Source organism: Amia ocellicauda, chromosome 10, assembly GCF_036373705.1.
Source record: "Amia ocellicauda isolate fAmiCal2 chromosome 10, fAmiCal2.hap1, whole genome shotgun sequence".
Lineage (NCBI taxonomy): Eukaryota > Metazoa > Chordata > Actinopteri > Amiiformes > Amiidae > Amia > Amia ocellicauda.
Window position 1 is genome coordinate 24,939,330 of NC_089859.1, and position 127,181 is coordinate 25,066,510.

The following is a 127,181-nucleotide window of genomic DNA, read 5'->3' on the forward strand; positions in this document are numbered from 1 at the left end:
TTGAGAAAACGGATGCTGCCAGTAACACTCTCTGGGACTTCTATTAGACCTTAGTCAGCCTCCCTTGAACACAGGGTGATCCGTCTAGTCATGGACTCCCAGAGGTTTACTCTCCTGAGTGTAATTACGTGAATAACATGAAACAAAACAGCAGCTTTTTTCTTGGCTGGATGTTCTTAAGACTGTATTTCTCTGAGTGATCTAAAATATATTATTGTGAGGTCCACACTTCAAATATTGTGCGCACGAATGAAAAGTCCCTTTATTCAAATACCTGTAATAATGCAAAAACCAGACCTCTTTAACATTGACTGTTGTAAGGTTAATTGCGATGTGATTATACCACAATTTATCAGCACCCTGTCAGAGAGAAACATTTTGCTAATTTTAAGTTATTAAGGCGGTATGATTAGATTTGCATTTGGTCCTCAGCAGGCCCAGATATAGCCTTCAGCTTTCAATAAGTTTACAGAACACATATCCTGTGCAAAACGAATAAGCAAATAACTTTGCTTGCAGTACAAAACAAATAAGTTGTCTAGCACACCAACAGGTTGCAAGAACTGCATCTCCTTGGACTGGAAAGAATAAAACTTCTAGGAGATGTGATTGCGGTATCCCCAATTCTGAAAGAAGGTAAAAGTCTAAATCTAAACAACTAGTTCGAACAGACAATAACAAATATTTACTCTTTACTCATTTTCATACCTGCTGGAATGGCCAGTTTTCTCACATTATTCAAATAACGGATAGATGAAAACTGATATTCAAATCTGCAAGTCAACATTCAACTTATTGTGCTGTTCATTTGCCACAATTAGCTCAATCTAGTCTGTCAATATATAGAGAAAACTATAGGCCTATATAATATATAAATACCCCTATTTATTACTTTGTATGACTATCTTGGAACTGCATTATAAAGATGTTGTTTCTCTGTGTTGTTCACAAACTATGCACAGGAACCGGTGGATTTTTACAAGAAAGAAGAAAAAATGTCACTTTGCAATATATATTTCTGACCCAACTAAAATGGTCAAATACATTTGAAATTATTTTAATTTAGTGAAGTATATGGAAATGCCATTGTTCAAGGCATCATAACTCGTTATTTAAAGAGAATGAATGATACAAATGTAATTGCCTCCTGCCCCTAATTGTTTTCCGTTGAACTGCCCCTTAACTCCCGAGCCCTGTCTGTAATTGGCATATTCATCTGACACTATTTTTGAAGAATTGTCTGAAAAACATTTAATCTACTGCCCTTTGGGTTTAATTCTTGAATGATAATCTGAAACCACAGTAAATGATGCCAAAATCCATAACAGCATCTAATTTCATTTTCTGTGTGAGGAAGTGGCTTACGTTTTTGTTTTTCCCCGATCCACCCCGCAGCTCCAGGAAACAAAACCAAAAAAAATAATAGGTCTTGTATTTTGAACTATTCAAATATATCTCTTGAACCAGAATGCGGATTTGATTGTATATTTTGACTAACAGTTGCCTAGTTCAAAACATATCCGGACCAAGTTCTGAACGGACCCAGAAGATGGAGAAACTCAGAATGCGTTTATAGTCCAGAGAAATGGAAAACAAATGAACAAGCGAACACCTCCCCCCTGCCCTCCTTGTGCCATCCAATCTTAACATGTTCATGGTTTTATAGTTAATTAGTATTTAAATTACACCGAAGATTAATTTACTTTGAATCCGAAACCTGAACGACTCCCTCTCAAGAGCTCAGCTAATAATTGTCTGTGTTTACAGTTAATGCAAGTTTTTTCTACTTATGGAAAGGGATTTTTACAACATTGAAATGAAAACTATGCATATGCTTTCTTAATTGTGTTTTTTTTTAATGTACATAGTACAAAATGATTGTGCTATAAATATAAAAGTATATAAAAGTGGATTCCTTTTTCATCACACCTTCACATTTGGCATGAATTCTACATGAAAGATTGATGCAAAATCGCAGTCAAATAAATTATTTTATACATTTGGTTTAGTATAAAGTCTCTACATTTCAAAAGTGAAACCAAGTGCAGAGAAAATGTAATGAATAAGGAGATTGGAGAAGTGGCATAAAGGTATAAATAAATAAACCAATGTGAAAATGTAAATAACATCAAGAGGTCTCTTTTTGGAGTCTAGATCTCGACTTCTGGACTTACATCGATAAACATTTTTAAAAACAAATTCTTTGCGGTCCTATCTCTTCAAATATATTTGTATTTTGAGGTTGAGCAATACAGAATTCAGAGTTAATATAGCTGGAATTGAGCTTATTTTAATTAACATTCATGTCAGAAGTGTACAGACTGGAAAATAATCTATGAAGATACTGGTGTGTTAAAGTGTCAAAAAAAGACATTACAAAGACTGTATTGTATAGATGCCTTAAGCACATTAGATACTTTCATGATTTGGGCTGTTTATTGACATTGAGAACGTATGGTTTTGTTCATCAAAGGCTTGAGGCTCAGATTTATGGGGGTAAAAAAAGCGACCAAAAAAAAAACCAAACAAACAAAAAAAAAAAACTAGCTGTGACAGATGTGTTTCACTAGGGGTTATTCTTTTTATCTGGCAAACTTTACTTTATGAAATTACACGTACTGAGAAATATCAAACAAAGGTGAAAATTATCTGAAATGCTGTATACATATTTTTCTTTGCTCCAAGTGCTCTTTACCACAACCACAGTGTGCATGTGTATATATATATATATATATATATATATATATATATATATATATATATTTGTGTATGTATGTATGTATACATGCATGCATGTATACACACACATTCCTATTTAGTCTCATGAATGAATGAATATTGAGTGACATGCATTACAGAATATGTCAACTGAGGAATATTACTACTATAGCAAATGAACTTTGAATGATCGAAAAGTCCTTCATGTTCCATGTATATTGTTTGATTGTTTATATGAATACCAAGAATCTGCTGTACCATACAAACAGTTTAATTGTGTCATTAACAATCAATAACCACTCCTAGTTAGAACATTTCTGCATAAAGAAACTGAGAAACACTTATAAAACAGCCAGTTGTAACAAAATAACCGGTGTTCTGATTGCAAGAAAACTCATAAAAAAGAAATACACTTTTTATACAGAATATTTATACAGGAATAGCTTCAGATTGGATTGTAAACCAAAGGAAGACACATTGCAAACATCAAATTTCACATAAATTGCATATGTTTTTTTTTTTTTCTAAGGTGTTCTATCTGTTAGTAATTTACCTAAGCTTATTTGCATGATAGTAAAAATTGCATACAACATTTATTGTGAAGCTTTTAGCATGAGTTGCTTAACATATAGCACTTTTATAGGCAACCTTTAAAGCACATTTTCCATTTAAAACTTTTAAGACACTTTTGTTTTACTGCCCATCAAAATACATTTATAAATAGAAAAAAAAAATATATCAGTACAATAAAATAAAAAAATAAGCATTACATAACAGAAACTTCCAAAAAATTAATTACATCAGGATGCTGCAGGATCTGCAAATAAATAATGTTAAGACGAGACAAATAAAGGTTGTGTTTCACATTTCAAAACTGTTAAGATGAGATTCAGAAAGTTACAGTGACAAAGTTTTTGCAAAATAATTGAATATCGGCAGTGCCATATAATACAAGGCATTTGTTGGCATAGTTTCTTTAAAACTGTATCTTTTTTTTACAGTTAATATATATATTTATATATATTTCTCCTAACAAATAATAATCTAAAGAGTAAGCCGTACTCTTACACACGCATTTGCTGTGTCAGTTTCCAGAGCTCAAGTGGTCTGTGATCAAGTTTAGGTTTAAAAGAATAACTTAATGCTTGCCAGCAGGCTTCATATTTCAGTACCTAAGGCCTTGTCATTAACTTTGTTCTTACTTTATCTGCATTTAAAATCCAGTGAACACCAAGTAAACATAGTCTATTAATTCCATTGACTTCATCAGTAGCTCAATATCAGTGTATAAACAGATCAAAGGACATCAAGTGCAGTCTGCAATATCCACGGTTACATAAGTATCATTTTTGTGCAAGTTCTTATAAGATGCATCAGTCTTTACAGTGAATAATACGAGTTTACCAAAAAACACGCCAAAAAGTCTATTTAAATAGTATTTTCAGTGGCACTGTAAAAAGTTTAAATGAAGAAAATAAAAATACTAATTTTTAGATTCAGAGTCGGACTCCGAATTGCCTTCCCCTGACAAGTGCTCCTCTATCTTAATGGAAAAAATTGTACTGTTAGTCTGGGTGCTTTCTTCCAAGTCCTTGAGCAGCTCGTCTTCCTTATACTCGGCCACATCCACCACGTCCACCCCGGAATTGTCCTTCAGCTTCCCGTAGTGGTTCACGTAGAAACGCTGGTTTTGAAAGAACTTGATGATGGTGTACTTGGGCAAGTCTAACTGTGCCGAGAGAGTCTGAATGGCCTCCTCGTCAGGGTACAGGCCAACGTCTTGGATGAAGCTCTGCAGGATCCCCAGAGCTTCCATGGAGATTTTGGTCCGGGGCCGGGATTTCTGGCGGTTGTCGTCCTCGGACTCTGCGGGCGATGCGGTGGACGGCTGTCTGGGCGGCAGTCGGGGCCCGGCTTGTTGCTGTTGCTGTTGCTGCTGCTGCTGCATGGGTTGCTGTTGCTGTTGTGAATGTTGCTGCTGCTGTTGCTGCTGCTGCTGTTGCTGTTGTTGGTGTTGTTGATGCTGTTGTTGTATCTGTGATTGAGAAAAAAGGAAACCAATTAGGAGAAAAATAACTGCACACTAAATGGTTCTTCTGACAACTTTTAACTATTCCACCCAGGTGTTCGAACTGTGTGAAACATCCATTTAACAAAATTAAAACAAAAAAAAATCTATCTATCTAATACCTACTAATACAGGTTTATAAAGTACTCTAGTGTTAAAACCACAAATACTTCACTAGAAGCGCCGAGCCAGTCAATTTGACCAATTTGGTTATTAAAATCTGAATTACTCTGTGATCCTAAATACACTGCGCATACCCGTTCGTGACTTTTCTTAACTATATGTTTTAAACATGCCTACCTACCGCGTTTTAGCTGCATAAATGCAAAAATAAATAAGTTATGAACACATTTACCTAGAATAACCAAAAATCTGGTTATTTTGACCGGTCATTTAAAAGACATAATAAATCAAATATAACACATAATCCTGCCTTTCCTTTACAATAGAGTCAGTCTGGCGCTCCAGTGGTGATCTCTACCTGTCTACAGTCTTTCATTTGCTTGAAAAATACATGCATTGTACAGCATTACAGATGTTTTCTTACTGTAGTCACATTGAGAAGATACAGTGATTACCTTCAGATAAACATGGATTGGAAACGGAGACTGAAGAGAGCTTGTTTTGGACATGCTGTGTATATGAACATGACTGATTCAGGGGCATCAGTGATACTGGGAATGACAGATCATTCGTGGGTTTGTGCTGTGAAAACACTGCGAGTGAAACGCAGGTCCAAATGGCACCGAGTGCTTTAACTCTACTGATCAATACGCGATTGCTACTGCACATAGTACAGAGTGCAATAGCACAGCACATCGCACGCAAGATAATGATGCATGGACGTTATCAGCGGAGGAGCATTTATTGTGATGCTATATTTTTGTGGAGCAAAAGTGTTACCTGGAGAGGCTGTCAAAATGCAGTGTGAGGTACGAGCTCATGCAGGGAAAGTGCAGAAACGTGTCCTGTGTGACTGTACGAGCTGTCAGGTATGCAGGATAAATATATAGTAAATAGTTTATTGAAATACAAAGCTACAGTGAATACAAGCACTGTATGTTGAAAATAAAGTTTCAACACTGTGTAAAATGTGTACAATTATTTTTTGATAAATGCATGTTATTTTTGAACTATAAAATATTGCTTTTTAGCATTATTAGCATTATAACTATTGCATTTACGTTTACGTTTCATTCCCTTATTGTATACCATTTCTGAGCTTTTTGCTTATTGTACGCTATATAGTTACTTATGTTTTGACTGCAGTGTGCGCGTTTAGATGTTATTTATAGAAATACTATTAATGTTTTATGATCATATTTCAATTTAAATGTTGGATTTGATGTTCATGAATAAAACTTCTGAGTTTTATACGATGGTTTGCCTTTGATTATCATATCGCAGCTGTTAAAGAGCTATCGGTTACAATGACCGGCTATGGCGCTTGTAGGTAGCTTCTAGTGTTAAATGCTCTATCTTTACTTCAATGCAGTATGTTTTTATTAGAATCTGAGCATGTCATAAGGAGTCAGTTCATTTATTTAAAATGTTTTTTTGACCCACAATGAATGGGCTGATTGACAAATCGTTTGGCACGTTGCATTCAAATCAAACGGTAATAAATGCATAAAACAAGACACAAAAGACCTCCATATAAAATCATGCCAAGTACATGCTTTTTGAAAAGAGCATTGAAAGTCCAGTCATTGCCATTCGATAAGAACACAAAACTTGTTTTTTCCTCGGGCGACGCAGCCTTTTCTGTCTGGGAACGGTATCCGAGCAATTGTAAAATGTGCGCTTGAGATTTGCACGAGGTGTTGAGATAATGTGTGTTCAAGTGCAGCAATTCCTGGTAACCTGGTAAATTTAAGAATCAAAATCTGATTCCAATCAACAGATAAGAGGACAATTTAATTGATGTGGGAACCCTGTTCTATATACTAGCTTACATGGCTGAAACAAGAACAAGCAAACAGTTTAACACAAAACTATAACCATATTCACACTGGCAAAGTATGTTCTGGCCTCTCAAATGCTATGTATCTATCAAGACACCAGACTTTCCATTTAATATTTAATTGTCTGCCTTCTAAAGCCCTGTGAAGTATTTTATATGAGTCAGGCTGAAATGAAGGCATTTGCCAATAGGATGATCATGGAAATGTTTTCTCTATAGTGTTTCTCAGTGTCTTCATTAGATACATGCTGCTCAATCCTCCACAGAGATTTTCCTTAACGCCTAAAGAAGACATTCATCTTTAACAGTTATTTTGAAAAAAATAAATACACATGTATATGCATACACCTTAACTACAAAGGAACACAAACTCCAATAAGGCTCAGTGACCTTATGTTTCCTTGTAATTGTCTTGCACAGCACCACCCATCCAGCAATGGTGAGTGAAATGTCATAAGTAAATACATCAATAAATGATTAATTAACAGGTCAGTCCAATCTGGTACCTGCAACGTCTGAGCATTTGAGTAATTTAGGAGAAAGAGCTAGACGGCTTCACGTAGACCTACCTGCAGAGGATCCGTGGGAACGTGCATCATATGGGGAGGCCGGTCTATGTGGTGCTGGCTGGCGTTGCTCTCCTGCTCATAGATGGCATCTCGTTCAGCCTGGGGAAGACTCAGAAATCGGCGGATCATGGAGAGATTCTCCCACAGGGTCCTGTTCTCAGGAGAGGGGTCCTCCTTCCAGCGGAGTAGCTCACACAACCAACCCTACAGGCAGAGAAGTTCAATTTTTGTATTTTATTTTACTTGTCAATAATGGACGTTAATTCAGATCAGTACCAATCTCAGCAGGAGAGGCAAATGCACAACTGCACAACAAGCGGTTCAAGTGTTTAGGCGTTGAATTCTCTCTAAATCCTCAACACGTCTGGAATGCACTAAAAGCGCTCTTTTCCTTGGAGAACAGCTGTATTTCTTCCATTGCAACTGTACTGCAATGATTCTTCAGCTTACCAGAACCACGTTAGAGACTTTAATGTCTTGTTGGGGGACAAAGAGAAGCAAACAGAGAACAAGCAGGTGCAACAGCAGCATAAACACAAAATGCCCGTCAAAATGATTGCAGGGAATGCAGCAGATTTGAATTTTGACTTTTTTGTCACATTCTTCAATTATTTTACTTTTTTTTTTTTACTACCTTTTTACAGACACCCCTGCTTTAGTTAAAATAAAGAAAAAATAATTAGATCCCTTATTTTGGGGAAAAAAAAAGTATAATTTAAAGGAATTAAATTGATGAATTACACAAACAGTATGCTCGAATTACAAAATGCCATACGTCCAGGGAGGACACTGTAGTTGCAATAGACTCAATGTTTGAAGTTTTATCATTTATGTCTACTGAGATTCTTTGTGGCTATTCTGGGGAAATAGCTTGGCCAGTCTTTGTTCAAAACACATATATAGTTTAGTGCATTGTCAAAAAATTAAGCCTGCTCGCCCCCCTCCAACCCCCCCCCTTCACAAAGCCTTCTTTTTCGCTCCATCGCAATCTGTTAGTCGTTCTGTTTTGTCAGTTTAGCACTTGGAAGCCTCAAAGAAAGCTGGAGTGAAGCTGCTTGGACAGCGCCGGGCCTGGCGCGGAGTCAGGCCCACTCAGTAATCTACAGCACAGTTCACAGCAACACCTTTCATTTGCACAGGATTAGAAAAGGCATTTCAGGGGCTGCTTTCTTAGTACCAACCATGAACCAGTTTTCTTAACCACATAGAGAGGCAATGACGCTCTGCTGCATAACCGAGATAAGTACTGGACTTCTTTGCAAACTCCTCCCAAAAGCAACATCAAAACATAAATGTTAATAAAAAGAAAAAAGGGGAAAAAATGCACATGCAAAGAAATGCCAACCTTGTTCTGCAGCCATGCTTTATTTTCTCTGTGTATAATATATATACAAAAATGTGTATGCTCTTTGGGATTTGTTCCTATGATGATGTCACACTCCCTCCCACCCACCCCTTTCAAAGTCAGTAACCAGGAGTAATAAACTAATCCACACACTGTACATTCTTAAATCCAATTAGATTAAAAACAAACGCACAAAAATAACATAATTCGACAATCAGAATCCAAAAGAAAAGTCCCCTTTTAATGAGATTATCTCTTAAGCACTTCATACGAGTCCATACATTTTTCTTCTCACCGTTTAAAGCACAATTCTAACTACCACCCTAGAATTGGTAATAAAGTCATTTTAAGATGCACAGTTTTGGATTCTATGGAGTTGTAATTATTTTTATATTAGAGAACCTATATTTGGAAAATGTGTAAAAAGTGACCCACTTCAGATTAGTGGACAACACTGATTTGAATTTGAATAGGAAACAACTTAGTGTTGTACTGTAGAGAATATATTTGTATTGTTTCATGTCATTTCTTCCAGTTTCCTGCCCTTTAGAGTAACAAAAAACATGCTTTATTTTTTAATGGAACAGCTGGACTTTTTGACCAGTTGGTTTATAGCTCACTAATTAAGCATGTGCCCAAAATGCCACCTCCTTCATCCATCAAGGTAAGAAGTTATAGGCTCACACTACATCAATATCACTCAGCACAAGAAATGTCAACATATTACGGAGGCAAAAAGTGTAAAAGTATCCTTTTCTGTTCAAGAGCATAACACACACACCAATATCTGTCAAGCATTTCAGATTTGAGACAAAGAATTAGGTTACAGTGAATCTGATACGCACCAAGAAAAATAAATACCCATGGAAAACTACTGCTCATAATAACAGCAACAACATTTCTCTTTCATTGGACTAATAGGCAGAACAGGTAATTCCTAGTATTTAGTTATATCCATCATTATTTATGATATTTACTTGTCAGTAATTTATAAACCCTAAAAGAAAATCAGCTTTCAATTCTGAATGCCAGATATTAATAATTAAGAAATAATAAGCCTTCTCCTCCCCCCATGTGGGCTGAAATGTAGACCCTGTTAAGACTAGCTGGTTCCCCAGCCTCCTTTAAAGGATTAACCAGTCCTGGGTATAAAGGCGACACAAAAGAGCAATTCCAGGCTAAAGATCCCAGTGTTAAAGTTATCAAAGCATTCTGGTTATATGGCGAATACAAGCTCTTTAGCATTGTAAGCTTAAATCCTTGGGAGCTGTATCCATAGTTTAAGTAAAGGGTACTGAATGAAAAAGCTATAAACTTTTGAACATAAGCAAAACAAAACAAAAATGGATGTCTACTTTCATGTAAAAGCCCCCGTTACAGTTTTTTTAAAAGAAAAAGAAATACTTGGAGCACAATGGCTTAATTCATGTGAAGGGTTTATGCCGCTATGCAGTTCACTGCGCTTTAACTATAAAAACAGTCACAAGCTGCCAATGAAAAGCAGTGTTGGTCTGTAGAGCTGAACAGCAGATGTTATTCATGTACACTTAATATGAACACAAATTGTGGTATTTATAAACAGGTCAAGCTACTGAAAACCCGGATTACATTCAAAACTGCCAGATCATGGATAGAAATCCTTGAATGTAAAGTGCTGTGTCAAAAAACAAAAACAAAAGAATGTACGACTCCATTAAGGAAATTCGTGATCAGCATGGAACCTAGTTTTCTATAATTAACACACACACACACACACACACACACACACACACACACAAGTATTCTATTAAGAAGAGACATGAAATAAGCAATACGTTTAAACTACTTTGTTCTCCAATACATTTTAAGGGCTGAGGCTACATATATGAACATTATTTATACAGCTAAACAAAACAATGGGACCATCGTACAGCTAAACCAATTTAACATGTACCCAGCAGTTACTGTATGTAGCTTTATACATTACTAATTTACCTATTACTGTTGTTGAGTGGCAAACAGTAATCAATACAACTATAAGAACAAGTCACAGGGGTTTACATTAGAAGTGGATATTCTGCTGTGGTTTTGTATAGTGTATGGACTGACCTGTAACAGCCCAAAGACATTTATTCTGAAATAATATGACTCTAAATATAATATTAGCACAGAGGAAGCCATTGAACTCAAGTGTAATTTTTGTTACGTCTCCGTTTGCTTTTCTGCAGCGCCTTCATGGGATCCGCACCCTGTATGCGGTGTTTCTCACCATTATGTGGAAAACAAATCAAAACCTCAATCAAAACACTGCAAGAGTAAAGACATTATTCCATCTCTTGGTTTCTAAAATGACAAAACAATGTAGGCTACTCCAGAAATCATGCAAATTAACCAAAGGATTGTTCCGTACGCCATTCACAGAACCAAAATTGGACTCCCAAAGAGGGTCAATCCTTAGAAGGCTGTGCTCTATAACCTGGAGAGTGGGGGTTAGTTTCCCCAAGACACTAGCTCACTGTGGTTAGGATGTCCCAGAGAGCAGCACACAACTGACTAAGCACCGCCGGACCAGTAACGCCAGTTTCTTTTCAGGCACCAGGGAGCATGTGGAGATTGCCAAGAGTCCCAGTCCTGCCCCCTACATTACACCCCTATAATTTCTGCAGCTCCACCGAAAGGAAACGTTCTGGACCCGGTGAAAAGAGCAAATCGCATTCGAGAGACACATGGGTCTGTTGCTTTGCGCACTGCAGTGGCATTTGCTCCACCAACATCAGCACTTATTGAATTAAATTGTAAATATGAAGGTAATTGTGTGGGGTTGATAACTATGTTGATTCTGTGCCCTACATGAAATTAAATGTATCCCACCTGAGGAAAAATTGAATAGAAAATAAATGATAAGATTAACATAAATGACAGGATTATGGCCCACTATAAAAGCTACTATAAAGTACTTTATACAAATGTAGTTGCATTTCAAAGTGAAAACCAGCAACATCAGACAGAAGAAAAGTGCTAGTTAAAGACAATGCGTTATTGTTTTCTTCCTGATACTGGCACCCGCCCAGAGAAACCCGAAAATGTTATGCAGATAAATTCAAAGATAATATGTTGAAACCTGTTATTCACAGCAAACAACTCTGCAAAGTTATGTACTGTATTGTAAATATACAACTAAATAACACTGAACTCCACATCCATCTGCCACAGAAGAAATATTAATGTGCACTTGCCTATGTTCTAACAGCATATGTGAATCTCTTGCAACAATAAGCAAACACATGCTGAAAATAGATTCTGAACGGACGCATTTTGAGGGAATCTTATTATGCAAATGCAACTGCTCTAAGCAGTTATTCAAATTTTCTTGGCGAACAGTGAACATGGAATGGGAAAATGGGCCAATGCCCCTGATGAACTTATAATCATCTGTAAGCAGATACACTGACGGTGTCCCCTACCAACTTTCACTCTCTCTACACCAGAGGAGAAGACATCTTATAAAGGACCAAGTTTCTCTCTCTGTAGCGTATACATCTTTACTAAACTCACTCAGGGTCGATTTAAAGGGAAAACAATTATGATGCCATATACTTGTAATCAATAACAGCCAGTGATGGCCAGAGATAAATGGGGCAAAGGTTACAACTTCTTACATTCAATGGTGCTCCACACTTACAAGTCAGTCATCTTTTTCATAACACCCTTGTTTGTGTTGTGCTTAAATTTTAAATCTTAAACAGTAAGTGGCTCTTGATCAGGAAGAAGAAAATTAAAGTATTTTTTCTGTAAACTAGCTTTTCCAAAATTATATACATTGATTTTTGGATTTTAAAAAAGTCCTTTAAGTAAAATAATTACATTGTTCAATGCACTGAAAATAACAATGTCAGTATAGTGCATTACATTTTTTTTCAAGGTTCAACTTTATTATAAATTAGACAAAGTATTTTGCCTCAGTATATATATATATATATATATATATATATATATATATATATATATATATATATATATATATATATATATATAGAGAGAGAGAGAGAGAGAGAGAGAGAGAGAGAGAGAGAGAGAGAGAGAGAGAGAGAGAGAGAGAGAACCTGTTGTTCCAGTGTATGAATTTTATTCCTGATGATTTATGAAAATGCATAGACTTATAATATGCAAAGTGTATTTCTACTATTCTGACAATACCTAGGTCAACCAGTACAGCCTTGCACATTTCAAAAAGGTTGAAAAGTATTTCAGCAAACTGCCCCAAATACTGACGTTTTGCAGAATGTCAATTACCCATCTCTCACAAAAAACAGAAGGGAAAAAAAAGGTGCATGTTGTTTTTATTGGACAAATTTTAATTTTCATTAATCTTAAAATAAGATTCTTTGCTGGTGGATCATACACTCCAATGTATTTGTTTTCCTTTTTATTTTGCAATGTTGGCAATACACAGCAAGTTGATGCCTACAGGCCTCGTCAGCTTCTGAAGCCAGCAGAGTGGAGTTCGAGTGCAGGGTGAAGGTCTTGCCTTGTTACATAACAGTAGGGGTCTAGACACAGCGAGCAAAACGCCTTACGTGGGGCATACATTTTTAAAAGCCCTCCGTTAACACACAGATGGAAGTGCCAAATGTTTCTCATGTACAATGCAAACATGCTGGGAAAAAAATAATCTACTTATAACTCCTTTGCTACACAGACAATGTTATTTTTGTTTATGTTTGGCATTTTCTGTTCGCAGGACATCCTGTAATTTTCACTTCGATCAGTTTAGTTTGCAAGTTTGAAAACCTGCGTGCAGGCTGATAAAATAGAAACCTACCCCTAAAACAATTGTTGCCCCTGGAAAACAATCCTATATCTTGTACAATGGAATTCACACAGGCTCCAAAGTAGATGTGAAAGCATGTTAAATTATTTACTAGGTTAAAAGGGTGAGCTGATGCCTTAAATACATCAGATTTCATCATCCAAGCCATTTTTTTTGTGTTGGTAAAGTGGTATTGATCTTAGCAAATGCTTAAAATTAACTATTTCTCATAGGGAGTTATTTGATTAAAGGCATTAAAGTTGGGTATAAGAAATATTACACTTTTTTTCCAGTGGTATCATTGCTTAATGTAATAAGTATGGCAGCCCCCCACATCCAGGAATAAAACACACGTCTGCCTTTGCACTGCTATACTGACCATAGCCTCTACAGCTGCTAGGAAGATACAGGGCATGAAGAACATCTATAAACCCAGAAGAAACGGTGCCCAGATATTACAGTTAGAACAGAGAATTATGGGATTGCAATGGAAGTCAACAGCTTCCATTAGAAACTTATTAAGCTCCTGTAACAGATACTGGAGAGGTTAGAGGAAGTTCATAAATTTACAAGGGCTTTACAAGTGCAGTTCAAGTGAATTTAGTAGTGAACTTGCACATTTCTTGCTGGCTTTACATTTTCTACTGCATGTTGAATAAGTGTCACACAAACCTGCACTAAAGGTCTTCACTAATTAATTAAAGGACTAATTAAACATACTGCTACTCACGAGGAATAGAATTCACCATCTGTAGTGTCAGAGGCACTTTTTGATTTGAACTTTTAAATCTTGTAATTTGTCAGTGTAGATGTTCAAACTCTTTCAAGGCCAAAAGCAGAGCCCTGAAGTGGCGTTTGTTCGAAATAGTAAAAACATTACCTTCCTTGGTATGTGTATGCCTTGGACTACCCAGAGTGAGTCTCAGACTGCTTTTCATAACCTCATTTCTCCATGGCACATTTTCCCTTTAGTTAGTTACTGACCCAATTTATAGCCACCATCAGACCATTTAATATATTTGAAAAGATAATTTCCCGAAACTTGATGCCTTTTAGAAATCCTCAAACCTCCTCCTCTGTAAAACCGCCTGTGTGAAAACCTCGATGGCGCAGGAGATTTCCATCATAAAATGGATTTCTCAAAAGTATCTTGCTAGACTTATTTAGTAAGTATAAATAATTAATAAAGAAAGACTTGAAATGCTGGCGAGATATAACATCACCCATAAGAACAAAATCTCAGTGAATACAAAAATCTGAAGTTAAGACCAGAGGTTTAAATCTACGTGTAAAGAAAATACTTGATATATAAAAGCTTTTAAACCCTAAAACAAACACATTATAAACATCCCACAAAATACATTTTTTTTTTTTAAACATTTCAGATTACATACTTACCAATAATATATAACTGTATATTAGACAATATACCTCTTTCAAGCAATTTCTTGTATAGTAATCTGCCTGTGCTGGTGGCCCAAAGGCACGATAGCAAAGATCATTTATTGCAAAACAATACACAAAACCAGGTGTTTACAACAACACTCACTTTAAATTAAAGGGTTCAAACGAAACTGTGGACAACATTCCAGTCAAACTATAATGTGCAATAGCAAACATTGTGGTCACCTCAAACACTCAAGATGAAAAATTCAAAAACAAAAATCAACAGCTCTCAATATTGCACTGGTTTAAAGCCATGCCCCTGGTTAAATCCAGAGGGTGAATTATGTTCATGCACCGTGATGATCCACACCAGACATTTCAATAGCTGGACACACACACACACACACACACACACAGTAAAACAGCAGGCAGGGGGTTAATCTACACATTTTGCAAATGGACCCTGTGCTGAAGCAGAACGAGGCTAAATTAAGGACAATTGTTACTGTAATAACAAGAAGACAATCTATTTTAAATAAGTAAGTGAACAAAGAATGGCGGATTTTTTTTTCTATTTTTTTCCCCCTCAACATGTGGTTTTCATTTGAGAAAAATGAACAAGCTGTTTGTGGTTAAACTGTCTAATCGGCTGTTATCAGCCTTGCAGTGCGTTCAAGATTTACAGGATATTTCAGCTTCTGTGGCACATTAGCTAAAGAGAGAGAGCAAGAGAGAGAGCAAGCAGGCAAGAGAAGGAGGGAGGGGAGGGAGGGAGAGGGGAAAAAAGGAAGGAGGGGGAAAGCTTATAGCAAGGACTAATATTTCCAATGCAGCAACACTCACACTACATCTGGTTCTGCTGGTAGCGGCAGTTAAATTGAAATATTTCACAGCGTGTGTCAGAAACATGCAGAATGGTAATTATGACAGATCTGATTAAGCCTGAGTGCCACCAGCTCCCCGGCCGGCTCCGGTTGTGCAGGTGTGACCTTGTGCGTGCCTGCGTGTGTAAATAAAATTAATTACAAGCAAGGGGGCGAAAGCTTCAGTGACATCACAAAGCAGAGGAACTCCCAAGGGGGGGACCCTAATGGAATATTTTCCCTGAGTCTAATAATACAGTTCATATTGACTTGAGGTAATTAGTGGGATCATTAAAGCAGTTTTCCCGGCGTATTTGGCTGCCTGATCAGATTAGCGAAAATGTTCTTCAGAACAAGCCCTGTGTGGTCTGCCAAAGGAGAAGGAAATAAAAAAGCAACAAAGCATATTTTTGGAATGATAAGCAGAGATGGGTCTGCGTTTCTGCGGCTCAGAAACAAGAGCTGAATCTCTCTCAGACAAGGGAAAGAGGGCAAAAATGATCATACTGACGTGCTGCTGGAGATTTTGGAAATCTATGAACCACCGGTCGTATCGTCTGGGGTCGGTTTTTATCTGGAAAAGGGAAAGAAAAATTGTTCTTCCCATTAAAAGAGCACAGAGAGAGCTCCTTTCTGGGGTTGATTGCTTTTTTTTTGGGCTTTAACTCATATGTTGAATTATTAATTCACGAATATGTCCCTAGTTCAAGAAATGGTGCCTTTAATAACACAGTGCGACCTCTTTGTTGTCGTTACCCTGGAAACCTAATAACCAAGCAACCAAATAAATAAATAAATCAATAAATAAACAGTAATGGCCTTTTTCCTTTTTGATTATGCACTTCCATTTCTTCATGTTTTTATTTGTATCTTTCCACAAAAGGAGATTACTTATTTGAAATAAAAGGAACAGCAAACTATATAATCCTACATAATGTAACTACACACACAAATCATACAAATAAATAAATGATAATAAACACACCAACAAATAAAAACTTCAGGTTGAAACAATGGTTTTGTTGCCAGGGAATATATTATAATAACAAACATATATCTGCAAACTTATATATCAGAGCATTATTAACTTCTCAGATTTTTTTGCAATAAACTTCAGAGCCAATTCATGCAATTATTCTTTTAACCTTTAAGGTAAGCAGCTTCCACCTGATATACAATGCCCAAAGCAACAAACTTGGCAAAGATGCAACACATAGTGCTAACAGGCACCCACCTGATGCAGTCGCACTACATCCACAACTCTAGTGCGACTTCCTTGAGTATTACTGAGATCAAAGGACAGACCAGCAGGAGATTGCCATTGTAGAAGAGCAGACATTAGGCCAGATTAAACATCGCTTTGGTTCTTGGTTTCAACCTTTATTCAAAACTCAATGTCAAATCCCAATTTACCGCCTTACCTATGTAAAAGGACCTCCTATGTGCTCCCTGAGCAAGACGGGGTAATCTCCTTTAACCGAGACACGAGCAGGCAGACACGGTACAACCACAGCAACGCAGACAGGACACACACATTAGAGCTCATCAGAAAACCAAGCGCGGTTCACTCATTGTTTTAAGTGAAAATCTATTTTGGATGCAGGGGAACTGGCCATCGACTCCCCGAAGGCCGCGGCGAGCATGCTCCCTACCCGAAACCGTAACATGCCAAGCTCTGTCACAGATGGCAGACTTTGACAGCTCCCATCCGTGGCATCGATACTCAACAGTTCTGCACAAGATCAGTGACATTCTGTCTCATTAGAGCCATGCTAATTATCACAGCTAGTTTCAGGGGAAACCATGTGTTGCAATGGTCAATTTGAAGGAGTTTGTGCATCAACAAACTGGTAATAAGGACCATGCTCCTTATTATGTGACAGCAGGCTGCCTGTGATCTGATTTATGGAATCAGAAACACTCAGGATGAATCAGGGCATGCTAACATGAAAACAATTTGTATTAATGAATACGACTGACTAGTTTTTTTTTTTTTTTTTTTAATAGTTTTACATTAAAACCGATGGCTATATTAGCCACGGCTTTGTGCTTGTTGTTCATACAGTCAGCTCTAGGACTGTCAAAGATCAGCGCATTCAAAATACAATTATTTCAGATTTGGGGGCAGGGGCAGATAATTAAAAAAATGTTACAACAATCCAGAGTTTGATCCGGGTATGAAAGACTTCTGTGAAACTGCTTTTTTGATTGTTCCCATAATATAGAGCTAAAAAAAACTTTCCCAAAACGAAAACAAATACATAAATAAAAACCAAGAACAACGTTTGAAGCAAATGCAGGGTATGACACGGACACCGTTAGGATGTATTAAACAGGGTTTGGGGGGCGGGGTTATCCCAAGCACAAGATTACTAAATCTAAATACATAATATCCATAATAATGTTATTCTCTGAATTACTGATTTGCAAAAAAGAAATTAATTAATGATGCTGAAGGGGACGTGCAAGGATTTAACTCGTCCCACAATGCCATTCTTGAGAAAAAACACAACCAAAACCAAAAATAAAGAGAAATCCATTAATCCAGTCTTATTAGACGAGAAAAAAAGTGGACATGTGCAAGTAAGAGGAAAAGACGAGAGCATATTTAACAATAAAATTAGCAACTAAACTCAAGACAAATTGGGCAGATATAAAACCAAATTCGATCACCCGAAATGGATAAACCTTGGTGCTGCGAGGCCTAATCTTTTTATTAATCCTCAGTGGGAACCATATGGCTGGATGTGAGTAGCATCAACCCCCCCCAATCCCTTCCCCCCATCCCTCCGTTTCTCCACATCAACCCCCCCACCCCCTTCTCCTCAGGTCTTTCTGGTGCTGAGGGACAACAGCAGCAGCAATACAGAAGCTACTCCTCCATCTCCGAAGGCTGTACCAAGTGTGCCACATGACACGCGTGCCAGCCTCTTTGCCAGCGTGCCAAGACTCCATTTTGCGTGCCATGATTGAGAATTCCTATACTGTATACAGCGAGCGTGGCAATCAGATATGCATATGCTGCCTTCTGCTAGGATTGCAAGCCAGCCCCCTTATGTATTAGGAAGTGCCCCAGCTGCCCACAGAGTCTATATTACGAGATGGAGCTTCTGATAATGACTCTCCCAGGCACCCTTTTAGCTACATAATTAGCACTGTTCTTATCTTGTGCTGAATTCAAACCAGAGATGAATAGAAAGACTACCGTGTGAAAGCACTGTATTCAAATAATAATAATAAAAAAGTATTTCCATCTCCCATGCAAACGGCATAAAAAAAAATATATAATTATTTTCTGAAGACAATTCAACACATTTGCTAGAAAAGGAGAAGTAGAAAAAGGAGAGAGAGAAAAATCTTTTACAATTAATGGGATGGTCTTTTTTATTTTCCCGTCTTTGAACCCCCTAACAAAAACATCGGTTTGTGCATCAAACTACAATTTGATAAAACAAAGATATCTTCAGCTATAATCAGCTCCATCAGCAAAACATACTGATACTTTGAGATAATTTGGGCCTTAATCAAATAGAATTTTATGCTGAGTAAGGTTCTGTATAATATTTAACTGCACATATATAGATGTACAAAACCTTTATTAAAACTACAATTAAAAAATCTTCAGCAACCCCATTATTACAGACTTAAATGACAGTAATTTATCTTGCACAAGCGGTGATTCACGGTTGGGATGCACTCTGGGATAGATTACAGTGCCTGATGTATGACACACTCAGAGCTATGCTAAAGTAAACAGGCTTGTTTTATGTTTAAACATCTTCTGGTGTTCTCAAACCCACAATAAAGGAGACGTGTCATTGTGGAAATTATTACTTTTTAAGGCTTCTGAAACCATGGGGCCTCCTATTCCTTTGGGTTCTTTTGCCAAACTATAGATGGTCTTTGCCTTTCCAAATACTATAAAACTTTGATGTACATTTTGATGAATTTAAGATTAGTCTACTCCCCTCTATTAAAACCTCGGAACAGTTTGTCGATTTCTATGGACAACTGCCAGAAGATTAAATACTGAAATAATGCAAGTTCAAACACGTCGTAAAGTTATACTTTCAGTGGATGTCTGAACACACACTGATTTCTTTTAAAAAGTTAGGCCCTCACAACTTATCTCATCTGAAGTAATTTAGCCTCCCCACCACATACACACTTAGGGTTCACAGATTCATAGGATAATAAAATTAAATTGAACAAAAAAAATGATACTGCATGAGAATCCCTCCCCTCCCTGTTCTCACTTTATACAATCTCTTACCTGACTTTTTGAGGCGGCAACCTTCGCAAACAGGGCCTGGGACACTTTAGCCCTCTTCATTTCCTGCTGAATCTCATCGTAAATGGAAGCATTAATATTCAAGACACAGCTGTCCGTTTTGCCATTCCTTTCTGTGGGGATTGGAGATGGTTTCACCTAGATAAAGAATATAATGGGATTATTCAGATACACCAGGGAAAACTTCACCTAACAAAAGCTGTCAATTAAACCATATTCATAATTGGATTACAGAAGAGCACCAAAGAGGTTTTTTGACTGCCCTAACAAAGTGGATTCCCAGTCTCGGAACACCAACTTTGGCAATAATTACACAAGTCGCGCACGTAATGAGATTTATCATTTGCGGTGTCAACCTGCATGTTTTATTCGGGAAATAATGTCATTATTCCAGAAAGATAGAAATTGATCAATAGTGATTAAATTCATTTGCATATGCCTACTGGTTCTCACGTGATGGGACTTCTTCAAACATGTTTTAAATGTTTTTTTTTAAACTGACATTAAAAAAAGCTACTATTATTATCTACTATTATGTGAAATATATACATGTACACACTTAGTAACAGCTGCTCACAAACAAAGACTTAATACATAAATAAAATATTACTTTTATTTCACATCTACTAAAAGTTGTTCCCCGTTTAGATGTTCGTATAAAATACAGTTCCCCATATTTCATTTTCAGGCTTTTTACGGTACATCCATCAGTAAAGATACCTACTTGAATCCTGGAATTCCAGTCTTCGGGTCGGGTATTATTACAGTCTTCTCTTTTCAGCTGGGGTGTTAAAGAACAGGGTTAGAGCACTGACATAACACAGTAAAAAATAAATACATTACACTGAATTGATATATACACAATTTGGGAAATTCTTAGATTTAATTTCCCCTGATGTTACATAAATTTAAATGTCTGTACTAAAGTAAAGGGTTTTCTTTTTGTGCCCTTCCCACCCCCCGCCACAAACACTTCAAAACTGCTGCCATGAATCTATTTGTGTTTTGGCTGCCACGGAGGTTTTAAATCCACTAGCAGGTAGACAGACTCATGTTCTCGGCAGACTACAACATTGCCTCTGCTGCTGCAATACACTCTACACGTGTGACTTTATACCAGAGTCATTCCCACGAGAAGATGAGGTTAAAACTTCACACGTGTTTCAGATGAAGCTACAGCACTGTGTAAGTGTGTGATGACAGTCTAATAGTGGAAACTGGGAGAATATTACGGTGTCGCTTAGAAAAGTCTATTAAAATTGGTCTAAAATAAAGAATCTAAATAAAGCAGCTCATTTAACAAAAGCTCAACTCAATAATATGACAAAAACATGCAACACAGGCCAATTAACTGAAGATGGAGCTTCACATGAACTGCCCGTACAGCAATTTCATGAAGAACTTAATATCATGATTGAGGAGAAATATACTGTCCGATAATAATAATAGAAACAAAACAAAATACCCAAGTATAATTAACTTCTTCTTTACACCTTTCCATTTTACAAACAACAGCAGCAAAACCCCTCAATCTCTTGTCTACTACATCATCAAGAAATAATTGTCTTTGTATTTCAGGATATTTGATACCAATAACACTGCAGGCCCATATTAACTGTTGACCAGCTGGCAGCCTATCTGTGTATGTCTGATGTACTGGAAAATAATAACCTGGGAGGTGGGACTGCCTCCACACATAATCAAATTATTAAACCACAAAGGGCCCTGGCTGATGAGAGCGAGCATGCTCTGTCTGAGACACTGATGCTAAAAGGAACTTGCAGTGCCCAACCAATGAAATGTATACTTCTACATTATGTGCGTCTTACAGAGAGCAAATCTGGTGCAGTTGGGAAATAGGTTTTCCGCAAAAGGACGATAAAATACAGATTTGTTTTCAGGTTAAACTTCATTCATTCTTCTCATAAAACCGTTAGTGTAACAGATAAGACGACAATGGAGCTAGTTTTTACTGTCGTCTCCCCTGACTCTTCTTGACCATAAAGGAATACAAATCTATTTCAATTGTCACATTTTCAAATCAAATTAGAACAACTAATAATCATCTAAAATGGTTCAGATGCAGAAATGGTTGCAATTTATTCCATGTTTATTTATTTAACGCAAAGTAATAACTGGAATATCAAAAACTGACAGTGTTTTGTCCAGATCCATAAGATGTCTGAAATGAACATTTTATCACAGTGGGGTTCGGTTTTCATAGCAGTCGGTCAAGTCCACTATGTAGTCCTTATTGACTCCCCCTCTAGGGGTTACGTTTTAAGTGAAACAGGACTGAAAACTGGGGACCTCAACTAACCCTCCACTCTCAACAAACCAAATCATCTCGTTATGTAACCACATAGCCAGCAGGTTGGCATCTTGATGTGGAGGACAAGTACAGAACTGGGTTTACCCAAACACCACAGTAAAAGTCTAGTCCACCTGGCTTACAAGCTCTATGCACTAAAGATCCCACTGAGATCACCAGCCCTGTCGGCCACAGATCAGGAGAATTCAAGCACTTGGCACAGAAGGACGAAGAAAGCACTTTTCATCCTTTACAGAAGTTGTGCTTCAGCAGCCGAACAGAGACTGGCTTTGTCCTGCTTTACCCTGTCCCCCTCCCCCAACCCCAGACATGAGCTGAACCACTTTTAAAAATTACTAAAGTGGAAAAAAACTTTTCCACATACCTTTTAAATAAAATCTGCACCATCAATACTGGGGGAGAAAGGGGCAGTGGGGGGGTGGACATGCCAAAGAAAAGGGGGAGGGGGCTGGGGTTACTCAAGGATTCTATCAATCCATCCAATCACAGAGCACCCATATTGACCATCTACAGCAACCGCTGCAACTGGTAAATTCAACTCCAACAAAAAAGTTTGTTTTTTTATTTAGGGTTAGGATTAGGATTTCTGGTTCAGGCTATGTATAACCCCCCAGCACCCCATGCCTAAAAAAGATGGCTTTGCCCTGAAGGTCCCATTACAAACCCCAGGGCCTGCTGCATCTTACCTGCACAGGACGGTTAGGAGGCGTGCTTATAAGAGGCGTAGGTCCCATGGCTGAAGCAGCGGTCAGACTTCTCTCCCGCTCATCCTGGTAGATTCGGTCCCTTTCTGCCTCTGGCAGCTGCAGGAAGTTCTGCATTGCCCTCAGGTTGACCAGCAGAGACTGAGAGGCAGTCTTGGGGTCCTCTTCCTTTCGGAGGATTTCTGAGAGCAAGCCCTTTTGTGAAATAAATACGCCATCAATAAAAAATAAATAAAAGGAATGGAAAAAAAGAAGCCAAAACAAAACAAACCAAAAAACCTCAACGCTCTTTCCCACAGTATGAACAGTTAGGCTGACTCGCTAATCATCCTCTTTTCATTTCCGCTAGATTTCAAAATTGAACAGTCAGTCCTGTGGAAGAATACATTAGTAATTACTTAGGTAGCTCAGAAGAAAGCCAGCATTGTGTCCTTAATTTTATGAAACGTCTCCTTTGCATTCAGCATAACTCTGGATCTGGATAACTGGTATAATTTCTTTTATGGACCTAACATGCCATGAAATCTTGACAATCAGACAATTGTGGATGGCAGTGGCTAAACAGCATCCCTGGACTACTGGGAAAAAAGTGATACGCTGGACTTTGCACTTCTCACCATGAACACACAACCCCAGTTAAAACAATTGTACAAGAAATGCCAATGGTTTTTTCATTCAAAGAAAGTAATTATAATCTGGATAAAAAATAAATATTCAGAGAATGTGTTTTAAATTGCAACTGATGTGCCTGTATAAAATAACCACCCTACTATACATTTGTCGGTAGACACTATAACACTATAACAACGAATATTAAATACATTTCAAACTATCATATTCATTTCAAATAAGTCAATTTTAGATAAATTGTAACAAACTGTTTTGAAAAGCTAACCAGTGGACTGACTTCCAAAAGACTCATGTAAACAGAAGAGGAAAAAGTCGCAACTCCGTTAGGTAGCAGCTTATTCGATATAGTGCACCACACTGACTAACACAAATCTGGTGCAACAAACTCCATCTCTCTCCTAACATACTCTAGCCTTTACAAAGTAATGACATTATTATTCGATCTCCTGTTTATGAGACGCAGTTTATAGTCTATTGGATTTTGAGGCTGAAGATTCACTGCCTAGGCACCGGCTCAGACGAGAAAGACTTTCTTTAACTTAGTCTGCCGCGCAGCACGCTGGCTGCAATATGAAGCAGAACCCCACTGTGGAATGTTACTTCTTTCCCTTTTTTGTATTGACTCACACTTTTGTATCGAGACACAAATGAACTGTCAAAAGTTTGTTTACAGCTGCAATGAGGGAAACAAAATGCCCTTAAATGTGTCAAAGGATTTCAGAATAATGTGTATGCAAAACTACTGGCATGTTTTACCTTCTTTTCTTGGATTGGTTTTGTTGAGGTATAGTAAAATGAAATTTGAAGAAAAAGCAACAATTTACCGGTAGAACAATACTGATAAGCATTTATTTTATTTTTGTAAACTTACAAATGACAGAACCACTATCATTTTTTAAAATTTCTATCTGCACAGAGAATATTATGTCAATCCTTCGACAGCTCATGTTCAGGAAGACTTCTTATCTAAACCAAAAACCTATTTGAATCTATCCAATTTGTTGCCTGCATGAATGGCAATATAAGGTGTGGCTGGTTTATCACATTTTATTCTTCCTACACTTCTGTTCATTCTGCTTTTGGTGTGTAGGAGAACGGGAGGCTGAACGCCATCAAAGGAAAGTGTTAGGGCGTTGAAGAACAAAACTGTTGTATTGTTGCTTAGTCACTGGCATATAAGTTTATGAAACCAGACCAAGGAACAAGAATCAAAAGAGCTACGTGTCTCTGTCCGGTTCACAAAACAGTCTCGGCAGCAGCTGTGGAGGCGCCGTCACATTCACACATGAGCAAAAGAGTTTCAGTCTAGCATACTGTTACTCACTATGAGCTGATAAGGTTATCGTGATGATTGTAGTACATGGACTCTTTGGTTTTGTTTTTGTTTTTTCCCTCCACATCCTGTAATATTTTTAATTAAGGATGTGCCTGGATTTGAGAAAAAAAAATCTAAATAATTTAGGGCAGGCAGTAATTGCTTTCAGTTACATGTGAAAAAAACAGATTTGCGAGTTCAAATTTGACAGATTGTGAGAAATAAAGAAAAAATAAAGAACAAACAAAAAAGATATCTGACACTTTGTCCTTAATAAACTCGTACTGTCAAACAAACACCTTCCATACATGTACTACACACACCCTGGTCACAGCTGCAAATCTGTGAAGAGCTCTCGACTGAGCCTTCAGTTGGCTGCTAAGCTGCGTTGTAATTAGACACTGATTCAATGTCATTATGAACTGCTATCAGATAACGTTAAGAAAACCCTTTCGGCAGGAAATAGTTAATATTAGAAAAAGATTGCTTTTTCCTTTAGTATAGTGAAAAAACGATTCTGATCAAATGCATCTTATTTATCCATCTTCAAACCTCTTCAAGACAACAATCAGAACATGTACAACACGCGCCAAACTCCGTGGCATACATGTCTGTCTGCAGTTCACGCTTTGGACTGGTTAACCACTTCACCGAGAGGCCTGAGGGCCTGAAAAAAAAAAGACTATAATTTCTAGTTTGGTTCAGTAATGGTATGCACAATAACAGACAGAAAACCAAACCATTCTGCAGGTTTGACAACCTACCTGATCTCAACTATTTGGCCATTTACACAGCTTGACACAGATATGAATAAATAAGAAATCAGAATTAAAGACTAGGTTTTATTGTATTTCTTAAACGGATCCTAGTACACTTTCTCTCCGAGACCAGATTACATGTCATTACAAGCACTGTTCATTAGAACACTGCAGAAAAATGCACAATAAATATTATCAGAGCTTTGAAAAGCTCATTATGAATTCTTTAAACTGTAGATAAATTAAAGAGTCTGCCAATTTGCACAAAAACATCGCCTGTCTGGTCTCCACTTAGTCTCCTCTTTGAACGTAATCACCGATTCCAATAGATTTTATCAGCCTCACAGAACTTCAAAGCTCCTGAAAAGAAATGTGGTTTGCTGCAACCTCCCAAAAATATGCAGAACATCTTTAGACATTATCTTTTTCTTGCCATAAACTGAAATCACATGTTTTAGTGGTGGTCCGTGACCAGGCTCCGCCCAACCGCCTGGCTGCTTGCCAGATGCATTAGAGCAGAGACATTTTTCTGTCTCACCTGACGGCAAACAGAGTTGTCATGGCAGTCAGTCTTTTAAAGGAATTCCAGATAAATCTTCCTAATAATTTACTTTAATAACACACATTGTCTTTTTTCGTCCCACACCCTAAAGAATTCTACCTTTGCTCTGAAAACACAATGCAAGATTGAAATATTGTATTACTAACATCATAACTGGTAAATTAATCTAGGCTTATTTAAAACAACAGTATGGGACTCGGAGCATGACACTTTTTCTATAGCTATTGTTGCATGTTGCTTTTACATGGACAGGGAGCGACAGATGACTAGGTTCGTTTAGAGATTACACTGAAGTAGACGTGGATGAGAACAGTTGATAAAATATCACAATTATTAACTAGCAAGAAAGACGCAGCGTAATAAACAGGAAACCTAGCATTTCCACTGAGGAAAGCAGTAGCACATTCACTGCGGCAATTAATTACACCTTAACCGTTGTGCTAACAAGTCTGGTCCCTGCTGCTCTGACTAAAGTATTGACAAGATGTGCTATTTAAGAGCAAAGGTTAGTGAGCAGGCTAAATCTATTTCCTTAAGAATCTCTTTGAATTCTAGTGAAATCTAGTTTTAGTCCAGGTTCCAATACATTATTTTATCTTTATTTTCACTATCATGATTTTTAAGCACCACATCACCTATGCAGATAAAGATTCACAGAAAAGCTGCTACAAACTGAGCAACCCCTTCCTTGTGAAATGCTGCAAAGCCAAGTATCATTTCCATCAGCGATTGACCGACAACAGATAAAGACAACTTTAAAACTGCACAAAGGCCTTTTAAAGCCCATTTGGGCAGACTAAGTGTGGTTACCAACAGACTGTAGCTGGATACAGCAATGAGAAAGGAAACTGGAGCGTATAATAAACAAATGATTTGTCAGTTTTCCCGATTTTATACAACCTCCTTTTCATTTAAGGGCTCTCTCAAATGCAAATTCCTAATCACAGCGCACTGCAAGAGGCTAGGCCGCAGCAGCGGAGAATTGAGCCACAGCTGGCGGTTTGAGCACCGAGAGCTGGATCGGAGCTGTAAGAGCTGTATCACTGGTGTCGATACTTCAAGACAAGACCTTCCTATTTTCAGAGAAAATTCCTTCACCAAAAACCTTAAAGTAGCCAGATTCTTCACCGTGGTGCTGATTTGAACTCTCAGACAACAACTTCCTGTGTGTGGTGGAGTACGACACTACTAAGTGGAGATCCACTGCCAAGAACTGTCCTCAAAAAAGAAAAATCACAGCCCTTGTGAAATTAAATCACACAGCGGCTCTTTGGACAATCCTGATCTGATGAAAATATATATCCAAACAGGGATGGAAAATAAAGGACTAAGCAAACAAATGTATTCAGTACTCTAAAGGAGATGTAGACACTGATTAAGGCAAGACGAACTGGTTTGAAAAACATGAATTGGGAATTACTGCCCTGACATTCACATGGCATTTGCTACTGTATATTGATAACACATTTCCACAAACATTAAAAAAAACACACAAAACAACTGCTGAATGTTGGAACTGGAATATTTAAAAGTTCAGAATCTGAAATCGAGAAACTGGGCCACGAATATAAATTTTGTATTTGTACAATTAAAATTTTAGAAAATTTTTAGAAGTACATTTTAAAATGTAATGTATTTAATACACTTTTTACAAGTATCCAGTCTAAAGAAGAAAGTGAAATGCTTGTATGATTCAAAGATTACTCTTTAAAGAATCATACACAGACACACACTGGTACAAAGCACTGTCATTCAAAATCAAGAGATGTGGTGGGGGCAGCGGGGGGAATTACTGTTGGCAAAGGGATTTATTTTCCAGGAAAAGTAAAAAAATTTATTCAAAGACAGTGTGTCAGTCCACTTTTCACTAACCCTTCCACCATCTAAGGCACAGCTAAGAGCAAATCCAATACCACCGATTCCCTATTCAAACAAATGCTAGCCAACGATGGGGAAAAGTGTGTTGTGGTTACAGCTCAATGGGGAATAAGAGTCAGAAAATAAGGAGAGCAGGTGGGGGAAAAAAAATAAGCAGTCTTACCTGAGTCCTGTTGAAAGCCACACGGGCGAACACTGCCTGGGAGATCCCGGCCCTCTTGAGCTCATCGCGCACCCACTGGTAGATTTCAGAAGACACCTCTGTGTTGGATGAGACCTGCTGTTCCAGGGGCTTGTTAAGAGAGCGGTTGACCGGCGGGTGATTTAGGTACTGCTGGCTGAGGGACTGCTGAGCTAAGAGTCTGTTCACTGCATACTGCTGGTTCAAGATCTGGGCCATCACGATCTGCTGGTTGACCAGCTGGGGGCTGATGGGAGTGGACACGAGACCAGGGTGCAGGCTGGGCAGCTGGGCCCGGACCGAGGGTTGGCCTCCGTGGGGAAGCTGTACCGGGGAAGGCGGCTGTTCGGCGGTGTTGCCGGGAATGGGCTGCTGGCTAAAATTCACATGGTTAGCGCCCGGCGGAGACAGGTCCGACAGGCTTTCCATTTCGGCTATGGAGAGGAGGGAAGGAAAAAAGAAAAGAAAAAGTTAACTGTAGATCATATAATATTTCTGGTAATAAAAGTGTGCTCTCCTGCGATGTTAGGAAAACATATAAAACTGCACACACACGCACACACACAAAGTACAATACAGAATAAATAAAAAAACATCACTGCTACAAAAAAAAAATCCTATTGTCTATAATAAAAAGAGAACAGATGTTTCCAATAATGCTACAGCTACGAGCCATCAAAGGTCTGTTTAAAGCTGTCATAAATACATTGTGCCGCTTTAATTCCTACAGTATTGGATGTGCTCAACATTCCCAGCTAAAATCTCCGACACCAACCTGTACCAAAACCAGGAACATTAGTTTTATAAGGGTTAATTTTAAATTAATGCATGTGGTCTTAAAAACCTCTAAAATGTGCATGCTCCCAAACACACTCGAACAGCATACTTTAGCTGAGCACATTTTAACTGCACACTCTCCTTATACATAATGGTGCATACTGTATGGACTCAATGACACATTACTTGGCAGATATGGAAATTGGTTTAAAATGTCCATAATAGCATCATGTGAGCAAAGGAATAGCTTGGCAAGATAACGATAGTGAAAAATTTAAGCTGCAGTGTTACTTAAAATACATCCATGGGATAGCTGATAAGCATGAATCGTTCTTTATGCACTTACATTTAAATCAAGGTACGTGACTGTGCAAATACAAAATTCAGGATGAACTAAATATAGGTTGTAGTAGAAAGTTAATCAAGTATCACTAACACCAGAGTGGCCAAACGCCTGATCTTCCCTTTATATAACTGGGACTAGATTCCTTTTTTTCTCCCCTCCCTTTTTTGCAATTTTAGCTCATACATGCATAGTTCAATCCTGATAATATGTTAATATGCATAATTTACTCTTATTTAATTGTTATGTCTGCTACTCTGTTTTATATAATTAAATATCCCAACTATACATTAGGCAACTTGCAGAAACTTGACATTTCTGCTAAGCCTAACGTGAGACACTACCATTAGCAATAATAAAAACAAAAAACTGTTCTAGTTGTGCAGTTATTTTCTGAAACAGAGTGTAAAAAATGTAAGAAAAAAACTGAACGGGAGGTTAAGACAATAAACCAAACAGTGGGAACCAATCTGAAGAACTGAATTGTTGTTCCTATTATCTACATTACAAGATGAAACATTAAAACTAAATGCAGAGAACTTTAATCTGTATAAAAAGAGAGAGACTGGAATCACTCAGATCGATATGTATAAAAACACTCCCCTCAATATGTTTACCATTGATAAAGGATCTTCTCCTCAAAATACAATAAAGAGAGGCTGAAGGGAAGTGGGTATTCTGCATCCTATTTTTTTCTGCATCGAGGAATCACAGCTAAAACTATTCTGGTTAAATGAGTCCAATGATAAAGATATCCACAAAACAGAAGTCTGGGTGAGAAATGTTCCAGTATAGAGAACCTCAGAAAATCCTTCACTATACAACCTACTGATGTACAAGCACCTGGGGTGGGAAAAAACACGAACCAGGAAAAAAAAAAAAAAAAAAAAAAAAAAAAAACACGAGGGGAAAAGATAAAATAAAAATAAGGAACAAACAGATTCTCAACCAGTCAATGCGCCTTCATTCTTTGGGGGCGAAACAATGCATTCAAAACTAGCACATCATTCAGATTATCTTTCCCTCGCACACAAACATTGACATTGTGGTTTGTCTTCACAGATCTCTGAACAGCTTGAAGGCAGACCTTCTTCATGCGGTTTTAAAAGGCGACCAAAAAATGAAAGGGCTGGAAAACCTGCCGAGAAGTCCTTGCTCCTAATTTCGTACAAAGGGCCTAGGCTGTACAGTGCAATAATAATGGGAGGGGGTTGTTACGAACGGTGAGGAGGAGAGAGAAAAAAAAAAAAGCCTACAATACTTTATTCATCCCATTAAGGAGCATAGCTGCCAATGCTTATAGCAGCAGGGAGTCCCTTTTCTCTTTGCAATAGCTGTGCAGAAAAGCCACTGCTCTTTACGGCTCACATGATGTCACAAGTAGCCACTGGTCTTGTTATCAGAGAGCTGCCTCTGATCTTGTTCATCCAAAAATAATAAAATTATATAAAGGGCCAGGATTTTTCGACCCGATTAGTACGCCCCTCAGATGACTACTTTCCTTAAAGATCAAAATCCTTCCCTTCGGCAAGTCCCCTTTAGCTTAAACATCTGTAAACCTGCTCTAAAAGACTTTAGATGCAGTCCAAACTTGAACAAGGTAACACCCTCTACAGAATGTCAACGCTGATGGAAAAAACTACCACGGAATTTTACCGTAACAAATTTAGTACGCCGAATTTGAAAGTAATCATGTTCTTCTGGTGAGGGTTTAAAACGTGGCGAAAATAGATGCTTCAATAGATGGGACACCACACAGGAAGGAACCAAATGACCTAGTAACAATTCTGGGTCCGAGTCTGCGGTCCGTAGGTAGTCTATACTTGTAACAATGAAAGGGCTTTACAACGTTTACAAACAGCAGTTTTGAAGAAAAAAAGCTGGGGCAGGTCAAGGCCATAGGCAAGTAGGACTGCCGGCTTTATAGTTTCTGGGATCCTCCCGTCTCACATACCTACTGCTGTGGCTCTCGGACTGTCGTGGAGAATGCATGATCCGAGGTATCCCTCCAGCTGGGAGGGCTGGCAAGCTACTGTGCAAATACACACGTACAAAAATACGGGGGGAAAAGAAATCATTAAGGCTGCTCATCATATAAAATACTACATGCCACTTAACAGTCCCAAGACACACACAATCTGGCAATGCGAAGGAAGTCCATATATTTGATGCCTGACTGCTGTTAGTAGAGAGATGAAGCACATTATATTCTTCTCTGTAACCAATTTGTATTTTTTCCTTTCTTTCTTTAACATGAAGAAACAGGAACCAGTGTGTTGCAAACTCTGGGGGGACAAAAAAAACGACATCAGCTACACTTATATAAAATCTCCTACAAGTCACTATGTTGAGCTTAACCAAAAAATATTGTCATTTGAAAAGGGGCTGGGAGGGGTAAGGTTGTATATGGCTGTGAAAAGGAGTGTAACACACTCTCAGTCCTTCTGGGAATGATACCTTAAATGGGAGTGAAGACATGGGGGAAAAAAAGACCAAAAAAAAGAAAACAGATTCTGTGCAGATTGAACACTAATGAAATTGTTGACGTGCAGATCTTGAGGATACAAGTTCGTTAACAAATATTAGGGTTTAACAAAGACAACAAGATGATCGTTGCATGGAGATGGAACTACAACGGCTAGAAAAACAAAGAAACTCGGCGACTCAAGGTATGATGGGATGATTACTTGCACAACATTTTTATTATTTTTCTTGCTTACCCATCATATCTTTTGTCTTCTTGAAATGTTTATACCACCGCCCGAATTCCTGACATTTTGCTGCTGAGACATTTGCATAGTAAGTGCTGTTCACAATGGAAGAAATCATACTCTGCAATAAAGAAAAGAGCGTTGGTACAAAAAGGCTGCCAGGTTCCACCGAAATGTAATATATTGAAATACTGTAAGGTTTCGTTAACATGCGCCCTACTTCTATTAGAGAAATTAAATCTGTTTGGTTTAGAAACTGCTAACACAAATATTTCAGTTTAAGAGCCATGTGCCTGTCTGGCGTCTTTTTTTCTTTTCTTTTTTGTTTTCTCTAAAAAAAAAATATCCCTTTACAGCAAATGCCACCAAGTCTGAGAGAGTATAAAGAAATTTTCAGTAGGGTTAGGTAAACTAAGTGTTATGTAACAGTACAGCTACCAAACATAGGCCTGGATAGATCTAGCTTAAATTTTGTTAATTTAACAAATCAGTTTCCCTATTTGTGTTTGGCCTGTGGAAACATCCATTAAAAACTGAGAAACTTTGATTTTCCACCTTGCTATAAAGTCCACAGTACAATCTGCTACATCCTGTTGTAAAAAAAAAACATTACCCAACAAAAGCACTTCAGCTATTCCCAATAACATGGTCCATACTACCTGCAGAATTATCAGAGCTTAGTTTTATGTATATGAATATAAATAAATATGGGGGAAAAAAACTGACATGTTGGAAGTATCTTGAAATTTTATTCAACTTTTTTTTTATATGCATTCTTCACAAACAAGAGAGATTTCTTTTTATTAAATTGAAGCAGTTTCTAACACCTTACAGGCCTGAGGGTGAATAGCATAGAGATTGTTTTGATTGTTATAAATATTCAAAAGACGAAACCATCTGTTTTCAAATTACAGGTATGCCATCTTTACTATTTCTAAAAAAATCTGAATATTTTAGGGCGTTATTAGCCCTCTAGCTTTTGATAAAAGTCACACACAATAACTGTTAACCAAAGAACAGAAAGCACAGGTGACTTCTTTCCCCCACAAATACTACAAAATAAAAAAAAACAATATACCTTTGTTACGTTTAGCAATCGGTCTTGAAAAGTAAATAAACATATGTTCACACAACATTGGGTGTCCTGTTTAACAGCAAGAAGCAAGTGAGATTCTAAGAACGCCTAGAAATAAATAAATAAAATATTTTTCTTCCACACATTGGCAGACTAAAAACAATACATGCCTGCACAATTGTCAACTTGACTCGCCTCAACACTACATTGTTCCTTAAATGGAACATTGGTATGCTTCAAATATGTAAATTCCATCAATAAAATCCATACATAAAGTGTAGTACGGTTGTTAAAGCGAGATTTATTTGGCATCGCCAGTTTGTCAGGAGAAAATATTCGATATTCAACATTAAAGTCATATTCCAATTCACTGAACACCACAGTCAAATGCCAGCAATGGACATGCTTGGTTCCCATGTGACCCAAGCATACAACCTCATCCACAAACTACACAAAATAAATACACTTAGCTCAGAATTACTGAATTTGTTATCAGTGTCTATGAAATCAAGCAGGATAGACGTCATTTTGACCTAGAATATCAGTGCACTTTTAAACATTTCCAGACCAAAGGGGAAAGTGTCAGTCCTTTGCATGCATTTATTGCCGAGATTACTGAGGCAATAACCAAATTTCTTTATTGTAATAAAATAGCTTTAAAGATTTTTCTTTGTGCTGTGGAACAAATCTGCATTCATCATTATCATTATTATCGTTAAAATATTGATGTAATGACTCTCAGCAGGTCTGCTGAAGACTCCAGAATACCAGTGTCTTGACACAGATGTTTTAATAAATGTAATTCATTAATCATGGATCTCTTGCAATGCATCAAAACTGCCTCCCGAGATCGGCTTGGTGTCATTGCAGCAACATCATCATCAACCCATACATAAACAAACAAACAAACAAATAAATAAAAAGGGTTACCATTACGTTAGCAGTTCTCAACAGGTACAAGATCGCACATGGCCCCTTTAAATCATCATTATCAACAACCTGATCAGAATGCCCAGGAAGTCACAGAAAGCATTATCAGACGAAACAATCTAATTTTACTTTCCGTCATGGGAGAAGCAAAGACTAGCAGATCTACAAACACGACTCTCCTCCTCTAAACTCTCCATTCAGTTTCGAAATAAACCTAACGTTTAATTCCTATTGTACTGGAAAATTGGTAACCCCCCCCCCCCCACCCTTAAAACATCTTAATCACAGCCTCTTTTGACACTGGTGGGGGCAAAAAAAAAAAAAAAAAGGAAAATCCATTACTTCAGATTCTGACAGCTCTAGAAAGCAGCCCACAAAGATGGCTTTTGATGGCTATTTGCTGCTATGCAACTAAACAGCTGCTCTTTCAGGGGCAAGGGGTGGGTGGGGAATTCTTTTGTTGCTGTAGTTTCAAAGAGGACAGGGGTTAAGCTTGATCGCTGCAAAATATATCTCTTGAAAGAGCGTTGATGAGTGAGTGAGCAAATTTAACTACAAGACAGGCATTGTAAAAACTGAATCTGACTTTAAAACGTCCCTTAGACGCTAAAGAGATACAAGAAAAAAATTAAAAAATAATAATACATTCACAGTATTACTGCTCGACATATATTTGCTTTCAATTTCCAAGCCTTTCCTGAACAAATAAAGTGAATGTCATAGGTAGTTTATTCCCATATAAGCAGCACTGCAATTCCAGGACTACTTAAGCACTGAAGAAGAAAAAAACAAAAAAAACACAATGTATAATATGACTACAGTAAAAAAGCAGTACCTAAGATTTACTTTTAAGATTTGATCAAATACAGGGTAATTCCGTCAATGAATTTCAGTTTGTTAACCTTTCTTCTGAGGATTCCTGTTCTGAATGTCAGGGAAACGTTAATCCTATAAAAGTTGTCAATCATTCCTTGCAAGCCAAACATGGTCTTTTTAATCCTTTCTAGTCACCCACAAAGAATAAAAACAGCTCACCTGCTGTTAAATGCATTTAATTCTGACATTATCAGAATCATTTTCAGTTACTGGTTTGGCCAGTAGTGTGAGATTGTATATTTGCATCCACCAGGGTGTGAACTCTGAAAGGCAGTCAAATCTACTTAAGGGAATTCTTGACATGCAAACATTAAACACACCACATTATATAGATCTGCCAAGGTTGGACCTCATTTCTGGCTTAATGACACTAAGGGACTATTTACAACATTGTGATTCTATATTCTTTTCAAACTCACAGTTGCCTGAAGCATAAATTATTATTGTTGTTCTGGGAAGGCAATTCTATACAGGAAATATGAACATAAATGTATTTCCACTGTAGATTGCTCCTATGCTAGATGCAATAAATATGCTGTTCTCCTTCAATGAAAGGAAAAAAAGGTTCCACGTTATAAATGTATATTTAATACAACAATACCAAATATTTTTTTTGTATTATGTAGTTATTGAGTTTGACATGATAAATATAGGAGGTTAAATTGTATATAAATATCGTTTTATTCTTAATCTAATCTTAAAATAAGTTCTAAATACTTCACCCTTTTTAAAATGTTAATGCTAGTGTACATTTTAAACATACAATCGCCTAAAAAAATCATATCTATTTCACAAGCTAGTATACTCAGTAATTTACACCTAACTGTAATGGTAATGTGCTTTTCTACAGTACAGAAAAGTGCTTTATACTCTATCAGGCATTTGGCATTTGAAAAGGGACACTGCAGTTGCTGTTACTGTATTTTGTTTGTTTAAAGCTTCAGCACCTGTGACAGGGGACATTCTTTAGCCAATGAGCTCTGGTTCATGTCTTTCAGTAACTCCTTGAGGGCATTTCTTACTGTGGAATGTGTCCACTGTTCAGGAGGCAAGTCTTCCAGTTTAGGGCAACTGCGTGGAGGGGATAGATTAAAGAGAGGATTAATACAAGGCTGCATCCTGCTGCAAGCATTCCTTTAAGACAGACAGATTTCATTTGGCGCATCAAGCAGATGCATCTGGAGATTGCTCTCAGTCTCCTGATTGTTCTGATTAGTTAATTACTTTATACAACACATCTGCTGTATTGATGCATGAATTATACATCAGCTGCATGTGGCGACTATTATTTCATGTTACTTCTACCTTCCTGCTCTGATGTGCTTGGTGAAACAATTTAAGGTGTTACTGCCTAGATTCAGATTTTGACTTAAAAAATACCATTTTATTTTTACAATCCTATCTGCATTTGACATCCTGCTTCATAGTGACTCGTAGCAGAATTAGGAAGCTTGTTATTGTCATTGTTCTAAGTAATTCGGGCAGCAAAATATTTTTTATGGATGCAACCAAAAACGATTCTCGCAAACCACGGATTTGCTCCGTGCCCGCACTGATCCGTCTCCGAAGAGACAACGAAAGCGAAGTGTGTGCATGCTTTTGTTGTCCGCAATGGACGTTGCTCCTGCTCTCTAAAATATTCTCAACACACACACACACACGCTTATCGAAAGACTAATACAACAGATTCTATCACAAACACATTTTGCAAGCTGTGAAAACTCAAGAGGAAACGTTTCTGGAGCACCTTAAAGTGGTGCGGAGACTGTGTGCGTGCACCGAGCCGAAGCCCCGCTCGACAGCCATTCATGCTTCTCGACTGGTGACTTGACTAACCTGTGTAACTGAATTTTCAGCGTGACCACATGATACACATCCTGCAGCATGTCAGCCACTGTGGCGTCCGGTGCGTCTGTCACATAGGAGAGGGGGACTGGATTCCACTTTCCAACCTGGATTAGGCCTGTCACAGCCAACGAGAGCGACACACAATTCAGTTATACCCATATGCTTTAACTAACAAAAAAACGAAACCCCATCATGTGAGGGGGACGAAACACCTGAAAACATTGTAAAGAGACACTTTGTATCCAACTATGTAAATATTTAGATACAGATGCATCCATACATTCTCCTTAATTTCAACAAATACAACAATATCTGAATGCATTGCAATGTATACACACACACAACGAGAGATGTGAAAATTAAGTAGAGGCTATTATAAATATCTGTGGTGCAAAATGACAAAGGAACAATAAAAAATGAGATTGCAGAAGCAGAACAGTTAAACTCCTTAAAATAGCTAGTGTTACCGGAGTATAATTACCATAAACTCATCAAAGCCAGCCCCCCTTCAGTCCCACCTGGAAAATGTATTATTAGAAGCAAGAAAACTGAAAATCTGTTCAGGGTTCACTGTGGAGCAACATGGATACACCTCGGTTTAAATGTGGTTCCTTCTTTTAATTAGATGTCACCTTGCTATATATTTGTGCAGTAAAGTAGATTTTCAATAAACACCCACAGCAACCTGTAATTATTATAAATTGTAATTAATGCCTACCTTTTGCCTGAGCTGCAGAACTGTGGGAATATCCGAGGGAAAGCAGAGCCATTTCAATTAGTTGGTTGAAGAGCATGTCCTTTCTCACCAACACAAACTCTGCATGCTCCTCTTTGCTATCGAATTCAATGGGACTTTCATAATGCTCAACCACACAAAACACTGGAAGCATGTTCCCTATGAAGAAAAAGACAATACTCAGCGCAAGCAGGAACAGCACAGATGTATAATTTGTCCTTGTCTTTAAAAACACTTTTCGGAGATCACAAAATAAGCATGGCAAACAATACAGACAATTCAGATTGGTCTAGATGCTTGAGTTCAGAGTTAAATTAAGAGAATAAATGTAGAACTTTGTATATGGTTATCTAAAAAGGATTTTTTCCAGCAGAGAAAAAAAAAACATCTTTGAATCACTTCCGCTTGTGCTGCCAATGTTTATACAGAAAACATCTACCTCCCAAAACAGGTACATCTTTAACCTATTAAAGACCGATCAAATAAAACACTAACAAAACTCGGAGATAATCAAACCAGTTTCCCTTCTGGGCTTGGCGTTGAATTTAAAAGGTTAAACCGCAAAGGTGTACATATTACATCCGACTATGTATCACCACCGATTCTCTGACAGCCTGTCACCAGCTTGTACCCACGAAAGGGGATAACCTTACACAGACTCTATCCCAGCTGGCTTTTCACCCTTGCCCAACACGCCATATAACCCTCTCCCTTGCACAGCAGTGAAGCAGTATAAAAGCAGGCAACGCTGCTGACCATTAAGAGCTAAAAATACAGTATGATTTAAACCTAAAGGCAGTGTTAAAGCTTTCGCATAAGGTTTATGAGTCTGTGTAAACAGCATGCTACCATAAGAAGTAGTCAAGTCTGTAGAATCCTTGTCTAAAACTGTCCTGGCATTAGAGTTTGCTGTGCAAATATCACATAATACCAGACAGCTGAAATCCTCTATTCAGGAATTTATGGAACTTATAACTTTGCAGGCGTCAGAGTCTTTTTTATATTGCCCCTGTGATTCGTGGCATAATATTAATGCACTCTGTTTGAGAAGCCATAGTAAATTATATTTTTAATGCTCCTACCCTGGCTTTCTTAAGATGCATACATTCCTGGCAAACAATCAATAAATAGGGTAATCATGAGCAGAGGCCAAAGAATTTGCTGAAGTGCCGCTTTTCCATTTTTAATAGATAAAGATCTAACAATAAGGACTGCTGTGTAGGTTCATTTCAGGATCAATATATGCTTTGTTTTCAGGGAACACAGGGAAAAAAAATGACTATGGTAAATGTTATTCAGCGAACAATAAATTCTGCTGCCTCCCAACAAATGCTTCCTAATGTTCACGATTTCTTAAAGGTTACATTTAAAAACAGCGCTAAGAACCAGACATCAGAGCAGAGGTTTCTTAACAAGGAAGAAGCAAAAAAAAAAAAAGAAAAAAAATCTCAGCTGGTGTTCAATAAACAGTTATAGCAGTCACAAAAAACAACAGCTCTTTAGAGAAAAGTCATGTTCAGCTCGGAAAAAATCATTCAAAGTTACATATATTAAAACCTACTGTAACAAAGCAACAGCCCTGCGCCTTCAGGATTAAAACAGTTTAAAACTGAGGAATTCAAAATAGGAATGTCCTTACGGAAAGACTGAACCCTATACTTGGGATTCCAATGTATGTCTACCTGAAAATGTTTCTACCAAGTCATCATCATCATCAAAAAAGGACGAGCGAACTGCTGGTCATTAAACACGAATACAAAACGCAACAAAAAAACAACAACAAACTAAATGACATCTGAGCAGATCTTATGTCTTTCATGGTGGAATTTCTGCAACCGCATCGCATACGGTCAGAGAAGAATGAGTTTTATATCCCCGGATTTACAAATCAGCAATTGACCTGAAGCTCAAGAGTTATGAACTTGGGAAGTTACCTCTCTTATGACACGTTTTCATTAAGTGCCCAGTAGGTTTCAGAGACACTCCAGCGAGTTTTGTCCCTGTGCTCCCCAAACGGCTCCTTCCTAGTGGACTCCCATTCTGCTCCAAGCGAGCGATCTTGGCTGGAGGTCCCTTGGGATCTCCAATACTGTTGGGCATCTCACAGTTCTCCTTCCCATGGCAGGAATCGCTGAGATGATCCATCATCTTCAGCACCACCTTTCAAAGTCACCTGTGAAGGGACAGGATTCGATTATGCAATGAACAGAAACACAAGCCCTCAAACTCACAGACACTGATGGTCATGTTTCGAGGAACTCCCAATTTAAACTCTGAAAAATAACAATGACTACACCGCCCCTTCTACACACAAACAAAAGGTCATATCAGATTGTTGAGAAAAACAAAACTGTAAAAAAAAATACAAAAAAAAATATATATACAAATAATCATTGTCAAAGCCCAGTAATGTCTACACATACTATAGAGACAGCATCTCATTTACATTAGAAGTGCATGCTTGCAAATAAATACAATGGTCAGTAAAAACAAGACCACTTAAGCACAAACCTTTTCCAAATGCCAGAGGAAAATCCTTTGTACTGTAACAATTTGATTAGACTTATTGTAAATATTGATATTTAATTGGACAGAAAACAAAAAACTAAACATTTCAACCTCAACGAGGGCCTTCAACTCTTTTATTTTTTTCAAATATCATGTATAAGTGGCGCATTATTAATGTAACTACAGCAAAGTCCTCTGTAAGAACTTTAATAGGATGAAGATTGGTACAAACAGACCCTTTCAAGTGACCTTTGATGAGGCCTTTCGTAAAGACTGTATGGGAAGTCATATTTATAAAATCATCATATCATTGCGAAGGGAAATACATAGTAAATATAAATGCAAAGGAATCTTGTCTTAAAAGAAAAATACCCCAATTTGCAGTTTATTTTGTATTTTGTTTTTGAATAATGTAATGAATTTAAAATGACTGAACACTGATGCGTGTAATTTTATATTCAGCATTCCTAAATAGACTCACTCCATAGACTTATAGCGGCATCTTTAGCTCAAGTGAAGGGTGAAGGTTATAATCAAGCTAAAAAGATAAATAAATGTTTTTTGTTTTGTTTTTAACTTTCCTTTTCCCCCTCCTACTTTTAAAGGGTGAAAGTGCTTTGGTAAATATGTTAACACCTATTAAAGCACGATCAGAATTTAAGAAGCTTAGATCAGAATCAGATAACTGTGCATTTAATTCCCATTTTATACATTAATAAAATCTGGGCATTTTTTGTCCTGGTATTCGCTGTATGTAGTTTTCATGCCATCACCACAAATTCATTTTTTAAAGATTATATATTATGTATGCTTGTCCCACTACGTATTCCCTTGTGGGAAGAAAACAAGCCAGTTTTATGCAAAAGCATTCATTTGCAAAAGATTCCAGTTCAATGATTACTGCATTAAACAGTCCACATACTTAAAAAAAAAAAAAAAAAACCTACAAGGTTTACATTATATATATATATATATATATATATATACACACACACACACACACATATGTGTGTGTGGACAGATGGATAAATAAAATTAGTACTAGATATGTCACTTCTGAAAGCTGATATAGCAAGTAGAATGCAAGAACTTAACATGACAGCGCCAATTCAACTCTCACTTCACCACAAACATTGTAACTTCTCTGTGGTGAAAGGGTTTGAGGAAAAAAAAAAAATCTTATTTAAAGCTTGGATTTCCATACACTTCATTGCAATGCATTTACAGCAATGTTTCATAATACACATCTACTGAAGCCTAACAGAGGGGAGAGGAAAAAAAAAACTGGGGCAGAGTTAAAAGGAAAAGGAAATAAAAGAAAGAAGCCCATTTGCTCTCTTATAAAATGTATTTTTCAAAGTCAAAAAGGTACAACACAGCATTACACAGAACAGCTGGCAACTAATACTGGAGGTTACAGGAGTAGAATAAACTCTGCAGGGAGGAAAGCTACCCCGAGGTCCAGTGAACAGAAAATCACTATTCCTGGTTCATCGCTGCATTTAAGCAGCAATCCTGTGATCTAGACCTTTACACTTTTCTTAATCAGCATATTAAAAATGAATGAATAACACTGTGAGATCTTGAACGTCTAAGGTCCTCCATAGAGCAGGTTGAATTGAAAAGGCACTCTAATTTTAAGACGACTGGAGGCTTCTTTTATTTGCGCTATTCAAGTGGTTATCTAAATTTCCTGCTTTGCAAATTATCCTCCACTTAAATAACATGCATGCTATTAAGTTGTACATTTCTAAAGTATTGCACTGATACAACCACTGCATATAGCAAACACTGTACAAATGATCACTTTTTTTGAATACAGTAATTTTATGAATGCCAAAGAAAATCAGAGTAAAAGAAAAACAACAAACCAAATATACATTACAGCAGGACATGCATAGCATTCAATACATACATTTTGAAATTAATATTTTATGGGTGCATAACAAATTACAGTATTCGATATTATTTTCATTACTAACAAATAAAACTTGTCCTTTTCTGCATCCAGTGCTACATAATTTCAAATACTGTACAACACAAACTGCAGTCCAGAATCCGGATTTGGTGAAGGTCCAGGTCAGGATTTGAAGATGACCTTTTAAAAAGACAAAGAAGCCAGAGTACTATCTAGAAACAGAAACAGTGCTGCCTGAACTAAGTCAAATGAGCAAAACCAACCTGAAACTCACCACTTCCAAACTTGAAAGCATATAAAGCCGGCTGGGTGAATAGCGCCTTCTCTCTCAAGTTCTTTCAAAGGAAAGTTTGATGCTTTCTAGGTCTGTGTGACAACAGACATCAAGACTCTTCTGCACACGGAATAGACACCCTCTCCCTGAAGGGCACAAAAAGGCGATTCTCCGACAACAGCAGACGAAATGTTTACAATTGAGAACTTGGCTAAAAAGCGATAACATGGAGAAGCAATGATCACAGACAGGGACCTCGTCAAATATTGCACACGTCTGATTACCGGTAGGATTAAGATTAATTCCCGTCACATTAGCTAGACATAGGTACACCTGAAATGCATGCCTGGAAAAGTAAAATACGTTACAAGTGCACAGGGTGCTGCTGCGGAGTTGCCACACTAAAGTATCCAGCTGCAAAATACGAAGCGTGCAGCGCAATTAGCACCGGCGGTAAACAAATACTTAATTGGCTTTCTAGAAAGCGGGTGGAAATTGTGAGATTTGCAAAAAAAAAAAAAAAAAAAAAAGGTCTCCCAACACAGTGCGTTAGTTGTGCCTCTACTGTCCAGGAGAAAACAAGGCGAACATGACCTGTCTTCTCATTTAAAAGCCGATGTACGATTTGCAAAACAGAAAACAGGTAGAAAAGTGCGTTTTAGTATCCAATCGACCGGACCGATTCAGACGGGCTACAAATGAATGACAGATCCCTGCGTTGTGATGTTTTCTGGTCGTTTCGTGTGCCCGGACGGAGCTTCTCTTTCTCTTTCTCTCTCTTTCTCTCTCTCTCTCTCCCTCTCTCTGTGTCCCCATTAAATTATTAGTTGTATTGACTCATCACTCCCCTTGCTGGTGCTGCTACTGCCTCTCTCTCCTCTTTCTCCTCATTTCAGTAGAAAAATAACGCCGAAATGCTCGGGTTTGCAAGAGCGAGCACAACCCCGCAAAACAGTCCCCGGTGACATCCGATGTCCTGGCGAGAGAAAAAGAGCCGAAAAATAAAGTAAAAAGTGGAAAGAAAACAGAGAGGAGGGTGCGATTTCCGGCTGTGCGCGCAGGAATTTTTAATCAGCTTGATTAGAGTGAGGAGGCTCTGCATTTATTACAGAATAACACACACACACTGGCACACACACACACACACACGTATGGGAACATGCAATACGAAGCAAGGGACACCGATCACAAATATTGAACTGGGAAGAAAGGTTTTCTGCAAAATACAACCCAACTATAGATGAGAACTAGATTCTAGTTGTGTGTGCTGCACGTCAGTCGCATCTCTGGACTGGTACTGGTGGACAGCTGATTATTATAATATAAAACAGAGCGGATAAGGTGGCTCATGATATAAAAGATACCCTGCAAAGACCCGCACATATAAAACCCTGCTCTCAAAATCCAGAAAAGCGCTGTGTGTCAAACGGGATTGCATCATTGTGCAGGAGAAAATGTAGTACGTGGTGATTTATTATAAAACAACTTTAGCATGGAAAAATAGCCTACATAGGACTTGCACTCCTGTGTACGAGGTGGGAAAAGTATTTCTAAAACGTCCAAATACATGATTGAATTTTATACAGCACAAAAGCAACCGCCATATGGCACAGAGCAGGGGAAGGACTGGGAGCAAAGGGATTATTAGCATCGCAGAATAGACTGAATATCTGAATTAATAACACATGCTGCACACAGGCAATATACAGCATTCACAGGTGAAAGAGTGCAGGAGGAGCCAGGGATAGGGAAATTATTAGCTGCACTGAATAGATCAAATTTCAGAACTAACAGAGCCTGACCACAACACAAATGACACTCACATAACCCATACACACACCAGCTGGGGTGGGGGGTGGGGGTGGTAGGAAAAAAAGAAAAAAAGAAACCTGACCAACACCTAGTAATTGTTTCAATTCATGAATTAGCATCTATCTCAGTCAAATCAGAAACTCTACATGGTATTGTCTGAAACTGTAGATTAAATCATTAAGGTCTCCAGTAGCCAGTTACTTGGTTGTATCACTGGCTCATACTACACATACAGTAGTACAAGGTGTTTATTTTATTCTTACTTGTGGTTTCTGAGTTGCTACACTTCCTCTAGTGAAAAAAAAAAAAAGATATACAAATGTGCTCATACGCCCTCTTTAAATCTGGAAGGCTAAACAATTATTTATTATAGAGAAGGGAGAATATGTTGCAATAGTGGGGTTATTAAACATATGCTTGCATAAACAAAGTGCCTAGAACATCAATTGTAGCACAGATTCAAACATTAAAGACATAAGTAACATACAGCATTTACAAATTCAGAGATAAAGGGTGGAAAATATGAGAAACAGAGCTTGTCAGAAGCAAAAAAACAACAAACGACAGAAAATATTTTTGGACTACAGACAAGACATGGAAGAACTCTACAGATATTAAGAAAATTAAACGTATAATCAACATAAAAACAAAACACTTGAAAACATCAAACAGGAACATCAAAACAGGAAATAGATCAAAAACAGGGGAAATAATACAGGTTATACGCAGACGCAATACGTGATTGATCACAGATCTGATTTTTAAAGATTTTACACTGTATTGATTAGTTCAAAAGTAGATACAGATGAAAGGTGAAAGTTAAATGTGTATGTGCAGAAATCATACTAAGAAAACTCAAAATTGCCATCGTGTAGAATGGTGCTTTTGAAAAAAAAAATATATATATTGAAAATAAGAATTATGTAATGTTTTTCTCACAGTTGATTTTTTTTCCTCACAGTTGAAAAATGTTTTTAACATTAATTCAGTGACAAACATTTGTTTAAATTAGGAGAAATGACATATAAAGTACACAGAAAAAAAAGCATATCACATTATGTTAATTATGTTAATAGCAGCACGGACACATCTAAATAAAATAAAGACTAGATCACACTTTAATTGTTTGATAACAAATTAATGAAAACAGGCTTTGCACCTTTTTGTTAAAATACATAATACAGTTATTTTGGCGTCACCAGCTTTACAATTTTCTCAGTCTATACAATACATATGAAAATGCCAGTAAAGAAATGCCGAGCCTGACAATTAATGCATATATTTTCTCTTTTGGGATATCCTCTAAGGCATGTCAAGAGAATTTATTGTAAAGTAATTGTTTTGGAAGACATGTGTATGCACTAGATAGGAAGATTAGACAGACAGACAGATAAGGCAGACAGATAGATATGCAAACATACAGACATATATTTCTGCTTTATAGTATCTCTCGATAAACCTCAAAACCAGAAAATAAAACTGGGTTCCACAGAAATATGGTAAGAAATGAAATGCCTGGTGTAGTTGGCGTATGCTGATGTGTACTTATGACTTTGAAGAGTCCTGCTTGAAGTGTAAAGCAGAAATCTAGGATTCCATCTGCCTTTGCAAAAGCAAACATACCTGTTTTTTCCATAATACCACAAACACATAGGCAGCATTCTTCATGTAGCTGAACATAAACCACATTCAGGTGATAGAATAATTGCCACACACAATGCCAAAGGAAATACTATCTTTTAATTACAGTACATCTAAATGACAGCCGTGGATTAGGAATCTCAAAGAGGTAAGAAGTGCTCCAATGCAGACCCGCAGAAGGCAGATACCTAGATGTTAAGAGCAGCTTTCAGTGAGTGGGAGTATCACTAAGGGTATCTTATTCACAAATGTGACAAGTTCCAAGAGGATATCGGTGCGAGAGCTACGGGCGTCTCACATTGTTCGACTGTTCTTGATCGGAATTGAAATGAAGAGTAACAGTGGATGGACAACTTTCCATTCTATGTCTGCATTCCATCAAGTGAAGTCAATCCAAAACTGTAGAGATCTCTTATATATACAATGTGTACATATATATATATATATATATATATATATATATATATATATTAAAGATTATAATAATAATAGTGCCGCAGAGAAATTAATTTAAACTGCAATATTATGTGACTGGATGTACAGGGACTAGACCTAACTTAACAGACACCAAAACGCGTAAAGAGTGCCTGCTTTTTACAGAAATATCAAAATGGTGTGAATGGTTTTAGTGCTTTGCGGTGCTGTCATTTGCATTGCAGTCTATTCCTGCAACACGATGTAACTAACTAGTCCCTTGAACCCTTGAAGTGTATAGACTAGACTGTCCAATGACTGGTCAGGCCAGGGTACAGTTGTGGACTCCCTTTGCTGTAGGATGAGATTTAAATAACTGCATGGGTTTCTGAGAGGACTTTTCCAAGCATCAATATTCTCTAAGGCAGATTTCTGTTTCTCAATGGTAATGGTCAGTATTTTTATGGGAAATGCAGTCCCAGTCTCCACACATGCATCACAAAGATGGTCAAGACAGAGATTACAACTGGGCCACTGCCTGCTTAAACATGGGACACAAACCCCATCTGCACAGCTATGCCTATGACACGATCCCAGTAAACCTATTTTTTGCACATACTTGGTGTCAGGAATGGGCACAATACATCAGATAATTTCTTCACTATGTAAAAGTACACCACAAAGTATTTTCCCCACACATGCTTTGCTGGTGATATCTATGGTTCACTTCCCCAAAAAAACAGGTGTTTGTTTTAAACCTGAGCATCTGTTTACTTAGGCCTGGTCTCTGACTACAAGATCTTTATGTGATTAGACATGTGGACATAATGTTTTTTGGGGTTTTTTCTCCACATTGAGGACTAATAATTATGAATTGAAATTAAACTTTCTAAAGGTTGCCAATTGTGGGTGAAGTGGATTTAGACAAGGAGATACATTTTGATAGATGTTTTTTTTAATTTAGAATTTATTAAAAAGGGTTACTCTGACCTAAAAGGTATTACTAGGACATTTATAATAACAATAACACAAATATGGGAAACTGTCATTAAATCACAATTTCTATTGCGCGGTCTGTCACAGACGTATTTCTTTGGTAGTCAAACACACACAACACAGCGTCTTGCATCATTATCTGAAATGTATTAGGTATCACATAGCTGAAGACTACAATGCCTCCTTATATTAAAATGAATATTTCATAATCCCGGACAATACGCTGATATTTGTAGAATGCGTATCTATGTAGGTGTTATAAAGAGTTCTTACAATGTCGCTTTCTTTGCCATTCACAATTGTAATGTGCATTAACAAGATTATTTGGATTGCTATTACCAATTGTTTCCATGCATTTAAACAGTTTGTGAATACAAACAGCATGGGGTAGAACCATCAATGTCGCCTTAGTTCCAAACAAGAATATTAGTAAGTTGTGTATTAATGTTTCTCAGGGCTAAAATGACAATGAGACACCGATTTTTACATTTGAAACACAATGTGGTGTGTTATTAATCACACCGTGTTTCACAAAATCAAGACAAAAGTCAAAGTAAGGTGTGGTATACAGTATGTCTGGTTTTTTTGTACATATATCTCAGCTACTCAATGTTCACAGCTTTCTGAACATCTTGAAAGGGATTGTGATAACAGTAATTGTAAGGTGGAGTGCAGGACACCAGAAAATGTCAACAATGTCAAGAAACAATACGTGCAAAAAACTGGAAAAACAAAACAAAAACGAAGGCGCTTTCTGTATTTATCTTGCACGATCTTTCGGTTTCTGAAAAAAAAAAAGTTGACTTCAAAAGGTGTAATACTCGTAACAGCAACGGATGGAATTTGACCGGAAAGACATTTGAGATGATCAAAGAAATAAGAAGGCAGCCAATCTGCTCCTTTCAAAGGGAGGCTCACACAGTCTTTAGTGTTGTGTATTATTTCCTGTTATGGTGGAGTACTTTTCTGCATTTTAATAAATGGCTTTCTCTACCTGACCTCCATTTCTTTACAAGAACATAAGCCACTAGATGGCAAAAGCTGTCACAGGCCTATATTGCTACTAAAGACCTAAATCATACTCCAAGATACATAAATATATTAAAATGTTTCCTTGTATGTTGTAAATAACTCCTCTACATAGGAGAAATGTAAGCACAGCTTTTAAAAAGCAGATGACTTGCTCCTTGATTATTGTTTTTGGGTGTGTGTGTAACCACTAAAGCATTTTGGAAATGTTCTTACCAATAAAGTACAAAAGTAAATAACACTTGAATTGTGTTTTATTTTCTTTTAAAAATATTGAAAATTAAAATGAATTAGCCCATTTACACCAGTAAGTTATTTATACTGTTATTATCCTAATAAATCACGAGAAAACATTTAAAAAACAACCATCAACAGCAACAAAAGCAAACACACTTTAAATAATTAGCTGGGACATTCTGTATTTTTTCATATAGTGCTGATGGTACAATCAGCAATAACAACCATTGTATTTCTTTCAAGCAATTGAGCTGATAGTGTTTGTGTTTAAATGGCTTTAAAAAAATGTCTCCTTTAGTCAATCAGATTTACTTAAAGAAGTAAATAACTCAAACTGTACCTAACAGCAGAGTATGAACCTGTAACCCTGTTAAAAACAAGATATATATGTTACACTGTTGATGAGTTAAATGTAATTTATTCCTTTCAGTATTAAAGGAAGAACATACATTAGAGGGTAAAGATTAATATATGTAATTTGCTAACTGCATGCCATGTCACTGTAGGATTGCAATACACAAAAGCAGCACAGTTTGCTTGAGGAGTTTGCAGTATGCAAGGCTACTTGTCAAATGGATTACCTGTGCACTGTAAACCAAACTAAGCAACCTATTTGCAAATATGCAGTAGGTCTCTACCCCAAGAGAGTACTTAATGAATAGATCTAGTTAAAAGAAAAACAACTAAAATGGCATCTAACCATATTTCTTTGTTCAGTTCATTGTCCTATATACTCAAGAGTCAAGAGAAAAGTAATATGCTATACTGTAAATGGCTTAAGAGCTAATTAAAATACATATAACAAATTCAAATTAATACATTGTGGTGATCTTACAACACAATAGGTGACAAATAGCATGCTGTCGTAGATGTTTAAACTGTATATAAATTAAGCAGTTCGATGTTAAATCTTTTCTTTTTACATAAAATTCTTTGTATTTTTTATTATTTTGCAGTTTCTCTCAGCCTCAAAATATTTCTGTCATTCTACTTGAATTTCACTCCCTAATGATTACTGATAATGCTGAGGCAAATACAATTATAAATTACACAGCATAGTTTTCTGTGAATCGACCATATGGCATTCTATTAAAACAATAAAAATTCCACTTTAAATTTAAAAATTAAAAATGTCATCATAATGCTAAGATGAAATTCACATCTCGCAATCTAACTGCCTTTATGAAGCACAATTAGTGAAAGTGTTTCCATTTCAAGGTGAAGACAGATCTTTTTAGATTTGATATTAAAATGAACGGATTTTAAAGCTAAAGAATTGTGCCGAAGAGTGTGCAGCAGGTTGAAGACTCAAAACCAGTTTGCCCAGCAGCAAGTCATTTCAAACACCTGGAAACCCATTTACATGTCTTTTAAAAGTTTTAATCCAAACAAATTGTGTTGCTTTGTACCACGATTGTGACACAAAAACAGAAACAAAGGGGGCGGTTTGCGGCTGCACGTCATTGTTGCTAATTCTTGTAAAGAGCAGAAATTGAGTACAACAGCGGCTATCAGGAGCTCAGTGTTTTGCACAGGACCATACTTCTGAGGTGCATTCAAGCCCGAACATTAAAGCAATTAATTTCTTCAAGCTAATCTGCCTTCCTTTTTCCTCTTTTACATTTTCCAGATTTTTGTCTCTGCCTCATACTTGATGAAATCTGTAAACCCTCGGTAAGATATTCCAATTAAAGGGTTAGCAGTGAGAAGCTCTGCATTCAATTTGAGCTAACCCTCAGTGTAAGTGCTGTATTAATGATTTAAAACCAATTATTTCATCACAGATGAGGTTTGTGTGTGTTGAGAACATTCTTTATCAGCTTGCCTGGTTGTTTATTCCTCCTGCTTTTATTAAATTATAAAATATATTAGTCATATAACAATCAACAAACATCTCAGTTTGAGTGCCTTGAAAATTACTTTTCTGTCACTGGTACAGAGGAGCATCACATGATTAAATAATTAGAGGTCTAATTTTTGCCTCGTGGATTGCAACATATCAACAATTAATAGAGTTAAACAAGGCATGTTAAAGAGACAGGGCTCTGTATTCCATTAGAACAGAACATCGCTTTAGCTGATATTTTTTTCTGTAAAAGAAGAAAAAAAAAGCGAAGAGAACTGTAAATATTGTATCACCACTCCGCTGATCACGGTGATGAAACACACTAGCAACCAATGACATTGCCAGTGGGAAAATATCCTCCTTAAGCATTATGCTAATGGGGGCCAAAGTGAATAATATCACCACTGTGGCATGTGTCCAACATGCTGGGATGATCAAACACAGTCAGCTTCAGGATACAAAAGTAAAACCAAACTTGTATACAGGCTACTTGGAAGGGCAGCCTACAAGACAATAAAATGTTAAGATGCATGAAATATTAGTAGACGTTAAACACTTTGAAAAGGGGTAATGAGTCAAATATATTTTATGATCTAGTTTGTTCCTTATTAAAGTCAACTAATTCAATAATACAGACAATAGTCTAAAATGTTAAGGCATAGGGCTAATTGAATGATTGATAGAGGCAATAGATGTAATGTATATATAATCATGAAAATACATTTTAATAATACATCTAATTAAGTATTGTAAAATGACTTCAATACGTTATACAGGTATGCATATTGTATTGTAACAGACGCCTTTACAAAAAGTCAAATGCTCTCTTTTCGTGTCATAGTATATAGAACATGTCACAAGCGGTGTGCTAAAATTCCCAGAATAAGATGTTCAAAAGCACTTGGCACTCTCCACCTGATACTGAATCTGCTGAACAATATCACCCTGGGGACATGGGGACGCGTGGAAATGAAATTCAGTTCTGCAGTGCACACCTTACATGCCGTTATACAAAATCGGCACAGATTGAGGAAACAGAAGGCATTTACAGGACAGGTAGCCCACAGTGAAATTAATTCTACAATAGTGCAAACATCGGAAATATGATGTGTGTTACAAATGTCTCTGTTATGAAACCTGCTCTGGACAGCTCTCGCCCCCCCACCCACACAAGCCTCCCTTAAAAAAGTAATAATAATAATGACTGGCACCCCCTTATTAATAGCTATGTAAGGGGGCTCATTTTAAGACAAGCGCTGTTGACATTACCAGGTATGTTACTCTAAACATACATGAACTGTATGTCACAATTGCTACTGAATTTCCTTTTTCAAATAATCCGTTCAAGATTCAGACACAAAAAAGGGGGTCTGAATTATTTATTGTACAATACCACCATAATAAAAGCCACACGTATGCATGTGTGTGTGTGTATGCATATTCAGTTTGTGTGTTTATTGTTGAGTGACCCCCTTCCTTTAGTTTACTGCACATTACTGGTAACACGTTATGACGGAAGTGTAGTATCACTGTCACACCATGCACAACAAAAGAAAATGCTGTATTTAAATCGTTTTATTGGGATCTGTGGGTGGGAATTACAACCTCTTCCTTACAAAGTAAAGCCCAGGATGTAGTGTCGCTCTTGGATTCATCCAAAGCACGGCATTTCAGATCTTTTGCATGTACGAGAACAAAGAATTTGGAAAAACCTACGCAGATCTGATACTGACAAGCATAACAAAATAAAGAACAATTGCATTTTTTCTAGAAACCAAAACATTTATCGTCTGACAAGAAGTGAATTAAATCATAAGAAGTTAAAGGATCAGTAAATAAAGTGAAACACTGGGACTTACTTATTATAAACCTCGTTTCTATACCATTACCCAAAATAAATGCTTCTCAAATGCCATACAACTGCCTTACTGATTAGTCATGGCAGAATTCAGATGACGTACTTTCATCATTCACATTTCTGACAACAAAATGCATAAATGCGCACAGACCAAAGCACAAAAAACAAGGATGAAAAGTGTTCCTAAAATACCATTGATAAACTTGATCAATATTCATTTTAGGGTAACAAATGCTGTTATCCCTATCCTTCAAATTGTCAAATACTCACATTATGAGGAAGGAAGTGCTGACAGAATTATTTTAAATGAAAAACATAAATGAGCTTTAATAAAACTGTCTGGGGTTGCCTATGAATATGTATATTCTTAGGTATGTGTGTAATTTTTAGTTGTCACGTTTTTGACTTGCAGCCCAGGAATGCTTAGACAATCCATATAAAGATACTGTCTCTTTAAAACTGGTTGTAGCTTGCCACAAAAGTCTGTGAATCATTGTTAAGTTTTTTTTAGGTTTTTTTGCCCTCCTCATTTGGAACCATAACAGAACTCTATCAAACAAGGAGGAGTCACAACACAGCTACATATTAAAAGAGAGACAGAGCCCTTATTTACTGGCGACAGGAAAATAAATACATGCACTGGCAGCTAAACAGGTATTTACTCTCCTGTTACCACAGGTATAATTTCCCTGTGTTTGCTGAGCTGTTATTTCACTACAATGTTAATTACTGGGGGCTGGTGGGAGGGGGGTGGGTAATCGTTTAAGGTGGGATATGGGATATCTGCCCTCATCCTTTAAGTGGGACAGATTACTGGAACCCACAATAGCCAATGTGGCAACACGCTGCCAGTCAATACACCAGGGTGGAGATGCCCTTTAGTGCAAACCCATCGTTACCCCTTAATAAGAACTATTACAACTTCAAATCTCTTGCCACAAAGTTGACTGACAGGTTTTTTTATGAGGCTAATAAATCGTTTTTTATTTTTATTAAAGAAAATAATTCAAATCAAATAAATAATACAATTGATGCTTATCATACTAAAGAGCCTCATTGCCATTTACATTTTTGTTTAATTACATATCGGTGCTGGATTTTTAATAAGCCTCTATATAAATTTTATGATCGGGCTCCGAGTCGCTGTCTTGAAAATAAAACGTTTGGACAGGTTCAGTGCAGAGGGAATCAAAAGATTCCCTTGGTTGCAGTTTAAGTGCACAGAATGGTGTTTTTTTTTTTTGTTGGGTTTGCACATATACTAGATGAGCTATAATCAACATTCGGGGATTAACATTATTGTCTTAAAATACTGAATGGAGTTGAAAATGACAAAACAAATGGTTTTAGCTTGATAACGGTCATCTGTTCAATATCTAGAGGGAAAGTCGGACAAGGTTGTATTACTACTACTGCTATAATCAGTGTGAGTATAACTCTCTTGCTCACTTCACCCATAAAAAAAAAAAAATATATATATATATATATATATATATATGTCAAAAATGATTTCTTGTGTCCGTCACCGGCAGTCATTTCACTTCACTGAGCTTTCCAACATGCAAATAATTGACAAATAGACTAATTGGTCTCAGAGGTTCAGTGTGTGTGAATGTTGTTTTCTTCTTTATAAATTTGATTTGTACATATACATTTTCAAACCACTTCTAATAAAGTCTCTTCAACCTTTGTAACTACTCTCCGGTCATATCTATAACAGTTATACTGCACCTAGTCCCTCTACCTGTGGAACGAAAGCTGCTAGTGCAAGATCAAATTCACAATTTGCTCTCCTTTAACTCCTCTGAGATAACACTGACAAATTAAGTGCCAGTTAGTACTGAATGCGATGTAAACATCAGGCCAAGTTGAATCTGGGCAGAGATCACTAGGGTTCATATCAGTGTAGAAGAAGAAAAAAAAACACAGTCTGACTTCCTGTCATTGCTGGTAATACACAATATAATAATACTTTCATTTTGGGACCTTTAAGAAAACAACCCACACCCTATGCATTTTTGCCAATGGGGACTCTTGAAAGAAGGAGGTGTCACTTAAATACTTCATTATTTCTTGTCCTTGAAACAATTATGGATAAATTATTCCATAATGTCTACTATAGCCATTAAATACTTTCTAACGGAGACTATTCTACATGGAGGATCATGCTGCGTTTACGTTATATTTTTGTGTTGTTTTGAAGCATTCATCAAAACACACGCTCAATGGAAACTTCATGCTTCATGATCACATTTTGTGCTAAAGTAGTTTTAATGAAAGAGTGGAATTAGTTTTCTATTGTTAAAGACAAACAAAATAGAAGAATAAATTGCATGTTCATTTATAAGGAAGCCCCGACGGTTGACAAACGGCAATTCCCAACAGCATTACTACAGTACTGAAAGAGTGTATGGTTTTACATGTGCATAAAAATCTATATCAGGTTACGGTCTAAGGATCTCTTAATTGGCACAATTTCTTGTCCCTCAGAACTTACAGTATTTAATGAAGTTATGTCATGCCAACAAGCAAGGTTAACACATTCGCATAAAGATCAGAGGAGTGCTCAACACTTGCACACCTGCTGAATGCATAATACATTTTTTAGTCATCTATGAAAGCACACAGTAAAACTGAGAGCACTGTTAATAACGTTCCCGATTTACAAATACAGCTTTAGAAATCTATGAGCACTTACAAGAATTGACATGATTTCTAACAACTCCAGCAGTACTCTTTAGCTTGCTTTTGCATCATGTTAAGGATGTAAACTTCTAATGTCTGCTCCTCTGCATAATATTATACTAGCAGCAAACAGATGATTTTAGAGAGATTCAGAAGTTTAATAAATATATAGGCTATATTTCCAATTTCTTAATACACTTTTCCTTTTAGAGAAAAAAACTAAATAAAACATTAAAATTATTATAATAATCATAATATTTCTCATCGTGATCATCATAAATTGATACAAAGTACACAAACGCACCTTCTTGGCTTTGCTATAGCAGCGGCACTTGTAATTGCACGCACCTAATGTGTCAATAACATTGCAAATAATGGCAAGGCACAGTCTTTATAACTAGTAGCTAATAATCTACTGAGGAGAAATTCTGAACCCTGAGAACATTGATTCATAACATATTTTATTAAAAAGGCCCAAAATCCATAAACAAAATGAAACTGGTATCTGGAAGAATAATATAAAGCTAGAAGGAGCTAAATTAAAATCCGTTTTAATAATCAATTCTTCAACAGTACTGGATAAATACATTATTAAGGACTTCTTTCTATTATACTGAAAAGAAAAATATATATATATATATATATATATATATATTCTGTTTCCATTTGCAGTACAAAGTATTACTTCGTAGAAATATCTCTGCTACATTGATATCTACTCTCCCAGCTCCTTAAGATTATCACCTAAAACAATGTCAATTCTGTCCACCTGCAGTTCAACCACTTTTTTTAATCCAAGTGTTTGTGCAGCACTTGATTACAGAGATTGTTAATGGTTGGCCAACGTTAATGGTGTTGGAACACACATAACAACTTACATTCAAACAAAAGTCTAAAGGATATAAAGTTCAAGGTGTAACAATAGACTATAAATCTAAATATATATATATACAATGGAGCTAATTTGCAGACACCCACATACTGCCTAAATGATACAGTACAACTTCCCATTAGTGATCTCACACGTATTTACCATTCTTACTCAAAAAGCACTTGGCTTACGTAAAAAAAATATACAATGTATCAATAACAAAACCAGACAAAAAAAGACCCTTCATGTATTCCAATTCACACATTCAGACTCTGCAATGCCTGCTGGAAGGGGTGCTGAGGTTTTCAATCATTTAGAGCAGTTTTTCTATGAAATATGCTACTTTTCACTTCCTGCTGAAAGTGTTATTTATTTATTACTTTTAGAAGCAGCAAACACTTGCAATATTTGAAAATTCAGACAATCACCTTTATGCCCCAATTAACCAAGCCCATCTGGAAACTCAATTAGACTCTGAAGGAACTAAACTGTTCATTTTAATATTGATACAGTTCAGACCAAAAAGCTCGGCCTCCAATTAAAACTGAGCTTGAATAAAGGATGCACAACAATAAGGGTAATTAATGGATTATTATACCTAAAGGAGCTGAATGAAACACTCAGGTCATCCTGTTGACTCCCTGTTAGACATACGCAGTGTTTAGTGAACATGATGTAGAACACAGTGTAAATGAGAAGCAGACGGAAGTACAGAAAACTTCCAAGACAGCTTTCAATATGCCATCAAAAAATCCATGGTATGAAAAGAAATTCCATCGAAAGAGTTCAGGGGGCTTCTGGTGATTCACTCTAGCAGACTTATATGTTAATATTATTTTTAACAGTGGTATTTATAGTTTCTTGTTCACAATTAAGTATTTTTTATAGAGTGAGTTTTGCAACAATCAATAACCTAATAACCCTAAGCCAGTTGGCAGTTCATCAGCTGGTATTTGCAGAAAACTGCTTGTTAAGATTACATATGTAACTTGCTATATATGTATTTGTATACATATACACCTGTATGTTACTATATTTACTGTAAATAAATTAAACTTCAGATGCTGGTGTATATTTCACCAGTCCATTACAATGCAAAAGTCATAAGTGCCAAAGGAACTACTTTGCAAGACTGAAGAAACTGACAAACATTGCATCATTATCAGAGCTGGAAATCCAAAGTAAACCATATCATTGTAGATAGCATTTTAGATGTGCATTATAAGCATTTGCATTACATCTTTCCTGGCCATGGTGAGAGTGGTTCATTCAAAATTGCAAAAACACATATTTAAATTAAATTAAAACAGAAAGTAATACGTATAATAAAATCTTCCTTACGTCTTGTGAACCTATATCTCGTCATTTATATTGTTAATTTCCCCCTTACAAATATTACTAAATATTAATTAAGACAAGGTAGACAGACAGAACTTAAGCCTAAATATATCTATATCTGTATCTATATATGTTTATCTATATACCGTATTTGTACATCTCAATAATGTTATAAGCATTCTAAGAAACTGACGTTTTAAAACCAACATTTACAAACATGTTTTCTTGTTTTGTTTTACATTTATTTGCATGACTGTTACCCATTTATTATCATGCATTTGTTTTGAAAGACTCAGGAAGACGTTGGTGGAAAGTATTTTCTGTGGAAGATGCAAACCCCATTCTGTTCAATTGAATTTGGTCACTAACACACACACACACACACACACACACACACACACACACACACACATCGCATTCAATTGCACCATGGAATAAAGTCCTATCACATTGTGGCCACAATAACAGCAACAGACACTTTCACTGGCTTGCAATTAAGTCTCAACTCATGTTATCAGATCATAATATGAATGTAAAACAAAACATGAAAAAGCAAGAATCACTCCTGAAACAACTTCTTGTAGAAGCCAATCTTCCAATACGGGATGGTAAATGAAACGCCCTTATGATTGTGAAATCGTGCATTTTTGTAAATAATAAAAATTAAAACAGTATGCATAATAATACATGTATTTATATATGTGTTGATTATTGTGCAGTACTTGCTATGCATATGTGATGCTTACTTTACTGATAAGCTATCCTGGGCTTTTCTACAAATACTTTTCATTTTAACTTCTAAGTTCTGCAGATCTGTAGTGTACATCTATTATCACCACTTAACTGCGCCATATAATCAGATGTCAGCATATGCATCCTTACAGAGAAAACTGTATCTCTAGTACAGTTTGACTGGTCACACAGGTGCTCGTACAGTCTGCATCCAGGACAAACCGACCATGAACACACATGCGAGACTTTCTGGTAATGACAGTAATACAATAACCCACAAAGTACTAGGTGTAGCAGTAGAGCAAAGGGGGAACTCACAGTTTAAAAGCAGTTGTGCATCTGAGTTCTCAGAAACTGTACATGCGACTACATTCAAAGGTGATGAGTGGGGTGTAGAGGGGGGGGAACAAAAGTGAACAATACCTCTGCTAAGACGCCAAAGTTAGCAAACGCCGTCCAGCCTCTTATTTCCCATCAAAAGTTACACCGGCAGTTCAGTTGTGGCCCCACCTTGAGAGATCCAGAGAATAAAAGTCCTGTGCTGGGGCTGCTGGCTGCGCAGCGGCTGATGCTGCAGGTTGGAGTCCGGCGCCTGAATGCCAGCGAGCGCGGCGGCGGCGGGGATGGGGTAGAGGCAGGGGAGGAGGCAGCGCCGAGGCAGGGGAGGAGGCTGTGCCGACAGGAAGGCAGGTAACCGGGCCGCCCCCTCCCAGCCTCTGATGCTCAGATCGATGATTTGCCAGCTGTGGCGGAGCCCTTTCTGGAGCCCAAAGAGCTGTTTTATTATAGCGGCTCACAACGCCTGCTCCCTGGGGGGACGGGGATCGCAGTCACCGCGGAGAAGAGCCTGCCGGTGCCAGGAGGGTTTTTTTTTTTTTGGGGGGGGGGGGTTGTTTTTGTTTTTTTCTCCCCTCTTGCACTCATTCGTTTTCATGTTTGCACACCGCATTGCTCACCTGTCAGGGAATGGGGTTTGGATCAAATTAAGCAGGATAAGTGTGTACATTAAAAATAGACTCACTGAGACAAAAAAAAAAATACAAATACAAATACACATTAGCTGTACTTTCATGACTGGAAATGTGTTTTATTGTGCATTGAAAGGTGACTACAGGAAGATGCATGTGGCAGCTAAAAGTAAAATGTGACTTACACAACTCAAACTTACACAAGCGCATCTTTTACTCCCTGTGTGTGTTTGTGGCGCCTTCCTCTAAGCTTCACATCTAGAGATAGAGTGGCATTGTTTCTTGGTTCACCAGAAATACATCATTATCAGTCATTCAATTTCACCACAAAATACCAAGTTTTCAGCCACTCTTCTAATCAAACTATCTGGCTTTTAAGACTTTCCCACCAAAACGCAGAAACTAAGCAGACAATAAGTGTTACTCATGTGTCTATTTATTATTATTATTATTATTATTATTATTATTATTATTATTATTATTATTATTTGCAGAATTGGGAAGTATGGACATAAATATAAATTTCATGATTGTATGATTTGGGCTATACAACTTGAATCATGAGTAATATTATTAATAATTATAACAATTATTATTATTATTATTATTATTATTATTATTATTATTATTATTAAGAAGAAGAAGACGACATTGTGAAATACGTGTCTCACAGTTAACAGGTAGTTTTACTAAAACAAGTACAAGTTTTATTTTCCAGGTGTCATGGCAAGTATTGCTCAATGTTTTTAAAATGTCAGGCAAAGCGTGTTTGTAAAAAAGATGTTCAGTTTGGTATCTTACGCAACTTTAAGATGCTGCACGTAATATTGTAAACTTTACATCAGTGTCCGGTTGTTATTCTACTGTGGGTAGCTTTGATATATTCGAGGTTGCTTGTAAAATTAGGTAAATGGCTATAACATATTTTGATGAATTGGAAACCCTTTGGATTTTGTAATAGTAATGCTGTATCCCCGTTTTATTTTTAAAATAAAGCACGAATACGCTTCTTTGGTTTATACTGCACGTTATGATAGGACTTCACATTCCGCTATTTTCACTTATGAAATAGAGGCTATACATTTAAAAAAACGGATAGTGTTTTCAAAAGACAAAGTACTATATATTTAATCATAGTATTTCATTTTAACATGCAATGTAATCTTTTTTAGACTTAAAATGATTTAAAAAACACGCTTACATAATTCATGTATACTATATATGACGTGCATTTATATATAACAGATAGAGAAATTCATATTTTTTAAACAATACATTGTGGAATATTTAAGTAAGTTCAGTAATACAAACATACACATATGAAAATATATGAATATATATATATATATATATATATATATATATATAAGTCAAATTAATATAACGTGGTTGATGTCGTCTCCTTTTTCTTTTTAAATTTTGTATAACACCAGATATGTGTTAAGGAATTACGGTACTTTTTTCTTCTATACCTGTAACTCACAATCTCTCTCTCTCTCTCTCTCTCTCTCTCTCTCTCTCTCTCTCTCTCACACACACACACACACACACACACACACACACCTGTACACACATAGACACGTTCACACGAACAGATATGTTGAATAATAAATTAAACAATTAAGGGATACTATATCTCTTTTTGCTTTGCTTCTCCCTAACACAAGACAATAGTCTTTATGAAAACGTGAAGTTTATGCATGTGATGCGTTTATCACAATCACCTTCTCCTCAGCAGAATATATATGTATATACTACTACTACTACTACTACTACTACTACTACTACTACTACTACTACTACTATTAATATTGTGGTTGTGGTATTTAAATTTCGCCTTTCAAAACCTCTATTTAATGTAGCCTACTAAATACAGCTTAGTTACTTTCAGAATATCACGTTCTCCTTTTATACCTTGTACATTCGTTTTTCAGGCAAATTGTGAAATGTGTACTGAGATCGTAAGAGATAAATTACCTTTCAAGTCATGCAAACTTACAGTATGATTTGTATTGGTCTGCGTTTGTTTACTCAATATCATACATCACATATACTGTAGCCTGCGTTACCCACAAACCTGCAAAATAAAAAAAATAAAATGCTGTGTCGTTAGTAAATGGATTACATGATATTGGCAGAGCTGTACAGAAGTCCCATTTGATCGAGTAATAAATGGAGTTAAGGCACAATGAGAAAGGCAGTAGCCTGTTTTAATACGACATGAGGTTACCAATGTGTGTAATTGATCTCATCCTGGTGTAATATGAAGGGACACTGGTGCAGTTATGCATTTTACTTTATAACCTGCCCAGTGCTTACAGACACACATATTTATATGTGCAGAAGATATATTATATACATGTAGATGGCAGCAAACACTTCTGTCTTACAATGTTGTGCTGAAGTTGGTTCAGTGGCATATGGCGTATGGCATAAAACCACACAGTTAACCAGAGCATAGTATACATACTACACAAAACACAATGTCAAAATAAAATGAAAACCTAATATAGTTTGTTGTTGTTCTAAATTGCTCTAATTCCTATGTTTATTTCAAGTTCAATACAAAAGTTTATTTTAATTGAGCGAATTAGAATAAAACTGCAATGCATGTTTATTTATTTATTTACATATTTATTTGTGTATGTTTGTATCTCCAACAATAAAACATATGCTGCATTGAATTGCCTCCTTTAAGAATAATGTCTGTTATTTTAGGAAATTTGTGATAGCTATTTATAGCACAAAGAAAAGCCTTTGAAAATTCCACCTGCAGTATATAATAATGTTACAGTTTAAACATGTGGCAGGGTAGTTGAGAAACAGATCTGCTAGACCTTGCTGCAGGGTTGTGGATGAGAGAAGAAGGATCGAGGCTCCTCCCAATTAGCGCCCTTCTGAAGCATAGCAGATGTGAGGGCCAGGACTATTAGATGCAGGCTGCACAAGATATTCATGGACAAGCAACAAGGCAAAGCCACTTACCAGTACACATGGACAGTTAGCGCAGTAGTAAACCAAATGTACTGCAAGATACCTTCAAAATAGTCTAAACATACTGTACGCTGGTTAATAATATACATCTCTCTCCCTCTCTCTCTCTATAAATATTAACTATATATATGTCTGAAGACTGGATTAAATACAAATGTATTTAACCAACCCAGTAATTACTACAAATATTTCAAGCTTAGAACTGATCTACCAGAAGAACGAAGGCCCTGGCCAACCAAAAAGCCCCAACAGAGCACTAGCTTTGTAATTTCAGATTGACAGTTGGCTCAAAGTTTTGATTTAATCCAGACCTCTGTCTTTCAGTGCTGCACAATTTGGTTTCAACTGCACTCTACTATGTTTCATTTTGGGCTATAGCAGCAACTATATTATAAGTGTCACCAATAAGTGTAGTCCATTTGGCAATCATTTTTAGGATTTACAACTGTGCAAATTATTCATTTATTAAAAATATATAGACCATTATAAGCATGTGTGTTTTTTTCCATAAGGAACTGTTTCATGCTAATACCTGGTTCAAATTAAATAACAAAATATTAAGTTAAATAAAAACTAAAAATTCAAGTTCTCAAGTCCACTCAATTTAAAACACAAATTCCCAATTGTGAAAAAATAAAGCTGACGTACTGCTTAATTATATTTATCATCATTGTCTATTTTGTATTTTCTATATTTATGATATGGACAAATTAGATGCCGGTTTGTTGACATCACACTTCAAATTGCTTCTAGTTACTATGGTTTCTATTGTAAACATGTATGACTTTCTGTGCCCAGTGAAAGTGGGCGTAGAAAACTTCCTTCACATCAAAGATCCACAACAGAAGGACATTAAAAGGTAAATATTTTAAGGTAGAAAAACTCAAATACATATACAAACAATATTTCTAATCATTTTTGGTCATAGTTGGTCAAGTTCTCATAAGCAAATGTGCATCCAGAAATACTCTATTGAGTGTATAATCACTAGACACAAACAAAAACATACATACAGCAAGACTCACAAGCCTAAAGGTTTAGCTCAGAGCGAGCTAGTTTTTAATGTTTCACAGTTCCCTTTTGTGTTAAATATAATTGGCGGCAAACAGCAAGACTGTGTACATTTCAAGTGGTAAAATAGTTAACCATAGCTAATGGTTTATGACACATTTAATGGAGGTGTATTGCAAGTCATTCCCATAGTTCATGCAGTGCTGACTTTGCACCTCTATTGCCTTTTTCAAACTGAAACCGAGGTTAACAAAAAACAGGCTTCGATATAGTTCAACTGACATTTGCACTTTCTAAAATCTGTCCTGCGTTTCCCACAAAGAAACATTTTTCCTATTGACAATCAGTGTTGATGCTTGTTGTTAAGTGAGAGAATGCGTTCTCTAAAATATTCTAGATGGTTCATTTTCCATGCATCCCACTCAGAGCTTGAATATTTGAGGTTCAGAAATGTCAACTCTTGATGAGTCTTTATTTGTTGATCGTACATAACCACTTTTTCCCTTTATTGCCCAATATGAAATCCTTTCACAGCTTTGAATTTTTTTTTTGTAAAGGTTAAAAATGAAAATGTATATACTTGTGTACATATGAATTAGAATTCAAATGGATATTTTAATCTTCTTTAAGTGCATACTACAAAACCATGATATTCTTTCCTTTGGTTCTCTCCTGCTTCATCTCAGCAACTCTTAACAGAATCTTTTCAAACCCTCAGTAATGCAACCAGGCTTGGGTCAGTCAAATGCCAGCAAACACTTCCCAAATGCCTGGATACATGCAATCTGTTTCCTTTGCTGGGCACTGGTCTCCCCAGAATAATTTCCCATTCACTCATTCACTCCTGTTCTTGGGCCTCGGGTTAGTAACATCTCTATGGCTATGTAATGTCACCTGACAACGTGGTTCCGCTATTACACCATTACTCTCTGGTTCAGCAATGTCAGCTACTGCCAGCTTCAGAAAACTAGGAGCCCCCTGGACCAGTTGCTTTCTCATTGACTTGCATGTCTCTTCCTTCTTCTGCCACATCCAAAACAAAACCTCCAAAAACTAAATCCCAACTCTCCCTTCCAGGTACCCAGGTTTTGCTTTCTTGTCACCTGGATGACTGTGCTCTATTTACTGGAATTAAAATTCTGAACCCCAAACCCATCCACAGGTTAAGAACCCCAATCTTAACTCTCTAATAACCACCCACCACATTGGTCAAGAACCCAAATCAGAACCCATGATTCAGACCTGTTTACAGGTATTCGTATTCCCGAGAGAACTGCACTAAGGGGCTTTCCTTTACCTATGTCATATTCTCACCTTGAGGATGTGCTGTTTGTGTGTTATAGAGGCCACCACACTCTCCTTGTTCAAATCTAAACTAGACACACATCAGTTGTCTTTGGATTTCCCTTAACCCACTAGCTTTCTTGTAACAGCTTTGCTATTTGTTTCACATAACTGCCTCCTTCTGACCAGTGTTGATTTCTCTACTTCAGAAGCCCTCTGTAACCTTCCATAAAAACGTGCTGCTTCCTGTAAATTTAAAGGCTTCCTGTAAATGCGTAACCTTCAAAACAGATTTGTATTGAATACGTTTTGTTAGATTTTGTCATTCAATGTCAATGTCCTGGTTGTACTTTAGTCTTTTTTAAACATATCTTGTAGTTCACCTGTTGCACTTTGACGTTGCTATATTGTAATATGACTTGTCCTAAAGCACTTTGAAATGATTGAGCTAGTTTTCTAACAGTGTTTTAGTTTTCAACATATAGTGTGACAGGGTGAATTCTGCCCCTTCAGATGTCTGAGAGTCTTAATTGACTGATTGGACAGCAGGAGAATGCAGTGCCTTGCTGCCTCATGTATGGTTGGCCAATCAGTCCATTATCTGACTACCCCTGGGCCAGCAGCACACACTTTTGAGAGGGACTGTTGTTTCAGGACCATGGTATAGTGTATTGTTTGGTGTTTATTTAAGTAGAAATATTTTTAATTTGATTTCTGCCTCCTTGATGCCAGCTTACTATATATAATGAGAAGCTTACATATACAATTGACTTCCCCCCACCTGGAAAAAGTTAATTTACTGATAGAAGGATATAATAATAATAATAATAATAATAATAATAATAATAATAATAATAATAATGTTGTTGTTGTTTTAAAATATCACATCTGCTATCTTCCCTCAGATGTTAGTTCTATCTCCCCTACAATTGATTTAGCTATCGTGGAGCTCAAGTTAAAGGGCAGTCAGAAGAACAAATTATAGGATAAGCAGCCTTCTGGGTCTTTTTAAAGATCTGTATGAATTAGTTCATGTATGCAGATTTATACAGCAATAGGAAGAGCTAAGAAATTCGTTTTGTGCATGGCCTCTGCCTCAAGAGTACATTTTTGTAATTGCCAGTTAATCTATTTTTCCCCGAAAAGTTGAGATTTATTGTGGTTGTGGGACTCCACACAAAGATCTCTTAGTTTCATATTTAGTCACATTCTTACCATGCAATACTTATTTTTCTGAATAGTTTGGTCTCTGAATTATTTGCATATGCTATCACGGGGAAGAGACTAAAAAACAGTGGTAAAGGCACTTTATATGGCAAAGAAGTGGAGATGGTTAATTTTGGCTTCGATTTGCATAAGACCTGACCATGTTTTTGGCGTACTGAATGAAGTGGTGATGGTATTCTTTGATTGACGATACTATGAATGCAGACACTGGAAGGTGTTAACTATACAGTTGTGGAAAAAGTATGCATACCCTTTGAAATAGTTCTAGTATCAATTGTGCACAATGAGTCATTTTTCTCAGACCCACACTTATTTATTCACCCTGTATCTTAAATATACGTTTTTGTTTAATTTACCTTACAATAAAATCCATGAACTTGAAAGACAAGTGTTACTGTTCTTCGGTCATGCACAAAATACAATAGATATGGGAGATCTCAACCTTATGTGCTGATATGAGGCTTAAAACATTAAGCTATTCCACATGTGTGCAGTGGAATTTCCTGAGACTAACAGAACATACAGGACAAGAGTAATGCATGTCATTCCAGTGGATACCACAAGATGGCTTTCTGGTTTAATGACCTGCAAACATCACTGCAAACACAAAGCTGCAATCCCAAGAGGTAAAAGTAAAACCGCATTGAATTTAACCCCACTAGCTTTGTTAAAAAACAAAACAAAACAAAAAAACACTATTGATCAATGAAAATAACATTGGAATATAATGGTACAGTGTAAGCCTTATGCATTTGCCCTACTGAAATACATAAGATGATTTATTTACTTTTTTCTTTTGCTGCATTTTACTGACACTACATTTAAAACAATTGTTTCTACTATTACTACTACTTACTACATAATGTGCAGCTTAACAAAGTTTAAAATATATATTTTGTGCTATAAAACCAGAATATTTTTAAAATTAATTTGACTACTGTGCTCTAAACTATCTAGTTAAAACACAATGCATTTAACTGAAAAAATGCTAAATTGAGCATACTTGCAATATATACATACACTCACCTAAAGGATTATTAGGAACACCATACTAATACTGTGTTTGACCCCCTTTCGCCTTCAGAACTGCCTTAATTCTACGTGGCATTGATTCAACAAGGTGCTGAAAGCATTCTTTAGAAATGTTGGCCCATATTGATAGGATAGCATCTTGCAGTTGATGGAGATTTGTGGGATGCACATCCAGGGCACGAAGCTCCCGTTCCACCACATCCCAAAGATGCTCTATTGGGTTGAGATCTGGTGACTGTGGGGGCCAGTTTAGTACAGTGAACTCATTGTCATGTTCAAGAAACCAATTTGAAATGATTCGACCTTTGTGACATGGTGCATTATCCTGCTGGAAGTAGCCATCAGAGGATGGGTACATGGTGGTCATAAAGGGATGGACATGGTCAGAAACAATGCTCAGGTAGGCCGTGGCATTTAAACGATGCCCAATTGGCACTAAGGGGCCTAAAGTGTGCCAAGAAAACATCCCCCACACCATTACACCACCACCACCAGCCTGCACAGTGGTAACAAGGCATGATGGATCCATGTTCTCATTCTGTTTACGCCAAATTCTGACTCTACCATCTGAATGTCTCAACAGAAACCGAGACTCATCAGACCAGGCAACATTTTTCCAGTCTTCAACTGTCCAATTTTGGTGAGCTTGTGCAAATTGTAGCCTCTTTTTCCTATTTGTAGTGGAGATGAGTGGTACCCGGTGGGGTCTTCTGCTGTTGTAGCCCATCCGCCTCAAGGTTGTACGTGTTGTGGCTTCACAAATGCTTTGCTGCATACTTTGCTTTGCTGTTGTAACGAGTGGTTATTTCAGTCAAAGTTGCTCTTCTATCAGCTTGAATCAGTCGGCCCATTCTCCTCTGACCTCTAGCATCAACAAGGCATTTTCGCCCCCACAGGACTGCCGCACACTGGATGTTTTTCCCTTTTCACACCATTCTTTGTAAACCCTAGAAATGGTTGTGTGTGAAAATCCCAGTAACTGAGCAGATTGTGAAATACTCAGACCGGCCCGTCTGGCACCAACAACCATGCCACGCTCAAAATTGCTTAAATCACCTTTCTTTCCCATTCAGACATTCAGTTTGGAGTTCAGGAGATTGTCTTGACCAGGACCACACCCCTAAATGCATTGAAGCAACTGCCATGTGATTGGTTGGTTAGATAATTGCATTAATGAGAAATTGAACAGGTGTTCCTAATAATCCTTTAGGTGAGTGTATATATATATATATATATCGCAGCAGTGGAGAGCTATTGCGAAGGAAAGCCTTGACCAGGCTCCTTCATAAGGGCAGGTGGGGACACTAAATAATGTATCCGCCCCAAAACATAGTTCTTCCTCATAAATCACTTTGTAATACATATTACCAAGTTTCTGTACAATCAATTAATCAAATTAGACAGCAAAAGTCGATATTTAAAGTTAAAATCACAATTTCAGCGATTCTGTCTCAATCCAGCTATTGCGCACTATTGTGGCAGGGGAGTTCAGCACCCCACTCCAGCAGGTAGGTTTATTATGGTGCCTTGTGGTCAAATATGGGAACTACAGGAAGCGCTAATAGAGGCTCATAGGCCGAGCGTCTGCCCCTCACACCGCACAACTCTGAGCCCTCCACCGGTCCCTCCACCAGTCCCTTGTGTCAGACCACATGGTTAGGCACTTTTAAAGATGGCGATCAATGCAGCTGTGCTAATGTGTGTAACTGTAGAGTTTCTTAAAACAAAAAAAACATTTGAACAACTACAATTACAAAAAAACTTAGTAATTAAGCAACTTGGCCCCAACAGACCAGACATTAACATTACTCAACAAATAAAGGACAAACAACAGGACAATTTCACGTGAAAATATGATGAGAAAATGGCTCTGTGTTTGCTCTACATGGAGTACAGTATGCTGTTTTCCCTGCATTTTGTTCCAATCATCATTACAGGAGATATATGGACTAACACAGGGGTAAGAGATTTGAAACATAAGACTATGAAACACAAGAATAAACTGAAAAGAGGATGCAACCTGAAGGCTGATCCTATTTCTTTTCAATTTAAAAACGAACATATCCATCTCATTGTTGTGAAAATATGTTTAAATTGGAGTAGGCTATTTTTAGAATTTAGTTTATCCTCGTGCCTTTTTTGTTGGGGACACTTGTGTTATAGGATGAAGGAAATCCATGTTTTAATGTGCAATTGCAGCATTTTGTATGCTGCTAGCGGCAATGGTCTCAAGTTTACTGTCTATTCTCTTACAGCCTAAAATTCAGTCACACGTGACTCTCTGCTTGCATGAATTCCATGTAAGTTTCACGTCATTATTTAAATAACGATTTTGAAAGTGGGTGTGGTTAGCGATTCAGGGACCGCCCCATCAGTATGAGCCACTACTGGCCTTGACAAAGACTTTGCAAAGAAAATAACTCGTAGTCCAGGTTAGAGTGCTCCCTGAGACCAAGAGTGCTGCCCTAACTACTCTCGGGCCACTAGTCGCTTTCCCAATCACAGAGCTCTGGCATGGGTGTAGTGGGTTCTCATAGTCGTAATTGGGAAGCATAGGTCAGAAGCCTTAATCAAGTTCGTAATCCAGTCACACTCCTCTCTCACTCTCGCTCTAACGCTCACTCTCACTCTCGCCAATCACCTGCCTTGCTTCTCCTTTCAGGAACTGTGCCATCTCTAGATCGAGGTGGATTGTTAAATAGTTTTATTGTTGTTGTTGTTTTATATATGGATGCATTTCTGGAGGAAATGGTTTAAGTAGTTAATCATACATAATAATAATAATAACAATATTAATAATCATTATCATTATAACATTAAGAAAAAGAAGGCAAGCAACAACAATTTTGACTAAGTTGCTATAACATGGTGTTTTTAATAAAGTTCTAAGCTTTTTCAAACAGAAACAATCACTATTCAAACCTATGCAGTATAACACAATACCAAAACCTTGCTGTTTTAGATAACGCCACCTGGATTTGTATTTTGGATTTGTATTATAGGAAAAGGTTGAAAATTAACCTAATCTCCTGTCTAGATTTTACCATCTATGTTCTGTTTGCATGTCATCCAGTGTTTAATTAATGTAGACGTGGAATGACATGGCCAAGGGCTTTCCAGATGATTGGACCCACGTACATTTCTTGTGAGATTCTTGACTGGTGTCCTGCATCTTAACTCAGTGAGGGAAATTATACATCTCACTCGTGCAGTCGAGAATCATTAAGCCGATCATGGAAATTTGGAATGTGAATTCATAGATTCTTACATTTTTATTTTCACTTTGCTTCATGCAGTTATATTTTTGCCTGAATTACTTTTCCATCACTTCTCTTCCTGGAGGACAGGGAGACAATAAAAGAGCTGTAGTTTCCACAGGATACATTAGTGCCGCCCAAGAGAGCCTCCTTCCTCTTGTCTATTGATTTTGTCATGGCCTGGGCAGTTATTAACTATGAGTATGTGTGAAGTGTCATAATTGACTGCTACAAAATCCTCCAGATAAACCCATCTGGAGACTACCCTAATTGATACATGTTGTGTACCAGACATGGGTTACAGTAAAACACAATTACTTGATGTATTACTAACTTGCTGCTTAGCAGAAGGCAAAAGGGCAGCACAGGTATTAATCATACTCACAATGCATCCTAAATGTGTTTGGAGAAAAAAAGCAAGCATGGTTTTAAATCAGTGCCAATTGTAAAGGGCTCTGTATCACCGCTTTGATTATGTATTAGCTATAATGTTTTTTGCCATTGTTACAATTCTTATAAAAGCTTCTTAAAACTTACCTGTTAACAAAACTATTTATTTTGTCACGTTCAGTGTACTGCAAAATAATGCAAAATGATCTCATATTAACGCAGTAAATATTGTGAAATAATGCTTTATCTCATATTAATGCAATAATATATTTTTTCTGTGTCGACGAAATAACGCAATATTATTTCGTATTAACGCAATCAGTATTGCAAAATAATGCAATATTATCTCGTATTAATACAATAATTATTGCGAAATGATGCAATATTATCTCAATATAACCGGATCATAATTTTTTTCTCTGTGGAACTAATAAGCTTCTGTACTTACAATTTACAGTTTACATTGCAAACATTAAAAATCATTACAAAGTGCAGTACTACAAAATATAATCAGCATACATCTTGGTACAATGAGCTAATAAGTGCTGACAAAATATAGTTAAATATGTGCTAAAGGGAGTGGTGGGCATAGGAGAAGATTCGGTAAAATGAAAGTGCTAACAATACCTCAGTAAGCAGGAGCATAAGGAAGAATAGTTTAATAAGAAAGTACCAGGGGGTCTGGCTGCTGTATTACAGGTACAGTCTGCACAGATGTGTCTTGATTAATGGTGGTCAGGGACTGTGTGGTCCTGACCTCTGTTGGAAGGTTATTCCACCACATAGGGGTGAGAGTGGAAAAGGAGTGGAGGGGAGTGAAGGGGAGCAGAGAGGGGATTCAGAGAGTCTCCTGGTGCAGGAAAACTAGAGTGGTCTGGCGGGAGTGTACGGAGAGATGAGAATCTGTAGGTAGCATGTGTGTAAGGAGAGATGAGCAGCATTCTGTAAGCAGCATGTGCAAATCGACGCAGAGAGAACACCAGACGAGCAGCCAAGTTCTGGATGAGCTGCAGCGGGCGGGTAGCAGATGCAGGCAGGCCAGCCAGGAGGGAGCTGCAGTAATCCAGGCGGGAGATAACCAGGGTCTGGACGAGCAGCTGAGGCGAATAGTTGGTGAGGAAAGGACAGATTCGGGGTATGTTGCACAAAAAAGGATTTGCAGTTGACTTGAGATATTCTGGGAGTTGAACAGAATGTGGTCAGGGGTGACACCAAGGGTCTTAGCAGAAGAAGAGGGGGTGAGTGTGTTAGATTCCACTAGAATTGAAATGGAGAGATCAGAAGAAGGTAAGGAGGAGGAGGGAAAGAAGTTCAGATTTGTACAGGCTAAGCTGGAGATGATGCGAATGCATCCAGGAGGAGATAGCAGAGAGACTGGAGGAGATGTGAGAGGGGACGAGGGAAAAGAGGAAGACCTGGGCATCATCTGCATAGAAATTGAAATGTACAAATTCCACAGCACGTTCTACTGATCTTGAATAGTCAAGATACAGAAAAGTCTTGCAGCACAAGAAAACAGCTGACCACAGACCACCAAGCTGAGAAATCATTGATGCACAATAATACACTTTAAAGTAATTTGATTGTATTTTTTAAAACACTTGAGACAAAACCATAATTTGTATTAATAGTCCATCCTCCCACCAATAAATGAAAGTCTGTTTAGCTTAACTCTGCTCTCACTGTTTTCGCTGACAAAGAGTTGTGTTCAAATAATTTAAAAGACCTTCAGTTCTTTACCAGTTTGAAATCTCATCCATAGCAAGTATTACAAGTGGTATGAATAGGAGTCAAGAAGTCTAATTTTGCTCATGTGAGACTTTCACTTTCATTTTGATGTTAACTGAACATAATCTCATCTATCACTCCTAACGGTGGTTTGGGGAAAAAAAAACATAATGAAGCTCCAAATTAACCAGAAATTACCTCCAGAACACTCCTCAGCACTTCTTAACATGTCCTAACAGTTTGGCATTTTGATATAATTACAATGAGCATTCTGCATTTGGAATTTGACAGAGGTCAAGTATCCTTTAGCTACAACAATGGGACTGATTAGTAGTGGCATTAGAAATAGACAAAAGGACCACAGCTCCCCTTTCCCGGTATGTTTCATAAGTGCTTCATAAATGTTAACATGTTTGGGGCTATGAGGCGATATTTTGAATTTTAACAAGATGTGTCATGGCATATTAAACAACTGCTTACTACAGTTAAATCACTGTTAATCTCCATTAATCATTTCATGTGTGATGTTTCACCATGTCAGAAGAGATTAGAAATACATTCCAAATAGCTGATTCTAAAGATGAAAATAAAATATAACAATAAATTGACCCTGTCTTATAAACTTCACTGTGATTGATCATTCCAGAAAGTGAGGTTGTCACTAAAACTAATGACAAACCAATCAGGTGGATTGAATTTACCATATATATATGGTTTACATTTTAGCAATTACTTAATATATTTAAATATTAACTCCATATTTGTGTGAGCCAATTGTATGAAACAAAACACTGGATTATAGAGTCTAACAAATTACATTAAATAACATCTACCCTACTGTACCCTGGACATCTTACGTACAGTGGCTATAGGAGTTTTTGATTTACACAACCTACTCAACATTTTCAATGTAACAAGGGGGGGTTGAAACCCCCCCCTAAAAAACAAAGTGTTAATTCGAGAAGTATTCACCCACTTTGCTATGCCACTCTTAAAGCACTGATGCAACCAAGTGCCTTCAGAATTCACACAATAAGTTGAATGGAGTCCATCTGTGTGCAATAAAAGTGATTCACATGATTACAGATTAAATACACCTGCCTCTGTAAAGTCCCACAGTTGGGTAGTGCATTCAAAGCAAAGCCACAACCATAAAGTTGTGGAAAGGCACAGATCAGGGGAAGGGTATAAAAAGATTTCATTGCAAGTGAATGTCCTACAGCAGCCCAGTCAAAGTCCGGACTGATTGAAAATCTGTGACAAGACTTGAAGTTTGCTGAACACCAGTAATCCCCATCCAACAGAGTTTGAACAATTTCCTCAAGAAGAATGGACAAATATTGCACAATCCAGGTGTGCAAACATGGTAGAGATGTACCCCAAAAGGCTCACAGTTGCAATTGCTGCAATTTATTCTTCATTAACTGTTATTTCACTATAAATATACTCTTGTCTCTTCCATGTGTTTAATAGGTTGTAGAGGGAAAAAAAAACATTTAAATGCATCACAGTGTCAGGTTGTAACACAACAATATGAAAAAGTAGGGTGTGTGAATACTTCCTATAGCCACTGTATCAGAGTTATGCCTTTGAAATTAGTGGATGTGTAAATTTAATGAATATTTTAAAGCATATGAATCTGTATAACAGAAGACATAATCACACAGGGAAAGATCCGTGACAACCAACGCACACAGATTAGTTGAATTTGAACAGAAGAATTTATTAAGCAGTTTTTCTCTTACCTTTTTTTCTAATGACAAATATTTTGCTGAAAAAAAAACCTTATACATGACAGCTATGATTTTTAAATCCTACTTTACGATTATGATGCGTCCTTTTTCTTTCAATCTGCTTGTCCTTATGAACATTGGATTAGCCATAAAAAATGCACAACAAGCATAAAAGTGCCATGAATTAAGAATTTACTAACTTGCCTTTCCCCTATTTAACTCCAGACAGTAATAAAGCCCTCAAATCTACTCTGCACAGAAATTGTCTTTGTGCTGTATGAAAATATAAATCTGCTTAGTAATTACTAGTTACCCCTCAGTTATTGACATGTATCTCAACAATCCTATCTAGTCACAGCAAGCTATCACATCTTTCATAGGGGTCTATTACCCCTGCCTAATTAGACAAATAGGATTATTCATCTCAAAATGCATGCGACTAGATCTCCATTATAAAACCAGCCCAAAGCAAAGCATGTCTCGCTTGACTAGTCATTATTAAAGGTAACTATTAAGAAGAGACATGCTACTTGAAGAGCTAGACATTTGATGTGTTAATAATACGTCTATTTATGAATTAAATGAATGTGACATATTAAAACCTGACAAAATTGTTAACCATTAATCCTCTGTTTTTGCATAAAAGCGGGAAAGTAAGCCTCGCTGTAATCCGTGCAGCTCAAGAAATCTTAATTACTATGAAATATGAATTTAAAAATGTGAAAAATGTATTGTTGTAAGGCATTCCCCTTTGAGGCTTTCCTGTGGTACTGGATAAAGTTACATTCAAACAACATGATTTCATGTATTTCCACACAAAGAAGGTTACCATGTCTTGTTAGGAATCTTTTACAATATAGGTATATAGGAGAAGAAGAAAAGAAGCTGCTAGACTTAACTATTGAATAATGATGACAGAAAATAGTATTGACCAATAATATAAATGTTTTGAATTGAAACTAAGGTGCATATGCAGACACATTGTAGGAGACTTCAAACAACATTAATTATTGAATTATTTCATTAATGTTATAACATGCAGGGTCAAGGTCAATAGTCAATAGTGCAGACTAAGGACCACCCTGTCACCTGGGGGGATTCTGCATTGTAAATTATCAATTTGCTGGTGGCAATTAAAAGGTTGGTAAATACTTACTGAGTTGGTAACTAGAGAGTTCGGCAATTAGTTTGCATTGGTTTGATGTGGGTTATGATAAGAGATTTCTTGCCAAGTGGGCGGGTCAAAGGAATGATTTCAGGCGCATATTTGGGATGGGCCAGGCAGAGTTTATCTAGATGGAAACTAAAGGGACTAGTTGTCCAGATCGTACAGAAGTTAAGATAAATTAAACACTGTTGTTTGGGATGTATCACCATGGCATTAACATTGGTGGTAATAGTGGGATGACTGTTTCCTGGATGGATTCCCCATTAATTGTCTGTCATGGTCCCCTAGCACTCCCCTTCTATCCCCACTAGAGGCCGCCAATTCCCTGCCTTCTCCCTGCTTTCTTCACTCTGTCAATTAACATTCCGGTCACCCATGTGCACTCCGGTTCCATCCCTCTGTTCCCATTCACCCTGCACCTCCCAAGCCTGGTTCCTGCTCCCCCTTATAAACCCCTCAATTCCCTCAGTTGGGGCGAAGTTTCGTCAGCTCTGCCTGCGAATCCAAGCCCTTGTTCCTCCGAGCCCTTGTTCCTCCGAGCCCTTGTTCCTCCGACCATCGCCCGTGACCACGACCACATCTCTGTCCAGCCCTTGTTTGCCCTGATCCGCTGGTACCCGACCCACGCCTGTCCGACCATCCTGCGATCCAGCAATGCATTTGGGTCCCCTGTTCCCAAGCCCCCGAGGCAAACATGACATTGTCACTGCTCTGGGCTCATTGCTCCCTGGCAAATCTGACTAGACCTCCCCCCCTCTTAAATGTGCTCCATACATTTTCTGTGTTGGTGACACGCTTTGACGAAGGATGTCTTGGTTTGCCATGTTATCTCTGTCTCTAGAACACAAAGCACAGTTCTACATTTCTAGAATATAGATCTTGGCATGTTTAAAGTGCTGCAGGATCACCTCCCATATGTATTTTTTAAACATGCTTGTCTGTACTGGACATTGCACAATACAATTTAAACATTTCTCATTTGATAAGTTTAATGTGTGGCAACAGAACCTGGGTGTTATCCTGTAAGTGTCCTTGTCCTGTCCTACCCTTATCTATAAACAAAAAATTACCAAGGCATGTCAAAACCTGCCAAACCTCTAGACTCATTCCTGTCTATCTTGGACCTTTTAAAAATATGGAACTATGGAAAAATAGCCTTGATTAATTCAGCATTTGATGGAAATCACAGATGTATAAGGATAGGCAAGGATCCCAGATTCTCTTTGGAAATGCAACTGATGACCTGCTGAGATTAAAACACAACACAGGAGCATAGCAACAGAAAAATAAACATAGTATTAGACTTTAATAGTTCATTTGGAGGTGTTATTAAATTACATAATATACTTCAATTTGATTTATTTCAAAACAAAGAAGCAATCAAACAAACAAAAAACAATGCTTATTTGTATAGGTTTTAGAAACCATACTTCAAAAACATAAGCACATTCAATGGTGTTAATTAAATTATTTAAAAAATACACCAGTAATGAAAGGTTAACTGTTTCTCGCCTCTTGGTGGCCTCTCTGATCTGTCTCTTTGCTCGGTCATCCAGTCTGGAGGGACGGCCTGATCTAGACAAGGTCTTAGTGGTGCCATATACCTTTCATGTAAGAATTGTCTTTATCATGCTCCAAGGGATATTCAAGACCCTTGGTGCTCATGGTGAGTCTTTGCTTTGAAATTCACTACGCAGCAGAGGGAACCTACAGGAACTGCTGAATGTATCCCGACATCACAGGAATCGTTACAGTTTAACACAGGTGGAAGCCACTTAACTTGATTTTGAAAGGAATTGCTTAGGATTGGCATTACATGGGGGGTGGATACTTATCCAACCAAGCTACTTCTGTTTTGATTTTTTATTACTATTTCTTTATTTCATTATTTTTACAGATGTATGGAATGTATTTTTCACTTGAAAGCTATGGTGTAGGATGTTTAGACTTTTAAATTAATGCATTTAAATTTGAATTACATTTTTTAATTCCAGGCTGAGGCAACAAAATGTGAACATTTGAAAGGCGGTGTAGACAATCTATAGGCACTGCATATATATATCCAGAAACACAAATAGCTGTACCATTACTTGTTAACCTCTTCAAAAAAGTTACTCTAATTTTTATCCAGGTGCTGCGTGTCGTTGAGGATGACTTTCCACCATGCTGCTACCATGGCAACTGCTTTTCACTGTCACTTTGCCCCGACGGAAATGGCTAATCAATAGTCTGGAAAAAAATAAGTTTTAAGGCAGCTAGTCACAAGTCTTTGTTCAGCAAAACTGTTTGTCTTGTCAAATGTACCAACACACGTTCAATTCAATTAACATTCAGTTAAGAGAAAAGGATGTTTGTAACAATGTGAATGCATGTAAAAAAAACAACATTTAAAAATATGCAGCAGCAACACTTCCTGAAACTGATAAATATGAGGTCAAGACTATAGCAAAGCAGCATGTCACTGCTGTTTCACTGAAGTCTGAACTTGCATGCCTAATACTTGAAATCCAAATATACTCATATTTACATTTCACGATTTTGTTATATACATATGTTTCTCAATGACAAAGCAAACCTCTCAACGCTTTCAAACAATAAGTCAATAAGTGAAATGAAAGAATGTCAATGACAACAATAGAGAATATTAAAAGTAACTTGCCCTTAACCTAAAACCTTTACATAACAGCCTATGCATGTTATTTCTCATTGTTTATACTTGTACCAATTATTGTAACATTCTATAAATGTCTATCTATGTTTGTGTCTATCTATGTATATATGCATCTCTGTAAACAATCAAACATAATTCCATAATAAATGTAACCAACAAATATGAGCATTATCTCTCTCTCTCTCTCTCTCAATCATATATATGTATTTAAATATATATATATAGTGCAAATAAACTAATATTTACAAAAATATGATTAAATGGCAGTCTATGGACAGAGGAAAGATAGAAAGCTAATCAGGATGAATCAGGTGCTTGAGAGAGGGTTCTCCTGTACCAGGGCTGCCCTGTAGTAATGGTGGTAAGAGCAGAACCCGTAATTGCTGCTGCTTTTATCAGACAGCTTCATTAAGATCAACGTTTTCTCTTCAGCCAAATTAGAGGAGATCTGAAAAGAGCTCCAGAGCCATTATTAGTCGAGGTTCAGATGTGCAGGCTGGATCAGATACCACTGCAAGCTCTGCTATAGCTGGGAGTTACACAATATCTATATCATTTTTCACAGTGTTGTCATTAGCTGGTAATGATTTGATTATTTTGCAGATGAATCACAGTATAAATCTCTTTCACAAACACTACCTCCCAGTATTAATCAAAACCATTAAGGCAAAGCAGTCAGTGCAAATTAAAAAATTTGCATGTCTAAATTAAAAATTACAGTAATACATCATAAATACAATTTTTTAACCCTTCATGAATGGAAAGAACACCACTGAATTTGTCAGAAGAGGTTGTGCATGTACTGATTCTCATAAAATTTGAAATACACTGTAAAGTGAAATGATTTTTCTACATGTGCACTTCTAAATAGATTCATTAAAACATATTACAGTTCGTAACCAACCATGAGTTAAATTTACTTAATTTATATATTATTTTTAAATCCAGAATAAGAGATCATATTCCATGAAATGGAAATTATCTTGATGACAGAATTAAACTTTCTCACTGTTGGCAGAATGATAACCATCTACATTTCAGGTGTAAGATTCTGTAAGTCAGAATCTGCCTAAATTTTAAGCTCAGGTCTTGTTTATTTCTAAGACAGTCTGTCTGCCGGCTGCAAAGACTGACAGAATTAGACAAATATATGGAAATACTGAGAGCAATTATCAGCTCTTGAGGAATGGAAAATATATTAACATTATTGATATAAGATAATATGAGCTTAGTAACAGAAAGACAGATTTTGGGATCTTCTCTGTTTTGATAGATTACAGATGTCACTAAATCACTGCTGTTTTGGAGGGTTTTCAAGTTATTAAGTTATGCACGCTCAACAGCATGATATTGCATGAGAAGACTTAAAATTGTGCTTATTGACAATCCCCACAATGTCCCTTAAAAGCATTTGGTCTCTTATTAATGCTGGTCAGCATGTTCACTTTGTATATATATATATATATATATATATATATATATATATATATATATATATATATATTCAGATATAATATTGACAAATCTGAAATCTGTATAGCAGTTTCTTCACCTGGAGACTGTATTGCTGTATTGTTAAACAAGAATGATTAATATTAAGGAAGAACCTAATAAAGTTATAATTCAAAAAGCTTTAAGGTAACATAATAACCCTATCTGTTGTTCAAGTCATTGGCAGTGATGACTCTTTAAAGTGCTGTAACGATGGAATTGTGCTGATTGATTGCAGCATACAGAGATTAATTACCATGCTATGTTTAAATAATAAATCTTGCAGTGTTTTTTTTTTTTTAATTTGAAATCATCTTAGAAATTCAAATAACCTGGCAAGTCTGATGTATCTTGTGCTTTCCACATTACAGTCACTTTGATTCAAAATATATTTAAAAATGTAGGTGTACATAGTATGAAAACTAGAATTATGTACAGTAAATATTCAATTAACTTATTGAACAAAAAGGTGTATTGTAAGCTTATATTTTATTTAACATTTGTAATTGTAAAATGTATATACTGCATATATATACACACACACATATGTGTGTGTGTGTGGTATAAATTGTGTACATATTGAACATATATATATATACAGTTCTGGAAAAAATTAACTACTTAACATTGATTTCTGAACTTGGAGTGGTCTCTTAATGTTTTGCAGAGCTGTATATATTGCAATGTGGCTTTTCCACCCTTAATTATGATTGTTTTTAGAAACCTATATTTTATTCATTTCAAAACAACTGATGATTTATTTTAAAAAGTGTCCTGATTTATGATTTTATAATTTTGTCTTTCTTTTTCTCTGTTTGAATTTCATATAGGGACCTTTCTGTATGGGTATTAAAAATATGATTAAATGTCTTCTGATTCTTGACTCTAATTCTGTTGATGTGATCAATAAACAGTGCACCCATGATACAAATTGTATCTTCAAATGCATATAATATTCTCTCTTAGAATTCAAATTGTAATATAGAATTACACAGGTCTTATGCTGTGCTCTTATTATGTCTTTCTTCTCTATTGAAGTTGATATGAGCTGTTACATTGAATCATGGGGTCATTGTACCTTATATCATTATAGAACTTTAAAAACAGAGTAAGAAAATGTTCTTGTTACACACGGGAGGACACATAGCTCAGAGACCTGAGCTGGCATTAATCTATTGAGACACCTGAAATGAATGCATTCATTCTCCTTATAATTTAGCATGACAAAAATAGCCTTTGGTGAATGCGTATCATATGCATCCACTGCTCTGGGATCCACTGCCGAAGGACTCTGCCAAATATTCCAGTTGGCTGGACTCCCTCTGGGACTGGCTTCAAGTCACCACAGTTGGTGTGTTTGCAGGCCCAGCAGCTTTAGGTAATTCAGCTAATTGTTTGCATTTTGGCAGTTCGTGAGCCTTTTGCCTTAGGTCTGTCACAGTTATAGACTCATAATATCACTGTGATATGGTGCAAGTAACCCTGAAATCTTGGGAGTGCATGTCTTTTTGTTCATCTGGATAGACGTCGATAAGAATGTGAGTCCATCTCCCTGTATCAGTTCCTTGCATAGATGTTTCAAAGGCAATCACCATAATGTGTGTTTCAGCAGTGTGCACTACAGTACTCCCAATGCATTGCAGCAGAGCCAGTACTGGATACACTTTTTTCTGAAAAATTCCTATGATGCACCACAGCTGCCAAAATGAATGTGACAATTGTTCTCCTGTTAGTTAAAAATAACAGAAAACAATGGTGGTGTGTTATATAGCATTTAATGTTTAAATATAAAACAGAATCCAATAGCCGCATGAAGCACCACAACTCCAACAATTCTATTATGAATGTTATAATTAGACTCAGTGAGGGCACATTTACACTGGATGTTTGACCAGTGATTGAGGATTGCATGAGGAAATGACTCCACCTCTTCTGAGGAGAGGTCAGACTAACCCAGGCAAATTAATTTAAAAATCACTGAAGGATATTCTGTATTGTAGCAATGTTTCCTATTTTGTGGATTGTGGATTGAAAATTAATTAGAATTTCACTTAGAACAGCTGCAATAGTGTACAATTACAGTTTCATGTAAATACGTTAAATTCTGCATCTAACAATTGTCTATTTAGACATTTATATATGTATATATCATCAACAGATACTCAAAGAAGTCAAAAGTTATATCTACCTTGGAAAACAAATCAGCGCAGATTAAGATATTATGGAAGAAATCAAGAGAAAAGTGCATATGGGTTGGAGTGCATTTGGAAGAAACAGTACGCTGTTGAAAGGAAATCTACCCCTTTGCCAGATGAGAAATGTATTTGATCAATGCATACTGCCAGTTCTTACTTATGGCTATGAAACACTTAATGCACAAATGTTACAGAAACTGTGGATGACACAATGAAGCATAGACAGATGTATGCCTGGAATAACAAGAAGAGACAGAAAATAAGACAAACGAAAATATGTGACATCATTGAAAGAGTGAAAATGTTAAAATAGTTATGGACTGGACACATTGCAAGAGGAATTGATCAAAGATGGACAAAGGAAGCTACTGAATGCATCCAAAGAGATTAAAAAAGACCTAGAAGACAACCATATAAAACTATATGGATAAACTATACAGTATAATAAACTTTCAAGGAGTGACATGGAAAAGAAGATGTAGATCGAGGCAGATCCAAATATCTTGGGAGGCCTTCATCCAGCAAGGGACTGATATAGGGAGATGGTGATGGCGATGATAATGTTTATATATTTATTATTGGTATTAATTGTAAAGTCAATCACATAATAAATCCCTGGAAAGCCCATAGACATGCCCACCAGCATATATCAGATCATATTTTGGGAAGTGATAGAGTTAAGATAAGGTACAGAAAATGAAATATAATTGAGCATTGAATTGAATATTTGGTGAAAATGTAGTAGTCTGTAGTCTATCTGTAGTAGTAGTAGTAGTAGTAGTAGTAGTAGTAAAAGTAGCAGTCATCCATGCATTCCAGATCTTATGATTTTAACTACACATTCCATAGACATGAGTCGTAAGTCAATAATTTTAGACACAGAGGAAAATCAGTGGAAGGGCCATGACTAACAATTCAGTTTCACCTTTTGCACTTTTTAGATTCTGATTACATAACACAGTTGCTGATCTGAAAATAGCTGTGTTTTAAATTGAAAGTCGAACTGCCAGTTTGGTGCAAATCTTCCTGCATGACAAATATTTTCAACAGCCAAAAGTGTTAAACACAGGGGAACTTTCTGAGATACAAATTCTAAGATCAGAACTTTTAGTTATGCTTTAATGTGTTATGTGCTATAAATACCCCCAATGCTCTTGTTAAAAATGTTTATATCAGTACTTTTGCAAATAGTTTTTTCATTACAGAGATTTTCTTTGAATTCAATCTGAAGATGAATCTGGCCTGTGTGGTTACATACTTGTGACCAGGGCAGTTAATGGAAGAGTGTAATGTTGTCTACTGTAGAAAGAGACTCATGAAACTGTGATTATACCACACCAATGTTCCTCTAGTCGATTATTATGCAGTTGAAAAGGCAGAACCTTAGTTTCAGCTGGCACGTGCATGTTTTTGTAGACCTTGTCTTTCTTTTTGTAGAAGCTCACACAGATGCTAGCCTTGGGACCACAGGCACGTGCAATGTATCCCAAGGTTCAACACTCAATGCGAAAAATCATGAGGCAGCTACAGCTTGTCAAACTATGAACTTAAAGCCAACCTTAATAAGCAATATTTGGGAATCATTATTTTAGTCTTTCTGAATCCCGGTTAAAACAAACTGACTTAGATTCATACCACAAATCTACACTATCCACCTGCTTACATGCCTGAGATGAGAGGTTTTGCTCTCATGCCTCATTGTCTATGAGGTTTATCCCTGGGATCAAAACGAATGAAAACATTTACAGCAGTGAAGCTGTTCATACACTGCATTAATCATTACAATGTCAGCTAGAGTAATGGATTGAAAGATCTATAATTACTATCCTGATAATCCTATATCAGGATAAAAACCACAAACATGTGGAATCCTACATTTGCAACCTGAGAAAATTGTTCATAGTAGTTGGTTAACTATAAAATAAAACAAAAACAAAAAACTATCAAAAAAGTGATGAGTCCTATCGTTTAACAATAGGTGAATTACAATTTAGAATTACAGGGTGTAATTTTCCACATTGTTGTAGAAAACACAGAATGCAACAGGGTTGTTTTTATTTAATTTTTCCTTTATACAGAAACATGTTTTGGAAGAGTCCAAAACAAAACCCCAACAACAAAAAAGATTGATAACAGTGTGAGAGTATTACTAATTTGAGAAATTAAAGAGGAAGAAAATAGCAGGGGTCATTGTGTACATGAGCCTCTCATGGTGACATCACTTCCTGTAGATACCAGTGTTTCAGGTCATTTTGTTTGTTGCTGTGTGAATCAAAACCTCAGAGATGTGCCTCAGACAGCAGTTCAAGTCCATGTGGGCTCTGGCTGTACATGTTATACTTGGAAGAGCTACAGAAAAACAATTACAGTCCTTAAATACATACGTACAGTATGTTCCATGTTATAACTTAATTATTATCACACCAGATTCACGGTTATAATTGATGTCATTAGAGTGAGACCATGACATTTACACTTCATGGTCTGAAGCACCTACATCCGTAATCTAAACTAAACTGAATATCAGGGGGTATTAAGCAGTGATTATTTGCTACCCTTTCACCGGCTCACGCAAACCAAGGTGATGACACAAAATGATTTTTCCACAGTCAAACAAACCAGATGTAACAAGGTAATTACCCATATTAACACCTATATCTGTCTCAGTGGTATATCAAGTCTTCCTTTTACACTGTTTAATTATTACTGATAACACCCTTTAAGCAAATATGCAAATAGTCCAACCAGTGCTTGAGAATATGATGGCTGCTGTTCATTTTTGCTACCAAGTTGGCTGTTAAAAATAACATTAAAAAATCACATCCCACAACATCTGGTATTGAATTTAAATCATATATTGGGTGACTAATAAGATTACCAGTCATTTGCAATCAATGTTATGGTCATTAATTGATCTGGCTCTGAGATATACACATATATTATTAATTATTGCTAAATCAAAACTTTAAATATTGGGTTAAAACTGAAACTTTTCACATCTCTATATGATCAGCATTCATTCAGCAGTAATCTAAACCAAATGCACTTAATGCATGTATAGTTATATAGTCGTATAATCTCTATCATACCTTTCCATTAGGTGTACTTTATATATCCTAACATCTGGAAATGTTTCAGGAATATGGTACATAGTGGTATTTGATGTCAGTCTTAGAGGGCCTGCAAGCACAGGAAAATGAAATCACCGATTCACGTAAACCACCCGCAGATTTAAAACTACAAACCTCTACTCAGTGGCAGCTATATTTACTGTTAGATGTTCCTTTCTTCTAATTATAAATATAACCAAGTTCAGGTCTGTGGTTTGGTATTAGCGGGTAGGTAAATATTTGTATATATGTCTGTGTGGTCCCTTGTGGCCAGGAGTGGTGCTGTGCTGTTCAGAGCTTTGACTCCGCATCAACCTTTTGAGTTAGCAGTATGCCAATATATTTTATTTAATCTGGCCCTTAATCTGAATTATCGAACCTGTTATACACCTTCTCTCTCTCTCTCTCTCTCTCTCTCTCTCTCTCTCTCTCTCTCTCTCTCAGGGCATCTTTCAAAGCATCCCCAACAAACATCGCTCCAGTTTCTGCAACTGCTAATAAACACCGATTGCCAGACCTGTGTAAAAGTGGATAACATTTTCATAAAATAGGATAGAATATAATTGTATTCCTCATCTGTGTTCTCTCTTCCTGAACATGCACCTTTAACCTTTACCATTATTTTCAGAAAATTGAGATTTTCTTTAAAGCAACATGCTTAGAACATCAGCCTGTTCATATAAAAGTTAAGATGACTTTAAATTTGCATTTTTCATCTACAGTAATTACTATACTGTAGCAAATTCCTGGAAAAACAGGACAATACACATCATGCAGCTATTGTGATGGGAACTTTTTCTCTGAGTGTTAGCAGTGGGTGGCTGCGAACACAGGGAGGAGTATCTACAATGCTTCTCTGAAGGGTCTGTTACAGGGGTCTGTCTGTGTGAAATGGTAAGCCTGTTTTATGTATTCTTCTGTTTAATGCCCTCATTCCACAGTAGTTAGTACTTAGAGGAATTACATACAGACAAGTACATTTATAGTGAAGCAACACAGGCCTGTTTAATAAGTTAATACAGCACAGAGGGGGTCTTTTATTCTATAAACATAAAGAATGTTTTCTTGGGAACCTTAGGACATTTAAACGCACAGAAATAAATGATTGTTATTCTGCCACTCTGTTAACTCGGAGGAATGGAAATAGGAAGTAATTGAATTCATGACTACTAGAATATTTCTGGAAAGCAGAGTTGATGACTTTTGAACCTGACATGTACATTGACTGTATTAAATCATTCATGAATAATGCAAAACAAATAGTTTTTCTTCTCAAAGTTATTAATGACCTACTTATTTTAAATTAGGTTTTAATTAATGCTTAATGGGTGTCTAGTTGTAGATCTATAAAGGAAAGTGTTACTAGTGTTTCTCTGATATTGCCCTAGGGTTTAAGGTGAAACCTTTCCAAAGTTTAAATTGGTCGAATTTTCACATACCAGAACTAAAAGAGGAAAATTAGACTACACAAATAGCTCATGTATGTTTATGTCAAGGCTGCATAGACTTTCAATTTATACATGTGAATGTCTTTATTGCTGTGTATTTGCAGAGAAAAGCTATGCAAATTATCAATTTACATGTTTAAAAGTGTGAATATGCATTAGTAGGGGATGTCCAAAACCATGTCCGCTAGTCCCCCTTTATAAAAGTACGTTTATTTTGGGTACTATTTTGGTCATTTATTTTCCATGTGGGGGAAATTTCTTTGTTTTTGTTTACCTGTACCCACCGTTTTTTTGTGTCTTTTTTTTCCTGCTGGTAAGTGAACATCAGTGATAACAAATCGATGACACTTTGTTTTCCAACAGACAAGGAGAGGAAGAAAGAGACAGAATCATCCAAAATAAGTAATACACTTTCCTGTGATGAAGCAATGTGATATCTACAATCAGAAACAAAAATCTTGTACATCAGATTGAATAACATTTTTTTTTATTTTGATGGAGAAACAGAATGAAAGACAAATAACTGATTATGATGTATATATGTGTGTTCCTTACGGTAACATAGAGGAAAAGCATCTCTTCAATTGATATGATGCTGTAACACAAGATTGGTCTATATTCTTTTCAAAGCATGTACTGTATCAGGACTTCAGTATATGTGTATGTGGAATTATAATATGATAAACTATGATGGTATCACTGCTATTTAGATTTTACAATTACAAATAATGAAAAGGGTACATGTAATGTCAAAGTATGAAGACACATTACTATACCAATTATGATATTGCTTTTTTAACTATATAATGTCAGAAACCTACCTTGGTGTCACAGAGATAACGAAAGTATTAGTTTGGAATTTGATTATAATCCCTAATCTGATACAATCTGATTTTAAGGTCTTGCTAATAAAATGAATAGGTCAGAAAAAACATTTGAACAGGCAGAATAGCAAAGTTCTAATCAGGCATCCTTGTTAAAACCACACTCTGATGTCAGTTCTGCTCAGCCTGTTATTTTTTGATGCCGATGTTCTAATAACCAACTTCCTTTTGCGTGTCATTCGCTCACATACAGTGGAAAGACTCAAAATGATTAACTTCAGGTAGGTGGTAGGAGTAAAGAAAAAAAACAACTTTCCCACAACAAAAAGAACAGATTTCTAAGTAATACTGAAAAGGTGACTTGAGAGTCATTTAATCAATGGGAATCTACTTATCAAGTCATTCACAGTGTGGTGGTCATTGACATTTACGTAGAGAATATTAATTTAATGACAGCACATTAATTTCTGTACTTCTCTAGAAAGGCAAATTATCTCTGTATCTGAAGCTGAAGTTCTGTGGAAACACTTGGAGTGGTACTTAACAATATGTCTCTAATTGTAAAATAATAAATCCAATACGAGCTTAATTAAATGTAAAATACAAATATTTCCACACTATTTATCTAACTTGAAAATCTTTTTATAGCACACAAAAAGAAAAAAGTATATCTTATTGCTTAGGACCTATATAAATAAAGAAAATGATTTAGCTTCAGAATGAAATGATTTAGTTGGTCCTTGTTTAACATTGGCCCAGTTAATTTAATGTATTAATTTATTTCAAGAGATTGTTTCATATATTAAAGACTTTATTACATAGGCCAGGTAAGGCATACATTTGTTGAAACCACAGTGGTTATAGATATGAAGGTTATATATTAATAGACTGGCCAACATTGATAGGATAGGATAGAAAGGCAGAAAGATTTATTGTTTTTTCGGGTTTGAAAATAACATTTATTAATCAATTATTTTAAAACATGACAACAACAACAAAGTGACACTTCCCAGGTGCCAACTTTCCCCACAACATTGAAAAAAACCTCCCCCTCCCACATTACTGACACCCTCAAAACATTTCAGTAAAAACATGTGAACTAAGTTTAGTTTATATAAGTACAAACACACAGACACAGAAGTAGATAGGTGGAGTTTTTTTTTTTATAACAACTTTTATTGATCAATTAATAAAAAATAATAAAAAAAAACAATATAAAAGAGCACAGTAAACACTCCACAGGCTCCAGCTTTACCCACAACAGAGAAAGCACCCCACCCCCACCCCCATCGATCCAAACAGCTGGAAACACATATTAACATATTACTTCAAATAGTAAAACAAATTAAAATGGCACAGACAAAAATATTGGGACCCTTAACCTAATATTTCATTGCCTTAGTGACTCAGGAATAAGCAAGAATTCAGTTCTTTTCACAGTTTTATTGCTTTGTTCCACTGCAAAACAAAGACATGCATGTATGGATGACAAAAGATCTTTTAATTCCAAACACTTTTCAGGGCGAATGGTGCATTATTTGAATAAAATGCAAGGGTACCAATACTTTCGGCCACGTCTGTATTGTGTTTCACGTGTTCAACACATTTGTCTAATCATCGTTAATATAATAAAAGCAAGTCAACACTAAAGGATTACTTAGTGACATGTTAATAAGTGTGCTTCCCCCGAGGCTTTTGAGAAGGCAGAATGGATTAGTGTCGTTAGTCCTGACAAAGGTGATACACGTTGAGACAGATCATTGACCACACTCAACACTGTCCTCAGGGCACCATGGCAACGTATCTCTGCGGTAAGCTCTGATGAGACATCTCAGCAGTCGAGAGGGATGTACTGCACACGGTGATTCCCTCATCATTTACATGTCATATTTCCTGCATTTCATCAAAGTTTAGAATACTGATTAGACAGAACCATTACCGTACTGATTAGAACCACAGTGTTAAATAAAATAAATAAAACACTGATTTGAACATCTGAGGTTATTATTCAATAAGGAAATGTAATAATAATAATAATAATAATAATAATAATAATAATAATAATAATATTACATTTTATTTGATGGACGCCTTTCAAAACAATCAAGGACATCTTACATAAAAAGTTGACCTATATAAAATAAATTAATACACTGGATTCAGTTAAGTCAGTAGTAAAGCAATATTAACCATAATGAAAGCTTTGGTTTGCTGTGGACTCTTACCCAGACCAAGCAGTAACCCTAATTTGATCGCCAAGTTTACATTTCTCAAAACATTTGCTCTCTAAGCAATCTAAATGTAACTGTATGACGATTCTGACTTTAATGTGTAACTCTAGTTAATATTTAGCTTGGTCAAATGTTCTAATTTCATTTTTTTCGTCTTTTCCTTTAATTGTGAAATATGTATTTAATATCAAAATCTATCATACAGATATGGAAATTACTTTGGCTAAACACCTAAATACTGTTCATAATATATATGGTGAACATATATACTGTACTGGATTGTAGAAATTAAAGACTTATTATATTCCTCTGTATTACATCTGAAGATGACCTGCCCCAACCCCAACCCCAGCCTTCAAGATAGCCCCTACAAATCTACACCCGATTCAGTTAAGTGAGTAGAATATAACCTTTACTGGACACTCTAACACTAACTCTAACCCAAACCAAAACATCATCCTGTTTTGATTGTCAAGTTTAATTTTGGCTATATAATGTTAAATTATGGCTAGGTGCAGGGCCAATACCAAGACCACACCATATAACCAACACACATATAACACCGCACAGATTTCTGCAAGTGGGGCACCTTGAAAAAGGGCCCACAACATGGCTACACCTCAAGTTGAGTGGGCCACCAGGTGTTCAGGCACCGGGGCTCAAGCCGAGTCGTAGGCAGTGGTAATGGTGTCCACAATCCAGTCCAAGAGCGCAGACAACAAACTCCTCCAAGCAGGGTTGGGGAGCAGTCTGCAATGGACAGGGAGTGCCTAGCCATTTGAAAGTGCCTGGCCCCGCATAGGACACAAACAATTGGTCTGATCTCCGAATGTCCTTAGTGTGCTCCAAATAGCACCTGAGAGCCCGTACCTACTCTCCTCCTCCGAAGAGAAAGGAGGAGGATGGAAAGCCATCAACTCAATAGGTCTGTTGATATGGAAAGGAGACAGCACTTTCGGGAGGAACGCAGCATTAGGCCGAAGCGTAACCATGAAACCATCTCCCGCAAAATGGACACACAAAGGGTGAACGGACGGGGCGTGTAACTCGCTCACGCATTTTGCAGACGTGATTGCCAACAAAAACGGCGTCTTCAGTGACACTAATCTGAGGTCAACTGATTGCAAAGGCTCAAACGGGGCCATGAAAAGCGTTTCTAGCACTACATCAAGGCGCCATGCGGGCAGGGAAGGGGCGCTGGTAGGCCGTAGCCTGCGTGCACCTTTCAGAAACTGCGCCACCAAAAAATGAGAGCCCGGAGGCTCGCCATCAATCCTGACATGACATGAGGAGAAGGCGGACAAAAAAACCTTGAGGGATGGGGACTTGCCCTTGCCCTTGTCCAACAGCTCCTTCAGGAATTGCATAATGACACCTATATGGCATTTAACTGGGTCATGAGACTTCTGCTGACACCAAGTTTGAAAAGTCCACCAGCAGTACCGTGACCTCGTACAGGGAGCTCTCGCAGACTGAATAGTAGTTACTACCGCATCCAACAGACCCCAAGCCAACAGGCGATCCCACTCAGGGGCCAGGCCCAGAGCTGGAGCAGGACCGGGTTGGGATGCCATAGTGTGCCCTGCACCTGAAACAGCAAGTCCACCCGCAGGGGAATCTGCCAAGGCTCTCCGACCAAGAGGGAGACCAGGTCCGCAAACAGTCTGCAGGGCCAACGAGGCGCTACCAGCAGAACCATCACTTGTTCCTGCCTGATCTTTTCCAGAACCACTGAAAGAAGAGGGAATGGTGGGAACACGTAGAGGAGATAGCACGGCCATGTGTAGGCTAGCAGGTCTCTGACTGGTCCTGGACGGAGAACCATAGTGGACATTGTGTGGACTCTGCTAAAGCGAAGAGGTCTACCTCTGCCCTGCCATAGCAGCTCCAAAGCTGCTGAATCACCAGCATGTGGAGGTGCCATTCCGACACCGGGGGGCCTCCCTGAGATAGAAGGTCCGCCATTGTGTTGGAGATGCCCAGGAGGTGGGCAGCTCTGATGGAGCGCAGCTGAAGCTGCGTCCATAGAAGCAGACAATGCACTAGACAATATAATGTGTGCGACCGGAGACCTCCCTGCCTGTTGATGTAGGCAACCACCACTGTGTTGTCTGTCCTCACTAAAACATGACTGCCCCGAAGGGACAGCATAAAGTGACGGAGACTGAGGAGCACAGCTCGTAATTCCAGTGTGTTGATATGGAGGGTCCTGACGGGTGCTGTCCAACTGCCCTGGACTCCCTGTCCATTGCAGACAGCTCCCCAACCCTACTTGGAGGAGTCTGATGTCAAAACTACTTGGTGGCAGATTGGACCCAAGGGCACACTGAAGGTTAAAATTGAAGGGCTCCGCCACCAACAGAGCGCCTTCCAGCACGCCTGAGTGACTGTAACTCAACATGCTTTGTTGCAGCAAGGATGCATCCCATGGGACCCGAACCACCACTGCAGAGGCCTTAGATGAAGAAGACCGAGGGGGAGGGTTTGGGACACAGCCACTAGAAGGCCCAGCAGCCTCTGGCAAAGGGACACCCTGACGCGGCTCTCAACTGGAAAAGGGAGAGACAAGTGTTTATGGAGGTAACTCTCTCTCGCACCAGTGTGGACAGCATAGCGATGGAACTGCGCCTGCTGAGTTGGCAAAAGACAGCTCTTCTCTCTGTTGACCCGAAGACCCAACTCGGAGAGCCGGTCGAGTATCAGTCTCGTGTGGCTCTGAACCTGCTCCCTGGAGTTCGAACAGACCAGCCAGTCGTCTAGATAATTGAGGACGTGGACCCCCTGGGACCCCCCGTGGACCCCCCTGCGTCCATGCACTTGGAGAAAGTGGGAGGAGCTAGAGACAGGCCGAATGGGAGAACAGCAAACTCATATGCTAGGCCTTTGAAGGTGAAGCAGAGAAACTTCCTGTGCACCTGCGCAGTGGGGATGTGAAAGTAAGATCTGCCTGGGGGCTGGCCATCTAGACCCTGCAGGTTGTCTGCGGCCAGACCCATGGTCAACAATCCAGGAGGGATGGGACACAAAGTCCACACCCTCCACATAGTTACAGGTTTAAACCCTCCTTTAAAACTGCCTTAAATACCTGGGCAGGCTCAGAGGGACCGCTACACAGATCGGCCTGGGTAAGTAGAACTGCGCACTGCCAGTTGAACTTCTAATGTATGTCCCTTGGCTCTCCTTTCTCCCAGCCTGTCTCCCTCCCACAGGCTTGATGTCCCGGGCCCAGTCTCGCCACCAGCACTGCTCCGCGGAACCGTCCCTTCTCCACCGACCCTTTAAGATAAGACACAGATAGCGGCAGTCTACAGAAGCCACTCAATGCGTTTCTAATAAGTTTGAGATCAGTTCGAATACTCAACTTATATGCACTCCATCCATACCAGTCCAACCCTGCGGATCGCTTCAGTCACACCGCTGATCCTACACTCTCGGGCTATGCTGCCAGGTCCTGTCTTCCTGCTTGCTCTATTCCTGGTACTGCTTTGAAAATGCAGACTGGCTGCTTTTAAAGCCAAGTTCATGGTCTGGAGCAGGGAGGTGATTGGTTGAAGGGTGTTTGGAGGTTATGGTCCAATGAGGAGAGGTGTTTTGGAATGTGCGAACACAACAGTGTGGGATGTGCACAGTGAATACAAACATGCTCAATAAAAGTAGAAGAAAATAACATACAAAAAATATGAAGTTAAAATCATAGTGAAAACAACACGTAACAAATGTATTCTTAAAAGGAAATGCTAGCATTTTATTTCTAGCCATATCCATTTTTTTTCCCTGAAATCACACCATTTTGTCCATCATTTTATATAACTACAAACCAATTATACAATTTTAAAAAGAAAATAAGACAAAATATGAAAAAACAACAACTAGAACTGAGGAATTATTTAGAGCCATTTTTTTATTATTATTGTTAATTGTTTGATTGGACATGGTCTGTGAAAGAAGCCTAGGGTCCCTGAGGGAGAACTGAACAAGATGCTGGTGATAGCGAGAGGAGCTGTTTCTCATCCTGACCGTAACCAGGGCTCTCTTTAATAAAACAATGCCTCACCAGGGGTTTCATTGCGCTCTGCCTGATGTCTCTGGTCTGAATTACTGATCCCCCCGCTGGCCGTGATTACCCCCACTGCTCGTTACAATATGTTAAGTAAATTGTTTTTCTCCCATATCCAGTGAAACACTTTGACTAGCCGACTATGAATTGAAAAACTGCTTTCTATCAGAGCTGGTCCCGGCGGACAGCAGAATTCACTGTTGTTCTGTAGGTGCCTGTTTCTCACAAAGTAGCCACCGGGGAGGCACAATTAGCCGTTCCCATGGAGAACTTTGTTGTTGTAATAAGTAGTGCAGGTAGACAAAGAATCAATTAAAATAATTTTGACCTTCTAAGTGATCTTGAGAAGATATGTATTAAATGAGATCCTGATAAACCTGTTCGTGGCACACACACTCATTACACATTTTCTTCACACCTATTTTGCAAATACCAATTAATTGCTCCCATATCAAAAAACACTGTTATAATATAGTTGTTTCATTGAAAGCAAAATATAGTGGACTTGATATATTTTTGAACGTCAGTATTCTCTAATCAGTACCCACACTGTAAATGGGTAAGTTGTTAAAACTGTTTAAGGTCATAAACAAAAAAGTATAGATTCAGGTGATATATAGTTCTGGATACATTATGTATTTATGTCTATATTATATTCATTTATTTATCCATGTATTTATTGTATTCATCTTTTAAATCATACAAGCTGTAGGAACATGAAAAATGTCAGGTCTTGTATCTTAACGGAAAAACAATTTGATCAAGAAAATACACTTTAGCAAATTATGTTAACAATTAGGGGATTTTTATATCTCTTTACTGAATGTGACAGACTGGCAACATTTAGTTGGAAATTATATGTGTTTCAAGTAAAATAAATAAATAACAGCTATATTTAAGGTTAGAACAAATTTGCTGTAATACAATTACTATGAATCAAGACATCTAGTGCATGTATATTAAATGCACATGACAGCAAATTTACCTTAATTAGGTGTTAGCATTGCATTAATATTTCAATTATATTTTCTTTCTGAAGATCAAAAGTAAGTTTAAATTTCAAGACTAATATGTTATCCTGTCAGAACATAATACACTCAATGGATGATACAATTATGTTTAGAACATATTTATTTTAATTAATTCTGCAGGATGAAGATGTAAAGTTGATTATAAAATATTAGAGAAAGTTTTTTCTTTTTTCTTTTTATAAAATATAACAGATACTGCAGAATTCAGAAAATAATATAGAAAGTGGAATCTGCAGGAAAATGAAACTGAATATTTGCCCTTAATTTTACTAAAGCACAAAGACAGATGCAAAATAGAAAGAATATGCAAACATGATATAAATAACTTTAGTTAATCATCTGTAGACTGATATTTATGTTGTTCATTAATGGAAATGGAAAATACAAAAAATGGAAATATAAAAATTGGAAAAGTCAGAGAGTTTTTCAAATAACTGAAATACATAACATAATTATATTTTAATTAGTCCCTTTAAGAAGCTATTAAAACTTATCAGCGTTTTACACACCAGAAACAGTCATATTTATTAGCAAATTAATTGTATTTTGATACTTCAAACTGGTAAAGTAAGTTAAAATACTCTGACATTACAACTTATTTATTTGAAATAACCAGGAGGTGTGTGTGTGTGTGTGTTATAATAATGCAGTTTGTTGGCTGTTGTCAGATTTTGTAAAAAAAAGTCATACAAAATATGTTTAAGAAGATCAACTTTGCTCAACTTTTTCTGAAGGAATTAAGAACAGATGCAGTGAATAAACAAGAAAACAGAAAAACCACTGGCATGACCAGTAATCTGAACTATACCTCTGCCATCTTTCATGGGCCATCCATTCTAGATCAGCCACCGCAAAGCCCTGCATCTAATTGTGAATTAGACATCACAGTGGAAGAAGTCAAGCCAGCAATTTAGAAAGCTTAAAACTGGCAGGTGACCAAGAGCAGCTTTGCATACCAACCGAGCACCTGAAGCATGGTGGGTATTGTTTGGTGAAAAGCATGCATTCTGTTGGCAAAAGGATGCAAAGCTCTAGCAAAGCAACACACATATGAAAGGCCCGAGATAAGGTCAACGTGCTCAGTCAGTAAATTCCATTGTAAAAAAATGATTTAAAAACAGATCGACAACAGATTATGCTGTCGGTATAGATGTACAGATAGTTTTTGGCCTGCCTGGTGGGTTGTGGGGGTTTGGTCGGCTTGTGAGGGGAGGGGAGTTTGAGGTGTCAGAAATGTCTGAACTACGTGTACATTTTTACCGACATTTAAGTTTTAAATTTAAAGTGAAGAAGGTAAAGGGTGTAAACATAAACATTGCATGTTCTGGTGTGGAGGTCAGAGGGTGCATAAAAGGTCCTGCAGACAGCATTTAAGTAAACACAAAGGAAATATCAATTGCAATAGACCGCATATGAACCATATTTCCATGTTATGCAGGAGGGACGATTCTTTGCTGGTGTGGTTGGTAGTCAGCAGTAGTGAGATTATATTTAGCTGTTACGTAAGGCAATGTTTTCTTTGGTTGCTGCTATTGTTGGTGTGGTTAAGACATGCTCCAGTTTTGAACACGCAATTTTGAACACACAGTTTTGACCCCCTTGTGTTTCATATTTGTCATGTGAGTAAAACAACGTAGACGGATTCTATAGAGGAAGCACAAATTCCCCCTTGATGCAGATGCTGCATTCTGGATGTTTACCTTTCATTTATATTTGCAAAAACTGTTCAGAAACAGTCAACAAAGCTTTAAAGATCACAAAGAATGTAAAATACACACACCTCTTGAGAACAAAAGATAATGAAAAGTTGTAGATTGTGTGCGTGTAGTCCTCTGTTTAAAAGAATTTATACATGAAATTAAATTCTGTGCACAGTTCTCTTAATTTCTCTTTAATTAAACAATACTCTATAAATGGTGCATTCAGTGACCAAATGTTCATACACAGCAAAATGGTGGGTCCCCAGCCATTAAGAATGAAATAAAGTTAGTCCCTAGGGACGCCACTAGAATCTGATCTACCTAAATGACAACTGATGGTTTCAAAAAGATAATTAACTTTCCAATTAAAAGCTGCATCTGACATTGCTGTTGTTTCTTCCAGCAAAACTAAATTGCTATTTAAAGAAAAAAAAGGAATGTTTTAAAATTAAAATCTATACTGCACATACTTTACATACAGCAGCATGTATCTCATGTGCAATTCAATGCAATTGAAAAAAAAATATAATTAAGGATTCCGTAATTTGCACATATACATCTATATATATATTTACTTTCCATCCTCTGAATATATCTACTGTGAGCAAATACCATCACACACTTACAGTTAGGTCCATAAATATTTGGACAGTGACACAATTGTCATAATTTTGGCTCTGTACACCACCACAATGGATTTGAAAGGAAACAAATATGTGCTTTAAGTGTAAACATGTATCTTTAATTTGAGGATAGTTACATCCAAATTGGGTGAACGGTGTAGGAATTACACCCATTTTTATATATGGTAACCCCAATTTTGGATGAACTAACATAATCATGAATTAAATTGTGAGTTTCAATACTTGGTTGCAAATCCTTTGCAGTCAATGACTGCCTGAAGTCTAGAACCCATAGACATCACCAGATGCTGGGTTTCTTCCCTGGTGATGCTCTGCCAGGCCTGCACTGCAGCTGTCTTTAGTTCCTGCTTGTTCTTGGGGCGTTTTGCCTTCAGTTTTGCCTTCAGCAAGTGAAATGCTGCTCAGTTGGATTCAGGTCAGGTGATTGACTTGGCCATTGCAGAACATTCCACTTCTTCACCTTAAAAAACTCTTGGGTTGCTTTCGCAGTATGCTTCGGTTCATTGTCCATCTGCACTGTGAAGCGCCGTCCAATGGGTTTTAAAGCATTTGGCTGAATCTGAGCAGATAATATAGCCCTAAACACTTCAGAATTCATCCTGCTGCTTTTGTCAGTTCCAGTTCCCTTGGCAGCTATACATGCCCATAACATGCTTCACAGATGAGGTGGTTTGCTTCGGATCAAGAGCAGTTCCTTCCCTTCTCCATACTCTTCTCTTCCCATCATTCTGGGATTCCCATCATCTTTGTCTCATCTGTCCATAGGATGTTGTTTCAGAACTGTACAGGTTCTTTAGTTTTTTGGCAAACTAATCTGGTCTTCCTGTTTCCTGTTTAAATCTTGTGGTAAACCCTCTGTATTTACTCTGGTGAAGTCTTCTCTTGATTGTTGACTTTGACACAGATACGCCTACCTCCTGGAGGGTGGTCTTGATCTGGCCAACTGTTTCTTCACCAGGGAAGGAATTCTTCTGTCATTCACCACAGTTGTTTTCCGTGGCCTTTTGGTGTTCCTGAGCTCACCAGTGTGTTCTTTATTTTTAAGAATGTACCAAATAGTTGATTTGGCCAAACCTAATGTTTTTGCTATCTCTCTGATTGGTTTGTTTTGATTTCTATGGAAAACTGAAGGCAAAACGCCCCAAGAACAAGCGGGAACTAAAGACAGCTGCAGTGCAGGCCTGGCAGAGCATCACCAGGGAAGAAACCCAGCATCTGGTGATGTCTATGGGTTCCAGACTTCAGGCAGTCATTGATTGTAAAGGATTTGCAACCAAGTATTGAAACTCACAATTTAATTCATGATTATGTTAGTTTGTCCAAATACGTTTGAGCCCCTAAAATTGGGGGGACCACATATATAAATGGATGTAATTCCTACACCGTTCACCCAATTTGGATGTAACTACCCTCAAACTAAAGATGAAAGTCTACACTTAAAACACACCTTAATTGTTTCCTTTCAAATCCATTATGGTGGCATACAGAAATGTGCCAAAATGTGTCATTGTCCAAATATTTATGGACCTAACTGTATGTTTTATAGACATAATGTGACAAGAGACAACCAGTGCCTTTCTCACAAAGGCCAAAACCACCAATTAGCTTAATATTTTCTGTATCTTTTCAAAGATGTATATTGTGACATACTCTAATAATTTATATGAAGGAGAGTAATAACGTAGAAAAAAGGTCAAATTCCAGACCAGCTTTGACAATCTCAGCTCCTTTTGGATTTACTAGGCCTAAACTGCCCATCTCACTCATTTACTTTGGAGTTTGCTTTCTGTGGAAAGTACAGAGCATTATATTGGTTTCTTGTTATTTGAAACAAGTTAAATTTGAGGCAGAAAAAACACATTTTTATTTTTATTTTTTCCTATTTCTTCATTGCTTCCGTACTTCTTAAAGCTTTAATTAATTATTATTATTAATATTAATAATATCATCATCATTTCAGTTTCGTTGAATGCCCAAAACATCAAAGAGAGCAACATAATCTCAAAATGATTTACAGTTTTCAAATGCGACTCTCTGCAGTTGAGATGGAGACACAAAATTGCCTCTGCACAATAACACAGTTCTTTATACTATGTGTTTTTAAAGTCAAATGATTTATTACTTCATAAAGCAGACAATTATATACTTAATATAGAAGCCTGAGGCCTGTTTTTTTTTTTTTTTACATTGACACCCCACCCTTGCATTACAGTGTTAGTTGTAATGGTTCTGCCTTTGCCATCAGACGTTACTGTTTATTATTATAGACGTGATGAATGCCAAGGCACAGAAGAGAGAAAGGAGAAATGTATTCCACCCATTTAAGAATGCACTTTCACACTCATATACATATTAACTAGCTTTTATCATGTATATGTTTCCCAGTTTTATTGGAGGAAGTGTTGATCCCATGTTATATATTTGGTGCAGCAGGGACTGGTGATTTGAAGACTCCAATGTAAGTGCATTTCTGGAAATGGAAAGTATGTTGCAAAGGTTTTGGTGAAAGGGAGGCTGAACATCGAGGATACCCCTTCATAGAAACAAGGGAATTTCAGGTGCAGCCCTTAAAGGGGAAATGGGGAAGTTTCACTATCAGCATGATGTCACACTGGGATTGGATTGAAAACTCAAAAGGAACTAGGAATCAGAGGCACAGAATGTTTTTTAGTTTTTTTTGTAATAATAAAACACTAAAAAGAGCTGCTTTCCTAAGAAAGCCTCACTTTGTCCTGCTCGGGGCCCTAAGCAAATGCCTAGCACCGACTCTGATGAATTTGCTTGTTCTGTTGCACTTCAGAGAAGGCCATGCTTTTCAAGTTTTAGCATCATACACTGCTGTTCCTATCCTCTCTATCAATTAATGACCGAGGGTGAGTTTAATTTAACCAGAATTGCAAGGACAGTCTTTTGAGGAGGAATAGGTAGTGTAATTAAATATGTCTATTAGGCATAAGGAGAGTTTATGTGTTTATTGAGAAGAGTAAAAGCCAGCAGTGTGTAGTGTGGAAAAGGCTGACACTCACGGACGTTTGTTTATATTCATTAAAGCATTAAACTGTGTATGTTAATGCATAGAGGCTCTGAAGACTACTATCACTTCTATCTGCCCGATAGAGTCAGATATCGTTATTTATAAATGCAATAGTCTTGTTTTTTTATTGTGGAATTTTAACAAACTCTAAAACATTTAAAATGTCTTATATTTTACTTTGTATAATGTCTACTTTTTCAGGACACATTTGTATTTACATTATTATCAATACTTAAGTATTAGCTGTATTACAACAAGACTACAACATTTTGAAACTTTATAAGAAAACTTACAAATACATTTGTATTGCTTTATAATAAATAATGGTGTAGTGAATATTCAATTAACCCCAAAACTGGATCTCTATACAATTTAAAAGATCAATAGATATGCAAAGGAACTATTACAGCCCCCCAGGTGACAAATAAAAGGAAAAACCAACATAAAGTGTCTCAGTAAGATGTTGGGCCTCCACAAGCTGCCAGAACAGCATCAATGCTCTTGGCACAGATTCTACGAGCCTCTGAACTCTAATGGAGGGATGAATACCATTCTTCCAGGAGATATTCCCTCATTTGGTGTTTTGATGATGGTGGTGGAGAGCGCTGTCTAACACGTCGATCTACAATCTCCCATAGGTGTTCAATTGGGTTGAGATCTGGTGACTGCAAAGGCCATAGCATATGATTCACATCATTTTCATACTCATCAAACCATTCAGTGATCCCTCGTGCCCTGTGGATGGGGGCATTGTCATCCTGGAAGAGCCCACTCCCATCAGGATAGAAATGTGTCACCATAGGATAAAGGTGATCACTCAGAATAACTCTAATGATTTGCAGTGACCCTTACCTCTAAGGGAACAAGTGGACACAAACCATGCCAGGAAAATGCCCCCCACAGCGTAACAGAGCCTCCGGACCCCCTCACTGTAGGTCTCTTGGTGTGCACTCGCCCACTTGTCGAGAATATGGTGACGGATGACTCATCTGACCAGATCACTTTCTTCTCTGTAGACCAGTGCCATCTTGATCCAAAATAAAGGTCAACTGGGCCTGCTTAGCATTTGTATACATGCCCCAGAGCATGATAGGATATTAATTGCTTAATTGTATCATGCAGTACACCTGTTTGGAGACATCTGCATTCGATATGTTCCTCCACTCATTTATTCAGGTTTTTCCTTTAATTTGTCACCCGTCTGTACATAAATGCAAATAATATAGAAATAAATATCAGACATTTTTAAATTTGAAATAATACAATAATTATCTTAAAATATATATATTTTTTAAGAAATAAACTCATGTGCATATCAGAGCCTTCAGAGTTGTATTATTAAATATAATAAGATAATAGTAACTAGAGAGCAAGAGCTACTTTTTAATTGTTTTAACAAAGGGAAACATGATAAACTTTGAATATCAGCTGTTGGAAAATGTAATTACAAGATATATCTGGATTAATGTAACATTGCTCATTATTACAGCCCAGGTCATGTTCACAGAGCTTAGGAGGCTATTAAACAGACATTAACATGCCAGTGTCTAAGTATGACAGCAATGTGAAGGCTTTTTCCACCAGTTGTGTGCTCTTTTTGTGTTGTTTAGTAATAGAACAGGATCTTCTCATGAAGAATATTTTTATATATAAATTATGTATTATTAAATTTATTTAACACATTTTATATTTAATTGCAGTCATGCGCACATTTCCAAGCGACATTAAGAAATGAGGAGCACCAACAAGCTCATTATGCTGACGTAATTGTACACCTGGGGTTCATTGAAACCCGGGGCCACGGGTCAAAGAAATTTGTACGATAATTATTGACAAGCAGATGTTATAAAATCATTTATGATAATGCAATCATAATAAATGACTTTGTGTTTGATGTGAAGATTTGTATGAAACGTGCAAGATTGTGTGGAAATAACAGGGCTGCCGATCTCGTTTGGAAAATGCACAGAGCTCTTCCTGTGACCGCAAAGGTGTCATTGCAATCAATACAAACAATAAGTAGAAAGGGTAATTTTTTAACACCACCACAGCCAAGGATGCTGTTGTTGTTTTTTTCAGATGGAGTTTGATCATTTTGCTTGATAAAACCACAATAAAGAACTTCAAATGATTTATGAATAAGCAAGTCGATATGAAAACCTTGAAGATTGATAAGAAGTGTAATCCAAGAAATATGCAAATTGTCTGCTTTCATTTAATATAATGTTCTTTTTTAAAACAACGCATTCCCTCTGGATTGACTCTCTTAAGTATGAAAATAGAAAGTGCACTGACAATTCAAACAACTAATTTTGTCATAGTGAAATATTCAAAGAGTACAAGACTCAGACAGAAATAAATATTTAACCCTGTATTCATTATTTATATTTTTACTTCAAAGTTGAAAATAACGGTAATATGTATCGACAGCACTGTTCGAGATGACAGTATATATCTACTTCTACAATACATATCTTATGGGGCCACCTGGATATCTTTCTGAACCCCTATGAAATCTTGTAAAGCTGTAAAGCACAATTTCATTTCATTTTACTGTTATTTCCCCTCAGTTTACTCACATGACACCATTACCCCTTAAAGGAGTTACCATGGCTTCAAGGAAGGAGAAACAATTAGTGATCATGTATCCATAGTTACCTTCCACAAGAAACCAATGAAAAGTTGTTGCAAGAAAAATGACCACTCCTCCTGGATGTATCAAAAGTTCCAGTTGCTATCCTATCTATCTATCACTTTTTTAATGTCTTGCTTTCTACTTATATTCTCTACTATTGTCTCTTCATTGTCAACCTCTGTCCTTTCTTGTCTGTAGTCTCCAGAACTGCATTTTTATATTCTCTGTTACACTTTAGGTCCACTGAAGTCACCAAACACATGACATAATTCTTATTTCTGCGCCATTATTTACTTACAACTAAAGTTCACCTATTCATTCAATGACGGAAATTTCTGAAAAACACAAAAACAATGTATACCTGAAAGAAGGACGGATCTGTTTTAGATTATGTGATATTTGTGTATTACATGCCTTTCACAGTGAGGAGATAATATTTTACAAGATAAGCCTGCTACAGGGGCACCACTTCTAATCAACATCTTTCAAAACCCAAATTATGGGCAGGCCTGCTCTTGTGCTTAAACTTGCATTCCTGAATAATCTTTGCTCGTCTTATCAGCCCTTGTACCTATAGTCTCCAGCAAATTACACTTTGTAGTGCAACAAAAGCGATCAAGATAAACTGTTAACATACATATGTTGACAAAACCAACACATTTGCAATACACTCCCAACCAATACATTTTTGTTTTGTTTTATTTTCTAATCTTGTTGTATTCTTTGTGTAATGCAAATAGTTTAGGCGCTGTTGACAGAAAAAAGAAAGGGAAAAAAGAAAACGGTGACTAAGCACAAGGAGTTCCGTGAAAGATAGCTGAGACCAGGGACATCACATACATTGCTCAAGGGCTGCAGTGCATTCTGGGTTAAGTTCCAGCCCAGCTCTCTCCTACTTAACTGTTCTAATTATATGATACATTTTAAACATCTAGACTTAAAACGATTCGTGGGTGCCATATCTTCAGTCAACAGCATTTGTACAAATAAAATGGGATTATCTTCAATATACCTATCTGAGAATAAATAAATACATTAGCAACTGAGCACTCCAACTGAACAGGACATTGCAGACACCCAGACCAAGATTATCAGCAGCAGCATCTGATCTCGTTGCTGCATTTTTAGGAGTCAGTGCGAGCACTTGTCAGCGACTTCACATTGGCAGATGAACTAACCACGTATATCTGCAGAATATGAACTTGTGTATGACATCAACACATACATTGCATTTCGGGACGGTATCGTAATGATCCATATCTCAACAAGACACGTGGGAAAGACCCCAGCTCTATATGTAAGGAATCAGACCTTTGAACCGTACACCTTTAACTGTGTAATGCAACTAATTGGAATTACAGAATGTGGATGTTACCATTCCAAACACACACCTCGAACCCTCTCCTAAGGTGCAATAGGTATTTCAGTCTAAACAAATATCATCACAAAACAACAAACACTGTCTGAAACACAGCAACCTGGCAACAAGATTATAACAACCCTGCATGGAAAAAAAAAGAAGCATTCATGTTATCATGTTCATGCATGTGTACTGTGTGAAGATTAAGCTGTTTTCATCCCTGGCTGCATTTTGATCTGCCTCAGACCATCCCAGATATGGCATCGATTCAGCCAAGAAGCAGGAGGAAACGAGATTTTAAAGCAATCTGACGGCATCGCTGGGAAATCAGTGCAACCTTTTTATGTCCGATACAAGATGTCATTGAACCACAAGAGAAATAGGTGTGCGTTTTAGTGCGCCACTGGCAATTCCTATCGATGGTGAGGCTGCAATTATGTATCTTTATACTAATTGAAAAGAAATGGACCTACTTCAGGGATATGGGATCATAGCCATGGATCTGGATAGAGTTGGACTAAATTTGGTTACAATAACATGTTGCTGATGAATACATATTTGTGTATTATTATATTAACTACTACTACTACTATTACTAATAGTACTAATACTAATAATATTAATCTTAACATTAGTACCCATATTTACATATAGCCATTTCAGACTTTTGCTTGGCACTCTCATCAACCAAATAATAACTGTTACTGATAACTCTAGAAATGTGGATTTGGCTGATTTTACCACTGGGAGGAGGCACCACTTATGTTGAAGGCAATACTTCTGATATGATTTGGTCTTAATGAGCTAAACATAATGTTATCTTGCAATTACACATCACTCTAAATTCTAAAACTGTAATATATAAATATGACCATCACCATCAGCCTATATCGATCCACTGCTGCATGAAGGCCTCCCCAAGATGTTTCCACTTGCTTCGATCTACAGCTTATCTTTTCCATGTCATGCCTCGAAAGTTTATTATTTAATCTTCCCATCTTCTATGTGGTCGTCCTCTAGGTCTTTTTTCATCTCTTGGGATCCATTCAATATCTTCCTTTGTCCATCTTTGATCTGTTTTTGCAATGTGTCCGGCCCATTGCCATTTTAACATTTTCACTCTTTCAATGAAGACACAGATTTTGTTTTGTTCTGGCATCCATTCATTTTTCTTCTTGGTATTCCAAGCATATATCTTTCCAATGCTCCTTTGTGTCGTCCGCAGTTTCTGTATCATTTTTGCATTAAGTGACCAGATTTCACATCCATAAATGAGCACTGGAATTATGCATTGATCAAATACTTTTATCTTGTGGCAAACGTGTAGATTTCCTGTTAACGGCGTGTTGTTTCTTATTGCACTCCATCCCATTCTTACTCTTCTTTCAATTTCTTCCATACTATCTCCACCTGCACTGATTTGTTGTTCAAAGTAGACAACTCTTCGAGTATCCGTTGCTCTAATTCAATTTTCTTAGATTTAACAAGCTGGTAAACATGACTTTTGTTTTACTAATTTTAAGTCCAGTTCATCTGAGAGTTCTTGAAATTGAAGCTGCAAGTCTTCAGGTGTTTTTGCAAATATGACAATATCATCGGCAAATCTTAAGTTGTTCAAATAACCTCTGTTTAACTTGGTTCCTTTCTCTTCCCATTCCAAATTCTTGAACACTTCTGCAAGAGTTGCTGGGAAGAGTTTTGGAGAGATTGTGTCTCCTTGACATACTCCTTGACAAATCTTGATCTGCTCATTGTCGTGGTGGATTGTTGATGTAGCATTGTTGCAGATGTATTAAATAAGAGTTATATAGGTTTCCTCAGAGTATTAGTTTCTTAGAGCTCCGATGACTGAGTTTGTATATATATTGAATTAAATTATTTCTTGAAGTCAACAAAGCACAGGTATATATATAACAATTTAAAAAGGCTGTTGTCTGTTTTAACTAAGCTATATGTATTGTGGTTTTTTGAATTAAATCATCATTAAAACATAAATGAGATTCAAAGATACAAGATGATATGAATACGAATTAAGAAATGCATATTATGATATAATCTCATATCATGAATTGTCTTATATGAAAAATATAAACAAATACATACACTGAAACCACCCAAACAAACGTAATCGCACTGTGTAAATATATTGGACAGAAATTAGATATTACTCTCAATTCTGTTTACCATTTTTGATTCACTAAAGGCTTTTCCTTAATGTTATCTCTTAAATAATCATAAAAAATGTTAGTAAATTAATGTTCTCACCATCAGTGTTTAAGAAGGTACTTCAAGGTCAGTTGGTGGGTTACTTCATTGCATATTATATTGAAACATAATTTAATTAAGGTGTCTAAAAATTACCAGGCAACACCAGGTGTTCCACATGAAGGCATATAAACAGGAGCTGTAGAGGTGAACTTCACTCACTCCACAACACAGGGAAGAGGAAGGAATGAGTGGAATGAGACGAAGGGGTTCTGCTTCTCCCATGGCTGGAAAACGATCACTAGATCCTAAAGAAGCATAACTGACTGGGATTGACAATGGACTGGGTTAATCTGCCCCATACACACACCTTGAAATGTTCATGAAAAAAAGGCTCAGCAGTGGAGAAGATTAAATTGTTTAGTTCCTGCTTTAAAATAGAAAGGGTGGCCAGTTCCAAACTTATCTCAAATTCTTTCCTTCTTTGTTTTTTGAGGTTATAAAAGGAAGAGAACCATTTATATTTCCAGTCCAAAAAGGGTTTCGAAAGGATCTATGGCTGCATTTCCAAATGAAATATTAGCAATGTTTCCAAAAAGTGGCTTTACCAAGATTAGTTTGGGAGGTTAGATGGTATTTCTTCTGGGTATTAATGGGCAAGTGGGCTACAATGAACGAAAACTCGGAGGTTAGGTGAGGACATGTGCACCTAGGCTGCCAAAAAGGTCGATTGAACCTAGGGTAGAGTTTCAATATTGTGGGTGGTGAATCACTGTTTAAAGCTTTCAAGTATAACCAGGCAAATATCCAAAGCACCCCCTCCAACGTACACATGAACAGTTTACCAGGCAGTGGGCTCTGAAGCGCCAGTCTGAAATCAGGACAACTCCACCCAGCAGACTGACGCTGCGACAGTACACAAGCAGAGCACCCTTGGGAGTAAGTCTTATTGCAGTGGGTGGGGATGGAAAGAAAAGGTAATTGTTAAATTATCTTGAGTCTCTCTTTAATCTAACAAGCCCAAAGTGGAAAATTACACATTTTCCTTAATTCTATACATTGCTGATCCTTTTAAAACTTAATACAACCCCTTTGTGTTCAGCCATGGAATTTACTTTAATTTCAGGATAACTTTAAGAGTCAACGAGTAATTTTATTCAATTCACTTTTCGTTTCTTTTTTCTTTCATTCTTGTGTCCTCCAATCTACGTCTCTTTACGGGGTTTATTGTGTCTCTGTGTCTTTTTTCCATCTTCTTTTCTTCTTGGCAATAATGCCCAGCTGTGGGAACCTGCATAAGTAGTCTTTAGAAGCCCTTAGTATTATATTGTTATCAACATGAAATCAATAAAAGCTTCCTTTAAATTATGTTGATATCATTATTGTCTGATGCCACTGAAAAGCTTAAGATCTAGAATGGATTGCATAAGACTCTAATAGCCCTACTTTGAATAGTGTATAGAGCCCTTCACGCCAATTTAGATCTTTATTCTGGCAGTGGCCTTAGTGTATGTGATCCATCACAATATGCCACTTTCATTTTACTGCTGACCAACTTCACTTCTCCCCTCCTATGCAGGTACGTGTCAGAAAACATAGACTAAACCAGAATGGAAGGCTCTTGTTTATGAATACTTTCTTTCATTTCATCATTACAAGTAATACAAGTGATTTAAACAAGGAAGTTATTAATATGAAAGTCCTTCGATTTCATTTAGGCTCTACGTTCTAATGTGTACAAATCTTGGCCTTTGTGTTTTTAAGACGAATTTTGAATTCTATAATTCTGCTTGTAATAAATTAAGCTGTGTGGTTGTTATGTTGCTTCAACTATTTTCTTTAGAGGTAAAAACTGATATTAGAGACGCTTTAAGTCGTAACACATGGTTATCCAGGCATGAACGAAGCAATAACCCATATGTATTGTCAAGGTGAAGCACAGTCGTTTATTAGTGGTTTGTGTTGTTTTTGCCAAGTACATGCTTCAGTAAACATGGATTAGAGCTATTATGCTGGTACGGTGATTCAAGAGTGTTTTCACTGTGTCAGTAATTTTTATTTTTTTAAAATCACTGGTGCAGTATATTAGCTATAATTTATGTTTATCATCTCTTGTACCCAAGTAGACTTCAACAAACCGTTTAACACTTAAACTTGGGCATATGGCCTCCTTAATAGCTATTCTGCTTGAAGGAGCACTTTACACATTTAAAATCATTTCTTTGGGCAAACATTAATGAATTATGTCACTAGTGCTGCAATTCAAAAGTGCTTGCAAACCAGTGGTAATTATCAAAAGATAGCAACCAGTTTGGGAACCTGGAGAGCACCTCATATTAAGTGTACTTAATGAGATCCTAAAAAGAAATGTGATGATTGCGTGGGAAGCACATATAGCATGGAATGAGAAATTAACATTGATGTCTTTACAGAAAGGCAAACACTTACACATTGGTTGGAGGAAAAGTGCTTTGTTTTTTCCCATTCATGTAACTATAATAGACCCGTTTCTGAAAAGCCAGGTGAGGAAAAACAAGCAAAGACAATGGCAACTCCTTCCACACACCCCTCAAAAAACACAAACAAGAAAAACTATTTGCAGCCATAACTCCATTGCTATAAACAGCCACCTGTATTGCCAGATATATGTATATATTAAATTATCCTTGTCTCCCTCTCTCTCTCTCTATATATATATATATATATATATATATATATATGTGTATGTGTGTGTGTGTATTCAGAGCTAGCAGAATGTGCAAAAAAGCATAACATCGACATAATGAATTAGAACACTGAGAAAGAATGAGAATCACACAACAATAGTTCCAGATTTCTGTATGAAAACATTTGGATATTTTGGCAGAAATACTACAGTGTACATTTTGTCTTTTCAATATCAATACATCCCATGCTTGAAATATAACACATACAGTATATGTTCAATCTTGATTAGACTATATAAATGAAGTGCAACTCACTTAAATGGATATTTAACATAGGTTGAAAATATGAAGAACCTTAGACTAGATTACATTTATTAAAATTGATAAACAGTACCAATTGTGGCCAATTATAACATTCAGTTTTTTTCAGGTTACTCATGCTGTCTCTCTCCAAACAATAGTGTAAAGATATAAGTTATTTTTAAGGGATTTCTTCCATTTGAAAACAAAACAAAACACTTTTCCTTTAAAACTGTGTCTGTTTGAGTATTTATTGGCATAGCCTTTAGCTGCATCCGTGTGAAGAATTACCAGGATATCATGTGTATTTCTGGGGTATTACAGAGTAACACTTTAGAGCTCTGTGACAGGCAATGGCTAATTTGCAAACACTACACTGTAAACCACATTTATACAGTCAATTACACTCAAGTGCATGGCCTATTTGCTTTATAATTTCATAAACTTGCCAGCAATTTAAATAAAAAAGTTCCATTAAATTATCATATCATGTGGTAAAGCAATATTTCTGTGTATATTAAACTATGCATGTTCAGCCAGAATTAATTAAATATTATTACATTTTTCTTATTAACACTTTGGTCCTAACCTTGCTGCTTGCTGCTTGAAATAGAAGCCTATTTGTTGAACAAGTAAACTTAAGGCGCAAAGTTTAAACACTTCCCTGCAGGTAGTCATTAAATGTACCTCTTCTCATTTTTTTCCAACCTTTCAAAAAATATTTTTTGGGATCAATTTTGTTTGAGCGGGAAGCTTACGCCATTATATGTCTGTATTCACATTAGAAGTGATCCAATTTATGCTATTACACAGAGGTTCTTGTTAGTGTAACCATCCAGTATAATTGATGAGACTGTGTCCTATTAAAACAGAATTTTAATTTTCTGTCTTCCCTTTTTCTCCTTCTTTTTTATCCTCATTACAGTACTTCATATTATAAGTAAGTGAATTAGATCCAGTCAACCCTGGCATACCCCTACATTAGTGTTGTGAAATGTATACCTCCAGGGCCAGAGCCCGACTGGCTTTACAGGTCTCTTTAAATCATCACCTGCATTACACCTATGTTCACTTGGTTCATTTAAGTGAATATTTAGTTCATTTAGTCAAGTAAGAGTGGAATGAAAACCAGAAGCACTTTGGCCCTTGAAGACTGCATTCATAAAACACTGCAGAGTAAAATATATAATTTTATGTGTTACCTTTCTGCCACTGGAAAATATCAAATTGCCTATAAATGTATTATTAATATTATTATTATTATTATTATTATTATTATTATTATTATTATTATTATTATTATTATTATTAATAATAATAATAATAATAATAATAATAATAATACATTTCAAAATCTATACATCATGAATATCACAAATATAACCTATATACAATTTGCATTTAAGGACAACTCAGCATGGTAACTTTATTACAGACCTTTTTTCCAATGCAATAGATGATTGTACAGGGATAATTTGTGCTTTAAAATCATAACTACATGTGCAATCTTAGCAGATAGTGCACTGTTATTACCACGTAGAATCTGAAGGTGGAATGAATGTAATTAGAGTTTTAGGAAATATATCAAGGCAACAAGCAAACAAACAAAATTGACCGCAAGGTTGGCAAAATAATGTGTAGGAATTTCTATAATATTTCAGCATAAAATATTCGAACCCTTTGTTTGCTTTAAGGTTGCTTCTAACTTCTGTTGAGGATGTTTTTCTCATTTAAATGGAATTGTTTTATAAAAGACAGCAGTTTAAATATTCACTGTAATGATTTCTTCATGTTGACTGTGGAGGCTTCTATAAACCTGTACAGAAGAACAAATGATGATAAATTCAGAAGAATAACTAAAACACAAGATTATGTGCACCCACTAGTTTACTGTTTTTAACAAAACCTGGCAATACAAAATACATATTCTGAAATGCTGTGCCAAAATGTAGAGTTTATGCAACATATTTAATAAAAAAAATGTTTTAAATGTTTCAAAACATGAAAAAAGATGGATCTGCGATGTGGGTATCTCTATAGGCCATTTTTTTATTAATAGGTAAATTAAATAAAAAGCACCTAGATAGAAAATATACATGAATGTTTTGTTTTAAGCTGTAGTAAGTGCGTCATATGGCAGGAGTGGTGGCACAGTTCCTTTCCTATGTGACATGCAGAATGTGGCCTACTTTTTTTTTTACAACTGTATGTGCCTTAGATATAATCTGATGAGAGGCTGAAAACTGTTCTCATCCTGTGCTTTAATCATGTGGCATGATAAGAGAACTCGGTGCGCACTGCCTTGTAGAGGGAATGGCACAGGCGCGTGCTGTAGACCACACTGAACCCCGAATGTACTGAGCATTAAAACCTTACGATTAAATCAAGCATGTAACCTGTTCACACCCACACACCTTGCACAAACCTACGCAGAGTATACAAGCCTCTGAGTCTGTAGACAGCTTTCGGAACTAACAATACGACGACGGAAGTTTTTCTTGGACCTAAGCAACCGCATTGCAACACGATGCCTCCGAGTGACATACCTGTTCTCCTCCAGGCACCCATATCAGTCTCGCACATGTGCACTAACAATAACCCAAAGCACAGACCACCTACACACACCAACGCAACCAGCAGTGACCTATATAACCTGCAAGTGGTACATGCAGCACCGACAGTTTTAATCTCATACAGGTGGTTCATTGTTTAAGTTTCACATGTTCATTGTGCAGTTATCAAGGCTTCCCATACATCCTGGCTTTAATCATCCTCCAAAGTAGAACATTTTAGTCAAGTAAGATACGTCAAACTTTTATCTGTAGTGCAAGTGTTTTCATTTTTTTTCCATGTTATGTCACAGCCTTTTCAAGAAACATAAATATGACTACTTCCACCACCACTACTATTATTAAAACCCCTATGACTAATACTAAGATCATTATATATATCAGAAGATACTATTATTATGCCAGAAAGACATTTTTACAACATCAGACATGTACCTGACAAGATAGGAGCACTTGTGTAGATAGATTGCTATTAATGCAACTGCATTTTCCAAAAACTAAGCGGGTCTTTGCTGCATTGACGTCTATTGTCCGCACACTCAATTTACTTCATGCTGATTCCAGAACTTTTCAGTCCAGGCTGCTACCACTGATAGAGACCTCGTCTCTTTCCCATCCTGCATGCTATTCCAGGACCAGCAGACTAAATGCCACTCCTCCACCCCCGAGGGATAAGGAATCTTCCCTACCATGCCATAGCCTGTGGCAACGCCAGCTGCACTGGAGTCTCGGGGACTTTGTAAGAGTGTAAGTGCTATTAACTATCAAGAAAATAAATACAGAGAGACAGAGAGAGTGGAAGAATAAGATAGGTTTCATTATCGTAGCTAAAAGAATATGGTTTTTCTTTTGTTTCCAATAAATAAATAAAGAATCCCACTTTGAAATTGAAAAGCTGTCTCTGCCTGAAAGGGTTTGCCTGTTTCTCTCCCTCTTCTGTTTCATCTGTCCTTCATGTTGACTGATTCCTGAATGTGCAATGCTGTGGAAACACCAACAGGGAGCGCTAAAGAGTGGGCATCGGGGGATGAACACTGATTTGTGCTATGGGGCATCTTCCACGTTTGGAGGAGCTGCGGTTGGGGATTGTGGGAAGCACTCTTTGTACTCGGTGGCAGTGTTTTATAGGATTCTGGTTAAGTTTCCTTTGTGTGCAGGTTTTGTTGCAGGATTATATCCTTTGAGTGAGTTGTGCAGGCACGCAGGGTGGGGGTGTGAGGGGGGGGTTAATACCAACTGGAAGGGGTGTTTAAATGTCTTTGTTCGCTGCAACTGTTACGGACAAGATAGATAGCAGAAAGGGAGCTTCTCTAAGTGGATGCAGGCAAGCTAGATCTCAGGCACTATTGAGGCCTCCAACTATCAGCCATGTACCAATTTAAAATCAATTTGCTGCCCGTGTGGGAGTTGTTCTCTGAGGGGACCTTTTTAAAGTGAGATTCAAAACTCTGAAAAAATATGTAAATAGAAGATCTTCTGTTCTTTAGTCTTTTCAATATTGAGTGTCAGTTAGAAGTGAAACACGACTGATAGAGTCCTAATCCAGAGAATTGTTTTCTTGTTGTTTTTTTGTATTCGTTGTTATATTTCGGTGGCATATTTAGCTGCCACTGATGATACATCATTTGCAATCTGTTGAGAGAGAGTGAGCTGTCTAATCCAATGTCAGGACATGCTGACGTAAAGGTTCCCAAGGATTAACTCTTCAACTATGAATGTTGAACTTACAGTAACATCCACGTCACACTTAATATGTAAATTAATTCTATATATATATAAAAAAAAAATCTTCAGTGAGTCTTACTTTGTTTTATTAGTCCTGCCTTTTTCCTGAAACTATAGTTCTTATTTATTTATTAAATGTATTTATTTATTTATTTAAATAAAACAGTTTTAGATGTCCCCAAAGTGTTAAAGCACCACATGGTACATTTGCATAGGATAACCAACATATACCTCATCATTTGCACGTCTGCAAGTACACTTGAGTAACTGTAATTACACGTGACACCAATTACTCTGTTACTTTGTATTAAATTATAATGGAAAATTCCACTAGAGAATTGGAGCCTAATTGCATCTTAATTTGCATAATTTTGCATATTAATTACATCTCAGATGAATAATAAATTTCAGCAGATTTTTTAATTTATGCATAGATACAAAAACAAGTTGAAAAATAATTTGCAGAAAAAAAATCAGAAACTATTACTTAGAGCATTTTCACTAATTTTACTCATTATACTGCAACAAAGTTAAAGCGAAGCATCTTTACTTAGGATCAGATAATCAAGCACTTTGTTAGCCCTGTAAGAAATGAAATTTCAAGTCCTCTAAAAAAAAAGAGAAAGAAAGAAAGTAGAATTTCATATAGGTACTTACATTTTATCCTAAATGCTCATTTCATTACTTCAGTTCTCTCAATGCAATATTAGAAGTATTCACTTTGGCTTTTGTTATAAAAATGACTTCATGGAACATCAGAACGTAACTGTGATACACTAAGCCAGGTGGCTGTGAAGTAAATAAATAAATAAATCATTTGACACAGATAAAAAAAGGCAATTAAAGATATAAAGCCATGGTTCTGAATTTCAACTCAGAAACAAATTGTTTGTATACCTTCTTAATACTCCTTGCATTACCGCCCATACACACTTCATCACAAAACTTTCAAACCACCTTTTATTTAAAGGAAATTGGCATAACTTGTTCTCTTTTAATTTATATCTTGTTCTCATGTATTGGGTTTTACCATTCACAGAAGATATATTAATGTTAATTCTAACTTAATGCAATCATTTTTTAATTCACTTTTTTCCCACAGTGGGTGACACCTGGGTTTTAAAGGAGATTATATGAAAAACTGCATGGAGAAAATATATTACAATTGAATGTTTAAAAACATTTTAACAATGTACTTAGACTGAAAAAGGGATAACAATCTTAGTAAACTGAACAGAATGTGGAGTTCACGTCCATCTGAGGTGTTTGCTGTGTGCTAATATGTGATGAGAGATCATATTTATTCTTCTGTCCTTCCAAGTAGATTAATACTAGCAGAAGAGATCCCAGCTTTTCATCCCTCAGTGCAGGAGTTAACCTCTCTTTAGTTTTGCTGAGCAATTCATGAAAACACAATTTAGTATTTACTATTTATGTAACAAGAAACATTTTGTATTTTTTGTCAAAATGATGAGGATTGTCCATTCTTCATAATAGACTACTGCTATCACTACTTCTACCACTAATTATAATAGTCACTTATAAATTATGAGAATTAATAATGTGATTACTAAACATTGTTTATTTAAAACGTATTTTTTTTTTGTCTTTTAATAAGAAATCCAGGTAAATAAAAAAAAAAGTTAAAAAAATTTAACCCCTTCATTCCAAGTAACCAATAACTACTATAGAATAATCTACTAAAATCATGTACTGCTTCATAGACTGATTCATAACTATATTTGAAGAAACAAATAAGGACAAAACAAGAGGAAACTAATGTTTTAGACTTTAACACACATATAAATATATCATGTGCACACTTTGTGCTATTAAAAAATGAATGTACCACTTTCTTTCGGGTTTTAAGTTAATATATTTCTAGTAGACCGTGAAACAAAATAAAAAACTACTTTGTAAAAAGATAGTCTCATCACCTGGGTGCTGGGTGCAAACTGGAGAGGAATTGAACTAGACCAGTGCCCAGTGGCTTGTGTTCACACAACACCGCAGATATTGTAGACAACAGCCCCATTTAGTGGCAAGAAGCAGAAATGTATGACTGTATTGAAATGTTTATTTCAATTGATGGCTGTAAAGAGAATGTAAAAAATATACTCTTTCGGTGGAAAACAGAGTCGTGATGATCTTGAAATATAGCTAACAGTACTTCTAATGTCAAACTCAATGTATTATTATTATTATTATTATTATTATTATTATTATTATTATTATTGTTATTATTATTATTATTATTATTATTATTATTTAGTAGTAGTAGTAGTGGTAGTGGTAGTGGTAGTAGTAGTAGTAGTAGTAGTAGGAATGGTATTTCCCTTCAAACATTGAGTGGGGAATTATTAATGTTTAATGCACAATATAGACTACTGTAACTAATATGATTCAAATACACCAACAACTCTTCTTCTTCTATTTCAACTAAATGACTAACAAGCCAGATCTGCCAGGCTGGTATTGATGCCCCTTGCAGATACCAAGAGCCAGACTGATCAGTTGTGCCTGGGGCTCAGAAAAGACTCAACACACCTTTGAAAAACATATAATTACATTGATTATTCTCCTTTACACCTGTTCTAATTATTATTTTGTTTTTATGGATTCAATACTTTAAGCATCTTGAAATTAGTACTTTGCAATACATCTCTTCATGACAATGTTAAGTGAGGTTAGCCGTGCTGAGTTTGATTTCTCAATATAATTGGCAAATAGGTCAATTATGTATATATATTTTTTTAGGAATATAGCCTACTTGATTTGTACTTTGTGTAAATTTAGTTTTAATCAACTTCATATAGGCTGATAGGTTTTGAATGTAATGCACATCCAATGCCTAGTGTAATATATATTCTTAATGGATGGTGTTTGTTGTTTTTAGTTAATGTTTCAAGTTATGAAAGCCCAGTGTCTTTATTGATATAATTTGTCTTTTAAGACAATTTGTTTCAAAATACCGCCGTGTAGAAAACAACGAGAGGAAGATTTGTGTTTAAATCAGCATAGAGACCCCCCATTAAGATGTTGCCTTTTACATATATTTAGAAGCTAACACCCCTTTCAGCGAGAGCATCTAAATGACAACCGCTATGGAATTAGTGCAGCAATAGATTTTCTTTTTATGCTTCATTCATTCTCTGCAGATGTAAATGTGTTTAAAACTGACAGAAGTAATTACTATAATACATCTTAAAAAGGTTTCCATATCTGAAAGCAATTTCAATAATCAAGTGCAGTGGTAGCAATTATTTATCAATAAAATTAGTTACTGAACTTGGAGTGGGAGGGGATTAGTGCAGGTGTCTCTCATCATTGTTTGTTATGCATGCAAAGTATATCCGAAACAGGAATAAATTATCATTATTATTCCGATGACTACTAAAAGATAATAAAAAATTTCAAGCAAAACAAAAATGCTTTTGACCTGTAATCACTGATAACAGCGTGAATTTAATAGTGTTTTGGTCTAGTGATCAAATTTATGCTTTTGAAACAATGATTTTGCACCTGTGCTGTAAATTCAAGAGAACTCTTTCAAACACAAACCCATTTGAAAGCACTGTGCATCTAAAATGGGAGGGAATGGATGTCCTACTTAGTTTCATGATTTGAGAAGTTTATTCATCCGTTTAATTTGCTGTTTACAGACAAAAAAAGTTAGTGTACCATATATATTTTTATTAAAGTGGCTGAAGAGTGAGCAAAACTTTTCCAGTCTTTGAAATACATAATAAAATATATTAGAATTAGTCATGCTATAACGCAATTCATTTACATTTACAGTGTAACAATATTATTCTTACAAACCACATAAAGCAGTGTGAACTACAACTTAAAAGATGAAGAATCTAGGTTTTATTTTATTTTTAATTTGCATATCCATTTACACCATATACCAATTGTTTATCTCTTCAATTAATATAAAATGCAATGTGTGTGTAAAAGATATATGTAACCTTTATTTAGAAACAAACCAAACCAAACTAAACGTATGTCTTGAAGGTCAGAAATACAGACAGAATATAATAAGGCACCTAAAATGCTGCTCGTACGTTGCATTATGTGCGGTAATTAAGTACTTATATCCTTTTAATTGGTTTCCAGTAATTCAAAAATGTGTAAAAAGATGTCTTCTTCTCGTCCATGATCTCGGAATCAGTATATAAGTGCATACAGTGGTTAAACAATTAATTATAGCACCGAAAATGTGTTGAAAACTATGAAACGTACAACAATAAAAATAGTATCATTGATAAGAACTAAGAAAATGGGTTTCAGAGGAAAACAAAGATAGCAGAAAAGATGGGACACAAGATGGCAGTAGCATCGGGGTATCCAGGAGGACATCTGATGAGTTTTCATATGGATAGATGAACAATTCTTAGGGAAAAATCGACATGCAGTAGATATTTCCTAACGCTGACACCATATTTGTATACATCTAAACTATAGCAATAATGCTGGTGCTATAATACACTCCATGTTTTCTTTAAAAAACGAATAGAGGCATAGCATGAAAGTAATGACTTATTTACAAAAAAGTAAAAAACAAATACTTATTTAAAGAAAGAAACATTTTAAACCTGTCTATCAATCTGTTTATTGGCCTTCCACAGCTACCAGACACGACATAAATGACAGAAATATAGATGTTATTGGTGTTTGTGTGCTTTGTTTCCCTCTAGCGGCCATTGGTGTCTTTACAGCTCATGAGTCCTCTCGGAGGAGCAGTGGGTTCCTCAGTCGTTCACACCAGCGCAGTGCATGTGCATGGAGTTTGTATTTTTAATGTAATGGTGGTCATCGGATACGTGGGTTAACTAAACGTATGCTTTCAAGTCCTCAGGAGAAAAAAAACTAATGGTTAAAGGGATAGCCAGGCGTCCTATCTGAAATCATATATTTTGTCTCTGCAAACAAGCTCTTTGTCCCATGTCACTTGCTAGGAAGATGAAATGTGTTTTTAAAAAAATGAAGACTATATAGTCAGGGAAACAAGCCTAAAAATGCTGCTCTCTAGGGTGTCCTCGTTTGTAGGTATCGTGTTTTGTTGATAAAATAAAGACATCAAAACTATTTTGTTTCTCATTCGTGTTTATTGTCGCGTCTCGTCTTTGGAGTTTCACATTGGAGCAAATAGGTATTGGAGGATTTAAAAAACATCTCCATATTTATCTATTTGTAATCATTTACAGTCACATAAATACGTTATATAAGGCATTCTATTATGATGATGATGATGATTATGCTAATTAATACATTTTACCATTGTAAAATACTGTACCTAAACTATACTGATCAGATTTAAATCTAATCTTTGCAGAAAATGTATTATTACATCTCTGTTCTAGGCATTTAGTACAGGTCCCTGCTTTGCTGACCCAGGGGCTGTTTGAAGAACTGGAGGGAATGGTGTCTCAGGCAATTCTAGTAACTGGTGCAGGTTTAAGGATAGTCACAAGGGTCTTATACATGTATTTCTCCTTAAACCAAGTTCGCTCTGCTCTTTTTGAACCATTAATAAGAGTACATACACCATATCAGTGCTGTCAGGAAAGAAACATGCTTCCCCAAGAGTCAGGGCAGATCAATTAGAATCTCTTTATCAAAAATGTATATAGTGTCCCCTCTTTATACTGCCAAACCTATACAACACCATCCTTGCACAGTGGCTTTCATTCGTGAACGGCTTTGCACAGATGTGTAGGGGTTTTAACCAGCATGGTTTGTAAATCAGCACACGCAACTCCACTAGCTACCAAAAAACAGGTTGTGCAGTTTTAAAATCCTGAGAGTATTCAACAATGTTTCGTTAACACAACCTAGATCATAAATAAATCAAGTTGTACAAACCAAAAACTATCTACAATGAAGGAAACAACAACAAAAAGTATTTAATAGTGCACAGCATCATCAAACTAGTCAAATGCTACAACTTCCAATTATATTATTCTGTGTGAAACAAAATGTATAAGACAGTAGACTCTGTACCCCCAACAGAGTCGGAAAAGTTCAGACAAGTAGTAAATCATGTAAAAGTAATTTTAAAAAGAATAATAATTGAAGATAATGGGTTGTGTGCCTTCTGTGATAATTGTTTTGCTATAAAAATGTTAATTATATAGTAATAGATTAAGACATTTGAAAGATTTTGTTTGCAAATGCAATGCATCTCATTCATGAGGTAATATATTTTTTGTTTCCTTTTCTGATGAATAAATTGATTTCCTTTGCTGGGATACAAATGGATTTTGAAGTGCATGTTAATCGCAATTATACAGTTATCTATGCCTTCACACATTTCTTTTTGTGGGACATATTTAAGGAAATGTATTCATTGTTTTTGTGCCAGGCTTTATTGAAAAACACTTCAGAATATCCTGTCACATTGGAGGGATAATGATATGTGTTGAGCATGGGTATAGTTTACTGTGTTTGGAGTAAAATGTCATATGCACGTTTTCAGGAAATTACATGTAAAACATTAATATTGCTTTGTTATGAATAACTATTTTTTAACCTTATACCTGTTTTTGCGGGCTTTGGAAAATGCAAAGAGAAAGCAAAGCACTAAAAAATTAATCTTGCTGTTTCTTGGGAGGACATTTTTTTCTTGATTACACAAGATGTATAATTGTACTTTTTATAAGATGTCTGCATTCATTGTATTTTCACTGTTTTTATTTAAATAAGAATAATAATGGTACATCATTGTTCATTGTTACTGTATGCTAAAACATCTGGACAGGTAGACACTATTGTGAAGTTTCTTGTGAGGTTCTGGCACTGATCCAATGCAGATGTGCCAGAAGACCCAGTGGGCAGCAGGATTTTTAAGATAGATGCGACGAACGGAAAGAGCCCACCAAAGCAAATTGTGACAGCTATTTACGAGTGAGTAATGATGCATTTAGGAAACTATTTGGAAACACTGTATGTGTCTTGAAACTATTAGTGTTACTTTGAACAGGCTTTCGTAGGTTTTATCAAGTGGTTTAATGGTTCCCTTTTTTCTTATTTCTAAAACTTATCGACAGATCTCTCTGTGCCGATTGATTGACAGAGACCCTGTATTTCCCAACACAACTATTACGTTTGTCTTTTTCTTCTGAACAGCTTGTGAACAGAGCCTATGAAATGATTCTTTACATGCATACTGTATATTGTGTCTTAAAGCTAGATACCATTGTTTTTAACTCTCACACACATTGGAATTCATTGATCCAATCTAGTATTAAATAGTGCATGTGATTTTATCCTTTTATCATCATCATCATCATCATCCTATATTGAGCCACAGCTGGATGAAGGCCATCCCAAGATGTTTCCACTTGCTTCGATCTACAGCTTCTCTTTTCCATGTCAGGCCTGCAAAGTTTATTATTAGTATTTTATGTGGTAATCTTCTAGGTATTTCTTCATATAGTTCATATTATTATATTATGTATTATATTAGTAGTATATAATACATATATAATAGGAGTATATAATACATTAATATACAACTTGCAGTTGTCATGCCAGTGTAAAAACACTACAAATAAATTTGGATTTTATTCATATTCATGAAAAACTAAACAAACCAACAACAACATTTGAATAAAACTGTAAATCTAGGTGTTTTGACCCCAGAGTTAGTCCTGTTATAACAACAAAAGACTGAAAAACTCACCAGTGATGCAACTTAGTTCGAATCAGCTCTGAATTTCACTGTGGATTTTAAAAGAGAGTATAATGCTATTGAATGGAGCAAGACAGGTTTCCAGTTGCTTAGGGGCCTAAATCCTGAAATTGGACAAGAGCAAGCAGCTGTCATAGTAATTCTATGCATCCTTAATATGGGAATTTTATTCCCTTTGTTATTGGCAGTAACTGGTTTAAACCTGTGAAACTGCTCAACACAGTCACATCAAATTCTGGACAAACTTAAGCATTTATTCCCCACTTTTAGCCCAGATTCAAAACAAATGGTGAATCTCACCCTGAATATAAAGTCACTGATTTGCATTCATTGTCTTATCACTGAATTCCATATTTTTTATATTCTTGAAGTTTGAATAATGTTCCCACATTATTTGATTATATGCATTTCTGATATGGAGCACAGATGCCGTGCATATAAGTAGATTTTCTTTGGTTTTTGTAGTGCAACATAAATGTATCAAACACATAGTAAATGCCATATATTGGTGCATAATATAGTGATTTGGCTTTTCAGGCAATTTAATATTGTCCATTAGTTTTGCTCATCAATAAAAAAACACAGTTTTAATGTAGCAACTGTCTTGTTTTCCAATCTATAATAACATACAATATATATTTTTACAACTTATTTCCAATGATCTGGTTTCTGTTGAGGTTTAATTATATTGCAACTCTTCCATGTTACACTGAGCACTAACATTAGTTTTGATCCTTAGAGAAACTTGCCTTGAGCACAGTTAAAGCCAAGACTAATGACCGTTAAACTCTTAATTTTAAGGGATCACACTATTGATTCTCTCTTGACACAATGGGATACATTACATGTATAGCTTTGTTTTGGGATCTTAATCCAGATCAAACTAAACCCTTTCTATATAGATTCAGGGTGTAATCAATTCATGTTAATTTGTGTCTCAAATCATTAATAATAATAATAATAATAATAATAATAATAATAATAATAATAATAATAATAATAATAATAATAATAATAATATGCACAATATTAGGATTTGCCTTGCTGCCTTAAAAGCAGGATTAAAAGTGTGGTATTCAACATGCTGTTACTATGGAAACTAGAATCAGCAGGGACAATTGTGCAGTGTCTGCGTTCTGTTGTAAATCCCCAAATAAGAAAAGCTATTCCAGTGTCTCTGCATCAAGTCCACGGGCGACTGTGTAGGTATAACCTAACGTCACACATCAGAAGAGAAGTCCTCCTCTTCCTTGCATAGTCACTTCACTGAATGTACAGCTACGTGCATGTGGACGATGACTGAGACATTGCTTTACTCTCAAGAGTAGGCAGATAGATCCATTCAGACCACTCACCTCTAATGAACTCCTCATCCTTAACTAAAATGGTGCCAGGAGATTGTCTTAGGAACTGTGATATAAGTGATAGGCTTGAAAATATGAGGGGCAGAACATATCTGCTGACTGCATGTTTACTTAATACCTCTTTGTACTTGCTCAGTGCTGTTCAAGTCAATGCCATTTATTTATATAGTAATGTTTGTTTGTTGCAAATGCAATCAGTAATAAATGTAGTCAAAAAGAAGACAATTATGAGCTGTAGTTTGAAGTGCAGATGTGAATAACTTGCCACAGCACAAGTACGTCTAAGACATTTAAACTTCAGGGCAAGAGAGAAAAACAGATCCCATTACGTTTTTGTTTTTTGAAATTTGACACATGTGGGAAGTTTGATTGTGCAGCTGCCTGTCTTACTGGTCTCTTATGGTCTTCTATTGTGATACACTACCTTGACTATTGACTGCCTCTCAGATAATGTTTTTTTTTTAGCAACGTATGAACTGTAGGGAAGGTCAAGACAATACATTAATGTAATTTCATTTTCAATGCATTGTTTTGTTGCCAATGATGACTGCTGACATGATGACGTAACGTTTTAGTAGGAACTATGACTTGCCACAAGATGGTGCTTTTGTGTTAAGTCTTAGTAATGTTAACTCGGGTGGGCACAACAGGAAAGACAGATTCATTAATAAAGGTTTTAAGTGCAACCAAACAAATCCATGGTTTAAAAAAAAAAAAGCATGGGGTCCTAAAATCAATTCAAATAAATTATATATATATGAGCAGTGACTGTTTTCTGGGGAATCTAATGTAACAATATAAAGGTGAGGTATTACTTATGGAACGCAGAGACATAAATACAGGTTTTAATGAAGTAAAGTTAGGATTTATCCAACCTCATGGGGAGACCTGAATAACCTGGAAAACCTTTTGACATCAGTTATCTTGAAGGGAGTTGAACCGACTCTTGTGCTCTGAGTGGTCGGTTGCCATTCTTCAGTCTGACAAGTTTGTTCAGATTGTATTGAAAACTGGAAAGTGAAGACATTTCAAAAACCTTAACAGCATACAAATGTACACATATTTCTCACAGGACAGACAGGAGCACTGATCACAACAAGATAACGATCAGCAGTAAGATCTACACAGAGCTGTAAAAAGCAGTCATGTAAACAGTATCGACGATATCATGTGCTGATTTTAATTATTCTGTTTTATGAGTTAAGGTGACGGGAGATGTTAATCCTATTTAATCTGTTTTACATCAGGGACTGATCCTCGGGAGGCTGGCAGATTCAGAATAACAACTCCTAGGGATTCATGTGACCAGTACAGCAAATGAATAGTGTTTGAAGGTAATGCAGTAGCAAATAGACACACAATCAAGGGTATCTGGTCAGTCTTGGCATTCTCTGAGTTCCGTTAAACTATTTCTGGCTGCAAATGCATTATATCCGTTGGTATGGAGTGATGATGTGTGGTTCCTACAGGGAGTGTCGAGTCGCCACGAAGCCCAAACTGTAGTGCTGCAGGCCAGGAGGACCATGCAGTAATCGCTAGCATCCATCAGTGCAGTGTAGGGTTTGCGATACATAAACAATGAAATTACAGAGAAATCTAGCACATAATTTACACAGTGACGCCATGTTCTTCCAAGTAGAGAGTTTGGTGTCTGAGTCAATTCAACAATAAGCACACAACCCTGCTGATAAACCATTTTAAAACCTGGATTATAATTGAATGCACATATGAAATATTCCTGTAGTCTGTTTTAGCATTATCAGCGAATGCAGAAGACTGTAATGAAAAATATTCATATTTCTGTGATTAATGGCCATAGCTTGGTGCCGTCAGCAGATGGTAGCAGATTCACATAAAGTGAGATTTGCAGTATTGGCTGCTTTCGGAAAAGAATAGTCAGTGATGTTGAAACCATTTCAATGTTTAACATATGTTTTTGTTAAAAAAGTCAAGCACTAGCTAATCGTTAAAGGTTTGCTTCCTTCGCACAGCGTTTTCCTCTTTAAAGCTGTACTGATGTGTCACAGTTGGGTTATCTTGTAATGTTTTTTATGTTTAAGCTGTTACTATAGAAGACACACACACATAAATATATATTATAGCAATTATATTTGGTCTTGTATTTTTTTAATATATATTTAAAATGCAACTTTATATACTTTGAAACACAATTACAATTATGCAGCTAAAGTCCCTACTGTGTCTAAATTAAAATTACATCAGACTTTCTTATTATACCAATGTTCTTTCCTGCAATGTTTCCCGATGTAAATGGATTTCCTAATTCTTACAAGTCGTCGAGAGCGATGTTCTTATTCCAAGGATCTCATTAGGATGATAAGTGGGAGTTACACGAAACAATAGGATATCAGGATCCTCTGGGCTACAGCTATTATATTGGACCCAGGAGAAGGAGGTTTTCCACTATTGCACTACAGATAATTGCCTGTCTGGGAAGTCTCTAATTTAATTAGTTTGGAAGAAAGCATTTTTCTCACATATTCCAGAGAGGTCCATGAACATAACTATAGTAATGTCTGAAGTCTGTCTTAATTGAGATATACACTCACCTAAAGGATTATTAGGAACACCTGTTCAATTTCTCATTAATGCAATTATCTAACCAACCAATCACATGGCAGTTGCTTCAATGCATTTAGGGGTGTGGTCCTGGTCAAGACAATCTCCTGAACTCCAAACTGAATGTCTGAATGGGAAAGAAAGGTGATTTAAGCAATTCTGAGCGTGGCATGGTTGTTGGTGCCAGACAGGCCGGTCTGAGTATTTCACAATCTGCTCAGTTACTGGGATTTTCACGCACAACCATTTCTAGGGTTTACAAAGAATGGTGTGAAAAGGGAAAAACATCCAGTATGCGGCAGTCCTGTGGGCGAAAATGCCTTGTTGATGCTAGAGGTCAGAGGAGAATGGGCCGACTGATTCAAGCTGATAGAAGAGCAACTTTGACTGAACCACTCGTTACAACCGAGGTATGCTTCAAAGCATTTGTGAAGCCACAACACGTACAACCTTGAGGCGGATGGGCTACAACAGCAGAAGACCCCACCGGGTACCACTCATCTCCACTACAAATAGGAAAAAGAGGCTACAATTTGCACAAGCTCATCAAAATTGGACAGTTGAAGACTGGAAAAATGTTGCCTGGTCTGATGAGTCTCGATTTCTGTTGAAACATTCAGATGGTAGAGTCAGAATTTGGCATAAACAGAATGAGAACATGGATCCATCATGCCTTGTTACCACTGTGCAGGCTGGTGGTGGTGGTGTAATGGTGTGGGGGATGTTTTCTTGGCACACTTTAGGCCCCTTAGTGCCAACTGGGCTTCGTTTAAATGCCACGGCCTACCTGAGCATTGTTTCTGACCATGTCCATCCCTTTATGACCACCATGTACCCATCCTCTGATGGCTACTTCCAGCAGGATAATGCACCATGTCACAAAGGTCGAATCATTTCAAATTGGTTTCTTGAACATGACAATGAGTTCACTGTACTAAACTGGCCCCCACAGTCACCAGATCTCAACCCAATAGAGCATCTTTGGGATGTGGTGGAACGGGAGCTTCGTGCCCTGGATGTGCATCCCACAAATCTCCATCAACTGCAAGATGCTATCCTATCAATATGGGCCAACATTTCTAAAGAATGCTTTCAGCACCTTGTTGAATCAATGCCACGTAGAATTAAGGCAGTTCTGAAGGCGAAAGGGGGTCAAACACAGTATTAGTATGGTGTTCCTAATAATCCTTTAGGTGAGTGTATATATATATATATATATATATATATATATATATATATATATATATATTAGAGACACCAAGAAAGCCAGAGCCAGGCTGTATCCTAACCTTCACATTCCTCTAATAAGCAGATGTTATCAGGGAATCATGAAAACTATTTTGCTGATGGAGAGTTTTGCACAAACTAATTGGTTTTAATTAGCTCAGCAGAGACACCCCAAGCTTTCTTAAAATGCTGTTTCCAGCAGTTCCCGCATGCTGTTACAATTTTGGAACCCACACACTGCTCCATGCATTTTAAAGATGAGTAGACTATTGATATTGAGGTTAACTTGAAATGTATTTTCTCCTTGTAAATTCACTTAGGTCATAATTACCCCAAACTGTTGAGGAATTCATTAAGTTCTTGACTCTAAAACGTCAATACCACGAGCAGCAACCACAACAACAGCAGTTGGTAAATGAAGTCTGTTAATTAACTGAATAAAGGGAATGCTTGAAGATGCATCCTTATATACCTGCGTTTTTATTTCTGTTGGGAAGAGGACAGTACTGAGCATAATAATTAGTTCTTTCGCACTTAAAAATGAAAACTACTTACTTACAACTACTTACAATAGCGTATGAAAGAAGACAATTGTGTGGGGAGGAAATATTGCTTATTCCACAGCATTAAAGCTAAGATACACTAGGTAGAAAAACATATCCCCACAATATTCAAATACCTAATTATAAAAACAGCACGGATAATAACACTGTGGATTACATGGTTGACAGGTCAGCAAATATTACTGATTTTATGTAAACTTTTTTGCCAAGTGCATTGTGGGAGAAGTCATATCTGGCAACTCATAGACTCATTAGAACACATTTCTGAAGCGTGACTAATTAGAGTGGAATAGCACATGATTAAATGTTCAGAATTCCTCAATTAGGGAGGTAGTAAGGCAAAACATGGACTTTTTTGAGAAATGAAAACAAACTAGTACTTCAAACACTGCAACAGAGATCTAACACAATGATATCTATCATCTCTAGATAAGAGATCGAGGAACACATTTCCCCAAGCTTTTTAGTCACAATTGCATGTCTCCTGTAACTATTTTCTAAATACATATTTGCATTAACATCTACATATTTTTTTTTTCCCTGATAGTTAAACTGTAGATAAAACTGTCATTATAATATCAATGTTTATACAAAGTGCAATTCATAAAATACAGCAAAGGTACAGTAAAACTGGCTACAATAATTTCGCTAAATTAAGAAGTCGATTAATGATGGACCACATGATCATGCTAAATAATTTTAGTCAAGAAGATGATTGGCAGTAAATTGTATATTTAAATATAAAAAGTAATGTTATAAATATATAATCAGTCTGTGTGTAAGGAAAGGCTCAATGAGAGAGACCTAATGGACCGTTATTGTAAATTTAGGCTTAGCAGTGAAATGGAGTATAGCCTATAAAGAAAATAAATTAAGAACATTGCTGATAATGATTCTATGCAGATTTACACACTAAACTGTTCCCCCATATTAACAGCAATTCGATATTTTACAGCTTATTCTCAAAAGAGGTGCCCCTTGTCATTATTTTGTTCTATTTTGAGCTTGCAGTCTTTTTTTTTTAATCACTTGTAATCACTCCACGTGTTGTCTGGCAAGATTGCTGTGGCCTGCCTCTGTTTCCCATTACTAGCCAATCTCCTAAAGATCAGTGACTAATGCTGGCATTTAAAATGTAATTTAATATTTCTTTTTTTATGGAAATGCAGCAAGGATAAATACTCTGCTGGACCCTGTTCATTTGTTTTTTGTTGTTAAGTCAGGCAACCTCAAACTACTTTTTTGTTTCCTTGTC

The 127,181-nt window shown here is 36.7% G+C and overlaps 1 protein-coding gene across 9 annotated transcripts; it reads right to left on the reverse strand.

The window, feature by feature from the left end:
- Window positions 1-2,973: 2,973 nt before the first annotated feature.
- LOC136760341 (DNA-binding protein SATB1) lies at window positions 2,974-58,417 on the reverse strand. Of its 9 annotated transcripts, none has more exons than XM_066715700.1 (14): window positions 58,231-58,417; window positions 39,583-39,821; window positions 37,631-37,807; window positions 36,901-37,027; window positions 36,087-36,135; window positions 32,193-32,304; window positions 31,427-31,501; window positions 28,335-28,786; window positions 23,011-23,223; window positions 20,717-20,773; window positions 19,975-20,130; window positions 16,213-16,275; window positions 7,319-7,522; window positions 2,974-4,753 (listed from the first exon to the last, which is right to left on the reverse strand). In XM_066715700.1, the coding sequence occupies exons 2-14, from the start codon at window positions 39,794-39,796 to the stop codon at window positions 4,202-4,204; spliced, it is 2,451 nt and encodes an 816-aa protein (XP_066571797.1). In that variant the 5' UTR covers window positions 39,797-39,821; window positions 58,231-58,417; the 3' UTR covers window positions 2,974-4,201. The 9 variants fall into 9 exon arrangements, with proteins under 9 accessions (XP_066571797.1, XP_066571795.1, XP_066571793.1 ...); XM_066715698.1 differs by having other exon boundaries at window positions 31,427-31,504; XM_066715696.1 differs by having other exon boundaries at window positions 36,012-36,135.
- Window positions 58,418-127,181: the final 68,764 nt, after the last annotated feature.

Coding starts and splice junctions, on each gene's coding strand:
- LOC136760341 (XM_066715694.1), bottom strand. CDS start 39,796: ATGATGGATCATCTCAGCGATTCCTGCCATGGGAAGGAGAACTGTGAG. Junction 37,028..37,630: donor TTCTGCAGCTCAGGCAAAAG/GTAGGCATTAAT, acceptor TGGCTGTGACAG/GCCTAATCCAGGTTGGAAAG. Junction 36,136..36,900: donor CTGAAAATTCAGTTACACAG/GTTAGTCAAGTC, acceptor CCCTCCACGCAG/TTGCCCTAAACTGGAAGACT.